At 44.1% G+C, this 110090-nt stretch overlaps 12 protein-coding genes across 21 annotated transcripts in view; 7 read left to right on the top strand and 5 right to left on the bottom strand.

Annotated features, from left to right (window-relative positions):
* The first annotated feature begins 580 nt into the window (after positions 1 to 580).
* On the top strand, positions 581 to 7472 carry mri1 (methylthioribose-1-phosphate isomerase 1). Its single transcript, XM_079158799.1, has 6 exons — positions 581 to 1114; positions 2044 to 2267; positions 4178 to 4347; positions 4437 to 4613; positions 4721 to 4945; positions 6103 to 7472. The coding sequence occupies exons 1-6, from the start codon at positions 983 to 985 to the stop codon at positions 6234 to 6236; spliced, it is 1062 nt and encodes a 353-aa protein (XP_079014925.1). The 5' UTR covers positions 581 to 982; the 3' UTR covers positions 6237 to 7472.
* Positions 7473 to 10404: 2932 nt separating this feature from the next.
* On the top strand, positions 10405 to 12004 carry cUnh19orf53 (chromosome Un C19orf53 homolog). Its single transcript, XM_079159718.1, has 3 exons — positions 10405 to 10532; positions 11132 to 11187; positions 11328 to 12004. The coding sequence occupies exons 1-3, from the start codon at positions 10442 to 10444 to the stop codon at positions 11472 to 11474; spliced, it is 294 nt and encodes a 97-aa protein (XP_079015844.1). The 5' UTR covers positions 10405 to 10441; the 3' UTR covers positions 11475 to 12004.
* A 500-nt stretch (positions 12005 to 12504) lies between these two features.
* LOC306696516 (regulator of G-protein signaling 5) lies at positions 12505 to 16028 on the bottom strand. 3 transcript variants are annotated; one of them, XM_079160163.1, is made up of 7 exons: positions 15893 to 16028; positions 14712 to 14771; positions 14532 to 14630; positions 14381 to 14437; positions 14226 to 14278; positions 12998 to 13161; positions 12505 to 12902 (listed from the first exon to the last, which is right to left on the bottom strand). In XM_079160163.1, the coding sequence occupies exons 3-7, from the start codon at positions 14573 to 14575 to the stop codon at positions 12735 to 12737; spliced, it is 486 nt and encodes a 161-aa protein (XP_079016289.1). In that variant the 5' UTR covers positions 14576 to 14630; positions 14712 to 14771; positions 15893 to 16028; the 3' UTR covers positions 12505 to 12734. The 3 variants fall into 3 exon arrangements, with proteins under 3 accessions (XP_079016289.1, XP_079016290.1, XP_079016288.1); XM_079160164.1 differs by having other exon boundaries at positions 14532 to 14606; XM_079160162.1 differs by lacking the exon at positions 15893 to 16028 and having other exon boundaries at positions 14712 to 15151.
* LOC306696514 (mitochondrial adenyl nucleotide antiporter SLC25A24-like) lies at positions 15959 to 24743 on the top strand. 3 transcript variants are annotated; one of them, XM_079160160.1, is made up of 12 exons: positions 15962 to 16306; positions 17385 to 17601; positions 19582 to 19705; positions 19835 to 19922; positions 20703 to 20814; positions 21072 to 21230; positions 21343 to 21495; positions 21578 to 21691; positions 21832 to 21999; positions 22081 to 22228; positions 23032 to 23214; positions 23625 to 24743. In XM_079160160.1, exons 2-12 carry the CDS (start codon positions 17407 to 17409, stop codon positions 23633 to 23635), a joined length of 1455 nt encoding a protein of 484 aa, XP_079016286.1. In that variant the 5' UTR covers positions 15962 to 16306; positions 17385 to 17406; the 3' UTR covers positions 23636 to 24743. The 3 variants fall into 3 exon arrangements, with proteins under 3 accessions (XP_079016285.1, XP_079016284.1, XP_079016286.1); XM_079160159.1 differs by having other exon boundaries at positions 15959 to 16310; positions 23032 to 24743; XM_079160158.1 differs by having other exon boundaries at positions 15961 to 16306; positions 23032 to 24743.
* A 325-nt stretch (positions 24744 to 25068) lies between these two features.
* LOC306696608 (far upstream element-binding protein 2-like) lies at positions 25069 to 32213 on the top strand. Its single transcript, XM_079160265.1, has 18 exons — positions 25069 to 25274; positions 26572 to 26674; positions 26754 to 26807; positions 26893 to 26929; positions 27029 to 27087; positions 27178 to 27249; positions 27349 to 27406; positions 28236 to 28383; positions 28588 to 28686; positions 28786 to 29046; positions 29229 to 29331; positions 29449 to 29573; positions 29680 to 29976; positions 30089 to 30207; positions 30304 to 30392; positions 30575 to 30787; positions 30974 to 31182; positions 31299 to 32213. The coding sequence occupies exons 1-18, from the start codon at positions 25185 to 25187 to the stop codon at positions 31305 to 31307; spliced, it is 2145 nt and encodes a 714-aa protein (XP_079016391.1). The 5' UTR covers positions 25069 to 25184; the 3' UTR covers positions 31308 to 32213.
* Positions 32214 to 32437: 224 nt separating this feature from the next.
* On the top strand, positions 32438 to 39133 carry dcaf15 (DDB1 and CUL4 associated factor 15; the record flags this gene model as incomplete). Its single annotated transcript, XM_079159387.1, is given in 15 exon segments — positions 32438 to 32458; positions 32462 to 32505; positions 32507 to 32630; positions 33248 to 33345; positions 33635 to 33773; positions 33950 to 34056; positions 34148 to 34293; positions 34384 to 34545; positions 35069 to 35755; positions 35860 to 35951; positions 36241 to 36363; positions 36794 to 36876; positions 36973 to 37077; positions 37186 to 37301; positions 38322 to 39133. Coding segments are annotated over 15 exon segments (2103 nt in total). The 3' UTR covers positions 38378 to 39133.
* Positions 39134 to 41500: 2367 nt separating this feature from the next.
* LOC306696220 (MHC class II regulatory factor RFX1-like) lies at positions 41501 to 51065 on the bottom strand. 6 transcript variants are annotated; one of them, XM_079159776.1, is made up of 18 exons: positions 50965 to 51065; positions 49517 to 49866; positions 47263 to 47360; positions 47052 to 47141; positions 45348 to 45421; positions 44914 to 45196; positions 44636 to 44817; positions 44417 to 44536; positions 44121 to 44242; positions 43860 to 43978; positions 43609 to 43712; positions 43356 to 43507; positions 43062 to 43159; positions 42595 to 42744; positions 42277 to 42488; positions 42033 to 42186; positions 41899 to 41944; positions 41501 to 41799 (listed from the first exon to the last, which is right to left on the bottom strand). In XM_079159776.1, exons 2-18 carry the CDS (start codon positions 49836 to 49838, stop codon positions 41627 to 41629), a joined length of 2499 nt encoding a protein of 832 aa, XP_079015902.1. In that variant the 5' UTR covers positions 49839 to 49866; positions 50965 to 51065; the 3' UTR covers positions 41501 to 41626. The 6 variants fall into 6 exon arrangements, with proteins under 6 accessions (XP_079015902.1, XP_079015904.1, XP_079015903.1 ...); XM_079159778.1 differs by having other exon boundaries at positions 41501 to 41796; XM_079159777.1 differs by lacking the exon at positions 50965 to 51065 and adding an exon at positions 50272 to 50364.
* A 1116-nt stretch (positions 51066 to 52181) lies between these two features.
* LOC306696450 (relaxin-3-like) lies at positions 52182 to 52742 on the top strand (the record flags this gene model as incomplete). The annotated part of the gene is made up of 2 exons (XM_079160060.1): positions 52182 to 52356; positions 52462 to 52742. The coding sequence occupies 2 exons, from the start codon at positions 52182 to 52184 to the stop codon at positions 52740 to 52742; spliced, it is 456 nt and encodes a 151-aa protein (XP_079016186.1).
* Positions 52743 to 53650: 908 nt separating this feature from the next.
* Positions 53651 to 64499, top strand: tnpo2b (transportin 2b). The gene is made up of 24 exons (XM_079158883.1): positions 53651 to 53800; positions 54491 to 54590; positions 54873 to 54948; positions 55113 to 55262; positions 56159 to 56265; positions 56386 to 56519; positions 56611 to 56692; positions 57456 to 57578; positions 57693 to 57811; positions 57911 to 57971; positions 58078 to 58252; positions 59585 to 59737; positions 59858 to 60083; positions 60181 to 60352; positions 60460 to 60654; positions 60906 to 61064; positions 61650 to 61737; positions 61850 to 61948; positions 62041 to 62136; positions 62284 to 62359; positions 62887 to 62986; positions 63088 to 63162; positions 64136 to 64265; positions 64369 to 64499. The coding sequence occupies exons 2-23, from the start codon at positions 54492 to 54494 to the stop codon at positions 64241 to 64243; spliced, it is 2673 nt and encodes an 890-aa protein (XP_079015009.1). The 5' UTR covers positions 53651 to 53800; position 54491; the 3' UTR covers positions 64244 to 64265; positions 64369 to 64499.
* Positions 64500 to 70783: 6284 nt separating this feature from the next.
* Positions 70784 to 78110, bottom strand: LOC306696157 (Na(+)/H(+) exchange regulatory cofactor NHE-RF2-like). Its single transcript, XM_079159702.1, has 6 exons — positions 77809 to 78110; positions 77161 to 77478; positions 73335 to 73526; positions 72011 to 72164; positions 71693 to 71913; positions 70784 to 71606 (listed from the first exon to the last, which is right to left on the bottom strand). Exons 1-6 carry the CDS (start codon positions 78013 to 78015, stop codon positions 71439 to 71441), a joined length of 1260 nt encoding a protein of 419 aa, XP_079015828.1. The 5' UTR covers positions 78016 to 78110; the 3' UTR covers positions 70784 to 71438.
* Positions 78111 to 98050: 19940 nt separating this feature from the next.
* Positions 98051 to 99374, bottom strand: LOC306696469 (uncharacterized protein; the record flags this gene model as incomplete). The annotated part of the gene is made up of 3 exons (XM_079160082.1): positions 98051 to 98396; positions 98497 to 98579; positions 99083 to 99374. The coding sequence occupies 3 exons, from the start codon at positions 99372 to 99374 to the stop codon at positions 98286 to 98288; spliced, it is 486 nt and encodes a 161-aa protein (XP_079016208.1). The 3' UTR covers positions 98051 to 98285.
* Positions 99375 to 100453: 1079 nt separating this feature from the next.
* Positions 100454 to 110090, bottom strand: part of LOC306696468 (scavenger receptor cysteine-rich type 1 protein M130-like) — a gene marked incomplete at both ends in the record, with an annotated part of 25723 nt that continues 16086 nt past the window's right edge. Inside the window, 8 exons of the mRNA XM_079160081.1 lie at positions 100454 to 100462; positions 102325 to 102401; positions 102494 to 102871; positions 104536 to 104835; positions 104928 to 105159; positions 105217 to 105296; positions 106634 to 106915; positions 107008 to 107248. Of these exons, the coding sequence (XP_079016207.1) occupies positions 100454 to 100462; positions 102325 to 102401; positions 102494 to 102871; positions 104536 to 104835; positions 104928 to 105159; positions 105217 to 105296; positions 106634 to 106915; positions 107008 to 107248 (1599 nt within the window). The remainder of the gene's footprint in view (positions 100463 to 102324; positions 102402 to 102493; positions 102872 to 104535; positions 104836 to 104927; positions 105160 to 105216; positions 105297 to 106633; positions 106916 to 107007; positions 107249 to 110090) is intronic.

The raw sequence follows: 110090 nt of genomic DNA, 5'->3' as shown, positions 1-110090 counted from the left end.
ATGAAGATCCAGGAGAACCACAGCAGACTGCAACTGGACCTTTTTGATTGGACTGTTTAAACTGCATATTCAATGTGAAATATTGACTTATTTGGTGTAATAATGCTTTGTGGTCATTATGTTTTCACCATCAGATATGCAATCCCAGTTTGTGACAAAGGGTTTCCACTAAACACCACACTCTTTATAAGGCAAAATGCCGGTTGGTATTGTAATAATTAATACTATTTATTCTCACACAGCAGTTAGGTTTGTGGGAGGACTTAAATCCAATGTCACCTAAATTGATGGAAGAACAATAAAATGGAAGACAAAACAGACGTATCTTTTTTTTACAGACAATGCTCGCTGTTTTTTTGGGGGGGTGAAGCTCGGGGCTTTGGTGTTATGCTAATAACGTGTTTGAATGTGAAATTCCCCCTGACAAAGGGAGAAAAGAGGAGAGGGGGATGGTGCACGGGCACACAAGAGGGGAGTCTTGGTAAAATTGGACAACCCGCGAGACTTTGGTGGGCGTGGACACAGACGAGGACTTCCTGCTCGGGTGAACACGTGGTTCCGTGTCTGCGTCCCTGCTCGTCTGTCAGTGTGTGAAGGTTTCCAGCCCTTCTCTCACTCCTCTCCCCATCTATCCTCCCGTGCAACACAGCAGACCTTCTCCTGTCTGTACTCCGTCCCACCCGCCTGCACCACCCCCTCCTCTTCCTCCTCCTCTTCCTCCTCCTCCTGCTTCACGTTGCTTCTTCTCCTTGCGACGGCTACCGGGACTGCCGACAGCCAGGGCCGCGGTCACTTCAACGTGTATCCGCTCAGACAGACAGAGAGAGAGAGAGGAGCGGTGTATGTGAACGTGTGTGTGACGAGAGAGAGAGAGAGTGTGTGTGTGTGTGTGAGAGTGAGAGTGAGAGTGAGTGAGAGTGCGTGTGCGCGCAACCGGTCCATCCGTGTTATTTCTCCCACCATCCCGCCTCGTTCTTCCGTCATGACGCTGGAAGCGATCCGTTACCGGGCCGGGTCTCTGCAGATCCTCAACCAGCTGCTGCTGCCACACCAGACCTCGTACGATGAGATCCGCTCGGTGCAGGACGCGTACGAGGCCATCAAGTCCATGAAGGTACGGAGCCCCTTTCTTTCTTTCTCTCGCTCTCTCTCTCTCTCTCTCCACCCCTGTCCCCCCTCTCTCGGGGATTTCTCTCCCGCTTGCCAGCCGACCCGCTGCATGTGCATTTATTCCCGTCGTGCATGCTATTATTTAATTTTTTGATCGGGTCTTTTGTGCTCCCACCGCTGCACGCATGTGTTGCCATATGCTTTCCGCCGTGCTCCCGCTGTCGGCCCGTATTTTTGTTTTGGATGCACCTGCAGCACCCGCCATCTACCCCCCCGCTACCATCCTTTATATATAGTTTTCACATTATCATGTGCGAGCGCGACTAACTAAGCATCTGCACACAGCCGCCCACCCGTGGAATAATATGCCCCCCTCCTCTTTCTTTGGGAGAGATTATTGATGAATTATTAATGACCTTTGCCAGGGTTTTTGTTCGCGTTTGGGTCTTGCGATGCACTCGGTGACACTTCCAGCTCGTTTCTCCCTCCATACCTGAAGGCCTGACACGGAGAGATGCTCAGAGAGTTGCATGTTGTTCAAGTTCTCCAACTGCTGGGGACATTTTCAGGTTTCTCTGCTGAGCAGATATTCACTCTTTTGTCCTCCCCGGGTGCACGCACACACACACAGACAGCAGCTACACGTTTGATCGCGTGGGTGTGTGTGTGTGTGGGTGTGACAGAGTGAAGGAATGTTCCATAAGCAGAGAGGGTGATGTCATGATAATAATGGAGTCTAATGGTAGAGAGAAGACATGGAGACAGATGATATCATTTTGGTCTAAGCTTTTTGGCTCAGTGATCACCCACTCACAACTCTGTGGTGGAAAGAGATTAATACTCCTCACTGAAACTGGGAGACATCTGTTAGAAGTTGGCATAGAGAGCAAAGATGAAGACCACCATGTGATGCTGACTCTCCTCCTCCTCCAGGTGCGGGGCGCCCCGGCCATCGCCATCGTCGGCTGTCTCAGCCTGGCGGTGGAGTTGCGGGCAGGCGCCGGGGGTGACGACCCTGTGACCTTCATCAGGGAGTCTCTGTGTCACCTGACTTCGGCTCGGCCCACCGCCGTCAACATGGGCCGCGCCGCCCGCGAGCTGATGGAGTTTGCCGAGAACGAGAGCATGGAGAAGAACTCGGAGCAGCTCAGAGAAAGGTGGGCCGGTTAGACGGAGATGACACACACACAGCGGGCCGCTGCACATTGTTTGTCGGTTGGTGTGTGTGTGGTCATTTGATTAATTGAAGGACTGATTAAAGGATGGGTTTACTTATTTCACATTAACACTCACAGACCCTTTCTTAATGCTTGTTTAATGTAAGTGATGTGATGGGGGACTAGATCACAATCCTTGTTCCATGGGGGGCGGGGGGGGGACATGTTAACATTCAACCACAGCTACTATGAGGCTTCAGCAATTTAAATCAAGTCAAATCAAATGGGTGTCTTATAAGTTTCTGTATTTTACTATTCTATTCATTTACATTTTTTTATTAACCCATGACTGGAGCGCAGCAAAGAAACAAAAAAAGACATTTTTGCACTAAAAAGACAGTAACGCTGTTGATTATTTGGGGCCTACTGCAAATGTTTCCCGTGACTCCCCCTCGTCTGTGAACGAGGGCCTTGTTTAGAGCACACATTTAATTTATTAACTTCTAACGAATACCGTTAGCAAGCACAGGTGAATGTACAGCAGACGATGTTTGCTCCAAACTGCTTTGCAAGTGTTTTATGAAGAAGATAACTCATTCGCATTGAAAACATTAGTTAGGATTAGGATACACCCAGTGAGTTTTAGAATGTAAATGTAAATGATTTGTTTTCAAGAAAACTCCAGAGGACCCTTTGAAGATAAATGGACACTCTGTCAGCAAACACTGAGCACTTATGGGTTGCTTGCTCTTGTCATATAAAACATAGACTGTGAATTGAAATGCTCTAAACTCCTTCCTTTCTTGTGCACAAGTTAGCTGCTGCGATGGCACTGTGTCTTTTTGAAAACGTTTTTTGAAAGTTATCAGATCCTGAATAGTGTTATTTTAGCAGTATTCATTTGCTCCACAGGACTGTAGATTAGAGCTGCACATGCAGGCAAAGCAGGAAAGGAGCAGAACGTACAGTATGTGAAGTTTTGACAGGGATGTCGGTGTAAAAATACCATCCAGGACGATAGTGGCAGTCATGTTGGGACAATACCCCAAATTCGGTGTAGAGATGCACTGATCCAGGATAGATATCGGCTCGAATACTGACTTTATTAAGCGGATCGGGTATCTACCAGATGTGACCGATCCACGTTCGATACAGTGTCTCTCTCAATGTCGATATGAAAGCCGGTGTTTCTGATAGGAGTTACAGTCATTTAGTCCCAACTCCACACCACCACAGTCCCTCATGTTGGATCACATAACAATGATTCAAATAAGTTCCACGCAGAGAGGCACACCGATTCTTTTAAATGTGTGAAAAATAAAACATCTGTGTCGGAGCGGGAATCGATATCAGCAGACGCCCTGAGTTGAGGGATCGGAATCTGTATCCGAAACTACTCTGAGCTTCCTCTCATCAGAAGCAGTAAATGTGCTGCTGGGGGATGAATCTGCAGCAGAGGTGTGGGTCCTGTACCTGTACCAGAGAGAGCATCGCTCCATATATGACTTAGTGATACTGGAGCAGTGGAGTGTATGAAGTAGCACGGACACGTGGGTCTTGAAGCTGAACTGTGGGCTAGTCTCAGAAGACTGTTTGTGTACACTTTGTGAAACAGATGGCTGAGAAACTGCTGAGTGGCCCCAATTATGTAATGGATTGATACTGTAATTATAGAGAAAGATGACAATGAGGAACAATATGATGCAGACGATGAGGTATAGCAATAAGAACATGATTATGGATTAGAGAACGAGGCGCAGAGGAACTGAAGTCAGGACAAACAGCAACATGGAGACATATTGTAACTGCAGACTTGATGGACACATTAAGTCCACAGTGGCAGATGGAGCCTCTTCTCAGTTCCCACCTCTTCTGCCCCCGCCCCCCCCCCCCCCCCGCCCCTCCTACAGTGTAATTGCCTGGATCGAAGACATGCTGGAGCGTGACGTCAATGACAACAGGAAGATCGGTAACTATGGCGCCCAGCACATCCTGTCTGGCGTTCCGAGGGCCTCCGTGACCATCCTCACACACTGCAACACCGGCTCGCTGGCCACGGCTGGATATGGGACCGCACTCGGTAAGAGCGGAGCCCCGGCGCGGAGAGAAAAAGAGGCTGAACTATTTACGGCACCGACTGTGTAATAATCACTGCGTGCTTGTGTGTAGGTGTGGTGCGAAGCCTCCACGCACTGAGCAGGCTGAAGCGCATGTACTGCACAGAGACGAGGCCGTACAACCAGGGATCCAGACTGACGGCCTATGAGGCGGTAGCAGAGGGAATCCCGGCTACGCTCATCACAGACAGCATGGCGGCCCTCACCATGAGAGAGATGGACATCACAGGTGTGTGTTTGTGTGCGCGGTCTTGTCTCCTTTGTCCTTGTTTTCCCAAACGTCCCCTCTTTTTTTTATCAGCACTAACTTTCTTTCCGTCGTGTTCTGCCTCTCAGCTGTGGTGGTGGGTGCAGACAGGGTGGTGGCTAACGGCGACACGGCCAACAAGGTGGGCACATACCAGCTGGCCATTGCCGCAAAGCACCATGGGATTCCCTTCTATGTGGCCGCGCCCAGCACGTCATGCGACCTGAGCCTGGAGAGTGGCAGGGACATCATCATCGAAGTGCGTCCCCCTGAGGAACTCACCAGTATAAACGGAATCCCCATCGCTGCCCCGGGTGAGACGTGTGGCATGTTGGTGGTTTTCTTTGCAGAAGAAGTCACAAATGTTGTTTTTTAGAAGTATAAAATGACGGGAGCGGGTACAAACAGCGAGTTCAGCAGAGGAGAGCGATGGGAAAACTCTGCGGCTTGGAGAGATGGATCAGCGTGGCCCAGTTCCAATGTTCCCTAAGCACTGAACCCTCACAGACTTTGATTGACGTCACTTGCGGTGTTCGTGTCAGAGTTAAAGAGGGTGCAAGGGCTCCACATGCTGCATGAGGAAGGGGGGGCGGAGGCATGTCTCTAGCCAGTAAAGTCCTTGCTTTTATCCAAACTTGCTCATGAGTGCTCTGTCAATGTTTTTTGGGGGTTTTTAATTAGTTTGATGCCTTTTTATTAGATAGTGACAGTAAAGAGATGTCAGGATGTTGCAGTTCATAGTCGGCGTTTCCCCCGGCCATTGTTTTTAACATTGGAATGCTATGAATTGTGGGTAAGTCCCCCAAGAAAGTCTGCATAATTGAGCCCTTACAGACTTATGCATCAAAGTCTATGAGTCCATAAGAGGGAACATTGGGGTCCAATCCCAATGTCCCCCCGAAGGCCTTAAACCCTGAACCCTCAGGGACTTGCTGACATCACCTGGTGAGTCTCCATGCTTCCACTGGTAACCCCGTGTTTAATGCTATGAATTTTGGGTAATTCCCTTTGGCAAAGTGTTCATGAAAAGCTTAAAATGTCCGAGAGAGAGAGAGAGAGGGAGGGAGAGAGAGCGAGCGCTCAAACACTCGGCGCTTTGACAGTGGGACTAAACCCTGAGATTGGGCCTGCGTGCGTGTTTTAGGTTAGTTTGTTAGCGCTGAATTGAGTCATTTGATCTCTAATTACGTTGCCAGAGCAGAGAGGTGCTCGGTGACATCGCAGTAATTAAAGAACACATTTAATGAGCACAGTGGACCCCGGAGGCGAGGAGGACGTGTGCTTGAACATTACGTTTCCGGATAGCTTGTGAACTTTCTAGTACTAGTAGGATAAACGGTTGACTGGGATAGCTTAAAGTACATACACATGGTCGTGTAGATGAAGGGGTGCTTGAGTTCATGTGCTGTGGGGGTACCACTTATCTAGAGTGACCTCGTTTTGTAACCGGGTCCCTTATTCCTGACTGCAGGTATCGAGGTGTGGAACCCGGCGTTCGACGTGACCCCTCACCAGCTCATCACAGGAGGCATCATCACAGAGCTGGGAGTCTTCCTCCCCTCTGAGCTCCAGGCGGCTCTCACCGGCCGCCTCACTGCCCTCTAGAGCCACTCAGCCCCACCTGCTGGTCCGTGTGCACCACTGCACCTTAACGTCACACACTCTAAGACACTCTCATTTCATCACAGAACACACACACACACACACACACACACACACACACACACACAGTCATTGTTGTGGTTTAGTTTTGGTTAAAGCACAGTCACTGTTACATGTCAGTGGTGCACACAGAAGAAGAAATGTTCTCACACACACACACACACACACACTGCAGGGAGTCGAGCAGACACATGTGCAGTCTCCCCTTTCTTTTATGTCCCTCTTTGTTTTCTGTGGTCTTACCATTTCACCTTTTCCATCCCATCTTTCATTCTCTCTTGCCGCATCTTTTCTTTTTCTAAGTGGCTTCTTCACCAACAGATGGCGCTCAGCTAGACTCGATCCCATGAATTCTATTTGGCAACAAAAGAGGAAATTCTTTTTACTTTTTAACTACAAACAAACGAACTTCCAAAAAGTCTTGTTTCTTTAATTTTAGAGTAGTGGTTTTTATCAGCCATGGTTTCTAAAATGCTGCTTCCCACATGTAAATATACATATTCTTGCTGGTAGTGTGTACATAATGTAGTAACCTAACCCCTGCTAGTGAAAGGCACTGCTATTTCTAACCAAAAATGTGGTTGTTTGAAATTCAATTTGACATAAAAAAAAAAAATGTTATATTAACATTTATTTTATTTTGTTCTGCGTAGAAACCTTTTGTAGAGGAATAATCCAAATTTATAGCTCATAAATAACTTTTCACGAGCAGATTTTAGGGAGATGAACAATAGTATTTCATTCTAGCTCTTTACCCCGTGCGGCAAAATTTAGAATTTCCCCCGTAAGTCAGCTGAAGCCTATGATGGCTGTATTTAAACCTCACTCCTTTTTTGTACCTTGCTGTTCCCAGTTCTGTATCATACCACACCTGTATTCTCATAATGTACTTATATATATATATATATATATATATGTAACCATAATTATTTTTAGCACCATACAGATATTCACCATGCTGCACAGGGTGCTCTGTAAGAATGGGAGGGAGGAAAATTGTGTCATTTTTGCCATAACAGCTTTTGCTGTGATCTCAGAGGTCTGTTATGCTGTTGTATTTGTGTAATACAGGCATCACCATTAAAGGAAGAGTTCACCCCAAAATGAAAGTTTGGTCATCTGCTCACTTGCATGTCAGTCAAGACTTAACTAATGTTTGTGCACAACAAAATACTAGCATCAGGCTTATCTCAAGTTACTTTCAATAAGTAAAATTTAAGAAATATAATCAAACAATAACTTAATACCTTGATATTTGTAGACGCACTCTACTGAAGGGTGTGCTAGATTGGAATCAGAACGATAGAGAAGTGTCATTCAACTCTTGACTTTCACGTTTTCGCTTCTTTCAGTTCATTTTTGGCTTTACAGCCTTTAACTTTACACTTCGCTCCTCAACCTCTTTTTTTAGTTGTAATGTTCTCAATGACAAAGCTGTGGTAAACCCGTTTAGCACCAAACAACTGACGGACACAGTAAGTGACTCACTAGCTTACATTCTCCTCAGGAGTTGGTGGAGACCAAATGAGAGCTGAATTGACCGTAAATATTGGGCTTACATTTGTCAGTTAGACACAAACATGACTCCAAATGAACGGTTATGTTGCTCTGTCACCACAGGATATGTAGATAAGCAACTGTTTGCTAACATGCCTTAAAAACTTTATAAGGTGGTACTATGTCCATGTTGTGCTGCCCCCAGGTGGCCAAAAAAAGCAATTAATACTGGTTTAAAGCTCTTGACATTATACAGGTCTTTCAAAGTGTTTAGCGAAACAAAGGCGTGTATTTTATTTTACTTTTTTTTTTTTTTAGATCTGTGAAAAGATGGTCTTGGCTTTAGTTACTCAGAAGTTGATGAGATGAGCAGAAGATGACTTCATGTCTTTATTTTGAGGTGAACTATTCCTTTACGATTGTGGGGTCTTAACCACACGGCCTATCCGTGTGCAGAGAGCTCCGCAGCACCAACAATCAGAATGTAATATTCACATCATTCACTTTGTTTTGTCAGGACAGATTTCAGAGACTCTGTCACTTCTTGCCTTTGTGCTCTGTTCAGAATGTGTTTCCACTCTTTGGATTAATCCTTCCTCATAACTGAAACGCTGTTTTACTCCAGACTGACTTCATGAGATGAGGGCCGTGGGCGGTCGAAGACAGGTAGACATTAAGGACTACACAAGCGGCTTTTCTCTCCATAGTTTCCATTTCCAACCCTTTCAGCTGTGAGTTTAACTCTTCTAGGTCCTGAAGATGGTGGAGAAAAATCTTCCGAATGATCCGATTCCTCTAGTGCTGAAACAAGTCGGTTATATCGGTCATCAATTGCAGCCCTACCTATATCATGCACACGTTGCGACTTTCTAGTTTAAAATAACATTGCAGCAACCTGTTTTAAAACCTGACATGGACCTCCTATTTACCCATAACCAGTAGACTATTATTGTGAAAGGTGTATGACTGAGTTCCTGCAGTTTTGTCACCTGGTCAGTGATCATGTAATTCATTTGTTGTTCTAAGAGGCTCCTTAGAAAAGTCTTGAATATGTCAATCTGTATGGGACACACCTACTCGCTGCACTGAATGTCACAGGGCCAGACTAGGGCCTTACAGGTGCAGCCCCTCTGTCCTTCCTTCACCCTGGTTTATATCATGTAGCCAGACCGCCATCTCGTCAAGCCCACAGATGTCTGGAGAAGAGCTTGGTCAGAGATCCGGGAACATTAGTCTGCCTTCTGACCTCACACACTGCCCTTGTGGACTTTGTCATTTACTTAATTCATTTAAACAGGTGACAAATACACGGCTTTCCCTACTCTACAAGACCACTGAGAGTTCCAGAGAAAATACCCTAAAGAAAAAAAAGCTAAATGTCAATACTAATTGCTGTATCCATTGTATCATTGTCCATATCTTGCTGTAATATAAGCTAATTTCTTCCTTCGCTTTCCATCTTCCCCCTCTTAGTTTGTCCTCCGTCCACCCATCAAACCTCAACTCGCAAAGATGCTGTTAGGTCACACATGAGCATAAAAGACACTTGTGCATTTGACTATTATTTATTTTGTACAGTTTAAGACATTCACTTGTTTGGGGGAAAAATGTAGACAATGTTCCAGACGTATGTAGCAACTTTGTGGCCGTCAGACCCGCCAGGTATTTCTTTCTAAATCTTTAAGAGGTATGAGATTTTTGTTTGTCTGTACATCATGATTATAACTGTTAGGCTGTGTTTTTTTTAATTTTATTTCATGACATTGTGATTCCTAGTAACTAGGCCATTAGTACACCACACTGGGGAGGCCTCCTCAACCATACACACTACCTCTCCGTCTTGCTACACGGACTCAAACACTGAAATGCATGAACACATGCATTTAGGCTGCAGCAAAGCAGATTGTAGAAAAAAAAAATCTGGACTAAATGTCTCCACATCTCACTAATGTTTGTATCTTGAACCCAAAGTGACAAATTATTTGTGGCGGTGCTTTTAGTTTGCCAAAGTATCCTAGATTTAGGCCAATGTGTAGTGTTGCAGCTGAATTGTTTCTGCATTATGCTATTTTTTACATCATGCTTTTAAAGCAGCAGCAATATACAGTAGTACTCTGTTTAAAAAGATGTTCCACCAACCTCCCCTCAACACACCCAGCCCTCCCCTAACAAAGGTGCCAAAATTCTGCGCTGCTTGCCACGTATTTTCCACTTTGATTTAATTTATCAAAGCAGGTGTGTGCGTATTATTCTCACGTATTAGTATGGCCTGCAGTTACCATGGAAGGAGTGTTGTTCAGATGGCCTCTTTAAGTGCAAGTATGTCATTGTTGTTCTTGATAATCACTTTATCTGGTTTAATTTTGTAATGTGAAAATGGTTCAAAACTGGATTTTTTAAAATATATATATGAACATGAATATAATGCTGTAAAGTGCAGTCATGAATTAAGAGATGTCTCTTTCACATCAATAAAGTAAAAAGAATAAAACCACGGTGAAATGAATGAGTTGTTTCTGTCTCAAACACACTGTTATATGAACATACGCTGAGACGCCTGCAGGTGGCGGCAATGCAACACAGACGGAAGACAACTACTATTCGAAACAACGAAGAAGAAGAACAGCTTTCAGTATTTCCGGTTAGCAAAAATGGCTCAAGGTACGAAGAAGTTTAAAACTCAGCGGCCAGGAACCACTAAAAAAACCCATCAAAACAAGCCGAAAGGACTGAGGAAAGGAGGTATGAACTAAACATCTCCTGTTGATTAAATATGTTGCCCAAAAGGGCGCGAAAACTATTTTTGTCAAAACAGCATCAACACGTGACCAGCATGAAAACAGCTGAACACGTTACTAAAGTGACTTGTGTTTGAATATTTTAAATATCAAGCTGAAAACATATATTAGGACATGTCTTGTGCTCCTTCCTTCAAAATACTGTATTCACTAAGAAGCTCAGCGACTGATTTAAGGAAAACCCTTTACGGCATATGAGCTGTGACGCAGGTAACGTTTTACGTTAGTTGTACCGTTGAATACTATTTAACAGTTTTCACTGAAAAGTGTTCATTTTATTCTGTCCACCCTGTAAATGCCAGTCAATGTAGATACGGTATTAGTAGCACAGCAACACCATAAAATCAAACAATACCGTAATCTAAACAAAAACCTCCAAATTGACCACAGAGGACATCTTGCAGGGCTGTTGTAGTGAGAGTAGACTGCAGTAGTATTTCTGATTAAATTTAACATGACTTTCAGACCTGACTGTTTTTAAGACGGTGAATGTATGTTTTTATTCTTTAATTGATTTAAATGATGTTGTTTTCCTTTGTAAAGGGAGAATCATTGCACCTAAGAAGACTCAAGTCGTTGAGCAACAGAAGCTGAAGAAGGTGAGGACACATTTAAATATACGGGTCAATTTCTGTCAGTCCATCTCCTTCAATCTGTTATAAGAAGCTAACGGTAAATGCATCAGTGAGCCTGACCGATTACTATAATTAAACATGACCTCCCCTGCTGCTCCCTTAAGGGTCTAGAGATTGCCATCAGGAACAAGATTGAGAAGGACGTGACCCACAAGGCGAGCTTATCCCTCCACAAGCCACTGAGTGTGGTCAAAGGAGCCGAACGTAAAGGCAACCCAGGAGCAGCCCGTCCAGGAACCAGCTCCAAATAGGGCTGGATACGCAGACCTGAGGTTGAGCGGGCTAAACCGCAGATCTTAGTCATGGGACCAGTGATCTACAATTGTTCCTCTGATTCATATTTAGGATACATGCCAGCGCTGTGTTGTTTTTATCCCTGAATGTTTCGGCTGACTTCAAGCTGAAATAATCACAACACTTCTTGCACAAATGCTAATTATTTGCTTTTCAGTTTACAAAGAATTGTATAGATATCATAGATTCACATTCTGGAAATGGCATGTGTCACTCGATCATGGGAGTTACATAAACCTCCAATAGGGAGCGCTATACAGCTTTATTGACTCTCACAGAGTTTCTCGTTTTGTTTGCTTGTTTTTTGTTGTTAAAATCTTGACTGAAACCAACATCAGAAACCATGATGTTATGACGTTTGGGTTGTATCTGTAAAACGAGTTCAACATTCTGTTCTATGATTGTACAGAAAACAATGAATAATCAGAGTAAACGACTATGAATCTTAAACCTGTCGCTGTCGAGAATCCTTTGAGATATGTTTGTGTAAATATTGAAATGGTTATTATTTTAGATTAAAAGACTTCACCTAAATTAAAGCTCAGAGAGAGCTATAGCACGTGGATTATGTTGACACAAGTGGCTTTCCCACATGAGCCCGTGTGTTTCAGTGGTTTATTTGACTTTGGAGCCACTGAGAGCCCAGCGCTCCCCAGGCAGCTTCTTTGCTGAATATCGGTGACAAAAAGGCTCGAACGAGTGATTAATCTGTAGGACTCTGCAACATTATTTTGAGAGTGGATTCATATCCACAGAACTAGCCACTTGCACCGTGTACCTACATTACCCACAATGCATCTAGACCGGCAAATGTTTAGTCAGAGATTCAGGCGCGTTGCGTTAGTAGCAGCGTGTGGCCTCGATCGTCAACCAGAGATGAGGAGCGGGCTGCAGCGGTCTGGTAACCTTTCTAATGCCAGACCCCAGAAAACAATACTGCTGTTCATTAAGTAACACATGATGAGTTGTCTTTAATGAGGTGTTTATTTAAATCCTTCGTAGATGTCGCTTATAGCTTATGCAGTCTATATGTGGGCTTCATAATTGAGGTTTATATGTGAGACTTTTTAACAACAGCATGCATAAGGACGACACTGCCATACGGAAAACAATCACAAAACAAGCTAGTTGCTAAACTAAAATACTATCATAACAAGCAGTACAGATTCATCAGCAGCTATTTCTAAAGCCGGTCTGTGGTAATGAACAGTGTATGCTCAGAGAGCTTTGATGGCCTCCATGCACTGAGGGGAGCGCAGGAACCTCGGGAAGGAGTCTTTGGCCATCAAATTGTAGATTCTCTGCTGAGCGTTGTTGAACATGTCGGCACACAGAGAGTCCGTCACATTCAACAGAGCCTCCCGGGTCTCGGCGTCCAAGTTGACCTGAGTGGAAAAGGGATTATCAGAAGGAGCTCTTTTAATTCTAGTCGTCTCTTTATCCTGATTGCACACATCACATCACGCTCCTCTACACCGACCTCCTGTGGAGCGTCGGGGTTGATAAACTGGTTGTAGATGCTGCTGGACTTGGTCTTCTGCAGGTTTAAAGAAGTAACCCTGTAGTCCTCGCAGGCCAGCCAGAACTCAAGGTTCTCCTCACTGAACTCTGAACGCAGGAACTCACGAAACGCCTGCCGACCGCCTGGGAGAAGAACAAGGCAGAGGGAGGGAAACATGCTGATACAAATCGAGACAAGTCAATGTGAGAAGAAGGAAAAGCATGGAGAATTCACAAGAGTGGATTTATTGGAACATTTTTATGTATTTAATATTAGTTGATATAAGTGGGACTATGTAACTTGAGCATCACCAGCCAATCGGCACCCACGTGACATTTAATGGAAATAATGGTAAATGCAAAAAATGCGTGTAGAGAAGTCAGAGATCTGACTCGGTAACATCAGTTACACAATAGTGTCTAAGTTGAGTTTGCTAACATCAGCCACCAAAGCTACTGGTCATACCAGACCATCTACAGCTGAGCAACACACTCTGCACGAGTGTGTTTAATTGAGCAATGCATGTCTTGCAATACGTGTTTTTATTGTAAAGGAAATCAGCTTTTATTTGCAAGAACAAGAATATGCTATTTCTTCTTTTAAAAGACACATAGTGTTGCTTTAATATGGGCAATTTGTTATTTTTATAGTGAATCATAGTTTTGGTCAGTTCAAATTAGTTTTAGAGCAATCAAGCATTGGCGTTTGTATCACACGTTTCTATTGAAACATTACCCGCAGTAATATGCAGTCAGTTATTGCATTAAAGGATTGCACCTGGAGGACGACGTGACGTTCCTGAGGATTAGTGTCGTATAAACAGACGTGTACAGACATAAGTACTGCAAGATGTAAGTATGAAACTACCTGCTGTGCAAGCTTAACGCAGTGTTCCTCTTTAGGATTATACATGGAAGACATTTAGAAAACAAGCATTGGGTTTTTTTTCACAGCAGACATTTTGACTTGTCAGAGAAGCACAGGTGTTACTAGTGAGATTAACGATGGCGCTGTGCTGTTCAAGTGTCCCAGTGAGCTGTGATGGTGAGCCAGCACGCTTTATTAACTTTATCAGTTAAACTTGTGCTTTTCCTATACTGTGACATGTCAAAATGTCTTCTCTGAAACGTACCTGTTGTGCGTTATTGAAACAATGAACCCACTTTGGAAGCGGTATTAAAAGAAATAGTGGAAATAACTTTCTTACTTTTGCTGTTCAGCAGAGTTTCCAGGTCCTGGAGAGCTTTTCCATCCTGAACCCTGAGAAGAGAGACAGAAATGGTCAAAATTCAGCTTCACTGTGACAACTGCCAGATGAGTGGATCTAATAGTTATTTGAAATAAGAGTTTCAGTAGATTTACCTTTGCTTGTGGTGCGTTTCAGCCAGAAGGCTTAACTTCACCCGCATCTCTTTTGCCCTGAAACACACGTATAACGCTTCACAACACGAACTCTGCAATCAGGGAATCACTTATTCACATAGAAAACATGATGAACCGGTTGTGTTCTTACTTCTCCAGGCATGATGAGGGCAGGGAGGAGAGCCCTCTACACATTGAGGTGTGTAGTTGGAGAAAACCTGCAAAACTAAAATGAACAGCCTGAGCAGGGCTTGATCACAGGAGACGATTTATTCAGAGTTTATCAGTCAGCCTCCCAAAGTACAGTGTGCTGCTCTTATATATAACCCACCTGTTTGCTATCTGAGCTGTCAATCCGCTCCCCTCAGACCAGCAGGTGTAGAGACGGGAGCTGAATAGAAGACAATGAGAGAGGTGGTGTACGTGCTTACTGACCATGCAGGCCTTTCAACAAGAGATAGAAAGCAAGTCAGCACATATAATGGGAAAATTAAAGCTGGGGGACCTCTATTGTGTGTGTGGTCAGGCCTCAGTAATTGTCTTAAGTCCTAAACAAAAGCAAACTGAGTTTTAGATTATTTATCACAAGAGAATAAAGTGATGAGAGGGGAGCAGGTGGCCTGGCAACATCACTCATCTCTGGAGAGTCCGAGGTCTGCAGGATGGTGAAGTGAGTGTGAAATGTTGAAGGATAAGGATGTGGGCAAAATAAGACAAAACACCCAACAAGGTGAGTTCAAATTGAGTTCAGCACCTTTGCAATAACAATAATACCACTATATCGTTCTTCTTATTTCCTTCTTCTGACTTAAGTTGAGTAATTGAGTAATTCGCTTATGTGACTCTCAGCAGTTAATTATTGTATATCACCGCAAATGATGTTATATCATATAATATATATAAAAGAATGTCACTTTAAGGCATAATGTCAAATTGTGTGTTTGTGTGTTGTAATTGTATAGTACATATTAAGGGGTGCCCCTCCAAATCCCCAAATTGCCTCCTAGCTCATTATTGATTCTTTTATTTTTTGCACAGAGGCAATTTTGAAAAAGAGGTAAAAGCCTCTCAGTAGCATGTTGCTGTTAAAAGTCATGGAATAAGTTATTTTACCTAAAGCCGCCCTCCACCCAGAAATGAGTTTTACTTACTGGTCCTTCACTGTGCAGAAGGATTAATGTGTTCATTCTGTTTTCACAGTCAAAGATTCATGTTTTAATATGTCGTTATAATAATGTCTGGAGGGGATCTTTCAATACATTTACATAAAAGTACTAAGGTAAATATATATATACACATAATAAGTCAAGAACATAAATATAGAATAGAAAAAATTACTGTAGAATAGAAAAAGATAGACCCACTGTAAAACAAATACTATAAGAAATATGTACAGTGCGAAAGATTCGTGCAGGATTTGATAACGATTGTAGAGACTTCGCTCCGTCATTTATCAGTATTCATCAATAATAAACAATACGTGTCTGATACAAGACATGAGCGGTGGCCCACCATTGACTGTGTATGCGTACTGTGTCCTCCCACAGTGTCCCAGCCTGCACTGGGTGTTCACCCTCCACACACAGACACACACACGGATCTGACACTCGGCCGGCAGCAGGCTTCACCAGCGGGGAGGAGGCGGCTGTGTTTCTCTCTCTCTCTCTCTTCCTGCTTCTCCAACAAGAGTCGTTGTGAAATCTACCAGACGGAGCGACCAGTGGTGGTGCACACAGAACCCCCCACCCACCAGGGACCCGCTGAATCCAGAGGGACCTGCTCGTTTGTTTGGTGGCAAATCCAGTTTCAGGACGGAGTCGGGCCCAGTAAACTGAGCTCCGGACGCGCTGGTTCCTCTTGGGTCCTGACTCCGGACCCCCCCCCCCTGCGCCCTACCATGGGCCGCGTCTTGGAGATAAACAGACAGTGAGTGAGTCACAAAATGGTATCGTAGGTTTTGTGAGTAGACCGAATATATAGCTCGTGTCTACTGGATGGGGATCAATATCCGTTAATCCGCGCGAACTATAGATTATATTGAATAATTTCACCAAAGATCAGTTATTAATCCACTGATCGTATGTTTTGGCGACCCAAGAAATACCTCAGACCTTGAAAAACACGTCTTAATAAAATCCAGTGGTTGCGCAATAGCTTCATGTCTTAAATGTAGGGGGGTGGATAGACACCGAGACATTATTATAATACAAACCAGACCTCTTAAATCAAGCTTGTTGAATCGAATGGCTGTAGCGCCCTGCTGCCTTTATGCCCTATATATGTTGTAGGACAAAATAGCAGGAACACACTATAATCAGTGTAAACCAGCCAAATGTAATCTAGTCTAGTCAGTGGTCTTGGTTTATGACCCTTTTAAATTGAAGCCATGTCTGCTTGTGACCCTTCATCGCCCCGGTTGCATAAGTCTACTAGCTGTGGTCTGTTCGACCGGGGAACTTTATTCTTCGTTTTATCTGAATAGGCTTGCATAATTGTTGTCCCAAAAATGTGAAATTATCATTTACAAAATAACTTAAAAATTAAATTGGCATTAGAATCTCCTCATACTCCTCTTGGACCTTTTAGGCTTGAGGCTACTTTAGCCAACAGTAGCATAACTCACCCCAATCTCCAACTGAACCGTTGTTGGTCGAGTTGCATTGTGGGTAATGTAGTCACCAGGTTTTGACAGGGAAGAAGAAGGTGTAGGGAAAAAGAAAAAAAAACACAACCCTGGTTCTGCTGCATCCATTTTAATCCATTTTAATAAAACAGTGTGAGTCTGGCAATGTTTAAGGATTGCAATGTTAAATCAATTTACCCCTCAGAATCGGGAACCACTACTCTAACAATGTAAATGTGTTCACATGTTTCCATTAGATTGAAAAGTCATTGAATCATTTTGCTGTAATAAATAAGTATGTGTGTGTGATTAAGACACAGCTGTAAGGACCGCTCTGTGTCAGCCTGTGGTGATTGAATTGATGCCCCTGTATCCCATCAGCTTACTCTGACTGGCACCAGTTATGAGACCCCAATGGACCTGGTTCCCTTCGGCGCACTGCCAGGACAGCAAATCTCCTGGTCCGGACCAGGAGAGGGAGAGGCGCTGGGCTGAGCTGTTTGATCAGCTGGACCTCAACAAAGATGGACACATCGACATCGTCGAACTGCGGACAGGGCTGGCAGGCAGGGGGCTTTCCAGAGGCTCCCTGGAGAAGGTAAGACAGCGGGACACCTGTATCACACACACACACACACACACACCTGTTTGTTTACTGGAATACCTGGCAGAAGCATCTATGTGGGGGGTGTGGATATTACAGTGTATCACGTTAAACAAATACAGTTGATGACAGAGCCATGGTGGAAAGCAATGATATGGTTCAACCTGTTGGACATATGTCTGTCTCTCTCTTTGTGTGTGTTGTGTTTCCTTCACTAATATTAATCAGAGGACCCAATGACCCCTCCTCTCCACATCGGCTGTGTGTTTGGCACACAGTATGTGAGTGAGTGTGCATGTGTGCATCTCTGTGTATGTCCACGGCTGATCTTGTTTACTGCTGCACCAAACTGCATATTATTTTGGGTGCTCAAGGACCTCACGTGGTTGCGGTGATTCACACTTTCTCAAAACACCTTTTATCGCCTGTTTGAAAAACTGCCATTGATTGACTGCTGACTCCTCACTCACTACTCTTTTTATTGTGCCTGTAAGTATGTATGTACAATAGAGCAGTGGTCATTGCAGACAGACCTGGCGGAGATCTACTGAGTGCACATTTCTAGTTCTGTATGTAGAACCTACTTGATCCTTCTGATTTGCCGTTTCTGTTTGTGCAACAGCAGAAGCCAAGGACGCCAACAGCATAACTTTATTATGAATACACACAGTCTGTCTCTCTCCCGTCAGTCTGTCTTTGACTGTTTGTTTTGACAAAAAGTGTGTGGGTGGTCAAGAAGGCTCACTGTCACTTTATCACTTTCTCTCTCTTCTGTTTGTGTTTTCTTTTCGTGAATGTGAATATATTACTCATGTTGTGGGGACATAAACATCTTCACACGGCCAGATTGTGGCTTATTGGACTCTCCTCCCTTTTGTGTGCGTGCGTACACGCTTGTGCATGTAAAGGGCAGCTGTCTATTTTAGTACAAGGAACGGGACTTTGTAAGATGAGAACGATAACCTTTCTCTTGGTCCTACACTTGATCTCTTTTCACATATTTTGCATGTCTCCTGTTTTAATCAACATTCATGTTGTGTATTAGAAAACAGTTTTTGCCAAACAAAGTTACTTGAATTCGATTAGTTTCAGACGTTTCTTTAATCTCTTTTTTTTTCCGGAAAGGATAATTTAACATTTTGAGGAAATCTTAATTTTCTGGTTGAACGGACCACAACCAGTAGACAACTGGTGATGAGGGGCCACAAATAGACATAGCTTTGCTTTAGGGGGTCATAAACCAATAAGGTTAGGAAACCACGGATTTAGACTATGTCAGAGATTACATTACAGAATATTTAGCTGGGCCCACTTTTTCAATACTTTATAATAAGATTTCATGAATGGGACTGAATCATATAAACATTTTTAATAACGATACACTCCATTTAAATAACAATTAACAAATATATTCTGCAAATACAGAGCTACCAGCTGCATAGTGAATGAGAGAGTAAATATTATCGCATGTTCTTGGACCATTTGAATGTGTTGTGTAGTTCAACAGACAAATTAATTAAAATAACACAGAGTGTTCAATATTTCACACTTTTTTTAATAGGTCATTCCTCGACTACACCGCATGATGTAACATTATTTGTCCAACAGATGGCAAAGTTGCGGAGTATTTAAAGACCACAAACATGGAGTGCAATCTTGATCTTGTGGTATTTTGCAGCAGTCAGGGTCACCTCTGTTGTATTTGCGCTGATAAACTAGACAAACTTGTGATGTTGGACAGAAGGAATCATAGATTGCGTTTACAATAATCCAACAACATGATATGATGATCCTGGTGTGGATAGATTCAAACTAAATGTCTGTCCCTGTAAGAAAGAAGGGACAATAAGTTCTCTGACCAGTGAAATGCCGGCATATTAGGGTTTCTTTTAAAGCTTTTTTGCACTTGTCTTTACAACCTGCCAAATGCTCAGACATTTCTTTTTCATTGACCTGGCTTTTCTGTGTTTTCAGATGGTGGAGGCCGGAGACACCAACCAGGATGGAGTACTGGACTTTAATGAGTTCACCCAGTATCTTCGCAGCCATGAAAAAGAGCTCAAACTCATGTTTAGAAGCCTGGACAAGAACAATGACGGTCTGTAGCAGCTAACAGTTGCTGACACTATTACTTCAAAATGTTCATATTTGGATTACTCTCTTTTTCCATGCTCTGACTTCTCTCTTTCTCTCTCTCTTACTGCGTGTGACTGGCGGATGTTTGCAGGTCAGATAGATGCAGCAGAGATCCAGCACTCTCTACGCACCATTGGTGTGGAGATTAGCCTCAAGGATGCCACCAGGATTCTGCAAAGGTCTGCTAACAGAAGTTGATACCTGATTATACATCACATTAGGGTCTGTAGTGAGGACATCCACAAACTTGGCTTGGATGTTAACAACTCACAACACTGTAAATGCATGCACATTACCTCCGATATTTATAGACGCAATTATAGAAAACAAATTCCACATCTTCCGAAAACTGATCTGAGTGTGTTGAGTAAGTGGTTTGTCGTTAGAGTTTAACAGCTCTGTCATTCAAAGAGTTTGACATTCAGAGAGTGTAGATGGTTTCTTAAGCCTCATACATCGAAGCTTTGCATCCTGAAATGATCCGTCAATGTTTCACTCTTTCTAAATGCAAAAGACATTTGGCTAGATGAATGATCCTTTCCACCCTCCTTATGCACGTGTCCAGTCCATCCCTCCTCCCGTTGAAGTAATGGCACAATTACCCAGTCCGCTGAACTACATGCTACCTTTTCCAAAGTTATGATCAGGGCTTTCCTGCACCTGGTGCTTGAATGTTGAACTGCATTTTTGGAGCTCAATATTTGTTCTTTTACTTTGTGTAGCATTTCCTACTTCAGTGTCTTGAAAGCAGCATTAGTTTTGTAGATTCAGTTCCTCTGATAGGTTCGATTTTGGTAAGCCAAGAAGCGTCTTCTCATAAATTGTTTTACTGCCAAGGCATTACAGGATTCCTCACTGCGATTTCTAAATCATTGATCTTACCCGCTGTAACTCAGTGGATACCATAAGGGTTCCACTGTCTATGAATTTCATTACTTGTTCATGTGTTGGTCACTCAGAATGGACAAAGACGGTACCATGACCATTGACTGGGATGAGTGGCGAGACTTCTTCCTGTTTAGGCCTCTCACTAACATGGAGGACGTAGCGCGCTACTGGAAACGTTCAATGGTGAGGTCACGCACACCCGAACAAGAGCAGCACGGTGTTAAAGCATCGATTGCTTCAAGCATCTGTGAAGCAATGCTTGCGAAACAAACGCACATTATTTGCAGTATTTCCTGTCGTCTATAGTGGAACACTGAACACTCAAAGAGTTTGAGTTGTCACACGTGGTGTCTTTTTTTGTTCCAACTCTTTCTCTCTCGCTTTCTCCCCTTTCTTATCGTAATGTCCGGTCCTCATTCACTACACCACGGGTTCAGTAGATGTTGGATATAGGTGAGCAGCTGACAGTCCCAGATGATTTTTCTGAGGAGGAGAAGAAGTCTGGCTATGTGTGGCGGCAGCTGATGGCTGGAGCCTTCGCTGGGTCTGTATCTCGGACTGGGACCGCCCCCTTAGACCGCCTCAAAGTCTTCCGACAGGTCAGTCAGGATGATCTCATCTCTTAAACCATTCATGTGTGAAAGTTTTCTGTTTATTTTTGATTTGTGCTACAGAGCTTTGAGATGATCCTCTCTGACTCTGTTCCTCCAGGTCCATGGTTTCGTTGATTTTAAAGGGACTGTGCTGAACGGTTTTCAGTCCATGCTGAAAGAAGGAGGACTGCGGTCGCTGTGGAGGGGCAATGGAATCAATGTGCTTAAAATTGCCCCAGAAACTGCTATCAAGTTCGCAGCTTATGAAAAGGTGGAGTATAAATACTTGTTTATGATTACAACTCTCTCAAATTCAGTTTACTCTATTCCTTCCTTTGCTCTGTAACTTTTAGATCAAGAATGTGATGCGTAGCAAAAATGAGACAAGAAATCTGAGAGTTCATGAGAGGTTTGTTGCCGGCGCTTTGGCTGGTGCTACAGCTCAGACAGCCATCTACCCAATGGAGGTAATATCAGGTTAATAGGCACATAAAAGATAACATTCATAAAGTGTCAAGGAAACGCACGACGAGTGAAATTAATGACATCTTTTCTCTTTCTGTTCCTCCTTCTTGTTTTCTTTCTATCTCCTCTCTTCTCCACACAGGTGCTGAAGACTCGTCTCACACTTAGAAAAACAGGCCAGTACTCAGGAATAGCAGACTGTGCCAAACAGATCCTACTGAGAGAAGGTGTCGCAGCCTTCTACAAAGGCTACGTACCCAACCTGCTCAGTATTGTCCCTTACGCCGGCATCGACCTGGCTGTCTACGAGGTCAGAGAGACATAAACGCCCACTGCTGTCACAGTGCATCTCCTTAGTGTTTTCCTTCTTCTCACTCCCTCTATTCCACAGACTCTGAAGTTCGCCTGGCTGAACAGGAACAGAGGTTTAGCTGACCCAGGGGTCATGGTGCTGGTCGGCTGTGGTGCCGTTTCCAGCACCTGTGGACAGCTGGCGAGTTACCCGCTGGCACTGATCCGCACTCGAATGCAGGCACAAGGTTAGGATAACTGTAGTCAAACTAATACAGATACAGATGGGCGGCAAATTACAGGGAAAAAAAACGATGTACAGTCTGTTAGTTAAGTGCTGGGCCACAAGTCCTTCAGTTCTCCTTTATTATAGATTCTCAAAGTCCCTTGAACACTGCTGGAGGAATACATTCCGAAATAAATTCCTTCATCCCACACACTGTCAACACTTTAAACTTATCGAAAGGCCTGAGTTCTCTACAGTCACCGATATCAAGCATTACCTACTCCTATCAGCCCGACATTTTCTATAGATGTGCAGCTGGGTCTAGATCTGATAACGGCAAAGACCATTAATGAGGCCCATTTATACATGTTTTTCCTTTAATTTGTCAGCCACCTGTATGTCCAAAGGAGCATGCTAATTGTGCAAACCATAACACTGTAAGAGTATAAATTAACCAGTGATTTAGCCAAATGAATAAAGATTGTGTATACTGTAACTTTCTGATGACTATTTCCTAAGAATACATCAAGCTACTAGATTGACTTTCTACCTCCTTGTGAGCCATTGGCTTGTATCTAGCCTGTCCAGCTACTGTTTCCAAGGTCTTTGCCTGATATGCTTCAGAAAATGTTATTCCAGATCTATTCTGTCTTTCATAATACATGAAATGCCAGATTGTTAACCGCATTTGTAGTTGATGAGCTAAAACAAAAAAGAAGCAAAACCACCATGATGCTCCTTTTAACTTGGTTATACAAACTTACAATTAGAATCAAGGGCAAACATGACTTCATAATGTTGCCCATCTGTTTCTCCCCCCCGCAGCTTCAGTGAAGGGAGCCCCCAAACCCTCCATGTTGGCCTCGCTTCACAGCATCGTGACGCAGGAGGGTGTGGCCGGACTTTATCGAGGAATTTCCCCCAACCTGCTGAAAGTCATCCCTGCTGTCAGCGTGTCCTACGTCGTCTATGAATACACAAGGATAGTCCTGGGAGTGGACATTGAGGGTAGGAGGGGTGGGAAAGAGAAGGCGTAGAATAAGGTTTGATGGTTTGGGGTGGCTTTCAACTACAAGCACGTACAGATCTGTTGGCAGTGCATGAAGACATGGGCCTATACTGTGGATAAATACATGGTCCTGTGATCACAGGTGGTGAGTGTTCAGGATGAGGATGATAGGATGGAAAATCGACCAAAAGCCTCACATTTGGAGGACCTCACCTGAACCGGCAGCTGCTGTGATGAGTTACTTGTGTGATATCTTGCATTGCAGTGCATGCAGTTGTGTGAAAGCTAATCCACCAGCTTCCTGCTACTGCATTGACTTGGACAGATGAAGACTTGCATGATCTTGCCTGAGAACGAACAGGTAAAGGAGGCCATGTTACATTCCTACAGCATTATCTTTTTCTCCTAGGTGGTATATAGAGAAGATACAGGATTGATAGGAGGACTGATTCAACTTCCTGTTCTGTACGCGAGGGGAACCTGAAGTCGCTGCATATCGGTGGAGTGACAGAGTTCTGACTTTGAATGATAGTGTCTTAAATAAATGTTACAAATACTACAGTACAGAAATCATTTTAAAACAACAACAACAATGTCTGAACTTACCTCTCCGATGACGACTGAAACACAGGATGGTGAAAAAAAGAGGAGACGCTGTCAATCTTCTCTTTCCTGTGAGGATTACTACTGAGTAAAGCACACCAAACTACTGTATTTATCACAGGAGTGGAACTACCAAAGCCATATCAAGAAGCGTCGAGATTCATAGTTACCTCATATGCAAAATGTTCATGTTTTATAAATGTTCCTATGTTTGAAACACACTCCAGGGTCCAGTGCCACACTGTATTTTCAGAAACTGTGTGCACAATGTGCAGGTTCAACGCTAAGGTAAAGTGTTCGCTTTGTCATGAAACAATAAGAAATGAGATTTAATGCCAATGAACATTTTTGATGTGTCAGTATTTATTAAGGAACGTGCTAATGCATGCATGGTGCTGCTTTTGTTAAATAAATGCCATTGAGCTTTTTTTTTCTGAAGAACTGAAATGTTGGGACGTGGTAGCTTTCTGTAGACATGACAGCTTAATGAAATCACTGCACTGATACTTACCAATGTGTCCTTATTAATTGGCTTTAACTTTAGCTACCCAGCAATTGAAGCTAAGAACGTCATATTATTAGCTGCTGTTACACGTCTACTGGTTACACTCGTCGGCTGTGCAGTTTATTAATTATACAAGCAAATGCAACTACAATGGCAAAAAGCATATTCAGTTTGACCTCATGGTTGTCCAACAAATATGATTGGTCAGATTGTTCTGGGAAAGCTTTATTTTACAAATCTGTAATTTCCAAATAATTTCCTAAAGTGTCAGACATATAAATAATTGTAGATTTGCATAAGAGACAAAAAGCTTATTTAAGTTAATCGTGTTGACTCTGCTACCAATTTTCCTTACAGGGATAGATGTTACTATTATTAAAAAAACACAATGCACTGACTCAGATGATGTATGATGTCTTTAATTCGTTTGTAGGACTGCAAGTTCAGTTTCCCAACTTCAGTTGTTAAAATAATATGATTGCATTGTAAAATTGTGTCTCAATAATAAATGGCTCAATGCAAATAGGCAATTAAGAACTGTAAATATTTTTCAACAACTACAGGCCTGTCCTCAACAGTGTCTGGTCTACATTTCTCCTGCAGCCCAGGGGGTGGCGGTGTTTTTGCTGTATAACATTGGACGTCAACACCCAAAGAATGAGGAAGAAGAAGACGCGGGGGTTGAAAGAATCGTTGATTGGCTATTTTAAGCAAGGAAGTTTGCCGGCGTGGTAGGCATTATCACGACACGCACGTTGGTGTCTCCGTGCGCTCTCGTTTAGCCTTCCCGCTTCTGCGCAGCTTGACCCGGCCAAAGCTACCCAGCCTGCCCCCTGTGTCTATTTGCCCCTTGTGAGCAGCATGTCTGATTACGGCGGTCTGCCGACTAACGGAGTCGGCGCTGGGATGAAAAACGACGCTTTTGCTGATGCAGTACAACGAGCCAGACAGGTAATATAGTGCTCTGCTACAAGAGAAGAAGACAGTCGGTGAGCTAACGTTAGTTAGCTGGTGGGAAACCGCAGCTAGCTTAATTACCCGTGACGTTAGCTGCTGGTAACTAGCACGCTAGCTAGCTAGCTAGCTAGTAGCTCAGCCATTCATTTGTCTTAACCTCTCGCCAGGTTGTGTAACGTTAGTCAGACGAAATGTTCGCGGGGTGGACTGAGCAGCGGCAGCAACGTAGGTTTACTCTTTCATGTATAACGTTAGCTAACAAAATGAAACTACTCGTCGCCACCGGGATCATTTGTGTTAAGTTTAACGGACTAACGTTAACGTTAGCTACTTAAGCTAAGTTAGCTCGGTTAGTTATTATTGTTAACGGTAAGCTGGTCATGAAGTTTCAGTCTCGTCCATGTGTAAAACGCCATTTTAGAAGAATTGAACAATTAACAACGCTGTCATGGCACCATGATTGTTATGAAATAAGGTCAACTGACTGGCTCGTTTTGTTGTATTGATAACGAGCATTAAGTGGACAAAAGGATGCTAGCTTAATAGGTTATTTGGTGACTGAAATTTCGGAAACATTACTCAACGGCTCTTTCCTTCACGGTCAGGGTGTGAAGCTAACGTTACTTTACGGGTTTCTTTAGTTATCAATGTCGGAGCTACACATAGTAATTACTCGCATTATTGATTAATCGTGAATTTATCGAGTTATTTACTCGATTAGTCGAGGGATCGCCAAACACAATTATTTGCAATTAGCAGGCACATAAAGTAGAACATTTTGAATTTAGCAAGCAAAATGCTCGATTATCAAAATTACAATCTTGTATTAGTATTTTTAAATGATCAGTTAATTGTTTAAGCTTTTATCAAGGTGCTGCGAAGGCTCATGTTAGCCCCTCTGTTTTAACTTTGGTACAAATATATTAAAGAGGTAACGTTACTCCAGCAATTTTAGTTTTGCTCGTTCATGAAGTTCGGGCACTTGTGGGACACATTTAAAAACGAAAGGCCGAACGAGACTTTTAGTCCATAGTATAAGTCAAGCCCCAAAAAGGCTGGATCCTACACTTCCCACAATGCATCTCAATACCATGTTAAACCCTTCCTGCCTGTTAAATGTGTATGTCTTTCAAATGCCATACCTCCAACAAAGGCTGTCTGTCCTGATTTTGTAGTCTCCAGGCCCAGATCACAGCATTAGTGTAGTGCTTCCTCAAATGAGATGATCTTTCTTTATATTCACCATTTCAGGGTGTATTGTAGACACTTAATCCAGTGTATGTCTTTCTAGATTGCAGCTAAAATCGGTGGAGACGGTGTTTCCTCAGTGAGCAACAACGGAGGAGCTGAGAACTATCCATTCTCGGCACAGAAAAGATCCCTGGAAGAAGCAGGTGAAAAATCAACACAAACGGGCGGTTTGTCTGCATTTGTTAGTCTACATTGTAGATTCACTTTTTCTTCTGTTTTCAGATGAACCCGATGCCAAGAAGGTAGCATCACAGAGTGAAATTGATTCTGCATTGTGTACGTTAAATCACTAATCGATCCTATTACAAACACTTGCTCGGTTCAGTTTCCAATTGCTTACCACATTGTCTTTCTCTGACAGCTATTGGAGCTCAGCTGGCGGCCCTGTCCCAACAAAGGTAAACAGATATTTGTTGTACATCAACACTTAAGGTGCTTGTGGTTATGACTTGGATATATCCTTCATATATCATTGTTTTTTCTTAACTTGTCTGCAGTGTCAGACCCTCAACAATGACGGAAGAGTTCAGAGTGCCTGATGGCATGGTCGGTCTCAGTAAGTACACGCACATCATTTTTCTTAACCATGGACATGATGGCTGTGTCACACGTGTTCAAACTAAAATCTTTGCTGTTGTTTCTAAAGTCATAGGCCGAGGAGGTGAACAGATCAACAAAATACAGCAGGATTCTGGCTGCAAGGTCCAGATTGCGCACGGTGAGATATGTGCAGACACCAGATTTACTAAATCTGCAAATTTTTTTTTTTTTTTTTTCAGCTTCTTAGCTTGATAAAAATGTTCATATTCATTCACAGACAGCGCTGGTCTTCCAGACAGAACTGTTTCTCTGACTGGGTCACCAGATGCCATAGGGTAAGTTGGTTTTCCCATTTAAGATGATGCATTTCTCAATTGTCAATCTACTCAGCTCACCAAGACACAGTTTGGTGTTCGGGGAGTTTTTGATCACTGATGTCTTTTAGTAGCAGCTCTGCTCAAAGCTAGAGAAATAACCATCTTAAACTTGACCAGATATTGATGGTTGGCCTAATCAGACTACACAGTGTGTTAATAAAGTTTATTATCTTAAGAAATAAATTATATTAGGTCTTATAACTGTTTTCTGTCTGCTTGTACAATGGCCACAGTTGGCACTATTGGGACTTTTCTTGGTCTAAAGAGTTTTGCCTCTAAGGCAGAACTTCCTTACAGGCGGTGTACAATTTGTCCCTTACAAAGATTGTCAAAATGAAACCCCAACTGGCCCTCACTTTAATCTTAATCATCTCTGCCCTATAAATAACTGATTAGTTTAAGTCAATGGTTACCGGCCTGAGTGGCTCACATCAGAGCACAAAAGTGTCTTAAACATGCTGGACAGAAAATAAGTGGAGGCTGGCAGACCATTACCATTTCCGGCCGCAACACGTATGAACTTGCTTTAGTGCTTCAGTTCTTTGACTGTCTCAGGCTCTTTTTCTGCTTCCCTCCACATTGAAAACTCAGCAGCACATCCATGCTCATACACCACTAACACTTGTCTAGGACAGTGAGTGTGGGGTATGAGCAGCAAGACACTTGATTTTTTTTTTTATAGTCCTTTACATAGAACGAGCCACGATACAATGAGTATATTTGATATATCGCCCACCCCTACTTCAGTTGTTTCATCACCCTTCTGTCATCTGATTTGTGCCTCCAGGAGAGCCAAGGCCCTTATAGATGACATAGTGTCACGGGGTCATGAGGCACCTAATGGGCAATCAGGTTCCATGCAGGAGATGATCATCCCCGCAGGCAAGGCCGGCCTTATCATCGGTAAAGGAGGAGAAACCATCAAACAGCTACAGGTGAGAATCACAGGGTACCTTAATATAACTCTATGATCACTTGAATGTGAGTGCTTCTATTGTACAAATTATAATATGGGGGGAAGAAATCTGTGCTGGTAAAGTGCACCGAAACAAGTAAATGGTGTAACATGCTCATTTTGTTATATATTGTATATTTGCCTCGTGTGATTAATGTAACATTCATCTCCTGCAAAATCTTAGGAGCGGGCTGGAGTGAAAATGATTCTTATTCAAGATGGATCCCAGCCACCCAACATCGATAAACCCCTACGCATCATTGGAGACCCCTACAAAGTGCAGGTACTCTTTAAGCACAGTGGAGATGGTTTTGGCTTAGCGGGAGGTGTTTTATGCCCCTACTTCCCTTCCTAATCTTTGTTTCTTCTGTTGCTTTTTTAGCAAGCAAAGGACATGGTGAACGAGATTCTCCGAGACAGGGATCATGCAGGCTTTGGAGACAGGAGTGAATACGGAGGACGGATGGGAGGAGGCGGCGGAGGAGGAGGAGGAGGCGGCGGCGGGATGGGAGGAGGCGGCGGTGGCGGGATGGGAGGAGGCGGCGGTGGGATGGGAGGAGGAGGAATGGGAGGAGGCGGTGGTGGTGGTGGCGGCGGCGGCAATGGTGGTGGTAATAATGATGACGGCGGCGGCGGCATTGATGTAAGTAATTGTTTATTTCAGCAGTTAGTCGTTATTTAGTTTTTTGTATTTAAAGGCTATTTATTTTCCCCAACCTGATCACAGCAGAGATCAAATTGCATAAAAGTTTACCATAATTTTGATTGATGGGTGAGACTCAACTGCTCTGAGCAGTTATCAGAATTGTATTTGTAATTTTACAGATAGCTGTGCCCCGCCACTCTGTTGGAGTTGTAATTGGCCGAAGTGGGGAGATGATCAAGAAGATCCAGAGCGATGCTGGAGTGAAGATCCAGTTTAAACCAGGTGAGGAGGATTCACCGGCACCCCATTTCAATGTCAAACTGCTAACTGGTGTTTATGCATGGGTGGAGAAAAATGTTATCTAATAAAACAAAACACCTGATTTGTCGTCCCTTACAGATGATGGTACAGGTCCTGAAAAAATAGCCCATATTATGGGTCCACCAGACCAGTGTCAGCATGCTGCATCAATCATCACTGACCTGCTACAGAGCATCCGGGCACGAGAGGAGGGCGGGCAGGGGGTAGGTGTTTAAATTGTTTAAGTGTTGATCTTGATTTTCTGTGATGATGAAACTGTGCTTTGCTGTGGAGCAGTCAAACCTAATGTACGGCCTGTTTCTTCGACAGGGCCCCCAAGGTCCTGGTGGAGGGATGTCACCTGGTGGGCGTGGACGAGGTAGAGGCCAGGGATGGGGCGGTCCTCCGGGAGGAGAGATGACCTTCTCCATTCCTGCCCACAAATGTGGGCTCGTCATTGGCAGAGGAGGAGAGAATGTCAAGTCCATCAACCAACAGACCGGTGCATTTGTGGAGATATCTCGTCAGCCGCCACCAAACGGTGACCCCAACTTCAAAATGTTCATCATCCGAGGGTCCCCGCAACAAATTGACCACGCAAAGCAGCTCATAGAAGAGAAGATTGAGGTACGTCCAAGTGGCTCAAGGAGCAGAGAAGGAATACATTGTTCTGCTGTCAAAAGAGAGCATCCTCTTATATGAGTAGTAAGTAGTTTGAATGTTTTTCTCCTCTTTCCAGGCTCCATTGTGTCCAGTGGGCGGTGGTCCTGGTCCAGGAGGTCCAGGGGGCCCAGGTGGTCCAATTGGTCCTTATAATCCAAATCCTTATAATCCAGGGCCTCCTGGTGGTGCTTCCCAGTAAGTAAAATCCACAAACACTTGAATTTTATTTTAATTTGGGGGAGAATGATGGATAAGCAGTTTGTGTTTAAACGGTCTTGTTCTTCTCTGCAGTGGAGGCTCGCCTGGTGGCCCCCAGTACTGTCCACAGGGCTGGGGAGGTAACTACCAGCAGTGGCAAGCCCCAGGTCCACATGACCCCAGTGAGTCCCTTACTTTGTGCACTCACTTCAATTCTTCCCCAAATATCGTTTCTGTACTTGCCTCAAATGTTGACCTTTTTAATACGTTTTTAGAGGCAATTTGTTAATTGTTTGAGGTATATAAATGTAATTTCATTACTTGATGTATATATATATATATATCGTTCCCACCCCCTCGTTAGGTAAGGCAGCGGCAGCAGCAGACCCGAACGCAGCATGGGCAGCATACTATGCTCAATATTATGGTCAACAGCCAGGAGGCGCCATGGCGGGCCAGAATCCTGGAGCCCCTGCAGCAGCAGCACCGGGGGACCAGGGCCAAGCACCACAGGCCTCTGGGGGCCAGCCAGACTACACTAAAGCTTGGGAGGAGTACTACAAGAAGATGGGCATGGGTAAGTGGGATCCGAGACTTTTTTTTATTATTCTGTTAGTGTGAGCTTTAAACTACAGGGTTCTGTAGGGAGTATCGCTTCTATTAATTCAATTAATCAATCACCCTGATGCCCGTAGTTAACTGTGAAATGAAACTAGCACATGACTCTGTGCATCCAGTATAAGTGTTTTTCTTCTTCTTTCAGCCCAGCCAGCTGGAGGGGCCGGAGCTGCTCCAGGTGCAGCAGCAGCAGCCGCCACTGCAGCGGCAGCAGCAGCGGCAGCAGGCGGAGCTGCAGCTGGAGGCCAGCAGGACTACAGTGCTGCCTGGGCTGAGTACTACAGACAGCAGGCTGCCTACTATGGACAGCCTGGACAGCCTGGACAGGCAGCTCCTCCACAGCAGGGACAACAGGTAGCACATCAATGACTAGTGCTTTAAATTAACCTTGTAGCTGCCAAGCTCTAGTAAGCAAATGTTCCCATTTCTTTACAAACGGATTACATTTTGACTGTGGTGTCTCATTTCAGGCCCAGTAAACGACTGGCGTGGCCCTTTGGAAGGTTGTGATGGCTCTCTGGACTTGTTTGTTTTTTCTATCAAGAGGTTTCATTTTTGGCTCCAACAAGACAAGACCATGGTTTACTCATCCACCAAGACATTTTCTATTCAAACCTTCTTTGTTTTTTAAAGTCAAAATTGAAGAAAAAGGGAACACGATAGCCCATGCATTGAACAAAGCACTAAACAACTACTTGGGTTAATATTCGGTTTGCCCCTTCACCTCACCCACACCGTGTAATACTTTTGCTCATTTAAAAAAAATAAAAGTGAAATAAGCATCTTTGTTTGCAAGCTAGCACAACAGCATATCAACATTGACTCACATTTAAGTGTTTTTCCCCTTCGATTTCCTGAGGGTAAAAAAATTGTTTAGCAGTATTTTGAATATACTCCGAAGTTATGTTTGTAAGAAAAAAAGCAACATTTTTCGTCTGTTTCTTTCTCCTTTTTTCTTTCTTGTTCTTGGTACTTTTTTAACCTCATTTTTTTTTTAAGCATTCCCAGTGTATCAGTTGCAGGAGTATTTTTTTTTTTCTCTCCTGCTATTATGATTTCTGATTTTAATTTTATTCATTGTAATTATTTTCCTTAAGAGGGCTGTGTCTGTATACAGTGTATGCTACTGAACAGAAAAATGTATGAAATGTATGAGAGTTGGCTGTAAAAAGGCACAAACTGTCCTGCAGAATGTAGGTTGGTGTGTGTGTGTGTGCATGTATGAGTTTGTGTGCTTGACTGCCCTCAATTTAATTTCTCTATTGTTTTTTGTTTTGTTCCAATAGCTTCCGTTACTGTATGCTTTTTTTTTTTTTTTTTTTTCTTTTTAGATGTTATTTTTTACTGCTTGTTTTTAAATACTTAAAATAAAACATTGAAATTACCTTTTTTTTTGTTTGCTTGTGTGTGTTCATGACTAACATGGTGTTTGGAAGTTAGATGTTCCCCATTTTATACGTATTGCTCGAGTCGTATTAGATCAAACTCGATATCTGGCTGGTTTAGTGTACTCTCGTGCTGGATGTCACATTGATACAACACACACACACCTGGACCATTTCGTGGTTGCTTCGTGCAGGACGCCACTGTTGTCGTTCCCTTCCTTCTGATGGACGTATCCACCGGCGAGTGAGGGCGGTCTCGTGCATCCCGTGGACCAATCGCGACGGTCCTGACTGCATCGAGGGACAACCGTACAGTGGGAGATGGCGCCCAGCTCGAAATCGGAAAAGGACGATGGCAAGCAGAAAGCTCAAAGAAAACACAAAGACCATGTCGTGAAGCTTCTCATGCGTGGGAAGGTAGGCGAGAATCCACACAACGTGTGACGTTAAACACAAATGCAGTGGTTCGTAAATAATGCAACACCGCTCCGGTGAAAGCCGTGGTTTCTGGGGCTAGCTGCTAACTAGCTCGGAAGCTAGCATGTAACGCTAATTGCAGGCAGCTGGCTAATTGGCCACTGCTACAAAGTATGAAAACCTCGAGTCTCTCCTGCCTTCTGGCTCCGTCTCTCGTTATTTGCCTCTCCTGGTGTGGTTTACCAACATGCTCGTAGACCTTTCGATGTAAATCAACGTTAGCGTGCTAGCTAAGTTAAAGCTCCACCAGAGTTAGCTTCAGCAGTACTGCACAGCTCATAAATACACCGTTCATCACGTAACGTTAACCATGTTACGTTACAGACAACTGCTTACTGTATGTGGGCTCGAGCCTCTTGGAATACTTCAGCTTAGGTGTTTTACTGTGCAGGGCCTCGAAAGAAACAATGTCCCTTGTTTGTTTTTTGTATCAACAACCATTCAGTAATACTGCAACTTCCATATTTTCTACACACGTCTATATGCTTCATGTTCCATTGTGTAAGTGATACTTGTTGGGTCTACTTCTTAACGCACTCTCTTTGCCTGTCCTGCAGCTGTCGGGACAGTTTTCTCAGCGTCTGTTCAGGAAGCTGCCGCCTCGAGTTTGTGTCCCATTAAAGAACATTGTCAGCGAGGAGTTCCTGAGAGCAGGGTCAGTGTGTGTGTGTGTGTGTGAGAGATGCACTGTCTGAATATGATCCTGCTATCCCAAGTTTAAAATCAGTATACCTCATTGTGAGGAGCTCATTAGGATCATTTAACAGGAGTATAGCTGAATTTTATAATGACATTGATTAAGAAACTGTCACATCATGGTCGATACCTGCGCAGCATAACACTAATCTGGCGTATGGATCCCTACCACCCTTTGGATTGACTGTGTAATATGTTTTCAAGCTGAGGCGCGTATGACAGTGGTGTGTCACTTTCTTTGCTTCCAGACATGTCTTTCTTGGCTTCACCAAATGCGGCCGCTACATTCTGTCCTACACCAGCGACTGTGGAGAAGATGATGATTTCTCTTTCTATACCTACCATCTGTATTGGTGGGAGTTCAACCTGCACAGTAGACTCAAACAGGTAAAGGAAAGGACTTGTACTCATTAAAGCCACAATGTATTCTACCCAAAAGATTCACATACAGACAGAGAAGTGCTATAAAGATGTAATACCATGTTATAACTGGATAACTTAGATATGTCAACTGAATGCATCGTTATCTTGTTCTTTGTCTGATGTCTGCTTCTTCTCTTCAGGTCCATCACGTACGTCTGTTTGCAGGCGAGGAAATCTACAGCGACCTGTACCTGACTGTGTGTGAGTGGCCAAATGACCACTCCAAAATTGTCATCTTTGGCTTCAAGTAAGGAATAATTAACACACAAATCAACAGCCTTGCAGTGTGTAGGTAATGATGAGTAATTTATATGTGCACGTGTCGTTCTACCTGCCAGCACACGCAGTTCAAGCTCCGTTCTGATGAACTTAATGATGAGTGATGAAAACAACAGAGACATCTACATCACTGTCGCCTCCATGCCTCCTCCTAAACCTTGCTCATACTGCTGCCCTGTTCCGTCAGCCACCACCATCCGCACAGGTAACCACAGCCAGACACGTAGATGGATACTTTACTGTTCTCACTGCCTCCGTCTCTCTCGTGTCTGACTTACTCATTTTCTCTCCCCAGGAAGTGGGGAGTGTCTGGAGCATGGCTACGTACTCAACAGCAGGTACCAGGTGGTGTACCCGTTCCCCACTTTCCAGCCAGCGTTCCAGCTGAAGAAGGACCAGGTCATCCTGTTGAACACTAGCTACTCTCTGGTGGCCTGCGGCATCTCACTCTGCCCAGGTAACACACAAACACATTTAGCAGTTTCAGCGCATTTCCTGTGCCTAAAAAGCAGACCATGCATTTAAAATCTTCATATGTTAGATGTTGTTTGCAGATAGGATGCACTGCACACTTACAGCTCCTGTGAGGAACGTAATACTGATGACCTACATAAGTAAATTACACCTTTTCTTACGGGACTCTGATGCTTGGAAAGCACCACTTTTGTTCACATGGACCGCCAAAATGAACACAGATGAAAGTTCCTTGTAGTAGCTTTAAGGGTCAGATTGGGTCATTTTAAGGAGTTACTAAATGATGGGAGGACAGAACAACTTCACCCCAGAAAATTCTGACATGCTAATCTCTGTTGTGTACAAAATGCAAACTTGGCTCCACAGTGTCACCCTGATGAAGATAAAAATGACCAATTGTTGTGCCTGAAACTCATTTTCTTTCTTATTTATCCCCGCCTGTAAGATACTTCATTGTCTGATATTGTGTAGCCAGATTTCAGTATCTGTTTGTTTGTCTCTTGCAGGTAAGCAGGGTCAGTCATCGCAGATCCTTTACACAAAGAGAGCAACTCTGTCGAGTCAAGCCTCCACACCTTCTTCCTCCCCATCCTTGGCTTCTTCTTCCTCATTACCTCAGGGACCCCCCGAAAGCCGACCGCCACCTAGCAAACCTGCTCCAATTCCCTCATCTCCAAGCCAATCACAAGCAGCAGTGCGAGCCCGGGAGTTTGCAGCTGACCTCTTCAGGCGGGCCCAGGGAGGAGGAGGAGGAGGAGGAGGAGGGAAAGAAAAGGAAGGCCAGGCAGAAAGGAGACCAGTTGATGGTGGTGAAAAAGAGGCAGAGCAGACACCAGGAGACAAAGGGATAAATGTAGAGAGAAGGAGAGAGGAGGAGGACGATGATGATGATGATGATGATGAGGAGGAGGAGGAGGAGGAGGAGGAGGAGGAGGATTGTAGAGAGAGGAGGGATGAGGAGAGACGGACTAGTTTACCACAAGAGGCAACGTCAGGTGGGAGCCACAGTTTGCCACAGTGCTCTGAACAAGTGATGTCTCCTGCCTCCTGTTCCTCATGCCCTTCATCCCCTCCGACCCCATCCTCATCCCAGGAGGTCGGCCCCAGCGAGCCCGGATATGTCAACTATTCACGTCTGCACTATCGCCTTCAACAGCCGGGGGCACCAGAGCAGAATGCCGGCGGTGAAGGAGGTGAGAGAAGGAGGGGAGGACACACAGAAGGAAGGTAGAAATAACCCTCCAGTCTTGCAACTGCTGAACGGCATTCTTCTTCTTCTCGGTTTCTGTGTCTCCAGGTTATGAGGACGACAAAGTTCAGCTGCCTTTCACAGTCACTGACCTTAAAGGCCGGAACCTACAGCTGGTCACTGGGCCACACAATGGACAGGTGCGTGTTAGCGTCGGTATATCTGTGGCTGTAAATTCAGAACCATTGGAATATTTATCAAGTTGCCCGACTGGTTCTGGAAATACTGAAATCAATAGTTAATAATCAACTTACGGCATTTATCTCAGAGCATTTACGGACAATCCTGCTCCACCATCTCAACTGTTAAAGAAGCATTCAGAGCAATAATATACCAGTAAACAACAACTATCTACTTAAAGATATAGTGGAGTAATGTCGACCTGTCTCTCTCTCTGCCTACGTTTGAACCTGTGTGTTACTCTTGCAGAGTGTGTGCGTGGAGCAGCTGACTCTAGACTTTGAGTATCTTATCAATGAGGTGATCAGGAGCGACGCTGCCTGGGCCCCTCAGTTCTGCTCCTTCAGCGACTATGATGTTGTGATATTAGAGGTCAGTACACACACACACTATACAGTATCTAAAAACAATATTTAAACAATGCACAGTTTTCCCTAAATACAGATGGGATTGCAAGTTCAAAGTCTTAGACCTGCAGTCTTTGGGTTCACTCTATTTTACAGAGCTATACACTAAATATTAACACTTGATTGAACCGATGCATTACTTCCAGGTGTCGGTAAAAACGGGAAAATATACATTTTAATGTGTGTTGCAGTACAAACACTAAAAGCAATTTCCCCAAAGGTTTTGTGATTCTTGCGTGTAAATTAAAATGATTATTGACACAACAGCATCCCTATTTACGACCTGGTTTCCCGTAGAGATAGAGATATTTTAAGCTCTCTTGTTTCCGAGCTAAATAAACTAGGAGTGAAGGACCTTCTGCATTTGACCTGGACCTGTGTATGATGTGTATCAGGTGTGTCCTGAAACCAACACCGTGATGATCAACATTGGTCTGCTGTTACTGGCCTTCTCCAACTCTGATGAGGAGCACTGCAGGTACTTGTCCTAAATAAACCCAAATCCTTCTCCAGCTGTGCATCCGACACCTTTTTCTCTCCCCGCTAACCTGCTTGTCATCGCTTTTGTTCCCAGGCCCAACACGTATCACTCCAACTTGCAGGTCAGCTGGGACCTTAACACAGGTGTGTGTTGCACCGTGGGTGTCGGGGACCTTACAGAGGTCAAAGGTCAGACCAGGTGAGGAGCTACTGCCACACACACACACACACCTTTCTGTCTGTTTCTTTCTTGTCAGGCTCTCTTTATTTCTACATGTTAAACATGTCCGTCTGTGTCTCCGGTCAGTGGGAGTGTGTGGAGCTCTTACAGGAAGTCCTGTGTGAACACAGTGATGAAGTGGTTGGTTCCCGAGAGCAGCTCCCGTTACATCAATCGCATGACCAACGAAGCCCTTCACAAAGGTCAGTTGTATACACATCTGAGCACAAACTCAGTGTCCTGATGTCTGAATACAAAATAAATCGCACACTTAAGGCCGCATTCACACAAAATTTGACGTTACGGAGAGAACTCCGGTCTTCCCGTTTATTTGAATACGGTGAGTTTAGGCTGCGGCAATGGGGGACGGCAGGGGTGCCTGTGGCAAAAAGTTGAACCACAATAAACTTCTGGGGGGAAAGCAAACCGACGTCATGCTGTGGTGGCCAATCACATGACCGGCGACCCAGAGCTGTACAACCCTGCCATGATGGAGCACAAAGACGTCGCTCGTGCAGCCGCTCGTACAGCCGCTCGTACACTCCCTCACCGCTGCACAATCCTGCGCAACGTCTGATTGATTTGTTGTGAATGCAGCCCAGCTTACAATTACTAGCACCGTATGCTGCACTTTTAGTACATAAAACCATCTTTTCATGTCATGCACCAGTTTGTTACCAATAATAAATCACATTTAGACTTCACAGCAGCAATGAATAATACGCTCCAAGAGGACTTGTTCACAGCAGACATTTGCCGGTGTTACTTATTGTTAACAGTGGCTCTGTTCTCATTAAGTGTCCTAGTAAGTCATTACAGTGACACAGTAGGAAAAGCACAGGTGTAAGTACTACATTTTAGGATGGCTGAATTTTCTTTGGCTGTTACCGTGCTTTCTTGTTGACTCTTTTAAGTGTTTATTTCACCTAAATGTAGTTGTTTTATTTAGTATTGGTGTTAGTTAAAGTTAGTTAGTTAAAGACCGGAGCAGGTAAATGAATCACTCAGTTAGATGTGCTCAGATGTTATGCTGCCTGTTTTTAAGACAAAGGTTCCAGCCACTGTTGGACGTTTTACAAACTGGTTTTTTGGTGTGTGTGTGTGTGTGTGTGTGTGTGTGTGTGTGTGCGTGTGCGTGTGCGTGTGCGCGTGCACGTGTACGTGTACGTGTACGTGTGTGAACGTGTGACTTTTAATTCACTCACTCATCTTCTCAACTGTAGGCTCGTCCCTGCAAGTGTTGGCCGACAGTGACCGATGCACCTGGATTGTATTATGAAGAAAGAAGAAGTGTCAAAGCAACAGACACCAAAGCACACACGGATACACGTGGACACGGCCTCGTCGTCAGCACGGAGCTCCACCTTAATCTGAGCAGAACTGCACACGGTCAGCAACTGAGCTTTGGTAACATGAAGCTCCAACACGTGTCAAAATGAAACCAAACGAGGAACGCTAGAGATGCTCTAAAGATTCTTTGGATGATGTGTTTAATTTTACTTTTTGTTTTTGTATGTGTGTACTGCATTATTGCAACCACCAAAACGAAGAGCTGGACTGAACGAAGATATTTTTTTTTATACATAAAGCCGTACTGTTATTGTAGTGCGAGTGTTTCTTTTGTGTGTGTCTGTAACTGAACATATGCAATATCTGCACCTGTGTGATGATCACCAAGAGGATTTCATCCAGAAAATGAGTGTGTGTGTGTGTGTGTGTGTGTGTGTGTGTGTGTGTGTGTGTGTGTGTGTGTGTGTGTGTGTGTGTGTGTGTGTGTGTGTGTGTGTGTGTGTGTGTGTGTGTGTGTGTGTGTGTGTGTGTGTGTGTGTGTGTGAGAGTGAGTGAGTGAGTGTATGAGTGTGTGCATGTTTAATGTGTACGTAACATTTGACAGATTCTGCTGCTTCTGAACAAGTTGTTTCTCGCCTGGCCTGGACCCGTTCAGTCTAGCTGTGTTGGTTCAAGACTACAGTATTTAAAACGAGAGAAACTGAATCCAGTACCGGTCACTTGACTCTTTACGATCTTTTTTTAAACCTACGTCATGGAAGTGGAGGGGTGTTGGGTGGGGGTGGGGGGGTTACATGCTCTATGTTTACTGGCATGGAAGTACGACTAGGTTCTATTGGGATATTTTGTGAAAATAAAACATTCAAAGTTTCTTTGTGAGTCTGTTGATGATTCTGAAAACAAGTCTACAATGTGAACGTTGCACTGTGGGGCTTGAATCCCTCTGTACTGGCTTGCAAGTCTAGTTTTTACTTAATTTCTCATGAATTACTGGATTCTTTGATCTCAAGTCACTCAAATATAAGGAAAACTAATCTGTTTTTTTTCTTGAACTGGTTACAACTGATAGTGATATTGCAAACTTTCTGTCGGAGTTTTCTAGAGTTTGAAAATAATAACCCTAATTACCTCATCAAGGTTAACTGCACCGGCAAATTTGGCACAAACTACCACCTGCACTTAAGGTTGAAATGATTAGAATTTGGTGACCATGGGTCACTGTGACCTCACACAACATGGTATTTGACCCTAACTCAAGAATTCACACCTTAATTATGACAATTTCACACATGTCTAATAGGATCAAATGATGAAGCGAAGACATTTTGGACAGATGGATCATGTTAACTGCAACATGAGAGGCGGAGGCATACAACCGCGAGGCTGTGATTCTATCAACAGAAGGCCTGTGTTAGAAGTGGACATTGAAGAAAAGATGCTTTTGAGTTGCATTACATCTGAATATAATAATTTTGGAGCTTGACCCATACTATCTACTATATATAATATCTCATTCTATATTGCTTCTGTTTTTACCATTATTATTATTTTGTAAATCTATTTCTCGTGAGTTTCCCAACTTTATGGAAGTGCAATTCTAAGTATCTGGAGTACGTTGAAGGCCCCAAAATATTGTAGGTGATATGGTTGAGCGGTCCCATGAAGAAAAGAAAAATGGCACAAAGTTTTGAGAGCAATCACATCCTTTTAGTTAACAGTGAGAATAAAGCTACAAACGTCGATCACACATTTAAGTACAAAGGTCTTCTGAATCACATCAAGAGGATTTAGAAAAGGTTCAGCAGCACAAGCACAAATCAGTCACAATCGTTATAAGAGTGACATGGCAGGTAGCAGTTTATTTTATTTTGAAGTCTGCCCTCACCATATTAATAAATATACCCTTGTTTTACTCTTTGGTGGGATCTTGGTGTAGCACAACATCTGCTCATGCCATGTGAGAAGCTGCAGGTTGAGCATGTGCTCTTTGGAAAGGGTCCATCTAGAAAGTCACCATGTTCACATGCTTGATCCACGATCACAATAAAAATATAGTTCAGTTATCTGGATGGTGCACAGAGCACAACGTGTTTCTTAAGGCAATAATGGTTAAACAACATACAAATAGTTTGGATATCTGACAATGTTCACAAAAGGTACATAATATAGGTCTACAAAATGTTCTTGGGTGGGATAAGCGCTGACCTGGGGCCCATTCAACTTGCACTGCATCTACGCCGGTGTGTGTGGTGGTCCAGCAGTCTGTCTGTCGTGTGTGTGTTTGTAAAATAGAGATAACAAATGAATAATGAGTAGATAAAAGGATGGTTGGATTAAAAACAGCAAACTGGGCACAATCATCACGACGACGCTTTACTGTCAACATTTCATTGTGGTTTTTTTATAGCTAAATATTCACGACAACAAGACTACTACACAGGACCTTCATTTATTAATCCACCAAAACAGAATATATAGAATACAAGCTTTTTTTTCTGTCTAGGAATCTCTCAAAGGCACAGGGTATCTGTTAATCGGCCATATTAATAAGAAATGACATGAAGCAAAATATGGCATCCGCACATAGCTGTCATTCAACATCCATGTCCCAACTAAATGCATAATGCAGTATCATTCCAGATGCTACTCTGAGATTAAAAATAAAAATTTATATTTCGGACAGTTCTGTTCACTAAAGTCCAGCTTCCCTGCATAGTCACTGCTTTAAAAGGCAAGGTAGGAGATATTTATGAGTTTCAGAGTACAACGAAGAACACTTCTCATCTTTCCACAGCAATCAGGTCAGTGGTTAAGGCGGGGCAGGAGGGAATCACGACTATGTACAATATAGCTGAGGCTGGACAGGAGCGGCTACAGGCAACTAGCCACTGAAAACAGGGAAGGCACAGGGAACGAGGGAAGGACCGTAAAATATCAGGTGAAGGCAAAGAGAAAAAGAATGGCAGCAGCACAAAATTGGCAAAAGGCTCTTCCAACATGTTCACATGATTGCAGACACACACCGGACGACAACACGCTCGACACCAAACATCAGCTGTTTGCAAAACCTGAAGCGTACACAGAATGACAGAATGGGATGGCATGATGTTCAACTTAAAGCAAAGGTGTGTGTGTGTGTGTGTGTGTGTGTGTGTGTGTGTGTGTGTGTGTGTGTGTGTGTGTGTGTGTGTGTGTGTGTGTGTGTGTGTGTGTGAGAGATAATTCTACAAATGAGTGGCTAAGGTTGTGTGCCGTCGGTCAGAGTGTGCAGGTTGAAACTCGTCCTGGGCAACTTGGCGGGCGGCTCCATCGGGTCCTTCTCGTCATCCATCGCACTCAGAGAGCTGGACTGCAGCACGAGATCGCCGCCCTCGTCCTCGCTCTCCTCTTCCTCATCATCCTCTTCTTCTTCTGATGGAGAAAGGGGGCATTTGACGTGGCATTAAGTGAAACTGACGGCACAACTTGAAACTGATCATAGTTTGTGAGGGGGAGTCGCGGTGAAATTACCTTTCTCCAGGTCGCGACAGATTCGGCTCTTGACAGCGCTGGCAAACTGCAACACAGATTAAGAATTGGACATTTATAAACATGTATCATCCGGTGCAGACTGATCCTATGCGACTGTATGTGCAGACACGTACTTCTCCCATGACGGCAATGGGTGTCACTCCTTTAGCCTGGGCCACCCTGTGTTCTATCAAGTAGTACATGTACTCATCATACAGCAAGCGGATCAGGTGAAAGGAGCCAAAGCTGGCAGCACTGCGCAGAGTCAGGTCCCGGATTACCATAGAGCTGGTAAGAAAGCACAGAAGACAATTATCTTCCACATAAAACCAAATATGTTTTATATATACTGTACACCGTTTTTCTTTGTCCTCTCACCTGTAGAAGGACCAGTTGAGCAGGAAGACCTTGGCAGCCTTTGGTAGGGCGACGGAGTTGTGCTCGTAGGGCTTCAGGGCCTCTGAGACCACACCGTCCAGCCAGGTAGCCCACTGCTCAAGAGAGTTCTGCTGCTGCAGAGTCATTTTAAAGTCCTGCTCCAGCCGCTGCACCACACTGTCCTCACACTGACACACCCAGGATGCCTGCTCCTGAGGGGAGGGGGGGAGGGGGGGGAGACACGGGTCATGTTTCTGCTCTATTTCACTCAGAACACTAGTGTTCAGTCATAGATAGGAGGGTGAGATGGTAGCACACCTGTACGTTAGTGAAATCAACCCGGTTGAGGTCTGAGAGCATCTGGTTGATCTGGGCTGTGTTCTGCAGGACAGCGCGGGCTGCCTGGGCCAGGTGGTTCAGGCTGGTATAGCGGCGCAGCGTCTGGGAGAAGGAGCCCACACACACCACCTGAAGGACAGAGGGAGGAGGAGGAGGAATAAGGAGATGGCTCATGTCAAGAGGCCGCCACAATAAGGGCCCAGTTCACACTCTGGGCTGACGTGCATCCATTCACGAGACAACAGCACTGAAAACGTGTAAAACGCACAATGAAAAAAAAAGAAGTCACTCAAGACATTTAAGATAGATTGCCTCGCCAGATGTGAACTGTCTGAACTGGATCTAGACAACATCTGGATAGATCTGAAACGCTGTTAACATCTGACCTAGAAAATGGATGCAGAGCTCTGTCTTAATAGCGAATCAGTGCAGAAGCCCGCAAATACCTTTATGCGAACCATCTCTTCTGGGATGTTCATCATGGCGCCTGTCAGCCAATTCTCCAGACTCTTGGCAAAGTTGCGAATGGCCTGAGTTAAGGCACCTGAGGGAGGGATGGTGTTTATGTAGAGAGGATGGAGAGAGAGAGAGAGAGAGAGAGAAAGAGTTTACATTTATATTTAAACACAGAGGAACCTGCCCCCAGATTAAGTCCCCTTTGCTGCAAATCAGTCAATTAGTCTCGATTGTCTCACTCCACAGTTTTGTATACACAGCCCTTACGGGCCTTACAGACTTACTAGGGATGGGTCTCAGTACATCAGAGATGAGGATCTCCACCAGAGTCTGGTAGAGCAGGTTGTCGCACTCTTTCGTCCAGCGCAGCACTGGCTCATACTTACACAGCACCACCAGGCACGTTTTGGGCAGACGCTTCTCCGACTCATTGTGCCTGGAGGCGGAGAGGACACCACGTTCATACTCGTTACAGCAGTGGATGAGATGTACGTGCTCGTATTTCTTTCATTGGCTGAGTGTGCTAATGACACTTACAGGTTGAGTGATTCTGTGTCACTGCTCTGGCTGAACCTCCAGAAGGATTTCCACAGTGTCTCCACGAGAGTGAACTGAAGGTTGACCATCACGTCGAGTATGGCCTGTGGGGATCACACACACACAAGACCACGGAGGTGTCTGAACCATTACCAAACCAGTAGCTACATCAAGGCTATGACTTGTGGGAGTGGAGAAAGAAGAAAGCTGAGGTCAGTGTGCGTGTGCTGTCTTTGTCCATGACTGCCTACCTCACAGTGCTCTCTGTAGAGAGTCTGAAAGGCCTTGAGGTGTTCCAAAAGGATCCCATCAGGCAGGGTTCCATCTTGCAGATCAATGTCCACAAAGTCTGGCAGAGGCCTTGATGGCTCTGCACAAGAGACAGCAGTTGTTCACGGCTTGTATAGCGGAGTACCAAAAGTACCAAGGACGCAAATCACAAAAGCATTCATTTCTTTTGAATAAAAAGTGAAAAAAATGGTGAAACATTTTTGTGTGTAGGTGTTGCTCACCAAGGAACTGCTGATACTGTTGCACCTGCGCCGAAATATCACATAGCGCCCCCGCCTGCTGCTGACCCATCCCACCTGATGTCCCATTGGTGATCCCCTGTGCCTTATGAAGTGGCTTTATCCTATTGGACAGAACACACATCAATCAGGGGAACAGTGGGGAAAGAGTCACGGGGAAGCACTTGAAACAAGCTGCAATAACGTCGTAAGCTAGGCGACTGATACGTCTTCTTTGAATGGATCATCTACCACAAAGTGTTGATAAGGGACACCAGTGCGCGGCCTCGTGTGGATACCTGTTTTTCTGTGAGAAAGGCTGCTGCCTCATCGCCATGTGCTGCTGTTCATCCATCAGCCTGAGCAGTGGGGAACCAGATTTGATCCTCAGACCATAGTAGTGGTACTTCGAGTTCCCTCTGAAACACACACACACACAATGAGTTATGCCCTGAGATACTCGTCTAGCAAAATATATATGTGTGTGTGTGTGTGTGTGTGTGTGTGTATATATATACCTGGTCCCTAATCTCCGTGTACGTAGCCCCATGAAGACGGACCTGATGAGTTTGCCGAAGGATGCAGCATTAACAGGTTCTAGTTTCTGCTCCTGGCAGTGCAGCAGGTAGTGGTAGTAGAGGGTGCAGCGAGGTAAACTCACCCCCTCTGCCCCCTCATAGTTATCACACAGCCACTGCACCTAGGGAAGACGGAGCGTGCCACAGTTTTAATGTTATGAACTGTCATGTCTTAGATTGTAACCAGTACATTGTTCCCTTTGAACTGGAGTACTCACAGTAGCGGGTGGGGCGCGAGAGTTGGGGCTGGAGAAAGTCTGCCCTCCTCCACCTGCCGCTCCTCCTCCTAACATGTAACCTCCCTGAATGACGTAGCCCCCTCCGCCTGCAGCAGCTCCCCCGCAATTGGCTCCCGCTGTTGCCACAGAAACCGGCTGCGAGGTCACAGAGCCAGTGATGTCTGACTCGGTGCTGGGCGTGGCCTCGTAGTAGGAGGAGGAGGAGGTGGGAGGGGTCTGGGAGTAGAGGGGCGAGTCGGAGAAAGGGTAGTTGCTCGATCGACTGGACAGGAAAAGACGTGTAGGCACACGCACAAACATACAAAAGTGTGACTGGGAAAGTAACAAGGTGTGTGTGATCCATCGTGTGTGTGTGTGTGTGTGTGAGCATGTCTGTGGCAACATGCACACAGAGCAGGTTCCTCTCTACTCACATGGAGGACGTAGTAAAAGTCACGTCTCCTCCTCCGTCCACATACTGCACCTGGCCAGAGTACACATGCTCCACCTGGACAAGAATCAAACAGGACACTTAATGCAGAATTCGTTCATTTTCAGCCACTTTAGGGCAGCATAACAAGCTGTTAACACAATATTAACATATTACCGTATAAAGTTATAGCAAACAGTTGTCTATTACACACCCAGGAGCAAGTCCAATATGCACTCTCCTTATAGCTCTGTTCTTGCTCTCTATCAACTCTTGTGAGAAAATCTGTCACTTTAGCTGTTCCCCAGCGAGTCACTAGCTTTGTCTGCGTGTCATTATGTAGAGGGCAGATAGTGTATCATGGCTTTTTAAAAGCTTTTGGGCTGAGAACAGCTGCCTGCTGCTGCTGGAAACATCATGGATCAGTGGGATGAGAGTGAAGTTGGGGGTTATAAAAACAAAACAATAAGCTGATTGTAGCGGCGTTCCGTCTGTGTTGTTCATTATTAAGCCGCAAATGAGCTGCAGACACAGAGACCTTTTAACTCTTTTCCTTTTATCTTTATTTTACGCAGCAAAGCCTTAAATGAATACACAAATAATATACTCTGTCGCACGCGTAAGAAAATGAAGTCACTGTGTCCGCAGCTCATTTGCGGCTTAATAATGAACAACACAGACGGAACGCCGCTACAATAGTAGAAAAACGACATGCTCTCGTGCCTAAAGCAGCTCTTCGGTTTTGCACCGGCTGCCGTCATGACGTCATTGAATCACGACCAAAAAAGGAGTGTCAATCATTAACATAAATGCTTTTCAATATATTTTACATATCTTTAGTTCCTGCACAATGAGCATAATTCAGAAATTAAATGATTAATATTCCCGAAATTCCAATGAACTAATATATACACTTCTGGCTCTTACACTGATGGTAAAAGGCTACATAAAAAGTCAGGTGAACTGCAGCTTTGGGATTTAATTCATATAAAAAGACATGCAATGTTAGTATAAAATCATAAATTGGAGCAAATTTTGACTTATTCTTTACTAGACATCCAACTTAACACAAATAGCAATGAGCGGAGAGTGAAAGAAATAATAATAAATCAACCATATTTATTTTAATACCAAGCACATTGTTGTTCTACTGAAGGAAGAACGCTTTGCTCCATAACTGGGTCAAGAGGGTTTTTGTTCAGAGGAGGGATCAAGCAGGAACATCGTCTGAAACTTGTTAGACAGCTTACTGTCATTACTGACATTTATAAATGGAAGACTGACTTTATTTCACCACCGTCTCAGAGTCATCCTGAAAAATAATTTCAATCGCCCTGAAATCATTGTAAACCGTCAACAATTCTAAATGTTATCCTTTTGCTTTGTTCGTGTCATCCATAGAGGTTAATTGCATAAAAATGACACAAAAAAACGCTCATTCGCTCATTCTGCAGAGTTCAGTTTCCAGGTACACCACAGACCGCCTGGGGAGGCCGTAGTGATGGAGGTGAAAAGACATGCAAAGCAGGCAAAGCATTTTGTCAAAATGGCCACGGGGCTTTCTCTTCTACATTGCTGTCTTTCTATCTGCCTGTAGCAGAGAGCAGATCAATACTAAACGATGCACAGTCAAACGACCTTTAATTTAACGTATTTATTGTATATTTTCTCACATGATATACGAGACATGTTTTGTATGTCTGTTTACCTCCTGGCTAATGTGCACAGACTGTCGATTGTTGATGTGGCCAGACTGAGTCCTCTTGGCTGCCTGGGGCACCGCTTGCAACACTGACCTCTGCAGGTGAGTAAAGCCACAGTGTCAGATGGAACTATGGGCACCCTACCATTTGCTGTGACATGCTCCGGCGTGGTCAAACGGTAAACTATTGGTGTTTGTGTATATGTTTGCATCTTACCTGTTGGGCGGACTGCACTGGTTGGACCACCTGAGCGGGAACACCGGGGGCAGGTGGGCTGGAGTCTGACAGGCTGTCATTGGAGTGAACAGAGCCCTCTAGGGAGGCCAGAGGGAGAGAGCTTTCATCAAGACGATTGAACAAATCGACAGAAAAGCCACCAATACCACAAGTTCAGTACTCACGACACACTGCTTCCAAATCGTAATAACAGTCACCGCAGAACATCGTACAATAAAGGTGTTTTTTTTGTTTTCTTCCACTGAGGACAGACTGACAGTGGGGAGGAGAAAAGAGTGCGTATGTCCAACTCTGCTTTCATCCTTATATCTTGCATGCAGAAGGGCAGCCTTGGACAGCTAATCTCCCCAGATGGAGAGAGGAATCACTCCATCTTGTAAACATGCAGATCAGATGAGAGAGGGAAATGAGAGACACACGAGGGATGATGGGTAGAGGGAGAAAACGGAGGATGGAGGGTGGTAGGAGGAGAGGGTGGTATTCACTTCCTTGTAGCCTTCAGGTGGAAAAAAAACAATCTACTTAAAACTGTTTTGCACCGTCCTGCTCTCACTGTGCTGCTCTTCAGCGAAAAAAGGGGAATCACTTTTTATTTAAACAACTTTAGATGCAATGAATACAGAATATGTTATACTTAGAGGTTACATAGTGTTTCCCTCAGGCTTCTGGCTAAACATCCAATTAGTCACTTCTGTCTGGTGGCAACTTTTATACCTACAACTTTTAAGTAAATAAAAGTGTATGAATAGAACAAAAAGCACAATAGCTAAAGTGCACCTCTTTAATAGTGCATGATTACTACGTGAGCTGCATAACTGTACTGAGAAGAGACCAGCTCTATTTACTGCAGCCCGTAGATATGAGGGAGGTTTTAATAAGCAGTTATTCAGCAATCTTAGTACTTCATGAGCCTTCGACATGCCCCAGGCCTTCGAGTGTCACTCTGGGTGAAAGTGCAAAGTGTTACTTGATACTAGCAGGGGGGGGGGGGAAGACCTACGAATAGACGGCCCTAAAATAAACATTCAGACAGACACCAGGGTCTGCTCTGTCTCATATCCAGTAGTCAACACCATATCTTAAAAGTACCAACTCATTTGTTTTTTTTTATTCAAAATATAATTTTGAAAAAGCAATGGTCTGGAAACGATCCAAAGCCTCGTAAGCATGCATTACATTAACATAGATAAGCATCTTATCTTTTGTACAACTGCAGGGTTGCACACTTAAGGCCATGTTGATTAAATATGTCTTGTACCACAGACTCTCTGTTAATAGCAAAAGCAGCAGAGTCGAAGTTAAGTCAGGTTCTATCCATCAGTCATCCACGTTCCTCATAATGTATGCACCACCCACCCAACCACACAGGCAACTCTGAAAGAAGGAAAGCAACTAGGTAGGGCTAAGAAACCTGTAATCTACATGACCACGACACACTGAACTCATAAACATTATCATCATAACTAATCAATACTATAGTTATATGCAGAATGTGAGACAAAAAAAGTTAGATAGTTCCTCAAATGTGTGTGGATAGAATTGGAGCATGTTTTTATGAGTTTTTTATTTTTATATTTGTATTAAGTTAACTTATTATTACGTATAATTTTGATTATTGATTTGTGGTGCTAGCTAAGGACTTGATTAATCCTTTAGTATATAATATGTAGTGAAAACAGTGAAGGTGACCATTCCAACGTCCTAGAACCCAAAGTGACATCATCCAATATATTCAATATGTCTGACCAACAGTCCAAAAAAAGCTAAAGATAATCAATTGACATTGATGTAAAACAGAGGAAAGCCTGAACCAGCAAATATTTGAGCTTTTCCTTCGATACATGACTTAAATATTCACTTTATTATCAAAGTTGTTGACAATTCATTTTCTGTGGATTAACTAATGCACCAATTGTTTAAGCACTGTTTGATCCAACTTTAATAAAGAGATGGAGGCCCTGGCCACTAAAGACAACATATTTGTCGTCACTTTAAAGATGATTAGCCAAAGATTCATACACACCTCCCCTCTGCACTGTTTCATAACTACAATCAATCACAATGTGCCAGACAAACTGCCAGTCTCCAACCAGGACCCAGCCTGTTGCTTTCCCCCCGCAGGTACACTGACGCCTGCTCAGACTGCTTTCCATATCCTGCCCCCCTGCTGCTAGAGACACCTGTATAATATTCTGTGTGCACAGTGTGTGTCACCCCCATCACGGTCTCTCACCTGTAACGGTTACTATGATGTACTGGGGCGAGTTGCTCTGCCCATTACTCTTCTGGACCGCAGCATGCTGCATTTCTGGGTTCACGTAGTGCTGCGTGGGCGTGGTCAGAACCTTCTGGCTCTGGCCGGTGGGCGGGGCCTGAGAACAAAGTGCATCCTGTCCAGTTTTTGAGGCGGCGGTTCCAGAGGTCGGTGGGATCTCGGAGGACAGGAAGTGAGCCGTCGTCTTGGCGGACGGGGTCGTGGTGGCGGGAGGTGTTGCCATGGTTACTGCGTTGGCCTCCTGAGGCTGAAGGTCCTCGGAGTATCCAGAAGTTGCCATGGCAACCGATGCTTCGAAGGCACTGGTTCTGCGGATAAAACGAGAGACGGCCCTCATTAGTGAGAGTGCTACAAAACATACATGTTATTCTACCCCTCTGTGACGTGTCTACACGGACCTTGACTGTGTGAGCTCACACGTGTGTGTGCGTGTGCGCACACGTGGAACACAAACCAGTGGTGGACGTGGGGCTTTTTGTTGTAAACCATCAGTAGCCTAGAGCGTTTCCTGTTTGGTCACGTATGAAAACCTAAGCGCCATAAATAAAGCAATTGAATATATATTCAAAACAAGGTTCATTGACCGTGACCAGAGTGTTTCAGGTGAAATAAATCAACTAAATGACACATCCAAAAAATATGACAATATTCGAGCATGGACAGTAGCAGATATTATCGTCTGGAAATGAACTCATATTAATCTTTGGACCCACTGTCAGTCAAAACTTTAGTCCATCCCACTGGAAGATAAGCCACTCCTGCGTAAACCAACACGGCAAACAAGACGACCAGACGATCATCCGGCACACCGTGTTCAGTGACTCAATGTCACACCAAAAACTTTTTCAAAGTCACAAAAAGATTATGAAGTATACTATACACCCATATCTCAGCATTTAGAACGCGTAAACGAATGACTTCCGGGAGCAGTTTATTTCTAATCGATCTCAGGGTTTCTGAAGAGCTTGAAGAGTGAGTTGAGGAGACGAGAGTGATCGCTTCCTCAGCGAGGAGCTCCGTTGAGTTGTGACGTTACCGAGAGCTACAGCTAGTCCCTCGTGTCGGATCGGTAACACATCTATAACTATGACACCAAACACGTCTCTTTATCATTTCATCATGATCGAAACTGTAACAACAACAACAACAACAAAACTGAACAATCTAACAAATGAGCCAAAAAAGTACGATCGGCACTACAACACACACCCGCCATCTTGTGCTCTTATCAAATATCTGACATCGCCATAACAACAGTGTGCGTTTGAAAAGAAGCTAGCAACCACTTTCATCACTCACGCGCTCGACCACTACCACGGTAACGACGACGGTTACAAACAAGCACGAGACCACATACGTCATGAGAAAAAATAAAATGATAATTATGAGATATATCACTTTTTCACCTCTAGTTTATCCCAATATTATCCTTTTAAGTCGTTGAAGTTTTTTCCCCTTAGATTTAGGTTGTTGTTGTTGTCTCCCGTTGCTTGGTTCTTGTCGCCAGGACTACCGTGACTATGGCGCCTTGCCTTCACCGGGGCAACTGTTGCTATCCTCTCGTCATCGCCCCGCCCTACACTAAATGATGATTGGCTGACTTGCGAGGTGGTCGCAGCGTCAGTAAAATACCGCGTCGTTCATTGGTGGACAGTACCCGTCTGTCACTTTCACCAGAGCCGGACGTCAAATGACCACTTTTATTCTCACTCAATCTTACTTTTTAGATTGCTTGATGTTGCTGCCGCCATTTATCATCTTTATGAGTTACATTAATGCAAATATTTTGGATTTTATTACTCTGTATTCTCTGTACATTGCATATTCATTTTATTCTTAATACTGTGAACCTTTGCATATCCCCAGAATATATCCCTGCACATTCCTGTTTGTCTCTTTCATTCCAAACGGTTACATTGTAGCCTACATACTTTTAAATAGTATTTTTGAAAATATTTTCATTTTTACTTTCTTCAATTCAATATTTTTGTTTTTGTATATGCACCAATAGGGCTACACCTAAGCACATTCCTTGTATGTGAAAAGCTACAATAAACTGGATTCTGATACCCCCTCCCCCCTTCCTCTATAGACTTGTATTAATAATTCATATTTTACAGCATAGAAGTTGACGATTGATTTGAGTCGCTGTAGTATCACCAGTTGGCCTCTGAAATCTCTGTGTGTGTATGTGCCCCTTGCAGTGAATACCATTGTATCGCACCGTAGTTATCTTTGAGGTGACCGGATAGTGATCTCCATCCATTGCATGGCAGAGCAGATAGTCAGACGCAGATTGTGTGGTGACACACTGCACAGCCCAACTGGTGTAAGGGACAGAAAGGCCAGCAAAAGGTCACAGGTGGTGAGATAACCAAGAGCTCTGTTGACATCCCCTCTGGCATCATTTGCTGCTTTATCAAAACTTATCTTTTTCTCTATGTGCATTGTTGCCCGTAAAGGTCCCCGGTCGTATCTCTGGGCATGACGAAGAGTGGAGGTGAGTTGAGGTCCTTATCTGAGATGCTGAGGCCTATAAAACAAGCTGTCCAGAAAGGAACACAAACAACACAGACACCTCAAGCAGCATTTGAGACACCTACGGCATCTTTTCCCTCTCAACATGTGGAAGGCAGCACTCTTGACCCTGGGCTTGTTGGTGGCCCTGGTAGACAAGGTGCGGTCGAATGACGCCCATCCCCCTTTCTTTGGGGTGAAACTGTGTGGAAGAGAGTTCATACGAGCCGTCATCTTTACCTGCGGTGGTTCTCGCTGGAGGAGAAGTGTGGGAGACTCAGGTAGGAGTGTGTATGAGAGACTTTGGAGTTAATTTTTTCATGATGTGTCATGTTTTCCTAGAGTCAAACAGTAATATTAAGAGATTTGCCTCTGCTTTTCATCAGCTCTTATTGGGGAAGAGGCCTTTGACCCATGGAACACAAATTCCATCCCTCAACTTACTGGCGAGCAGGATCCTGCAGAGTCCGAAGTATGGAGAGATCAAACATTACATGAGGCATCTGTGGCTGCTGGATTCAGCCGCTCGGCTCGCTCACCAATTTCCGAAGGGGTGCTGGAAGCTCTACGGAGTGCAGATAGGAAAGGACGGGATGTAGTGATCGGACTGTCCAACGCCTGCTGCAAGTGGGGCTGTAGCAAGAGTGAAATCAGCTCTCTGTGCTGAGAGCTCCACTATTTTCCTATGTAGTTCCTTCATTTCTTCACACTTAAAACTCCACATCCCATCCAACTCACAGGCCATGTGTTGATTATTGATGCAGGAATGTGTATGTGTACTCAAAATGTGTTTACTGTTGTTATCACATATTGCATACTCGTTTAATAAAGATTTATGTATCTGGTCTGACAGTGTCTGTTCCTCTTACAAAAGACACACTAAAATGATATTTCATGCTTTTGGAACACTTCCACTTTTCTCAAGCCTTGTTTCAGAAATACAGTTTGAGTTTTGTCGAGGATTTCGAAATGATAGGAAGTGGTGGTGACTATATGAATACACAGAGAGGCCTCACATTCATTGAATTATAGCTGCTTTCTGTGATTTTACAGGGACGCCACATGAGACACATATTAAGTGTGCTTTGTATCCCATAATAGACCAGCAACAAACTGCCTCTGTGAAGCCTATGCTGGTGGACTTTGGTTGTTTATTTTATAAGATCATAAGAATTTGCTAATCCTCCTTTCAGAGATCAATTAGCACAGTCATGTTGAGACATATTGTCATATAAACTGACCGTAGCAAGTTCACACAGATCAATTACACAGAGTTATATGCTGGAGGATTTTGAAGCTGACACCATCTGGTGGTCAGAAATTAAACACAACACTAAACGATTCATATAACATATGTGTTCACAGAATTTAAATATGTGATGCATCTTCATAACCAACGACATTTTAAGTAAACAGTTAACACTACTGATAGATACTGTGGCTGTCTAACTAACGGTATACTCAATAGCCACGGTTACTCTGCTGGGCAGTTTGTCCACAAGCGTTACGGAAGCCGAACATGATCAAACTGATCACCCGGCTTGATTGCAAGGCATGCAATCTCTGTCACCTACCAGCTAGCATAGAAACCACACAGATCCACAGAGTCACAATTTTTGTATTTAGTTACACATATCGCCGATAAATTGTATTTAATGTTAATCGTTACAGCGTGACTGCACTATTATCTATAGAAATATAGATCTACCACACCGGAGTGACCAGGTAAAATCTTTCGCGGTACTTTCAAGATGATGCTAGGTAGCCATGCTACTGGTAGCTGATATGCGACTGCTCTGTTATGAGTATTAATGCGCTCCATTTAGGCCGTCTTTGTCGCTTTGATTGCAAACATTACTTTCATAGCGCAAAATGACGTCCCGTGAGATAGCGTCTTGCAGCTGCGTTACGCGTGAACCTGGGACGTGTGAAGCATCATAGCAACGCTAAGCTAGCATGCTAGCTGAAAGAGCCAGACATTGGCGTCTGGGCCTCAAGTGGAACACCGCTGTCCATATCGCGGTTGATCGTTGTTGTGGCTACTTATGAATGCAACTGTTACTTACTTACTAGCTAAATTAATGGACTGCTGCGTAGTGGTACTTTTAGGTTACATGATGTCGCCAGAAACGGACAACGTTAACTCGCTGTAATGGCATTGCTACATTGTAGACAGTAGTGTACAATTAGTGGAATTTAGTTCACAACAGTTACCGTAATATCGGTCAAGTTGTTGCTGTTGGTAACTACATATACCACATGCTGGTTGTACTGCGCATTTTACGTTACTTCAGCGTTACTTCGGTAGTAACGTACGAAGTGCTGAGGTTACAGGTTGGGGCCAAAGGGTTTTAAGAACCCATATATGTAGTACATGCTTCCTAAACAGGTTATGTGTGCGTTTGTGTCCTGTAGGATGGAGTGGCAGCCAGACGAACAGGGTCTTCAGCAAGTGCTTCAGCTACTCAAGGACTCTCAGTCCCCAGACACAGCAACACAGAGGGCTGTGCAAGAAGTATCCTTATATCTGTGTGTGAGAGAGAGTTCGACTGTGAGGGTGAGAGAAAAAGGTGTGAGATTTAGCTTAATGCATGAGAGCTTGTAAGTCAAAGTGTGTGTGTTGTCATGCGCAGCTTGGATGAACGTGCGCGTACTGGTGTGATTTTGATTGTGATTTGTTTATGAGTCCATACTGCCCAAATGTCAAGCAGGATGACGAGGTATGTGATGGTCTGTGAGCTTTTGCTACTATATGTGTGTGTGTGTGGAAGGTTGAACTCCTTAACATAGCTTGCAGAAACTGGAGCAACTTAATCAGTTTCCAGATTTCAACAACTATCTCATCTTTGTCCTCACAAGCCTCAAATCTGAGGGTATGTATGTGAATGTAAAATCTGAGGATTCTGACAATACAACGGGATTGTCATTGACTAATTAACCTTGCTTGTCCCCTGCTAATATTTCTGTGTCTTACCTTCTCTTTCCCATTTTTAAACATTTCTTTATCCCCATCCTCTCCGCTGCCTTCCCTCTCAAGACGAGCCCACTCGCTCTCTCAGCGGTCTGATCCTGAAGAACAATGTTAAGGCTCACTACCAGAACTTCCCTCCCAATGTGGGTGACTTCATCAAACGAGAATGCCTCAACAACATCGGAGACCCATCGCCGCTTATCAGGGCTACGATCGGTGGGTGTTGTACTGAGAGACAAATCTAGTGTTTGCTGCATTGTTTCCTAGCAAGCGTGAGTCAGACTGCTATGTAGGTGGTTCGACTTCTGTAGGTGATGTAGCTGTGTGGGAGGGAGCGCTGCATTTACAAGCTGTATCGAGTGATGGCGTGCAATGATGGTGGGTTAAATTATTAGTTTGAACCTCTTACCCCCCCCCCATCTTTTTTAGAGGGGTGGGGGGTGGGCAGGGAATATTAAGGGATAGATAGGATAAAGGTCAATAGTCTATGCCACATAGAATTGGTTTGCACCATCTCTACGTTGGCAACCTGAAGATTAATTTGAGATGAAGCTCAGCAGAATGTGTCAAGTTGTTCTAGTCAGAAATCAGAAATAGAAATGAATTCATTAAAAACAATAGGGGAAAGTGTATGAGGCCGTAGAACATTATGATGGAAGTATATGATGGCGATCACCATGCTCTAAATTGTTGCAGCAATTGTTCGGTTGATACCATTTGTCACACTGATTTGGTGCTAAATTTAACTTGTTGATAAAAAATGATCGAGAAATCCCTTCAAAATCCCACATTAAGACACCGAGACCTTGAAGAACACCGTAGAAAAAGCAAGCTGTAATTTTGTATGAAAAACATTTTGGAGGTTTTTGTAAGAATGGCATTTATAATTTAGCCTGGAGCTATTAGCTTTAGCCCCCTTCCCGACAAGCTACCATGACATGGTTGGCAAGGTAACACTGGATTCTCTTGGTTTTCTAGTTTCATGTGATACCTTTACTGTAGCTTTAAAACTGAGTCTGCTGCTGCCTCTGAAAGATGGTACGTTGGTCGGATCGCTAACCGGTTAAAGCCTGATTTGCCCTTGTATAACCTTTCTATTATCTATTGTAAAGGTATCCTGATCACGACCATAGCCTCTAAAGGAGAGCTGCAGACCTGGCCGGAGTTGTTGCCTCAGCTCTGTAATCTGCTCAACTCGGACGACTATAACACCTGCGAGGTGACTCTCGCCTGCCTGCACACACTAGTAGCTTTGCATTGTTGATGTGATAATCAGATATACATCTGTTACTTTGTTTGTAACATTCTTTCTTTATGCTTTTTCTCCACCTTCTCTCAGGGTTCTTTTGGAGCATTGCAGAAGATCTGCGAGGATTCATCCGAGTTGTTGGATAGCGATGCTTTGGACAGACCCCTTAACATCATGATCCCCAAATTCCTGCAGTTTTTCAAGCACTGCAGCCCCAAGATCAGGTCAGTGAATTACCAGTCTTTAGTCTTAGACCTTCACTCTCACTTTTAGAATCATCATTATAGATCCTCATTGTTTGTTTCTCTTTCTCAGGTCCCACGCTATAGGGTGTGTGAACCAGTTCATCATTGGTCGAGCTCAGGCTCTGATGGATAACATCGACACCTTCATTGAGGTGAGCATGACAACGTTATTTGCTGGTTGAATTTCCATTGTTTTCAAAGCTTGCTTCCCTACTTTTAGCTCCTTTCAGAGATGAAATATGTAACAACGCATCTATCTATTAAAAGGAAAATGTGTTTTTACTTTGGATACAAGTCTCTGCTGTGCATAACTTTATGCAGATTTATCCATAACAAGACTGCATTAGTGAGATATTTGCTATCTGCTACTTGAGACGAGGCTGTGCAAGAAGTTGCCTTTACTGTAAAAAAGGAGAGATTGTTTACTGCGACATGAAGCTGAACTATTGTTTTATCTTATTAATAGTGCTAAAGGAAATCAGTCATCTCATTTTTGATATAATTCTAAGAATTCTTACAAATGCACCGTAGCTGGTGCAGTTTGCACAAACCTCTCTTCAGGGTCAACTATGCTGCTTCAAAACCGTTAGCGTGATAAAGCGTTGCAAACTTTCCAGTTTCATTCAACAATATGGACACAAATTTTACCCGATAGTGTTGATGTAGTTTAGCAATAACGTTGGTTTGAATTGACCAGCTCGACCTTTATCATCAATGCTTATGATAACATGGTGGGGTGAGGTCAGGTGTTCAGGTCCTTCTCAAACACTGTCGAGATGTAAATGTTGCAAAGCATAAAGGATTAAACTGCACATGTGAAAAGTTGCTTCTATTAACTTTCTGTTAACCTTTTTTCCCCTCACCCATTCCTTGTCTTCCCTGCAAATCTCTCCCTTCTCTCTCTTTCGTCTCCAGAGTTTGTTTGCACTGGCCGGTGACGAGGACAGTGAAGTGCGGAAGAACGTTTGCAGGGCTCTGGTCATGCTGCTGGAAGTCCGCATTGATCGCCTCATCCCACACATGCACAGCATCATCCAGGTGAGGGGGGGGGGGACTTGATCTCACATGCAACTTTAAACAGACAATGTGTGGCTTTCCTTTCCTTCCACCTCCTCCTCCTCCTCTTCATCACCTCTTGTTGTCTGTCACCAGTACATGCTGCAGCGGACCCAGGACCCAGATGAGAACGTGGCTCTGGAGGCCTGTGAGTTCTGGCTGACTCTGGCTGAACAGCCCATCTGTAAAGAGGCCCTGTCTGGCCACTTGGTCCAGTAAGTACTGACAGAGTGAAGTCGTTGACATGGAAGTGAAAGTCAAGTGTTGTATGTGTTCCATCTGATAATTAATGGGGGGTCTGTCTCTTTTTACAGACTGATCCCCATCCTAGTGAATGGGATGAAATACTCTGAGATTGACATTATTCTTCTAAAGGTGAGCGGATACATCGGATGTCCCCCAGCTCCTCCAACTTCTTTTTGTTTCTTCCTTTTTGACCGGTGTCCATCCTGTATTCACCTCTCTCCCTGTTGTCCTGCAGGGCGATGTCGAAGAGGATGAGGCAGTTCCTGACAGCGAGCAAGACATCAAGCCTCGCTTCCACAAGTCGCGCACCGTCACTCTGCAGCACGAAGGAGGAGAGGACGAGGAGGGAGAGGACATCGACGACGACGACGACGATGATGATGACGACACACTGTCTGACTGGAACTTACGTAAGTCACGCACTTTCTGGTGACCACGTGGCAGACTTTTAAATAAAAACTAAAACAATGTTTAAAGTTTAGTGTAGCTTTTTTTTTTAACCATAACAACGCTACTTTATTGATTTTGTTAAGTGTGTTAACATTTGTGTTTTTAATGTATATAAAGTAGTGCTGGGCAACGATTACAATTTGTAATCGCGATTAATCGCATGATTTCTTTGCGATTAATCACTTTGTTCTGCGCAAAATTTAATAATGAATTCAAAGTAAAAGTACTGCTATATGAACAAAAGTGCAATAACATATAAGGTGCTTTTTAACAGCAGTATTCCCTTTACACAGTAGCAGTTAAAATACAGTTATGATTCTGATAATAGATATTCAGCCGGTGTTCACAACTTTATATTCATGTGTGTAAGAGATGCAATTTGAAATATACTTCTTGAAAACTGCAAACCTATCTACGTCATGTTTTTATGTTTGTTAAATTCTCAGTAGTGATAACTAAATGATATGCTAAATATACATATTCCAAACAAAAAAACTTTAAAAACTGTAAAAAAAAATGTTAAATGAATCATTTCTTTTTTGCTTTTTTGTGGTATTTTGGTCAGACACATATGCAACGCTGTATTACCGTAATATGTGTGGTGTTTGTTATAAATGTACGTTGGTACATAGAGGGTGATAAGAAGCTGTACAGGGAGGGACTTAGGACCCAGGGGAATGTAGGTGAAGGAAACAGGAAGAGACGCCACACAAACAGCTGTTCACCACTAGCTGCTGGCCAGTCTGCAGGTTCTTGTGTTAAAAATGTCCGCTTAATAATAAAAAAAAGACTGCACTAACGCGCGATAAAATAATTGTCGGCGTTAATTAATTAATGCGTTAACATGATAATAACGCGTTAACTTGCCCAGCACTAATATAAAGTAACAAGGATGATAGGTACATTTCCATATTTACTGTGACTGATTTAAAATATTCTCAAAGCAAGTAGAAATAAAAAAAATGTTGCCCCCAATTTGTCTCACTATGTCTGTAGTCCTTCGACTAACAATCATACGATTTCCTCGACTAATAGATTAGGGGATTTAATTGACAGGTCTGTGAATCTGAGCTTCCCCGTAAGGAATCGCACAAAAGCACAACTTTAAATCTTGTGTTTACCAAAGATGTGCTCATAATAATCTTGGAAATGAGTCATTCCGGGATGAAAAACGCAACAACTAACCAATTAATCGACTAACCATCTTAGAGGGGACATCCCTTCTTCTCTTATGCTGTGCATCGTTACGGTTTCAAAGTGGTCTAATGCTGATGGTTGGTTTCTTCTTCCAGGGAAGTGTTCAGCCGCGGCTCTGGACGTTCTTGCCAATGTGTTTCGTGAGGAGTTGCTTCCCCATCTCCTGCCCCTGCTCAAAGGACTGCTGTTCCACCCTGACTGGGTCATCAAGGAGTCAGGCATCCTTGTGCTGGGAGCTATTGCTGAGGGTGAGAAAGACTTGCTATTGTAATGCACTGTTGAGCTTCTGATGCTAAAACTGAATCAGCATATTTCCAAAAATGTTGGACGTTTCCTTTTTAGATGTATGAAACTGTTTGTCCTTCCAGGCTGTATGCAAGGCATGATGCCTTACTTGCCTGAGCTCATCCCCCACCTCATCCAGTGTTTGTGCGACAAGAAGGCCCTGGTCCGCTCCATCGCCTGCTGGACCCTCAGCCGCTACGCCCACTGGGTGGTCAGCCAGCCTCCCGACTCTCACCTCAAACCCCTCATGACTGAGCTGCTCAAACGCATCCTGGATGGCAATAAAAGGGTACAGGAAGCAGCATGCAGGTACAGCTCTTAGTTTTTTCCGTACGTTCGCCCCCCCTACTGCGTGTTGTTACTTTTCGCTCGGACATCTTTCTGACCCATCTCGTCTTTCCTGCAGCGCGTTTGCCACCCTGGAGGAGGAGGCGTGTACGGAGCTGGTGCCCTACCTGAGCTTCATCCTGGACACGCTGGTTTTTGCTTTTGGGAAGTACCAGCACAAGAACCTGCTCATCCTCTACGATGCCATAGGAACACTGGCGGACTCTGTGGGACACCATCTCAACCAGCCCGTGTGTACAGAATGCACCGCCCTGTTTTTTCCGCATGTAACATATTACAATAAGCAGTTATGGGAACAAATGAATCACCTGCCCAAATCCCACACTTGTGTTTTCAGGAGTACATAGAGAAGCTGATGCCTCCGCTGATAGCCAAGTGGAACGAGCTGAAGGACGAAGACAAAGATCTCTTCCCTCTGCTCGAGTGTCTGTCATCTGTTGCCACGGCGCTGCAGAGCGGCTTCCTCCCCTACTGCGAGCCCGTCTATCAGCGCTGCGTCACCCTGGTCCAGAAGACGCTGGCTCAGGCCATGGTGAGCCACACTCACATGGACTCTGCAGAGGCAATTCATGTTTTTCCCTGCTTCACATACATGACACTTTATTCCCTCATTCCCATTTCTGACCTTTTCTCTCCACCGTCTCTTCTCTGTCTGTGTGTGTGTGTGTGTGTGTGTGTGTGTGTGTGTGTGTGTGTGTGTGTGTGTGTGTGTGTGTGTGTGTGTGTGTGTGTGTGTGTGTGTGTGTGTGTGTGTGTGTGTGTGTGTGTGTGTGTGTGTCACAGATGTACAGTCAGCAGCCAGACCAGTACGAAGCACCTGACAAGGACTTCATGATTGTGGCTCTGGATCTTTTAAGCGGCTTAGCTGAGGGACTGGGGGGCCACGTGGACACGCTGGTGTCCCGCAGTAACATCATGACGCTGCTCTTCCAGTGCATGCAGGTGAGGAGAGTCCATGTGTGATTTCTTCTTTTCTTTTTTTCGATTCTTCTTGAACCGGGTAATTTTTGTAATCGAATTTGACAACCTTTTTGTAGTTTCTAACTTTTTCTGTAATCACTCATTTTAAATGTCAATGTTACCGATGACCTCACAACAAAGCGGCTGTCTTTAACCTGTATTTCTATTTATTTGATCTGATGTTGTCGAGAAAGTAAAATAATGATTTCACCTGCAGCTCGGTAATGACAACTGGTCACCACAGAATTCGTGAGCCGCGATTGAATTTCATGCTTTTTGTCTGACGAACAGAAAAATATGTACTTGAGAAATGTGAGCCCTCGCTCACCTTCCTCCTTCTCTCTGACGAACTACAAACTCGAAAAACTGTTTTTGCTGTGTGAAGACAGAAGTTAGAAACATTGAACTATTGAGGCAAATGTATACATTTACAGCCATTATATACATTTTTTGTAAGATTTTAAGCGCAAGCCAATATGCGGTTGGTCGGGTGCCACTGGACGATTCTTCCTCCATTAACAGTGTGTGTTCACATTTGTCTTTGTCTCTCTGTCTCTTCTGTCCCAGGATACGATGCCTGAAGTACGACAGAGTTCATTTGCTCTGCTGGGGGACTTGACCAAGGCTTGCTTCTCTCATGTCAAACCGTGTATTGGTAATTATCTCACTCAATCTCTCATTCACATACAGTACATGATGTTCCGTCATCCTCTTTTCTTTCTGTGTGTGTCTAATGTGATATTTTGTATTACGTGCGTGTCCTGCAGCTGAATTTATGCCAATCCTCGGGACAAATCTGAACCCAGAGTTCATTTCTGTCTGCAACAATGCTACCTGGGCCATCGGAGAGATCTGTATGCAGATGGGTGAGTTGGAGCAAATCTACTCTGATGTGATACAGTTAAGTGCTTATGCGGATGAATATGAGATGCAGTGAATTGATGCGTCTCTCTATCAGGAGTGGAGATGCAGCCGTACGTCGCTATGGTTCTGAACCAGCTGGTTGAGATTATCAATCGACCCAACACCCCCAAGACCCTGCTGGAGAACACCGGTACTTGATGCACAGATATTTTACTAGCATTTAGTGTCATGCTCGTGCACACACACACACACACACACACACACACACACACACACACACACACACACACACACACTACTCTAACAGCAGTCCTGACTCCTCTTTCTCCCGCTCCAGCCATCACCATCGGGCGACTGGGCTACGTGTGTCCTCAGGAGGTCGCGCCCATGCTGCCTCAGTTTATCCGACCTTGGTGAGGAAACACTGAATCACCTTTTCTTTGTTTTTAATATCACCAGCTATGACAACATCCGCACAGTTGCCCTATATCACAACCCGTGTTCTGTCATCCTCTGTGGTACCACATTCTCCCTCTTTCCTGTCTGAGCGTAATCATGTTCGCTTATCCGTACTTGCAAGACACATTTGTGGCAGTTTATTTTTTGTCCCTATCAGGCAATATGCATTGACTTCTGTTCTTATTCTTCTCCTTTTCCCCTCTTGGCTTTTTTTGTGCGATTGCATTGCCGCAAACAGCATTACGAGGGCTGCAGTATTGACATTCTTTAAATACATTTTTGATTGGAATCAGCAAGCAGTGAGAATGAAACGCTGAGTTTTCTCAAGCGTGGAAAAAAAGACTAATGTCCTCCCACACAGAAAGACGACGACAGGCTGTTAACATTTAATTGTTTGAGCTCATAAACAAAATAAGAGAATTGTAAGTAGTGACGGCATCAAGTCTAACAGCTGCTAAATGGTTGATATTGCATGCGGCAGGTGTACGTCTCTGCGGAACATCAGAGACAACGAGGAGAAGGACTCTGCCTTCCGCGGGATTTGCATGATGATCGGTGTGAACCCAGGAGGTGTGGTGCAGGTGAGACATTAGCGCGGTAGTCATTAAGTTACGGATTTAAACCCGCAGATGTTTTCGGGCTTGCTGTCGAAACCTTCTCACCTCTTCCTCTGTTTGTGCAGGACTTCATCTTCTTCTGTGATGCAGTGGCCTCCTGGGTGAATCCTAAGGAGGATTTGAGAGACATGTTCTATAAGGTGAGGAGCTCACTGTGACATGTGAGTTACTGTGACGCTGCTCTTGTTCTGCAGAGAAGTGAACATCGTTACTCTGCTTCAGTTTGATTTGATAAGGATGCTCACCTAGAAAGGAAAACGCACTGGGCACACTTATTCTTCTCCCGCTGCTTATTTGGTGATTCTTTCTCTGGCTTGGTTGGAAAAGCTAGTCCTGTTTGGCTGCTTCTTGACACCACCAGCTATATATCAACACTGCCAAAAAATGCTCGGTACACAGAGGGGCGTGAAAAAGCAGCGGCGTTTGACCTGTGAATCAGTAAGCAAAGTCTCTGTACTGACATCCATGTACCGCCAATTTGTTGCGACCACTACGCTACAATTGGTCGGGTAGCAATCCCATTGCGAGTGTTTGGAACGCGTCCTTGAAGTGGACAGTGTGAACAGAACTACGTGTCCGTGGTGGCTGCAGCTATCCGCGGATGCCTCAGTTTGGGAGTATAACCAAGGCTGCTGAAGAAGTTAAAGATTACTTGAGATAAGATAAAATAAGATACTTTAATTATCCTGGAGGAAATTCTTTGATCAAAGATTCCAAAAGAAGAATAACAAAAAACAATAAAATATAAACATGAACAATAGAATAACAATGACATCATTGCAACATAGAATAGCAATAAGACTAAGGTAAATAAATACAATAAAAATGCAACTAAAGTAGAGGAATTAAAGTACAACAACAAAGATTAAATACAAGAGTAAACTTCTATAAGAAGTAATACTAACACCAGTGCCAAATAGAGACGAAAATAGAAATGTCATAACGAGCATGATATTGAGTGATATTGTCAATGTTAATAATAATAAGAAGTAGAAAATGATATTGCACATAGTATAATGGAAATATTATTGCACATGAAATTCAAACGTTCTATAGCAGGATGTTGACGATGTGCCTGAAATAGAAATCCTCTTATCTTCTGCCCCTTTCCAGATCCTGCATGGGTTTAAGGAGCAGGTTGGGGAGGAGAACTGGCAGCAGTTCTCAGAGCAGTTCCCCCCACTGCTGAAGGAGAGACTGGCAGCCTGCTACGGCGTTTAGATTCTCTACACCCACCCAAGAGGTAATCCCACACACACCATTATCGTTACATTTATATATTATCATTACCCAAAGGTATACAAATGTTCATACTGAAGTAAACCTCATTGTGTCCGTCCTCCTAGGTGAGCCAGCAGGAGGAGGGTGAATGGGAAACTCATCCATCTGTGTATTGCACTGCCCTGATCTGGGGGGAGGGAGAGGGACGCTATTGGCCGCTCCCCCTGACGGACGGCCCCCACGCCCTATGTGTTTGTCCATAGAGGGAGGGTGGGCGGGTGGGAGGGTGGGATAAGAGGGACTCCTCTAGATTAACTAGGCAGGGACCCAACACAGAAAAACTAACTGGTAGGGACAGATAGAGAGGGACAGAAAGAAGGACACGAAGGAGACACAAGTTGGGGGGGGGGGGGGGGGGGGGGGGGCAGGGAGAGAGAGAGAGACCAGCAGAGACAGTTCAGGGAAAGAGAGGGAGGGAAATCCGTTACAATGCAGGGAAAAATAGCCACAGAAAGGTCTGCCACTGGGAGAACAGGGACAGTTGAGATTTTAATGGGATTGTTAAACTCGAGAGTAACCGATAGCTTGACCGACAGAGACAGACCAAAACAGACTCACACATACACTTGCACACACAGAACCGACTGTGGGTGGCACTGTTCTTTAGACTTTTTGAGACCTACTACGTATAGTTAGGGACAGACAGACAGGGGTCTAAACTCTGTTCATTTTCTGGGTGAAATCTTTCTTTTCCGGGGAATAGGATTCAATATGAATTACTTCATCTGTAGTCAGTGAATTCTACTTAGCTGTAAGATAATCTCGCTGTCCGCCTCTGTTTCCTACCTTTCATTATTTTAGTGCTGCTTCACAGAGCTATCCATCTATCAGACATACTCGTGTCACATTTTCTACCTGATCGAGAGAGAAAGAGGGAGGAAGAGAGAAAAAAAGAATGAGAGCAAGTGTCTTTCCTCGTGGCTTCACAGAAACCATTCCTCTAGTAAGGGAGGATTAGGGCTAACACATGTTTTCTGACCAGAGGGGAGGAACCAGTAGAAAGAAAAATCACATCCTTAGTTGTCCTCTTTGAGGTTTTGTGTGTGTGTGTGTGTCTCTGTGTGTGTGTGTGTGTGTGTGTGTGTGTGTGTGTGTGTGTGTGTGTCTGTGTGTGTGTGTGTGTGTGTGTGTGTGTGTGTGTGTGTGTGTGTGTGTGTGTGTGTGTGTGTGTGTGTGTGTGTGTGTGTGTGTGTGTGTGTGTGTGTGTGTGTGTGTGTGCGTGCGTGCGTGCGCATGTGCAGTTTGTAAATCCTCACTTCAGCATTCTGTGTTAACAGTGTGTGAAATATGTATTGTTTTTGATATGGTACCGAGCTAAAACTTGACTCCCACCGCAATGTCCTTGGCACCTGTTAACTGTGACCAAGTGTTTATGTGTGTGTGTGTGAGAATGACTGAATATGTGTGTGTGTGTATATGTTTATGTCTACATTCGTACTGATATCCATTTTGATGCCATATTGATATCTTAAGTAAAACAGTAATTGGCAATGTCATTGTGATCTTTCTAATGTTTTAAAAATGGTCCATATTATTTTTTTCTTTTTTTGTTTTTGCTGCTACTGATAATTTTTGTTTCTATAGTGGACTTAAATTCGCACAATTAACGCAAAAAAAAGATATTGGAATTAATGCTATTTTCAGTGACTGTTAAGTTGTTTTTGCACTTTTTATTTTATTTTACCTATTTTTGTTTTTGTATGGACTTTTTTTTAACCTCATCCATATACGTCTTGACCCTAATGTCAGCGTTTGTCATACTGTGTTGCACTGTGAAATTAAGTGTCTTTGACTGGCAAAAATATTCCAATACTAAATGGCAAATAAAAACAACTCTGTGAAACTGGGACTAATCGGCACTTTTACAATGACTAACTTTGCCATATTGCTGAGGTGTTTGGTATACGTGTGTGAGGTCATGCATGTGTGTGAGATCCTGCATGAGTAGGTGTGCATGAGTTCCTTTTTTTAAATGTTTGGCCGATGAGCATGTTTTGGATAGTTAGATGGCGTTCGTGTGATGTGTAGGGGTGCAAAAAAAGTTTAGTTTGAAGGGGTGTGTAGCCTGTCCAAGCCTACTTTGTGTTCATGCTCTGTGTGTGTGTTTTCACTGTGTGCGTGTGTGAGAGAATATGTGTGTTAGACGTATATATTTCAGAGTAATATGATTGCCCTTTACACACCAACACACCACCTCAATTCACTAGAGGAGAGCACAATACACCATAAAAAGAGAAGAGCTAGGACACTGCCAAAGAGCAACGGACAATAATGTAGAGACAAGCTGCTGATTCAATAATCAATATGTGCGTCATAATGAAATAGACAAAGAAGGGCTTTTCAGACTAATTATGGAATAGGATTTTGCCAGTAAAATGGACTACAGGGATCTATATTTTTTCATTGATATTCTGGGTATTCCAGCGTGTAGACATTTTGAAACAATCAAACGTTGGCACTTGATTTACACCTAGACTGTGACCACCGACATAATCAAATCGATCATTAATCACTTCAAATACAAGACAATCTGAGGCCCAGTCTAGTTCTTTTTCCACAGTCTCCTTGTTCAAAGCTTGTACGAGAACATGTTTTGGTTGCTTGTTAATTTTAGTTGTTTGATGGTTGTTGTTTTGTGCAACTGATGTTGCAGTTTTTGAATGTGATGGATCAGCGTATCTTTTCTTTGGATGGTACTGTAGTAGTCTGCTTCAGTGACAGATTGAAGGAAGGGGGGGGGACAGATTTTTGAATATGACGATGGGAACAAAGGAGGGTTGACAGGAGATGAGGAATTAGTTTTTTCTAAATTCTGTTTATATACTAAGGAGCATGATATTGTTGCCATTTGGCAGACAGACTGGTACCTTTTTGTTTTTCTGTGGGTTTCTTTCGCCAGTCAATGGAAATAAAATGCTTTGAGCCTTTTATATGATTTATAGTTTATGTATGTAAAATCTCTGGATTTTTTAAATAAATCATGACGTGCATGCTGAAGGCCGGATGTTAGAGTTGTCAGTCTGGTGTCTTTTTTTGAGAAAAAGAAGTGTTTTAGAAAATAGCCAGGTTTCACAGTTGAAGCTACAGTTGTGTATGTCCACAAATAGAAACAGCCATAAATGAACAACTTTATTCCACACAGATGCACATAACTAAACCCTGAAATACGCATTTTTGATATAACCAGTGGTTTCAAGTTTTGTGTGTGTGAGATTAGACACTAAACGTTTACACATGCTCAGAAGCAACTGATTCATCACTCCCATCTGCTTTTTGAAATACTCCATAACATGTGTTTTCTCCCAAAGCTGAGCTGCCAGCTCCAGCAGGTCCAGTCATGGGATATCACTGGAAATATGACTGAATCCACAATGTGCCCAGATCACCTTCACAGAAACTCTGGACTGAGTAATTGGCTCAAGTAAGAGAAGATAATCAGTCCATCATTTCACACAGGAAGAGGCTTAGTCTAAATGTGAGAAACATCTTGAAGCAGAGAGCCAAACTCACCTGTTAAATCTGTGAACACATAATGCTGTTTTCTCATATAAATTCTAAAAGACACCATCACATGCCTCAGAATACAGCCTCCTCGTTAGCACAAGTTCCAGTGCTTATTATCAAGCCAATTTAACACAGAAGACGCAGTGAGCATGTCTGTCTTTAACAAAAGTAGCCTGGTGTGCAGCATTTTAGCTCAAAACTTCACCATAACTGTAGGGTAGTGGCAATTATTTTTCTTTTTACTAGTCTGAACATTTTATTTTGTCTGTTTTTTTCTGCTACGATAGTGTAAGTATTGGTTTATTGTTATAGAGGATGAATATAGATGCGGAACAGAAACTGTAAAGTGAGGCAGTGCAGTCCAATCACAATCACCCTTTTAATGTCTTATGATTTACTGTGGTGTCGAGTCAGACTGTAGACTACATAATCTGTTTGCAATAATGCAGAGTATTCAATAAATACAATGGTTTTAAAAGTTATTCTTACGCTACATCTTTTCATATTCAGACTTCTGCATCATTTTACAATTTTCCACTATTATTTGTACTATATTCAGAAGAACGTACTGATAGCACAATTTGATAATGATCATTTTATTTTAAAATGCAACAATGATTATAATTATGTGATCAATATTGTTGTGATGTTCTGATACACCTACTGTGTAATGTACCAGCTGACGTGATACAGATGTGATGTGTTGATAGTTTTTCTCTGCAACTGCAAGATCTTTTTGAATAAACTTGGTGTCAAACACTTGAGATTTCTGCCGTTATGATGATTGCAGTACCACAATTCATCCAACAGATAGAGACATAGACTGTGTTTTCACATGGAAGGCTGAAGATGGGCTGCTCGATGCAGGAGGAAGGCTTTGTGCAAATGCTCCTCCGTGCCATGCAAATGAATACAGACAACTGTACTGTAACAAAAAATGATCCAGACAGATTGGAGTAGCCATTAGCAGTGATGATGTGCCCTTGAGCACAACTTTTGATCACAATACAGCAAAGGTAAGACAATTTACGTTTATGGCTGTTTAAAGTAAAGTTTACTTTTCTTCTCTTCTTCGGCTGCTAGTTCAGTGAGTTATGGTCAAGCAATCTTATTGAGTGACAGAGACTTGCATTGTTGGAATCTGTAGCCTCAGCTTTCAAAATGTGCACGTAGCATAAAGTAGTTGCATTGCTAGCACCACTATGCGTGCATTCATTCATTATTATGAGCTTTTAGCCAATCAGAGACCACATACACAATGAGAACAAGCTGTCGGTCTGTCAGAAATCTCCCACTAACAACAGATCCGGTTCATCTCCAGCACCATAATAACAGGCTTGTGTTACAGTGCTGATCATCTTTTCATCCCCACCATGATATTAATTGTTGATAAGGCTCTGGGTGGAGCAGGGAAAGAGTGACCTCCTTACTTCACTGTCTACATCCCAATATATCACTACTGTACATCACCCTTGTGTAGAGGGTGAGCTTTCAGTCTGGGTTGTTTGCGTGTGCATATGATATAAGCATTTTTCTAAAGAAGGCATTGTTTAGAGAGGACACAGGAGTTAAAAATAACGTGCCTTTATTGTGCAGTCCCTGTTTTGTAGCTATTGTATTTATATAAACAGGCTTTTCCTGTTCTGTAGGTGACCTTATTTTGCCTTTTGTTCACATCCCAACTGTTACAGTCTAGGAAAGGGAGATGTTCTTTAAATAGCGCTTCTGATGGCAAAAGAGGACTTAATGATCTGACATGATTTCAAATTCATCATTTGTACATTTGCAGGTCACTTGCAAACAGAAGCACACAAAAAAACCATGAAAACATAAGAAACCTTCATCATGGCTAGCACGTGGTTATATGATGCTGTAAGCTGTTCATGTTACAGGCAGGAGTCCGTGCTTTGTTACCTGATAAAGGGAAGTAGCTGAGGCTGATTGTTTGGTTTGTTGTTTGGTGGAATGCAGTGGTAGAATAATTTAGAGCTTTACCTTAAGTAGCAATATTACACTGTAAAAATCTACTTAAGTAAAAGACTAATCAACATAATGTATCAAAAGTACTCAGCAGCAGCTACATGACCCTTGCTATTGTGATGCTGTCATATCACTATGTTTTTTTTGGTGTAGAATTATAATCTCAAAAAGTAGTTAGTAACTAGAGCTGTCAAAGAAATGTAGTGGAGTAAAAAGTACTATAACATACTATAACATACTATAAAGTAGCTTTAAATGGAAATACTCAAGTAAAGTAAAAGTACATCAAAAAGTTCATTAAGTTAAGTTGAGCTTTCCACCACTGGTTGGTTGAGCAGCATGCTGTCAAATGACAGCAACATGCTTGTTAGCTTAATATCTTGTTAGCTGGTTGTTGTTAGCTAGCATGCTAGCTGATGATATTACAGACACAAAAATGGATGTAACTTGCTTCAGAGGGCAGTGTTGAGTGTGTGGGTGCAGGTAAAGAGGGCGGTGGTTCGGTTTGTGGGCCCAACTCAACGAAACACCAGTCATTGAGAGGATGCACACCTGATGACTGTGCACTCTTACACTCACACGCAACTTCATATTGAAACCATCATCTTTTGGCCCCAGATGCCTTTCATGCACAGGGCTTGTACAATGTAGATATAAGGCCAAGTTAAGCCCGGGTCAAGCCACTGACTTTCTGCTCTTTACTTGTGTGAGGCAGTTTAAATATCCGTCTGGTCTAGAGAATAATGTCACTGATCAGAACATCATTCAACATGAATACTGGGGGTTCCAAAGGAAGGCTCACTCAACGTAAGGCACATTTCACAAAATATGAATAACTAACATTCAACTGTGGCATTTACACATATTCTGAAAGTTTATTTTACATTGTGAGAAGTTTCAATCAAGAACATTTGAGAGAGAAAATACTCAAAAAGCTATCATAGATCAGAGGGTCTACGATTTCTTCTTTCTTTCTAGGCAACCATCTGTCTTTTAAATATTTTTCTTTCCGTTAAAGAAAGAAGCACTGAGGTGATCCAACATAACATTTCATAACTTAGCCTCTTCCTTCTTCTCTGTTTTCATATTTAACCGTGATATGCTACATTGAATTGACAAACTAAATATTAGTATAACTACTTCAGGACTGGGCTGTGATGAGCTCATTGTACATTGAAATTGACATGAAACTATTACTTTGAAGAAAAGAAAACAAAAACGGAAAAGCGCAGCCCAAATCAGACGCAGTGCATATCGGCTGTTATGCACTGAAATGACTGTGGACTGTGAACTGACCAGGAACCATCTGCATGGATGAGTCTGCTCTGCCAGTTGTTTGTTTAATGCAGTGTATTGTAAGATCTGTGACACATCCACAGAACGTGTCTTTGTCCTTATAGATACAGTAAAATAAGCATCTAGAGAATAAAATCTGATATAACATAGTTTTACACAGAGCATACTTTAGGAATATTACTATTATATAATATTAGTACCTGTGTCTTTTTCTTTCTCTTTCTTTCACTGTGCCTCTGCAAGATTGAGGTACAATATTTAAGATTATAATATGAACAATGAAGAATCACAATATCATTCCTCATTCTATGGCATTCTTGCGCTTCTTCTCTTATTTTCTCCTTGCATTCTGGGGTTAGAAGTTGCCGAAGATCTCTTGTTTCTTACTCCAGTCCATAGCAGGTGCTCTCTTCTTGTTGCGGACGGCGAGGGCCTTTTTTTTCGCCTCAGCAGCTGTGGGACTCAGACGCAGGCCACTCTCCACGAACGGGTCCGAAACACGCCTGTCGTCCTCATCGTGGACCTGCAATATACACAAACGTACATGTTTCACGCACACACTCAACGACATCACATTCTCTGCTCTGTTTCTTACATTATTTCTGTCACCTGGAAGCTCATGTCCGAGCTGCTGATCTCTGATTGGGTGGTGGAACTTCTTGAGGAGTGAGATGCTGAGCTCCCATTCGTCCAGGATCTTGGTGATGTGTTTGTGATCGGGGAGTTTGTCAGTGTGATGTTTATGACTGGTGGATCTGAGACGGGCAGTTCAGTGGTCGGAGATGGGCTGTGTGGGGAGCTTTCTGTGGCTGATTCCTCCAGATAGACCTCTGCGAGAGAGGGAACAGAGACATGTGAGACATTTTGCCTGGAGAATAAAGAGGTGTGTGTGTGTGTGTGTGTGTGTGCATGCGTGCACAACCTGACCTTTGACATGGTTGATGGTTGGTGTGATCCTCAGTCTGTGGAAGAGCTTGTCTGTCTCCTGGTCGACCACTAGGAGGCGCACTTCCTCCCCCTCTGCTCTAATGAGTGCCACCACCTCTGAGTGCCTCAGGCCCTCAATGTTCACCCCGTTCACCTGAGACAGAGAAAACGGTAAGGTCAGAGGAAACAGTGGAGGAAAGTGTAAATGAGGAAGAGACGCGGAAACAATAACCTAATGAGACAGACGGTTGACAGGGCAGAGAATAGGAAGTAGGAAGTCTTGTTTCACAGACCAGAAACAGATAGAATCTGTGATTTGAGAAGAAGCGAGTTTATTTGCATGAATTCCCTTCCTTCCTCCGCACCTTTCCTCTACTACACAACATTAACTGTACACCTCATACAGATGGAAACAGAAACGTTCACTGCGTTTCAAATCACACACTTTTTCTTTATACTAGTACACAGCAGCTGCCCTTACAAAGTACATACTGTTGCATGCAGTATGCATTCAACTCGGACATACTACTTCATCATAACATTGCACCTTGATCTTTGATCCTCTTGCACATATATTATTATTAGAATTTCTCAGTTTATTTTTATCGTATTGATTGGTTTTATTGTTTCATCTATTGTACTGTTTTATCAGGGTTTAACTCTGACCTTGTCTCGCTTTGTTGGGCCTCACTGTTGAGCTTTCTGTTGCTTTATTGTCTTGCTTTTCCTGCTTTATCTGTCAAAGCACTTTGTAAACTCTGTTTTTAAAGGTGCTATATAAATTAAGTTATTATTATTATATACACGCTGAGCAGAGAATTGTGGGTCAGAATAGCCTGAAAAGCACGCTGGCTTACATACAGCAAAATGCAAAATGCTATTTTTACCATACTGTATATTGGGACATAGTCTCACTCATGCATGCACACATATCTGAAAGCCCATGCAGGCGCATATACATAATCGCATGAAAAGACACAGAAACCCAAGCCCCTCCTCTACACCTCCATTCAAGATGATCCCTTGTCGACTTTTCTTCTGTTCCTCCTTCAAACAACACCTCTCTCTCTCTCACTCACTCTAAATCCAGCTAATCTGGTCTAATCCAATCACACCTCAAATCGGTGCGCAGACCTGATTAATATGGGAACGGTAGCATCGTTTTTCCCATCAATTCCCTAAAATGTATCTATGACAAGATCAGTGCATGAAGTCTGCATGAATGGGGATGGGGGATCATCCTTCGGCCCCATTTATTTCAATGTGTGTGTGTGTGTGTGTGTGTGTGTGTGTGTGTGTGTGTGTGTGTGTGCTTTAGTGGTACCTCCACTATTCTGTCTCGAGGCCTGATGTTTCCACTCCCAGCAGCTGAGCCGGGCTCCACTGAACGTACAAACTGTCCATCCTTTGTCTTCTTGCTGTGCAGGTTGAAGCCGTAGCCGTGCTTCCCCTTCACCAGGTGACACAGGCGGGGATGCAGCTCAACTGTCGGCTCTGGCGTGGAATGCACCTGCAGCTGTAATGGGACATAAATGAAAACAAAAACAGCATATTAGAGAAGAAGGCATTCACATGTCTGTATTTTATCCGTTTATTAGGTACACCTGTACAACCACAGGTTTCCCAGACAGACCTGAAGTTGCTTGAGTTGTGTAATCCATCACAGTGGACACGAATTTGGCATTTATGTTTTTAATCACAGTTACATTATCCATGCGCTGTGATGCATTTTAAGTGAAGATTGATCTGAATAGTCTGCCCTGTTTTATCCTGCAAAGTTTAAAATGAGCTTGACAAAAAACAATCACTACAGACTTGATATTCATTTTGATGGATTACACAAGTAAAGCAAGTTTCAAGAGCCTGCAGACTTTCATATCAGACCGAAATGAATGGCTGCTTGTAATAGTATGAAAAATACATCCCGAAACAAAGTGTTTCGCATGCATTTGAAATTGCTTAGTACAATATGTAAACAAGTTCAAACTTTTTTAAAATACACTGGTCTGATGCTTAAAATATATGGTCATTTTTGGGTCTGTAATTTCCGGTGATGTTGTAATTGACTGCACTGTACTGAATGTTTTGTCCTCCTCCTACAATAAAATAACACCACCACCACTAACTATGGCATCAAAAATGACCAAAGAGTTTAATCAACACGTCAACAAAAACCTGACAAGCTTCACAGCAGTAGACGTTACTGCAGGGCTGTTCTGCTGGATTTCACTAGATTGTGCAGGTTATGGCTGTTTAATAATCTAAAGTATCGCATATAAACTTCATTTCACAACAATATGATCATATCAAATGATCTCTGATGTCCAAATCAATGATTCCAAGCTAATTGTAATTAGCCAGCTATTACAGATTTTGTTTGATGTAGTGCACACAGTCTCGTACTGACTTTTGCATACATTTGCCATTTGGTAATATTTACTGATATTGGGAAAAGATTCACATGAACATAGTAATATTTATTTCATGTTTATTGCCCAGCCCTACCACAGGTGGATACAGGTGTGGCTGTGCCACAGGGATGAGCCCGTGGCCTCAGTTCTGAGCACAGTGGGCTAAGTGGATCTGGTTGAGGGACATTAAGACCAATCCTGATCCTAATGACCAACGACAAGAGTTGACACGTTGCATGACTCACCTGCTGACCAGACCTGCGCCTCTACTACTAGGCATATAGACTAGTTGTTTTTACAGAAACAGTGTTTCCATGTTGCAGTCGTGATAATCAAGTCTGTTAGTGCAGAAACAAGTTGATTCATTAGTTGAGAGACAAAAAATCTTTTACGGAATTGTCGAACACAAATGTCAAATATTTATATTTAGTTTCTTAAATGTGAAAATGTGCTGATCATTTTTATCTTGTAATTTCAAGCCGTCTGCTCTGGGAAGATGTGCCAGGCATATTTCAAAATGTTTTGAAATATAGACCAAATGATTAACAAGAACATAATTTGAATATTAATCAATAAGTCCTAGTGTCAAATTAATATTTTTTATCTTACATACAAATGGAAATACAGAGATTCCTCCTTTCCTCTTGTAGCATTTTACAGATGAGTCAAATACCTTCAATTTAACAGGATAAATAATAGAAAAAACTATTTCCTAAACTTTTGGAGAAATTCAAAATGAGTTAGGTAGGTAAGTGAAGGTATTTTATTGCTGTGTGTGTGTGTGTGTGAGTGTGAGGGAAGTGTGTTGAACTGATCCAGAGTGTTGCATGGCTGTGAAGAGCACCACTGTGGTTATGTAAGACTAGCCTACTTTATATGGGCGTCTGCTGCCATAATAACATCATGCAACAATGAAATTGCGTCAGTATTTACATGTACAATGTGAATGTCACAGGACGAATGACAGAAGTGGAGCGATGAGAGAGAGTGATTATGTGTGTGTGTGTCTTTTATAAACAAGCACATGAAAAGCACAGGGGTTGTGTTGGCCTTAGATTAATATGACACAATGGTTTCTTGATCGCATCTCATCAGAAATGTCTAGAAGTTTAATTTGTCAGGTCTATGAATGGTGAAAAGGACAGACCAAATGTCCCTCAGCAGGACTTCATCACAGTGCACACTATTTCAAAAAGTTACTTTTGGAAGCTTATTGCGGTAGATTTGGGTTAAAGCGTCATTCAGCTCATATCTGCTGTCAGTGGTGGTGGCAGATTGCATGGGGGCTGCTGTTACTGCGTAAGATGTTGTTTGAGCTGAACCTCTAACAAAATAAAACTGATAACGAGAGACGTGATGGCCAGCCAAGGGGTAGCCTGTATTTACCCTGCCTTTGGCTAAACAGATGGCAGCTTGACGTGAGCCTCTGTGCACGAGGATCCTGGTCCACTTTGTTTGGAGCCCAAACACTGAGCTCAATCTCTGACAGACAGTTCTCGCTGACATTAAGACGTCACGGTCTGGTTGGCACAAATGGAAATTTAGTTTTTGCCCTGTCACACTTCCAGACTTAGAAATGAAGGAATTTGAATTGGTTTGTGTGTATTTGATAGCATAGCAAAGTTGTTTCTAACTACACCTAAGGGTGCAAGTTCACAGTGAGAGTGTGTGCCTCCAGCCCAAAATAAACAATACAAATAGATACCTATCTAAAAATGTTGACTGTGCAACATTGCTATCTTAAAATCTGATCCCTCCCATGTCTTGATACTTCCTGTCCTCCCATGCAGACATTCAATCTCACTTTGTCAAAAGCCCTTTACACCTCCAATTAGGGCACACTTTATCACACTACTTTTCATTCAATTTGACTAAACAATACCTACAGTTCTGTATGTTTTTGCAGGAAACACCGTCGTGTGAGCAGGGTTTTGTCTTTGGTGTCTGCAGTCAGGTGGGAACAATCCTACGATTGTTTGCGTGAGGTGTTAACACTCAGTATGCACAAAGAGACGGCACTCTTTAAATACAATATGCATTTAAAATGTTCACACCCCTCAGCGACAACAGTGACTTTTAAAGCAGATGTTTGAATGACAGGGAAAGTTACAAACAGGACTATAAAACCCACTGTGCACAAGAGGAGGTGAGAAATTTACACCATCTCTATTGCTTGTTTTATTCAGTCATTCACTGTTGACTAATGTTTATTTCCTGCAGACCCCTTTTTCAATTTGCATGCGCTACAATGAACTTTACTGCCTAATTTTGCCTGGAATCAGAGTGATTGTGCAGTGTTGTGCAGGTATTATCTCTGTCCAAGACATTCAGCTGAATATAAGAAAAATCGAATCTATTATTCTTTCAAGCCAGCCAATCTTAACTAGCATAACTGCATTCACTGGGATGTTTTCTTACACCTTTTGTGGCTTTAATTCATTTCCTTAGCTTGTCTCCCCTCCTCAGTGCACCTCGGCTTTGTGCTGGAATACCAGCAGTGCTCAAATCCAGATTAGTGCTAGACAGACATCAGGTAAAAGAGTACAGGCTCAGTGTCACCCGCACTCTTAACACAGTAACACACGGGCTCTCTGCAGACCCCAGCTGACCCTTAGACTTCACAATTTTGATTGTTTTCAAATAAAAACGATGCAAATAATCTACAAAAGCCTATGTTGGTCTGTAGTGTGTGTGAGGGACCCACAAACCAGGTTCTAATGTATTGCTGTCCAGCCTTACCTCTGTGTCTGTCCCTGTACTTGATGTCACTGAGGATCTCTTGATCGTGGCTTGTGTGGTCGCGTGTGTGGACGAGTCTGCAGCGGGAGGGTAAAAGAAGTGTGTGTGGTTGGGTTTGGGTGACGGGGGTGAGTTCTCTCTGGGTATGGGAGAAGCAGAAGGAGTGGGCCCGGGCGAAGGTCGCGGGGACAGGGTTCCCATCTCAATGGCCAGGTCCTCGGTGCATGCCAGGCCACAGCTGCGGAGGTAGTCATCCGTGTCTCTGTCCACCACCAGCAGCCTGGTGCGGTGGGCCACTTCACGGATACGCTCCACTACCTGCAGGGAGAAGAAAGGAGTTACAGAGAAGAGCTAAAGACAACGTTTCAATTATTACTGAGGTGTCATTAAGTGCATGATGGTCACCCTGAACTGTCGTATAATAGTTTTTGCACAACAAAGACACCCGGGATTTCATTACACAAGGCTCACATTGACCCATTTTAGGAGCCCCCTCCTCCTCCTCCTCCTCCTTCTCCTCCTCAGGCAAAGGAAAAAGTGGTCTAACAGGTATAGAACTCATTGTTTGTACATCAGAGAGTTTAGGCGTCTCTCCTGGCCTCTCTTTACCACTATGTGCATTTAAAAACAAAAACATGTATCACTTACTTGATGGTGGGTTTCGTTCTCCACATTCTCACCGTTCACCTCCACCAGCCGGTCTCCTTGTCGCAGCCCGCCCAGCTCAGCACAGGAGCCGGGCTCCACTGTGCGGATGGACTGTCCGCCTTTATTCCTATCACCGTGCAGGTGAAACCCATAGCCGCGCTCTCCTTTTGTCAGGAAACAGAGCCTGGGTCTGAGCTCGCTCTCCATCCCAGCAGGGGGGGGGGGGGAACAGATAAAAGTGTCTCAGGAGAATGAACTGGTGATTGTCCCAAGAGTGATGGGACGTCTCTGGCTCTTAATCCAACGTATGACTGCGCGCTCCACTGACCAAAAGATCATCATCATTTAGCATGATGTGGGTCCATTAATAATCCACAATTGTTCAGAGAGCACAATTCAGAAAAATAGGCTAAAAGTAATGAGTTTTTAATCCATCATGCAACTGCCAGGTGTCCAAATATGAGCGCGCAAAGATGGTGCTAAGTGTGCGTAAAGTAGTGGCGGAAAACCGCAGACAGTGGCTAAATCCCATCCATCGGAGGAATAATCCAAGAGATCAGAGATTAGAAAGCTTTTCCTCGCACGTAACACTTAATTCACCTCGTCAGCTGTGCGTGTGTCGTCCTGTACGACCCGGCGCGAGAGTGAAGAGGCGTCATCAACAGATGCCATACGTCCCCTGCAGCGCACACCTGACGGAGCCGCGCAGCCGCGATGCGCTGGCAGAAAGTGACGAGTCAGTTACGAGTTACTGGAAAGAAAGTATTTGTTTAGAGATTATATGAGTCAAGATGCTTTTTTAACAGCGGACAAAGACATTTGCTCTTGTTAGAGTATACAGAGGCTTTCCCCGTGGTGGTGAGGTAAACCTGTGACCTTAAAACGGAAATCGCCCTTATCCGTCCTCTATTTCTGTCTCCACTGGAGATCAATAAAAGGACAGTTGCGTAAAAGGGGATTTAACGGTTCATGAAATATGAGCTCAGGCTTATTTGCATTTATCCATTAAAAAAGAAGGCTCTAAACGTAACCAGTTCCTCTATTATCGTCGGGACATCGCATGAAGTGTTTTTGGCGTTATTGAGTGTTTTGGCGGCACCCAGCGGTGAAAAGCGGGAACGACCACCGTCATTATAAAATGGAAATAAAGATAAAGGCAAAATGAAACAATCATATGTTTACGTTTTTATTTATTAATATTTGAATGTCTGGGGATTACCTTTGAATAACCACGTTTATCCATTTATTCATTGTTCAGTTAGTTATATGCTATCTATCTTTGTTATACCTTAAACCTTTTGTTTACCTTTACAAAGCTCCTTAAAAACGTCCCTTTTCACCAGAGAGTCACATATATACACACAGGGGTGGAATGTAACTAAGTAAATAACTCAAGTACAGATTTGAGGTACTTGTACTTTGTTTGAGTGTAGATTACACTGTCCAGCAGTATAATAGGCTAACTACATCAATACAACTATACTTACACATCAGTGATGATAATCTAGTAATACAGTATATCATTGTGTACTACTTACAGGGTGCATTTTCCTGCATTGTGTACTTTTATTTGAGATATTGTAAAAACGTTTCACTAATAACTGTACTGCATGTTTCTTTGTAATTCATATTTATAATTTCCAACTCATGCAGTGCACTTGTTTCTTATTTAAGCTGCACACCACGTATTCTTTGCACAACATGTTTGGCTTCCTCACTCATTGTCCTTCGCAGAAATATCATAAAGTATTTTTACCACACAAAAGCGTAGCTCGAGCGTACATAATTGAACATTTCATGTGACGTGTTTGTTTTGTTCTGAACCGGCTGGAGATTTATGTCAAAACATGTCTTTCTATCTCACAGAGACCCAGATCCAGTGCTGCTGTTGAATCAACAGGCTCGTGATTGACGTATTCTGCGTTATCTTTTTATATATATAGAGAGAGGGAAGAGTGGAGGAGGGTGTGGTTTCACCCCGGCACATGGTGCTCCTCCTGCTTCTTGCTCAGCTCCCCCTTCAGAATAGGGAAAAATTCCCAACACAGGTTATAAGGTGATGCCTTAATGCCTTCAATGTCTGAAGAGGTCTTTGAGTCCAAGGAGGAGTGCACGCACTGTGGCTGATTCTCCCTCAGAGTGCTACGCTCTCTTAAAAGCCAGAAATGACATTAAAAAAAGTAAAGAGGAAGAGGTTGTGTATTGACCACTGAGCCTCTGACTGGAGGCCAACAGCTATTAAACAGATCTTTTTTTACATATTGTTGGTTTAAGTGAGACCAATGTACTGAAGTATAATACTGACAAGAAGACAATATCAAGAAGAGTGCTGCTGCGTCTTTAACAGCCGACTAGACAAACTAAGCAAAGAGCTAAGAGGTCCAAATGTGAGGATTTTATGCTTTTGTTTATCAGATATGATTGAAAATGTAATTTCTCCAAGTGTTGGACCGCTTGTCGGACAAAACCAGGGATCTAAAGATTGTTCACATCTGATACATTATGATGGATATAATAAGTGATTTTTCTCCATTAATAAAACATTGGATTAATCAATGTTAGAAATGATTGTCAACTGCAGCTCTATAGCCAGCTAGCTGCTTAAGTGAAGTACCAAACGTTGAAATAACAACTTGCAAATGCTATCTTATATTTCTGAACACAGGCGTAGCAGCGTGTCTGAGGGTAAAAAAGGCAAAACAACTGGACAAAGGCAGATGTTTCCGAAAGGACAGTTTGTGTGCCAAGTTGTTTTTCTCACATTAAAGTAATTTCCGGATAAAGAAAATCCTCCTGTGGGGAACACTCATTGTCTAAAAGTTTTATTGTAAGAACTGCCACTCCCATCATAAATGTCTGTATAGAGATTTTATTCAGGACATCATTTACAAATATGCAGTCAGGGTTCACTGAGCTCCGGCTTTGGGTGGAACCCACTCATGGATCTTCTTGCTGGTGGTGGGGAAGGGCACGCACTGCTGTGAGCTACCACTCATGTTGAACTGGTGGACCTCAGCCAGGAACTTCTTGGGCTCTGGTGGATGTGTGTGGTGGGGGGGTTCGTCTGTCATGTAGTGCAGCCAGCGATGCCTGAAGAGAGTCAACACAAATCTAGCTGGCTAAAATGACAAGCTAATTCCTTCATTTTGTGGGGATTTTTGTTGACGGTTACATTTCTGCGGGAGGTGAAAACATGTAAATAATGTTTAATCTACTTGTCAAGACAGTACAGTAGACAACAAACAACTGCATATTTTTTTATTATTATTTTGTATACGTCTAAGGTTTATTATTAGTTTATTCAGCGGTGTTTTTTTTATTCAAACTTTGTGTAATCAATAACAAACATATCATATATTATCCCCAATAACTGACCGAGAACCACGTGTTTATCGCTGGTTAAAACATGTCAACAGTACACAAATCAGCAATTAGCCTGATTAGCATCAGCATTGATTATGAACGGTTTCGTTAGCCACCAGCTAACACAGTAAAGTAGCCGCACTAGCGGGCTAAATAATAAGCAAACGGTTCGTGTTTCAAATATAGTGAAATGTAATTTACCAGTCCGTGACAGTGGGCTGCAAATTCCCGCTTCACGAGACTTGACAGGATTCTTCTTCGGAGTCTTTAGAAGACTGAAGTTTCTTTTTGATTTGTACAACTCTGGACTGCACCAGTGGGAATGCAGTAATCAACACTGAACTATAGGGGGCAGTATAGTGTCTCACGGCAGCCAATCTACCGGGAAATCAAAAGAAGAAGAAGAAGAAGACGCAAAAAAACTCACGAAGAAGAACCCTGCCTTTGTGACGTCACGTCTTGTGGTGTCTTTGATCCGTTGGTCTTTGATAGACAGTGACGCGTTACCTACCCTACACCCGAGTAGACAGTACAATCACAGTCAAAGTAAATCACACTCACTCACACTCACTCACAGAGCAGAAGAAGATCAGAATAGAACCATGCGAGCTGGAAGCAAGGACTGAAATCCTTTTTAAACCAATGTTATATCATGAAAGCCTTGTAGAGCCAAAACAAACTCTGTCTCTAGACAGATCCCCACTGGACCGCGAACTGGAGATAATTTCCCAACGGCCTAATCTCCTAGAAATTGAAATGTATGATGATTTGATAGGCAAATGTCATACTTTTAGGGACATGATGAAGTACTGGCTGAAAAAAACGGGTAAGCCAAGTGAATTGAAAGGCATACAAGATATACACGCTGGTCACCTTTTCGATAGATATTCGGCTTCACCACGCATGGTGTGGGAGGTTGAACATCTTGAAAATATCGTTGACGAGATTAAAGATTCAATAATCGCGATCATTGAGGCATTCACAGGCATTAAGCGTGATCTGTCAAAAAAGGAAATCTCTCCGGAGGTTGAAGGTCTTGCTAAATACTTTCTTTGGCTAATTCTGAAAGACCAGAAGAGATATAAAAAGATATTTCCAACAGGAATGAATATCTCAGATCGTCAAGGTGTTGAAATCATGTCATACATCGATCAAGAGGAGAGTGATTATTGCCCAAACATCGTCAGATGTACAATCACAAGTTCAGTTAGGGATTACCTCCTCAATTACTTAACAAATGGGATGAAGCCCGTGATCATTCCAGAAATAATCAGATACAGGACATTTGGCAATCCGTCACGCAGTAACACGTACGCTGAGATACTGAACGAAATGTGGTCTTTCATGAAAGAGATGAATGATAAGATCGTCTCACACAAAATGTACCCTGAGTATCATCCGTTCTTCTGGTTCAATGACGAACATTCTACAACTGGCTCATCATATGAGGACGCAGTCGATGAACCTGCGCCAGGTGCAACAGCACAGCAAGAACCAAAGGAAAGGTCAGTTCAGGTATTCGTGGAGGCGCTGGTTTCGCGGATATTAAAAAAAAAAGATCGGACCTGGACTACTGCAGACATCAAGCCCATCACTATGCGTCTGTTTGAAAGAACGTGGATCGAAGTCAAGGATGTAGATTTTGATCCCAAAACCTTAAAAAAACTTGACAAGGCCATTTTCAAAGACCTGTGTGTGAAGTGGGGCGGTTTAAAAAAGGTGCGGTTGGCCATGAAATTAGAGCAACGAGAACTTGGGAACTGCATTGCCTCCCGTGTCGAATATAAACTGACACGACGACCCAAAAAGCCCAACATCATCAGCAAGTTCTTCTCGTCTGTGGGCAAAGGCATCTCCAACATCTTTATATGTGGAAAGGAGCTTCAGGAAATCTCCATGGAGAGTTATGTCAGCCCTCTCAGGGGAAGCAATGAGAACCAGGTGAAGTCCAGTCCTCACAGGAGTCCAACTTCCCCCCAAGAATCACTACAGACAGAGGGGGAGTGTTCAACTGATGAAGGCTCATCGTTCAATAACGAACATTCAATTCCTGCCACAGTATTTGAGGACGCTGATGAAGGCTCTGCGTCACATTTAAAACTTCATCCTGTGAATGAACAACTTGAAATGCTGAGTGAGTACTTCAAATCTCAGGGTCAACTACGTAAGTTTGAGTATGAACTCAAACATTACCAGACCTATCGCGAGCTGGAAGCAAGGACTGAAATCCTTTTTAAACCAATGTTATATCATGAAAGCCTTGTAGAGCCAAAACAAACTCTGTCTCTAGACAGATCCCCACTGGACCGCGAACTGGAGATAATTTCCCAACGGCCTAATCTCCCAGAAATTGAGATGTATTATGATTTGAAAGGCAAATGTCATACTTTTAGGGACATGATGAAGTACTGGCTGAAAAAACCGGGTAAGCCGAGTAAATTCAAAGGCATGAAAGATATACACGCTGGACATCTTTTCGATAGATATTCGGCTTCACCACGCATGGTGTGGGAGGTTGAAAATCTTGAAATTATCCTCGAGGAGATTAAGGATTCAATAATCGAGATCATTGAGGCATTGACCGGCATTAAGCGTGATCTGTCAAAAAAGGAAATCTCTCCGGAGGTTGAAGGTCTTGCTAAATACTTTCTTTGGCTAATTCTGAAAGACCAGAAGAGATATAAAAAGATATTTCCAACAGGAATGAACATCTCAGATCGCCACTGTGTTGAAATCATGTCATACATCGATCAAGAGGAGAGTGATTATTGCCCAAACATCGTCAGATGTAAAATCACAAATTCAGTTAGGGATTACCTCCTCAATTACTTAACATATGGGATGAAGCCCGTGATCATTCCAGAAACAATCAGAAACAGGACATTTTGCAGTCAGTCACGCTGTGACACGTACGCTGAGATACTGAACAAAATGTGGTCTTTCATGAGAGAGATGAATCGTAAGATCGTCTCACACAAAATGTACCCTAAGTTTCATCCGTTCTTCTGGTTCAATAAGGAACGTTCAACAACTGACTCATCATATGAGGACGCAGCTGAACCTGGGCGAAGTGCAACAGCACAGGAAGAACTAAAGGAAAGGTCAGTTCAGGTATTCGTGGAGGCGCTGGTTTCGCGGATATTCAAAAAAACAGATCTGACCTTGACGACTGCAGACATCAAACCCATCACTATGCGTCTGTTTGAAAGAACGTGGATCGAAGTCAAGGATGTAGATTTTGATCCCAAAACATTAGAAAAACTTGACAAGGCCATTTTCAATGACCTGTGTGTGAAGTGGGGCGGTTTAAAAAAGGTGCTGTTGGCCATGAAATTAGAGGAACGAGAACTTGGGAACTGCATTGCCTCCCGTGTCGAATGGAAACTGACACGACGACCCAAAAAGCCCAGCATCATCAGCAAGTCCTTCTCGTCTGTGGGCGAAGGCATCTCCAACATCTTTATATATGGAAAGGAGCTTCAGTTAATCTCCATGGAGAGTTATGTCAGCTCTCTCAGGGGAAGCAATGAGAACCAGGTGAAGTCCAGTCCTCACAGGAGTCCAACTTCCCCCCAAGAATCACTACAGACAGAGGGGGAGTGTTCAACTGATGAAGGCTCATCGTTCAATAACGAAGATTCAATTCCTGCCACAGTATATGAGGACGCACTTGATGAACCTTGGCCAGGTGCAACAGCACAGGAATAACTTCTACTGTGATGGTAGACAACATCTGATAACTTCTACTGTGATGGTATAAATTATCAGATGTTCTAATAATCTAATAACTTCTACTGTGATGGTAGGCAACATCTGATAACTTCTACTGTGATGGTATACATTATCAGATGTTCTAATAATCTAATAACTTCTACTTTGATGGTAGGCAACATCTATTAACTTCTACTGTGATGGTAGCTCCTCCGCGAATCGCCACCTTACCGTGGTGGAGGAGTTTGAGTGGCTCAGTGATCCTGGGAGCTATGTTGTCCGGGGCAGTAGCCCCTGGTAGGGTCTCCCAAGGCAAACAGGTCTCAGGGGAGAGCCCAGACTAAGAGCGGTTCAAAAGAACCCCAATGATAAGCAGCCCACGGTCTTCAGCCACCTCGCCCGGACCAGGGAAACCGGGGCACCCTCCCGGAGCCAGACCCAGGAGGGGAGCTATTCGGCGAGCGTCTGGTGGCCGGGCCTTCGCCCATGGGGCCCGGTCGGGCTCAGCCCGAAGAAACAACATGGAGCAGCCACCCTGTGGACCCACCACCCGCAGGGACAAGCATCGGGGTCGGGTGCAATGCAGACCGGGCGGCAGGTCAGGCCGGAGGCCTGGGCGACCCGATCGCCGGCAGCATAGACTAGCTCTAGGGACGTGGAACGTCACCTCGCTAGCGGGGAAAGAGCCGGAGCTGGTGCAGGAGGTGGAGCGATACCAGCTAGATATAGTTGGACTCACCTCCACACACAGTACTGGCTCTGGAACCAAGCTCCTGGAGAAGGGTTGGACTTTGTCCTTTTCCGGAGTTGCCCAAGGTGAGAGGCGCCGGGCGGGAGTGGGGATACTCACGAGTCCCCGGCTGAGTGCCGCTGTGTTGGAGTTCTCCATGCGCCTACGGGTTGCGGGGAGCAAGGCTCTGACTGTGGTTTGTGCTTATGCACCAAACAGCAGTTCCGGTATCCGGCCTTCTTGGAGTCGGTGGGAGGGGTCCTGGAAAGGGCGCCGCCTGCCGACTCCATAGTTCTCCTGGGGGACTTCAATGCTCACGTGGGCAATGACGGAGAAACCTGGCAGGGGGTGATTGGGAGGAACGGCTTGCCCGATCTGAACCCGAGTGGTGTCTCGTTATTGGACTTCTGTGCTAGCCATGGTTTGGCCATAACGAACACCATGTTCGAACATAAGGTGGCTCATAAGTGTACCTGGTACCAGAACACCTTAGGCCGGAGATCAATGATCGACTTTGTAATCGTATCATCTGATCTGCGGCCGTATGTCTTGGACACTCGGGTGAAGAGAGGAGCAGAGCTGTCAACTGATCACCATCTGGTGGTGAGTTGGATCAGATCGCGGGGGAACCGGTTGGAAAGACATGGCAAGCCCAAACGTATAGTGAGGGTGAACTGGGAACGTCTGGCGGAGGACCCTGTCCGGGAGGTCTTTAACTCCCACCTCCGGAAGAACTTGTCACACATCCCGAGGGAGGCTGGGAACATGGAATCCGAATGGACCATGTTCAAAGCCTCTATTGTGGACGCGGCCGCTAGGAGCTGTGGCCGGAAGGTCATCGGTGCCTGTCGTGGCGGCAACCCGAGAACCCGGTGGTGGACACCGGAGGTGAGGGAAGCCGTCAAGCTGAAGAAGGAGGCCTTCGGGGCCTGTCTGGCCCAGGGGTCTCCTGAAGCAGCTGAGAGGTACCGGCAGGCCAGAAGGACTGCAGCTGCGGTGGTCGCGGGTGCTAAAACTCGGGCATGGGAGGAGTTCGGGGAGGCCATGGAGAAGGACTTTCGGTTGGCCTCAAGGAGGTTCTGGCAAACTATCCGACGGCTCAGGAAGGGAAAGCAGGGCCTACCCCAGGCTGTTCTCAGCAGGGGGGGGGAACTGTTGACCCGGACGGGGGACATCGTCGGGCGGTGGAAAGAACGCTTTGAGGAACTCCTAAACCCGACCAACATGTCCTCTTCAGAGGAGGCAGCGCCTGAAGACCTGGGGGGCTCACCCATATCCCTGGCAGAGGTCGCTAAGGTAGTCAAAAAGCTCCTTGGTTGCAAGGCACCGGGGGTGGATGAGATCCGCCCTGAGATGCTGAAGGCGCTGGACACTGTTGGGCTGTCTTGGCTGACACGCCTCTTCAGTGTCGCATGGGGGTCAGGATCAGTGCCCATGGACTGGCAGACCGGGGTGGTGGTTCCCATTTTCAAAAAGGGGGACCGGAGAGTGTGCTCGAATTATCGGGGTATCACACTACTCAGCCTCCCGGGGAAAGCTTATGCCAGGGTGCTGGAAAGGAGGCTCCGACCGTTTGTCGAACCTCGGATTCAAGAGGAGCAGTGCGGATTCCGTCCCGGCCGTGGAACAGTGGACCAGCTCTTTACCCTCGCAAGACTACTGGAGGGGTTCTGGGAGTTTGCCCAACCAGTCTACATGTGTTTTGTGGACTTGGAGAAGGCTTTCGACCGGGTCCCTCGGGGGTTCTTGTGGGGGGTGCTGCGGGAGTATGGGGTGCCGGACCCGTTACAACGGACGATCCGGTCTCTGTACGACTGCAGTAGGAGCTGTGTCCGCATTCTCGGCAATAAGTCAGACACGTTCCCGGTGGGTGTTGGCCTCCGCCAGGGCTGCCCTTTGTCACCGGTCCTGTTCGTGACTTTCATGGACAGGATTTCTAGGCGCAGCCGGGCGGTGGAGAACGTCAGGTTTGGGGGTCTCGGGATCACCTCTCTGCTATATGCAGACGATGTGGTCCTGTTGGCCTCCTCGGATCGTGACCTCCAGCATTCATTGGGGCGGTTTGCAGCTGAGTGTGAAGCGGCGGGGATGAGAGTTAGCACCTCCAAATCCGAGGCCATGGTGCTCTGCCGGAAACCGGTGGATTGCTCCCTCCAGGTGGGGACGGAGTGCCTACCTCAAGTGAAGGAGTTTAAGTATCTCGGGGTCTTGTTCACGAGTGAGGGTAAGATGGAGCGGGAGATCGACAGGCGGATCGGTGCGGCTGCAGCAGTAAAGCAGGCGCTGCACCGGACCGTCTTGGTGAAGAGAGAGCTGAGCCGGAAGGCAAAGCTCTCAATTTACTGGTCGGTCTACGTTCCTACCCTCACCTATGGTCACGAACTCTGGGTCGTGACCGAAAGGACAAGGTCGCGGGTACAAGCGGCCGAAATGAGTTTCCTCCGTAGGGTGGCCGGGCTCAGCCTTAGCGATAGGGTAAGGAGCTCGGACATCAGGAGGGAACTTGGAGTCGAGCCGCTACTCCTTCGCATCGAAAGGAGTCAGCTGAGGTGGTTCGGGCATCTGATTAGGATGCCTCCTGGACGCCTCCCACTGGAGCTTTTCCGGGCACGTCCAACTGGGAGGAGACCCCGGGGAAGACCCAGAACACGCTGGAGGGATTATATCTCCCAGCTGGCCTGGGAACGCCTCGGGATCCCCCAGTATGAGCTGGAAAATGTTGCGGGCGAGAGGGAAGTCTGGGTCAGCCTGCTTGGCCTGCTGCCACCGCGACCCGACCCCGGATAAGCGGAGGAAAATGGATGGATGGATGGATGAGTGTTTTGGCGGCACCCAGCGGTGAAAAGCGGCAACGACCACCGTCATTATAAAATGGAAATAAAGATAAAGGCAAAATGAAACAATCATTTGTTTACGTTTTTATTTATTAATATTTGAATGTCTGGGGATTACCTTTGAATAACCACGTTTATCCATTTATTCATTGTTCAGTTAGTTATATGCTATCTATCTTTGTTATACCTTAAACCTTTTGTTTACCTTTACAAAGCTCCTTAAAAACGTCCCTTTTCACCAGAAAGTCACATATATACACACAGGGGTGGAATGTAACTAAGTAAATAACTCAAGTACAGATTTGAGGTACTTGTACTTTGTTTGAGTGTAGATTACACTGTCCAGCAGTATAATAGGCTAACTACATCAATACATATACTTACACATCAGTGATGATAATCTAGTAATACAGTATATCATTGTGTACTACTTACAGGGTGCATTTTCCTGCATTGTGTACTTTTATTTGAGATATTGTAAAAACGTTTCACTAATAACTACTGCATGTTTCTTTGTAATTCATATTTATAATTTCCAACTCATGCAGTGCACTTGTTTCTTATTTAAGCTGCACACCACGTATTCTTTGCACAACATGTTTGGCTTCCTCACTCATTGTCCTTCGCAGAAATATCATAAAGTATTTTTACCACACAAAAGCGTAGCTCGAGCGTACATAATTGAACATTTCATGTGACGTGTTTGTTTTGTTCTGAACCGGCTGGAGATTTATGTCAAAACATGTCTTTCTATCTCACAGAGACCCAGATCCAGTGCTGCTGTTCAATCAACAGGCTCGTGATTGATGTATTCTGCGTTATCTTTTTATATATATAGAGAGAGGGAAGAGTGGAGGAGGGTGTGGTTTCACCCCGGCACATGGTGCTCCTCCTGCTTCTTGCTCAGCTCCCCCTTCAGAATAGGGAAAAATTCCCAACACAGGTTATAAGGTGATGCCTTAATGCCTTCAATGTCTGAAGAGGTCTTTGAGTCCAAGGAGGAGTGCACGCACTGTGGCTGATTCTCCCTCAGAGTGCTACACTCTCTTAAAAGCCAGAAATGACATTAAAATAAGTAAAGAGGAAGCGGTTGTGTATTGACCACTGAGCCTCTGACTGGAGGCCAACAGCTATTAAACGGATCTTTTTTTACATATTGTTGGTTTAAGTGAGACCAATGTACTGAAGTATAACACTGACAAGAAGACAATATCAAGAAGAGTGCTTCTGCGTCTTTCACAGCCGACTAGACAAACTAAGCAAAGAGCTAAGAGGTCCAAATGTGAGGATTTTATGCTTTTGTTTATCAGATATGATTGAAAATGTAATTTCTCCAAGTGTTGGACCGCTTGTCGGACAAAACCAGGGATCTAAAGAGTGTTCACATCTGATAGATTATGATGGATATAATAATAGTGATTTTTCTCCATTAATAAAACATTGGATTAATCAATGTTAGAAATGATTGTCAACTGCAGCTCTATAGCCAGCTAGCTGCTTAAGTAAAGTACCAAACGTTGAAATAACAACTTGCAAATGCTATCTTATATTTCTGAACACAGGCGTAGCAGCGTGTCTGAGGGTAAAAAAGGTAAAACAACTGGACAAAGGCAGATGTTTCCGAAAGGACAGTTTGTGTGCCAAGTTGTTTTTCTCACATTAAAGTAATTTCCGGATAAAGAAAATCCTCCTGTGGGGAACACTCATTGTCTAAAAGGTTTATTGTAAGAACTGCCACTCCCATCATAAATGTCTGTATAGAGATTTTATTCAGGACATCATTTACAAATATGCAGTCAGGGATCACTGAGCTCCGGCTTTGGGTGGAACCCACTCGTGGATCTTCTTGCTGGTGGTGGGGAAGGGCACGCACTGCTGTGAGCTACCACTCATGTTGAACTGGTGGACCTCAGCCAGGAACTTCTTGGGCTCTGGTGGATGTGTGTGGTGGGGGGTTCGTCTGTCATGTAGTGCAGCCAGCGATGCCTGAAGAGAGTCAACACAAATCTAGCTGGCTAAAATGACAAGCTAATTCCTTCATTTTGTGGGGATTTTTGTTGACGGTTACATTTCTGCGGGAGGTGAAAACATGTAAATAATGTTTAATCTACTTGTCAAGACAGTACAGTAGACAACAAACAACTGCATATTTTTTTATTATTATTTTGTATACGTCTAAGGTTTATTATTAGTTTATTCAGCGGTGGTTTCTTTATTCAAACTTTGTGTAATCAATAACAAACATATCATATATTATCCCCAATAACTGACCGAGAACCACGTGTTTATCGCTGGTTAAAACATGTCAACAGTACACAAATCAGCAATTAGCCTGATTAGCATCAGCATTGATTATGAACGGTTTCGTTAGCCACCAGCTAACACAGTAAAGTAGCCGCACTAGCGGGCTAAATAATAAGCAAACGGTTCGTGTTTCAAATATAGTGAAATGTAATTTACCAGTCCGTGACAGTGGGCTGCAAATTCCCGCTTCACGAGACTTGACAGGATTCTTCTTCGGAGTCTTTAGAAGACTGAAGTTTCTTTTTGATTTGTACAACTCTGGACTGCACCAGTGGGAATGCAGTAATCAACACTGAACTATAGGGGGCAGTATAGTGTCTCACGGCAACCAATCTACCGGGAAATCAAAAGAAGAAGAAGAAGAAGACGCAAAAAAACTCACGAAGAAGAACCCTGCCTTTGTGACGTCACGTCTTGTGGTGTCTTTGATCCGTTGGTCTTTGATAGACAGTGACGCGTTATTTTACCTAACCTACACCCGAGTAGACAGTACAATCACAGTCAAAGTAAGTCACACTCACTCACACAACACTCACAGAGCAGAAGAAGATCAGAATAAAACCATGGATAGACTAGAAATATCACAGATAGAGAAGATGCGGATGGGCAGAAGTGCTCTCAGCGCTCCCATCCACTTTATCGTTGACGACGCAGATTGGAATAAAACCGCGGATAGACTATTATCAGGGATGGAGAAGGAGCGGATGGGCAGAAGTGCTCTCAACGCTCCCCTCCATTTTATAGTTGACGACGCAGATTGGAATAAAAACGCGGATAGATTTATATCACAGATAGAGAAGATGCAGACGGGCAGAAGTGCTCTCAATGCTCACCTCCACGTTATCACTGACGAGCCTACCACTCCCTATAAAGTCTCTGAGGCGCATTTAAAACGTCTCAGGTATTACCAGACCCTTCGCGATCTGGCAGTAAAGACTGAAAGCTTTTTAGAGCCAAACCAAACTCTGTCTCTAGACAGATCCCCACTGGGCTGCGTCCAACAGCCTGATCTCACAGACTATGATGATTTGAGAGGCAAATGTCATACTTTTAGGGACATGATGAAGTACTGGATGAAAGAACCGAAAGAGCCAAGTAAATTGAAAGGCATACAAGATATACACGCTGGACATCTTTTCGATAGATATTCGGCTTCACCACGCATGGTGTGGGAGGTTGAACATCTTGAAATTATTGTTGAGGAGATTAAAGATTCAATAATCGAGATCGTTGTGGAATTGACAGGCATTAAGCGTGATCTGTCAAAAACGGAAATCTCTCCGGAGGTTGAAGGTCTTGCTAAATACTTTCTTTGGCTAATTCTGAAAGACCAGAAGAGATATAAAAAGATATTTCCAACAGGAATGAATATCTCAGATCGCCAGGGTGTTGAAATCATGTCATACATCGATCAAAAGGAGAGTGATTATTGCCCAAACATCGTCAGATGTACAATCACAAGTTCAGTTAGGGATTACCTCCTCAATTACTTAACAAATGGGGGGATGAAGCCTGTGATCTTCCCAGACACAATCAGATACAGGGAATTTTGCGGTAAGAAACGCAGTAACACGTACACTGAGATACTGAACAAAATGTGGTCTTTCATGAAAGAGATGAATGATAAGATCGTCTCACACAAAATGTACCCTAAGTATCATCCGTTCTTCTGGTTCAATAACGAACATTCTACAACTGGCTCATCATATGAGGACGCAGTCGATGAACCTGCGCCAGGTGCAACAAGACAGCAAGAACCAAAGGAAAGGTCAGTTCAGGTATTCGTGGAGGCGCTGGTTTCGCGGATATTAAAAAAAAAAGATCGGACCTGGACTACTGCAGACATCGAGGCCATCACTATGCGTCTGTTTGAAAGAACGTGGATCGAAGTTCAGGAAGTCGATTTTGTTCCCAAAACCTTAAAAAAACTTGACAAGGCCATTTTCAAAGACCTGTGTGTGAAGTGGGGCAGTTTAAAAAAGGTGCGGTTGGCCATGAAATTAGAGCAACGAGAACTTGGGAACTGCATTGCCTCCTGTGTCGAATGGAGACTGACACGACTACCCAAAAAGCCCAACATCATCAGCAAGTTCTTCTCGTCTGCGGGCAAAGGCATCTCCAACATCTTCATATGTGGACAGAGAGAGGAGAGGGAGAGTTCAGAAACATCACAGACAGAGGAGAGTTATGTCAGCCCTCTCAGGGGAAGCAATGAGAACCAGGTGAAGTCCAGTCCTCACAGGAGTCCAACTTCCCCCCAAGAACCACTACAGACAGAGGGGGAGTGTTCAACTGATGAAGGCTCATCTGCTCATCCGTTCTTCTGTTTCAATAACGAACATTCAATTCCTGCCACAGTATTTGAGGACGCACTTGATGAACCTTGGCCAGGTGCAACAGCACAGGAAGAACCCTTTATCGCTCCAAGTGAAGAGCCTGTAATTAATCCGGATATCACTCCCGATGAAGGCTCTGAGTCACATTTAAAACTTCATCCTGTGAATGAACAACTTGAAATGCTGAGTGAGTACTTCAAATCTCAGGGTCAACTACGTAAGTTTGAGTATGAACTCAAACATTACCAGACCTATCGCGAGCTGGAAGCAAGGACTGAAATCCTTTTTAAACCAATGTTATATCATGAAAGCCTTGTAGAGCCAAAACAAACTCTGTCTCTAGACAGATCCCCACTGGACCGCGAACTGGAGATAATTTCCCAACGGCCTAATCTCCCAGAAATTGAGATGTATTATGATTTGAAAGGCAAATGTCATACTTTTAGGGACATGATGAAGTACTGGCTGAAAAAAACGGGTAAGCCAAGTAAATTCAAAGGCATGAAAGATATACACGCTGGACATCTTTTCGATAGATATTCAGCCTCACCACGCATGGTGTGGGAGGTTGAAAATCTTGAAATTATCCTCGAGGAGATTAAGGATTCAATAATAGAGATCATTGAGGCATTGACAGGCATTAAGCGTGATCTGTCAAAAAAGGAAATCTCTCCGGAGGTTGAAGGTCTTGCTAAATACTTTCTTTGGCTAATTCTGAAAGACCAGAAGAGATATAAAAAGATATTTCCAACAGGAATGAATATCTCAGATCGCCACTGTGTTGAAATCATGTCATACATCGATCAAGAGGAGAGTGATTATTGCCCAAACATCGTCAGATGTAAAATCACAAATTCAGTTAAGGATTACCTCCTCAATTGCTTAACATATGGGATGACGCCCGTGATCTTTCCAGAAATAATGAGATACAGGACATTTGGCAATCCGTCACGCGGTAACACGTACGCTGAGATACTGAACAAAATGTGGTCTTTCATGAGAGAGATGAATCGTAAGATCGTCTCACACAAAATGTACCCTAAGTATCATCCGTTCTTCTGGTTCAATAACGAACGTTCAACAACTGACTCATCATATGAGGACGCAGCTGAACCTGGGCGAAGTGCAACAGCACAGGAAGAACTAAAGGAAAGGTCAGTTCAGGTATTCGTGGAGGCGCTGGTTTCGCGGATATTCAAAAAAACAGATCTGACCTGGACGACTGCAGACATCAAGCCCATCACTATGCGTCTGTTTGAAAGAACGTGGATCGAAGTCAAGGATGTAGATTTTGATCCCAAAACATTAGAAAAACTTGACAAGGCCATTTTCAATGACCTGTGTGTGAAGTGGGGCGGTTTAAAAAAGGTGCTGTTGGCCATGAAATTAGAGGAACGAGAACTTGGGAACTGCATTGCCTCCCGTGTCGAATGGAAACTGACACGACTACCCAAAAAGCCCAGCATCATCAGCAAGTCCTTCTCGTCTGTGGGCGAAGGCATCTCCAACATCTGTATATGTGGAAAGGAGCTTCAGGAAATCTCCATGGAGAGTTATGTCAGCCCTCTCAGGGGAAGCAATGAGAACCAGGTGAAGTCCAGTCCTCACAGGAGTCCAACTTCCCCTCAAGAATCACTACAGACAGAGGGGGAGTGTTCAACTGATGAAGGCTCATCGTTCAATAACGAACATTCAATTCCTGCCACAGTATTTGAGGACGCACTTGATGAACCTTGGCCAGGTGCAACAGCACAGGAATAACTTCTACTGTGATGGTAGACAACATCTGATAACTTGTACTGTGATGGTATAAATTATCAGATGTTCTAATAATCTAATAACTTCTACTGTGATGGTAGGCAACATCTGATAACTTCTACTGTGATGGTAGAAATTATCTGATCTAATAATCTAATAACTTCTACTGTGATGGTAGGCAACATCTAATAACTTCTACTGTGATGGTAGAAATTATCTGATCTAATAATCTAATAACTTCTACTGTGATGGTAGGCAACATCTGATAACTTCTACTGTGATGGTATAAATTATCAGATGTTCTAATAATCTAATAACTTCTACTGTGATGGTAGGCAACATCTGATAACTTCTACTGTGATGGTATAAATTATCAGATGTTCTAATAATCTAATAACTTCTACTGTGATGGTAGGCAACATCTAATAACTTCTACTGTGATGGTAGAAATGATCTGATCTAATAATCTAATAACTTCTACTGTGATGGTAGGCAACATCTGATAACTTCTACTGTGATGGTATAAATTATCAGATGTTCTAATAATCTAATAACTTCTACTGTGATGGTAGGCAACATCTGATAACTTCTACTGTGATGGTATAAATTATCAGATGTTCTAATAATCTAATAACTTCTACTGTGATGGTAGGCAACATCTGATAACTTCTACTGTGATAGTATACATTATCAGATGTTCTAATTGTTAGAAAAATTCACTCAAGGCCGATGGAAAATCATTCATCTGTTAACATTTATTCTTTGCAAAGAAGGAGACAGGGTCGAACACATACATCAACGTGCCAAGACTGCTCAGAGATCTGGCTCTGAGACACTGGTACATATACTTGTTTCACAGGAGATGACACCTACACAATACACATACATATGGCCTCAAAAGAACAAAGGGTCTGCAACTTTACTAGAGCATTTGGTCTTCAATGAAGGTCCAGTTCCTTGCTATCCCCCTACCTCAGAATATGCTGCCGAGAGGTCTCTCTCAGCAGGCCCCGACACTTAAGAAGAATAGGCAGTGTCTCCCCGTGTGACAAAAGGATGCTAAGTCTAGCAGGACGCCATATCAAGGGTCACTCATTAGATTGACTCCGTCTGCAACTTTATTTACCATTGAAATCAGTGCTGAGTGTTCTTTCGGCTAGACTAAAGAACTGTGGCGCTTAATGTCAAGAGGAAATTAAGGAAACCAAGCTTTTTAAGCACACCTTATCATTAGTCATTTAGATTTTCCCCAACACTAATAATCTAATAACTTCTACTGTGATGGTAGGCAAAATCTATTAACTTCTACTGTGATGGTAGAAATGATCTGATGTTCTAATAATCTAATAACTTCTACTGTGATGGTAGAAATTATCTGATGTTATAATAATCTAATAACTGAATGAAGAGGAAAACATGAAGGGAGCTGCTGCCTCTGCCCCATTAGCTCATGTTACAAATTTCATGTTACAAATTCCATTTTCATTTGCCTGCAGTTTTGTCACCATAAACTCTTTCATTTTGGTGCCTGTTATTCCAGCTACTGTATCTTCACTTGTGTGATGGACATGAATTACATGGTGTACTTCAACTTCTTCTGCTGTCTCGTGGTGCCGCTGGTGGCCATGTTCGTTATCTACGGCCACCATCATTCTCTATACATGCAAGAGGACAGTTTCTATACAAGAACCATTTGAAGTGATGTTTGTACAGACATAAAGCTCCTGCACAATGCAGCAGTACCCCATTAAGGTAGGAAAGTCCACATTAAGTTTTATCTCTTGCACCACAAGAGGCGTTATTTATATTATTTCGTGCCCTTGTTGCAAATACTACGGAAGATAAGATGCAAAAACATGAGCTACCCTGTTGCAGCACACTTCCCTCTACCTTTGTCCTTAACTTTTTCAACTTCCCTGTTCTTTGTAACAGGAAGGAACTCCCCCTGAGATAATACTGTACGTCTAGCCCAGGGGTGGGCAAACTTTTTGGCTCAGGGGCCACATTGAGTTTTAAAATTTGACAGACGGGCCGGGCCAGTAGCAGATGGATTTGTGTGAACTAATATAAATTACAAATAAAAGCCATTACCTAACAAGTAAAGAAAACTTGCATTTAATTTCAGTGGGAACAGTGTTGTTGGTCACCCTTTTTTGCCAGTGCATCAAAGTTTGGTGGGTTCCGTGTAAACAGGAAGTAGATTGGTTGCTTAGCTAAACAAAATACGACAGAGTAATAAAGTCTTTAATAATGAAAGGTCGTTTGATACTTAAGATCTTTTCTAAAATCTTCCTCTATTAACTCAAACAGACACATTTAGTGGAAAGTTTAAGAAGTTTTATTTTTCAGACTTAATGTTACCCAGTGAGCACTAACCCGGATTTCAACGGGTTAGGGTTTATGTTTCTTTATGTTGTGACAGTGGATGACGTCTTTGTAAAAGAGGAACACGTGCTGTGTTAATAAAGTAAATAAATATTGTATATATTATGGATCCCTGTGATCGAGGGAACAATGTTAGTAGTACTACCAAATGTAACAGTAGTAGTGTGTACTACACAGAGTAAATACACTCTACAGTGCAGTCTGCACTGACCTTTCCATGTTCAACTCCCAAACCAAAAAACACCTTTTCAAACTGATTTAATGTGTTATTGTGTCTTTATGTTTTTATTGTATAGATTTTATATACGATGATTTTAATGTAAAGTGTCTTTGAGTACTCTGAAAAGCGCTCTATAAATAAATTGTATTATTATTATTATGAATGTATTATCAAATGTAAAACAAAGCACTCATGATTTAAACAAAATCCTTAATTACAACATTTTTATTAATAAGCAAAATCCTTAATTACATATTATAAATTCCTGAAATACAAAATAAGCAACATTTGAATGAAAAAGGTAATTTCGTTAATTACAAAATCAAGTGAAATGCTCATTATTGAAGCAAATTCTAATAATTTTTTTTAATTACAAAGTTAAATCAATTTACGAAGAACAAATATTAGCAAAAATCTTATGAAATAAACAAAATCCTTAACAATAAAACATTTAAATTCCTTGATTGCAACATTAATGAAGTTCATGTAGAAGATAGAAGTCAATGTGTCACGTTTATTCTAACAGCTCATAGTCTTTGTTCCTGCTTGGACTCTGGTAAACCTGATCTCAAGTCTACTTTAAATGAAACTTTATATCTGTGAGGTGTTCTTAAACATTCACGTCTTCAGCAGGAACCAATGGGCTTGGAGCTGAGAGCCACAGACAGGAAGTCAGAACGTGTGGAGACACCAACACATTGTTGAGAGTCAGACAGACCATAATAATGTGAGATCATATTCAGCCTTCTGGTTTAAGGGAACATGCGTATCAAAGGGAGCTGGTGGTGGTTGTGTGGTAGGAATCATCTGGACGTGAGATGAGCTCCTTGGAGGAGCTACTCTGCTCCCTGAGCTTCTTCTTCTTCTTCTTCAGCTGCAGGAGCACCCAGGTTATACTGATCCAGCTCAGTCTTCTCCTGTCTGCACGGCATCCGCCCCCTGCTGGCCTGCAGAGACATGACAGCACAGTCCTGCCTTCAGTTCAGTAAACACAGAGCGAGAGCTTCATGCCAGTGGCTGGTCTAAACAACAGACGTGTGTCCGTACCTTACAGTAGAAGTAAAGGGCAACGTTCACCAACAGCAGAGCCAGCGGCAGGACGACCGCTTTGATGATCAGAGGTCTTGGATCTGAACAAACACATGGACGGTCATCATCACACGACATCATGAGTCCAACAGCTCCCATTGGCCCTGAACTCTACCATCACTGACACACATCAACACGTTAACGGCTGTCTCAGCGTTTGGTCTCCAGGGTAACCCTGGTTCTCTGAGTGAGGGATCGGAGCACACCGCCCTTCTTGCTTCTGATTGGTGGAGGAACTACACTTGAAGATGGAGAGTTGGGGGCTGAGAGGTGTTATGACTGATGTGGTGTCAGTGGAGCTTTGTGATTGGTCAGGTCAGAAGGTGCTTCAGTTCTCAGAGAACCAGAGTTATCCTGGTAACCAGACCTGCTCTGTGCTGCAGTAGATCGCTAGCTGTTGCCTTTGATAGACTGTGGTCAGGTTTGGTTACTCTATGACATGTGTGACACAATGACAGGAGTCACAGAGTCATTCCACAAACAACAACATGGACTCTGTGGTCAGCTGATCATCTTCAAACCTGCATGTAAACAGTCAGCTTACCTAAGACAGTGATGGAGAGCAGACGGCTCTCAGAGGAGAAGGTGTGATTAAAAACATAGAGGTCATAAACACAGCTGTAGCTTCCTTGGTGGGCGGGCTCTGCAGCAGGAAACAGGAAGTCGGCAGAGTGATTGACAGCTGGCTGGGTGTAGTTGTGTGCTGAGTTGGAGGAGCTGAAGGTGAGCTGGAAGAAGCCTCCTGGGTACTGTGGCTGGATGGAGCAGCAGATGGTGAAGGTGGAGCGCCTGAGCACCGGAGCCCCCTGCTGCTGGGCCTCGGAGACCCCGTACATTGAGGAGGACACAGAGATGATTGGCTGAAGCAGCAGGTCTGTAAACACAGAGAGATGATGAAGGTTCAGCAGTCTGTGGAGGTTTGAAGCTTCCAGAAACAAGCCCACCTCTCCACACTTCAGGATGTCGTTGTCCTGGATAACTTTACAGTTCAGTCCGATGGAAACCCACCGACTGTCACTGTGACAGAGGAAGGACCATACTGGAGACATTGCTGCCAGAGATGATGTCAGAGATGATGTCAGAGATGATGTCACTGATGGGCTTACCTGAGCAGGTGAGATCCACGATGGAGGAAGAGGAATATGATGATGAACAATCTCTCAGAGAAGATCCAGAGTGAACACAGAGAGAGTAGATCCTCCACACAGATCTCTTTGAGGACTCAACTCTCTCTCTGATAGAAACAGCAGAGCCACAGTCCAGATCTCTACAGGCAACAGCTGCTGTCTTCAGGCTCCAGTCATAGTAAGCTGCTGGTCTCCAGTCTCCTTCATGTTTCACCTCCAGTCTTCCTGCACAGCGACTGGCTCCTCCCACCAACCTGACAGGTTCTGAACAGAAACAAGAGAGTCGTCAGTAAAGAACAAAGTGAGTTTCAGTAGAACAGAAATGAACCAGATCAAAGCTGCAGCTCCTCTTCTACCTGAGCAGGTGAGTCCAACAGCTTTACCAGGTGAGCAGGTGTTTCTATCTGAGCCTGAGCTTCTACAGTCCAGGAGAGCAGACTCATGGCCTCCACACTGGAACTCTTTGGTCCACATCGGAGCCTCCACTTCTCCATAGAGCGCCCCCTGGAGGACTGAAGGAGCCCCACAGCCAAGCTCCCTACAGACCACCTCTGCATCCTGCTGGTCAAAGTCCTCTTCACACACTGAGGACCACCACTGGTTAGACTGGTTAGTCTGGTTAGTCTGGTTAGACTGGTTAGTCTGGTTAGACTGGTTAGACTGGTTAGACTGGTTAGTCTGGTTAGACTGGTTAGTCTGGTTAGACTGGTTAGACTGGTTAGACTGGTTAGACTGGTTAGACTTCACCTCCAGTCTGCCTGAGCACAGACTCGTCCCGTTCACCAGCCTCACAGAGTCTGCAGAGATGATAGAAGATGAAAGAGAGAAAAGACACCACACACTAAATAACAACATGTCATGAAACAACAAGTCAGAGATTAAATAACACAATAAGTCAATAATACTTATAATAATAATAATAATCACAACATAATACTGGTTCAATACATGTTGTATTGACTGAGGAGTTTCCATAAATACATATGATATCAGTAGAATGTGTCACAATGGTGAAAACTAGAGTAACTGGGTCAGACACGAGGTCGAGCAGTCTGCTGCTCTGCTGCTGCTGCTTGTGTGGGAACATCTCAAGTCTCTTCATTCTCATCTCCTCTCTCATCACTAGAACAGGAAGATGTTCTGCGAGGAGAGAGGAGAGAGGAGAGAGGAGAGAGGAGGGAGGAGAGGAGAGAGGAGGGAGGAGAGAGGAGGGAGGAGCGAGGAGCGAGGAGCGAGGAGAGAGGAGAGAGGAGGGAGGAGAGAGGAGAGAGGAGGGAGGAGAGAGGAGAGGAGAGGGAGGAGCGAGGAGAGAGGAGCGAGGAGGGAGGAGAGAGGAGGGAGGAGAGAGGAGGGAGGAGGGAGGAGAGAGGAGGGAGGAGCGAGGAGAGAGGAGCGAGGAGCGAGGAGGGAGGAGAGAGGAGAGAGGAGGGAGGAGAGAGGAGAGAGGAGAGAGGAGAGAGGAGAGAGGAGTGAGGAGAGAGGAGAGAGGAGAGAGGAGAGAGGAAAGGACACGCCCCCTCAGTGCTCATCATGTGATTGGACGCTGCAGCTGATGACTGAGTTTAACAGCAGAGTGAAGATCAGATTAAACTCTAGTTTATATTTGATCTGTTCTCTGGTTTAAATAGATGTTCATTGTAGTCTGAACAACAAAAGAACCACAAACAACTTCCTTCATTTAGTAAAGATTTGTGTTTTCATGATGTTTCCTCAATAACTTCATGATGAAAGGATGAAAGTGAATCTTTACATCATTGATCATCATTTCATTCAGTCACTGAGGATCATTCAGAGTTTCATGAGTTTCATCATTTCAGAGAAACAATCATCATGTTCTGCTTATTTCATGATGACGTCACAGTTTAAAACGTTCAGACGCAAATAATCATAAACAAGACGAAAACATTCCACCGTAGAGATGATCCTGATCTCATGAACACAGTTTAACAGACTACAGAGACGATCACTGTGTTTATGAGTTATTAGTGTTATTAGTTACTATTATTAGTCCAGAGATCATGAGAACAGACACACTCCTCTAAAGTCTCTCCAGCTGTTAAAGCGACTGACAGCTGATCCAGGTGTGATCAGCTGATCCAGATGTGATCAGCTGATCAGGTGTGATCAGCTGATCAGGTGTGATCAGCTGATCCAGGTGTGATCAGCTGATCAGGTGTGATCAGCTGATCCTCGTCATCACAAACAGACGTCGCTTCACGTGACGCAACTGAGGAAAGGACGTCTCATGTCTCTTAAAAGATGTTTCCTCGTCTCCTCTCTCCTCGCATGGTTTCCTCCATGCATCCCTGGTGGGAGGGACTAGGACGCAAGGAAAGGAGCCAAGTGAGGGAAACGAGGATGCAATTAAGAGACTTGGGATGTACCCACTGTGTGTCAACCTGGATACATTACTGTCAGAGATGATGTCATAGATGATGTCGCTGATGGGCTTACCTGAGCAGGTGAGATCCACGATGGAGGAAGAGGAACGTGATGTTGAACAATCTCTCAGAGAAGATCCAGAGTGAACACAGTGAGGGTTGATCCTCCACACAGGTCTCCATGAGGACTTTCTCTCTCTTGTAGAAACAGCAGAGCCACAGTCCAGATCTCTACAGGCAACATCTGCTGTCTTCAGGCTCCACTTATAGTAATCTACTGGTCTCCAGTCTCCTTCATGTTTCACCTCCAGTCTTCCTGCACAGCGACTGGCTCCTCCCACCAACCTGACAGGTTCTGAACAGAAACAAGAGAGTCGTCAGTAAAGAACAAAGTGAGTTTCAGTAGAACAGAAATGAACCAGATCAAAGCTGCAGCTCCTCTTCTACCTGAGCAGGTGAGTCCAACAGCTTTACCAGGTGAGCAGGTGTTTCTATCTGAGCCTGAGCTTCTACAGTCCAGGAGAGCAGACTCATGGCCTCCACACTGGAACTCTTTGGTCCACATCGGAGCCTCCACTTCTCCATAGAGCGCCCCCTGGAGGACTGAAGGAGCCCCACAGCCAAGCTCCCTACAGACCACCTCTGCATCCTGCTGGTCAAAGTCCTCTTCACACACTGAGGACCCCCACTGGTTAGACTGGTTAGTCTGGTTAGTCTGGTTAGACTGGTTAGACTGGTTAGACTGGTTAGACTGGTTAAACTGGTTAGACTTCACCTCCAGTCTGCCTGAGCACAGACTCGTCCCGTTCACCAGCCTCACAGAGTCTGCAGAGATGATAGAAGATGAAAGAGAGAAAAGACACCACACACTAAATAACAACATGTCATGAAACAACAAGTCAGAGATTAAATAACACAATAAGTCAATACTTATAATAATCATAATAATCACAACATAATACTGGTTCAATACATGTTGTATTGACTGAGGAGTTTCCATAAATACATATGATATCAGTAGAATGTGTCACAATGGTGAAAACTAGAGTAACTGGGTCAGACACGAGGTCGAGCAGTCTGCTGCTCTGCTGCTGCTGCTTGTGTGGGAACATCTCAAGTCTCTTCATTCTCATCTCCTCTCTCCTCACTAGAACAGGAAGTTGTTCTGCGAGGAGAGAGGAGAGAGGAGAGAGGAGTGAGGAGAGAGGAGAGAGGAGGGAGGAGGGAGGAGGGAGGAGTGAGGAGAGAGGAGAGAGGAGAGAGGAGGGAGGAGTGAGGAGAGAGGAGAGAGGAGAGAGGAGAGAGGAGGGAGGAGAGAGGAGAGAGGAGTGAGGAGAGAGGAGAGGAGAGAGGAGAGAGGAGAGGAGAGAGGAGAGAGGAGGGAGGAGAGAGGAGTGAGGAGAGGAGAGAGGAGAGAGGAGAGAGGAGTGAGGAGAGAGGAGGGAGGAGGGAGGAGAGGAGAGAGGAGCGAGGAGAGAGGAGAGAGGAGAGAGGAGCGAGGAGAGAGGAGCGAGGAGAGAGGAGAGAGGAGCGAGGAGAGAGGAGAGGAGAGAGGAGAGAGGAGAGAGGAGAGGCCATGCCCCCTCAGTGCTCATCATGTGATTGGACGCTGCAGCTGATGACTGAGTTTAACAGCAGAGTGAAGATCAGATTAAACTCTAGTTTATATTTGATCTGTTGTCTGGTTTAAATAGATGTTCATTGTAGTCTGAACAACAAAAGAACCACAAACAACTTCCTTCATTTAGTAAAGATTTGTGTTTTCATGATGTTTCCTCAATAACTTCATGATGAAAGGATGAAAGTCAGAGATCTTTACATCATTGATCATCATTTCATTCAGTCACTGAGGATCATTCAGAGTTTCATGAGTTTCATCATTTCAGAGAAACAATCATCATGTTCTGCTTATTTCATGATGACGTCACAGTTTAAAACGTTCAGACGCAAATAATCATAAACAAGACGAAAACATTCCACCGTAGAGATGATCCTGATCTCATGAACACAGTTTAACAGACTACAGAGACGATCACTGTGTTTATGAGTTATTAGTGTTATTAGTTACTATTATTAGTCCAGAGATCATGAGAACAGACTCACACTCCTTTAAAGTCTCTCCAGCTGTTAAAGCGACTGACAGCTGATCCAGGTGTGATCAGCTGATCCAGATGTGATCAGCTGATCCAGGTGTGATCAGCTGATCAGTTGTGATCAGCTGATCCTCGTCATCACAAACAGACGTCGCTTCACGTGACGCAACTGAGGAAAGGACGTCTCATGTCTCTTAAAAGATGTTTCCTCGTCTCCTCTCTCCTCGCATGGTTTCCTCCATGCATCCCTGGTGGGAGGGACTAGGACGCAAGGAAAGGAGCCAAGTGAGGGAAATGAGGATGCAATTAAGAGACTTGGGATGTACCCACTGTGTGTCAACCTGGATACATTACTGTCAGAGATGATGTCATAGATGATGTCGCTGATGGGCTTACCTGAGCAGGTGAGATCCACGATGGAGGAAGAGGAAGCTGATGATGAACAATCTCTCAGAGAAGATCCAGAGTGAACACAGTCAGGTTCACTCGACACAGATCTCTCTGAGGACTCCGCTCTCTGTCTGATAGAAACAGCAGAGCCACAGTCCAGATCTCCACAGAAAACATCTGCTGTCTTCAGGCTCCAGTCAGAGACAGAGGGAGAGTGATAGTAACCTACTGGTCTCCAGTCTCCTTCATGTTTCACCTCCAGAGCTCCTGCACAGCGACTGGCTCCTCCCACCAACCTGACAGGTTCTGAACAGAAACAAGAGAGTCGTCAGTAAAGAACAAAGTGAGTTTCAGTAGAACAGAAATGAACCAGATCAAAGCTGCAGCTCCTCTTCTACCTGAGCAGGTGAGTCCAACAGCTTTACCAGGTGAGCAGGTGTTTCTATCTGAGCCTGAGCTTCTACAGTCCAGGAGAGCAGACTCATGGCCTCCACACTGGAACTCTTTGGTCCACATCGGAGCCTCCACTTCTCCATAGAGCGCCCCCTGGAGGACTGAAGGAGCCCCACAGCCAAGCTCCCTACAGACCACCTCTGCATCCTGCTGGTCAAAGTCCTCTTCACACACTGAGGACCACCACTGGTTAGACTGGTTAGACTGGTTAGTCTGGTTAGACTGGTTAGACTGGTTAGACTGGTTAGTCTGGTTAGACTTCACCTCCAGTCTGCCTGAGCACAGACTCGTCCCGTTCACCAGCCTCACAGAGTCTGCAGAGATGATAGAAGATGAAAGAGAGAAAAGACACCACACACTAAATAACAACATGTCATGAAACAACAAGTCAGAGATTAAATAACACAATAAGTCAATAATACTTATAATAATAATAATAATCAGTAACCAGCTAGCTAAGTTAACTCAAAACACAAATATCTAAAGATCATGAACTGAACATATTCAGTCAGAATTCTTTTTGAGTTCACTGAGATTCAAACAGCGTCTGTCTTGTCTGCATTGTGAGCGTGTTCTGACCAAAGCAGAGACTTTGGAGCGTCATTATGAAACGGTGCACAGAAGCTCAGAGACGCATCAGTGCTGCTGGGTTCATCATGTTGTGCTACACAGAGAACGTTCCTCTACTTCCTTCATCATCATGTAGAATTCACCAGCAGCGTTGTGGTGGAAGATGTTCAGCATGAAAGAAGGGAGGGGTGTTGCCTTGAAGACTGTGAGTTGTGTTGGGACCAGGACTCTACAGAGAACGGTATTGTGGACTCACTTGGAGCAGCAGGGCTCTGAACACAGAGACCTGCTGCTGCACACTGATGTAAGATGGCTGAGCAGAGGAACATTGGTGACATTCAGTGAGACTTTGTGAATCTTTCATTCCATGCAGAAGATGCACAGCTGGAGGACTACTAGTGGCTCCTGGATTCAGTGTGTGTGACAGATCTCCCTTTACTGGTCAAGAAGCTGGTTCAGAGCTGCAGGACTATGAAGAACATGTCATCAACAGGATCAGTGAAGGAAACACGTTCAAAAGACACAACTGCTGTCAAGTAGGCTTTAACGCTGTGAACGTTCCTCACATGCAGACGGAAGTGAAACATCAGGACAAAGACATTGTGCAGCTTGAACTCTATGAGGAGCAACACGAGAACATCAGCAGAGCTTTACTGAGAGCTAAATAGTGTCAGTGTTCCACCTGGACAGCTTTGCTGCTGAGGAAGAGATTCTCTCACTGCACATTCACACTGAGATCAAATCAAGGGAAACACCTGCATGGATGAAGAGTTATGGGACGTACTGATGAACACAAGTATCCACACCTCAGAAGATGTGCCTTGAACTTGATGAAGGAACATGTCTCCACTTCAGCAGCACCAGGTGCTGAGCCAGTAGAGTTCAACGTGCCAACAAGTCACGTTTGAAAGCAGACAATGAGAATCTAACGGTGCACCGGATAAGGAAGAGACAGGTGAGGCTCATGAAGGGACAGAGCACCTCAGAGAGTGTTTTAGAGACTCCCAGGATGCAGAGAGGGAGGGACTGGACCAGAACATGAAGTAGATTGACACAGAGATGATGTCACTGATGGGCTTACCTGAGCAGGTGAGATCCACGATGGAGGAAGAGGAACGTGATGTTGAACAATCTCTCAGAGAAGATCCAGAGTGAACACAGTTATAGTTGATCCTCCACACAGTTCTCCATGAGGACTTTCTCTCTCTTGTAGAAACAGCAGAGCCACAGTCCAGATCTCTACAGGCAACATCTGCTGTCTTCAGGCTGCAGAAATAGTATTCTACTGGTCTCCAGTCTCCTTGATGTTTCACCTCCAGAGTTCCTGCACAGCGACTGGCTCCTCCCACCAACCTGACAGGTTCTGAACAGAAACAAGAGAGTCGTCAGTAAAGAACAAAGTGAGTTTCAGTAGAACAGAAATGAACCAGATCAAAGCTGCAGCTCCTCTTCTACCTGAGCAGGTGAGTCCAACAGCTTTACCAGGTGAGCAGGTGTTTCTATCTGAGCCTGAGCTTCTACAGTCCAGGAGAGCAGACTCATGGCCTCCACACTGGAACTCTTTGGTCCACATCGGAGCCTCCACTTCTCCATAGAGCGCCCCCTGGAGGACTGAAGGAGCCCCACAGCCAAGCTCCCTACAGACCACCTCTGCATCCTGCTGGTCAAAGTCCTCTTCACACACTGAGGACCACCACTGGTTAGACTGGTTAGACTGGTTAGACTGGTTAGTCTGGTTAGTCTGGTTAGACTGGTTAGTCTGGTTAGTCTGGTTAGACTGGTTAGACTGGTTAGACTGGTTAGACTTCACCTCCAGTCTGCCTGAGCACAGACTCGTCCCGTTCACCAGCCTCACAGAGTCTGCAGAGATGATAGAAGATGAAAGAGAGAAAAGACACCACACACTAAATAACAACATGTCATGAAACAACAAGTCAGAGATTAAATAACACAATAAGTCAATAATATTTATAATAATAATAATAATCAGTAACCAGCTAGCTAAGTTAACTCAAAACACAAATATCAAAAGATCATGAACTGAACATATTCAGTCAGAATTCAGAGAGGAGCGAGGAGCGAGGAGAGAGGAGAGAGGAGAGAGGAGAGAGGAGCGAGGAGAGAGGAGAGAGGAGAGAAGAGCGAGGAGAGAGGAGAGAGGAGGGAGGAGAGAGGAGAGAGGAGGGAGGAGAGAGGAGAGAGGAGGGACGAGAGAGGAGAGAGGAGCGAGGAGAGAGGAGAGAGGAGAGAAGAGCGAGGAGAGAGGAGAGAGGAGGGAGGAGAGAGGAGAGAGGAGGGAGGAGAGAGGAGAGAGGAGGGACGAGAGAGGAGAGAGGAGGGACGAGAGAGGAGAGAGGAGAGAGGAGAGAGGAGAGAGGAGGGAGGAGGGACGAGAGAGGAGAGAGGAGAGAGGAGAGAGGAGAGAGGAGCGAGGAGAGAGGAGAGAGGAGAGAGGAGTGAGGAGCGAGGAGAAAGGAGGGACGAGAGAGGAGAGAGTAGAGAGGAGGGAGGAGAGAGGAAAGAGGAGAGGAGGAGGGAGGAGAGAGGAGAGAGGAGAGAGGAGGGAGGAGAGAGGAGAGAGGAGGGACGAGAGAGGAGAGAGGAGAGAGGAGAGAGGAGAGAGGAGAGAGGAGTGAGGAGCGAGGAGAAAGGAGGGACGAGAGAGGAGAGAGGAGAGAGGAGAGAGGAGAGAGGAGCGAGGAGAGAGGAGAGAGGAGTGAGGAGAGAGGAGGGACGAGAGAGGAGAGAGGAGAGGAGGAGAGAGGAGCGAGGAGAGAGGAGAGAGGAGTGAGGAGAGAGGAGAGAGGAGAGAGGAGAGAGGAGAGAGGAGGGAGGAGAGAGGAGAGAGGAGAGAGGAGTGAGGAGAAAGGAGAGAGGAGAGAGGAGAGAGGAGAGAGGAGGGAGGAGTGAGGAGCGAGGAGCGAGGAGCGAGGAGAGAGGAGAGAGGAGCGAGGAGGGAGGAGAGAGGAGCGAGGAGAGAGGAGCGAGGAGAGAGGAGAAAGGAGGGCGAGAGAGGAGAGAGGAGTGAGGAGAGAGGAGTGAGGAGGGAGGAGGGAGGAGTGAGGAGAGAGGAGTGAGGAGAGAAGAGCGAGGAGCGAGGAGAGAGGAGCGAGGAGAGAGGAGAGAGGAGAGAGGAGGGAGGAGGGAGGAGTGAGGAGTGAGGAGTGAGGAGGGAGGAGTGAGGAGAGAGGAGAGAGGAGAGAGGAGCGAGGAGGGAGGAGAGAGGAGCGAGGAGAGAGGAGGGAGGAGAGGACACGCCCCCTCAGTGCTCATCATGTGATTGGACGCTGCAGCTGATGACTGAGTTTAACAGCAGAGTGAAGATCAGATTAAACTCTAGTTTATATTTGATCTGTTCTCTGGTTTAAATAGATGTTCATTGTAGTCTGAACAACAAAAGAACCACAAACAACTTCCTTCATTTAGTAAAGATTTGTGTTTTCATGATGTTTCCTCAATAACTTCATGATGAAAGGATGAAAGTGAATCTTTACATCATTGATCATCATTTCATTCAGTCACTGAGGATCATTCAGAGTTTCATGAGTTTCATCATTTCAGAGAAACAATCATCATGTTCTGCTTATTTCATGATGACGTCACAGTTTAAAACGTTCAGACGCAAATAATCATAAACAAGACGAAAACATTCCACCGTAGAGATGATCCTGATCTCATGAACACAGTTTAACAGACTACAGAGACGATCACTGTGTTTATGAGTTATTAGTGTTATTAGTTACTATTATTAGTCCAGAGATCATGAGAACAGACTCACACTCCTCTAAAGTCTCTCCAGCTGTTAGAGCGACTGACAGCTGATCCAGATGTGATCAGCTGATCAGGTGTGATCAGCTGATCAGGTGTGATCAGCTGATCCGGTGTGATCAGCTGATCAGGTGTGATCAGCTGATCCTCGTCATCACAAACAGACGTCGCTTCACGTGACGCAACTGAGGAAAGGACGTCTCATGTCTCTTAAAAGATGTTTCCTCGTCTCCTCTCTCCTCGCATGGTTTCCTCCATGCATCCCTGGTGGGAGGGACTAGGACGCAAGGAAAGGAGCCAAGTGAGGGAAACGAGGATGCAATTAAGAGATTTGGGATGTACCCACTGTGTGTCAACCTGGATACATTACTGTCAGAGATGATGTCATAGATGATGTCACTGATGGGCTTACCTGAGCAGGTGAGATCCAGGATGGAGAAAGAGGAACGTGATATTAAACAATCTCTCAGAGAAGATCCATAGTGAACACAGTCAGGGTAGATCATCCATACAGATCTCTCTGAGGACTCAACTCTCCATCTGGTAGAAACAGCAGAGCCACAGTCCAGATCTCTACAGACAACATCTGCTGTCTTCAGGGTCCAGGGAGAGACAGGGATAGAGTCATAGTAACCTACTGGTCTCCAGTCTCCTTCATGTTTCATCTCCAGTGTTCCTGCACAGCGACTGGCTCCTCCCACCAACCTGACAGCTTCTGAACAGAAACAAGAGAGTCGTCAGTAAAGAAATGAATTTAATGAATAAAACAT

The sequence above is a fragment of the Pholis gunnellus genome (genome assembly GCF_910591455.1).
Source record: "Pholis gunnellus genome assembly, chromosome: 5".
Classification (NCBI taxonomy): domain Eukaryota; kingdom Metazoa; phylum Chordata; class Actinopteri; order Perciformes; family Pholidae; genus Pholis; species Pholis gunnellus.
Note: the sequence above shows the minus strand (reverse complement) of the source record. Positions and strands in the feature narration are given on the sequence as shown.

Coding starts and splice junctions, on each gene's coding strand:
- mri1 (XM_079158799.1), top strand. CDS start 983: ATGACGCTGGAAGCGATCCGTTACCGGGCCGGGTCTCTGCAGATCCTC. Junction 4,348..4,436: donor TGGATATGGGACCGCACTCG/GTAAGAGCGGAG, acceptor GCTTGTGTGTAG/GTGTGGTGCGAAGCCTCCAC. Junction 4,946..6,102: donor AATCCCCATCGCTGCCCCGG/GTGAGACGTGTG, acceptor TCCTGACTGCAG/GTATCGAGGTGTGGAACCCG.
- cUnh19orf53 (XM_079159718.1), top strand. CDS start 10,442: ATGGCTCAAGGTACGAAGAAGTTTAAAACTCAGCGGCCAGGAACCACT. Junction 10,533..11,131: donor GAAAGGACTGAGGAAAGGAG/GTATGAACTAAA, acceptor TCCTTTGTAAAG/GGAGAATCATTGCACCTAAG. Junction 11,188..11,327: donor AGCAACAGAAGCTGAAGAAG/GTGAGGACACAT, acceptor TGCTCCCTTAAG/GGTCTAGAGATTGCCATCAG.
- LOC306696516 (XM_079160162.1), bottom strand. CDS start 14,818: ATGGTCAGTAAGCACGTACACCACCTCTCTCATTGTCTTCTATTCAGC. Junction 14,631..14,711: donor ACAGCTCAGATAGCAAACAG/GTGGGTTATATA, acceptor CCTGTGATCAAG/CCCTGCTCAGGCTGTTCATT. Junction 12,903..12,997: donor ACCCCGACGCTCCACAGGAG/GTCGGTGTAGAG, acceptor TTTTCCACTCAG/GTCAACTTGGACGCCGAGAC.
- LOC306696514 (XM_079160159.1), top strand. CDS start 17,407: ATGAGACCCCAATGGACCTGGTTCCCTTCGGCGCACTGCCAGGACAGC. Junction 21,496..21,577: donor AGTTCGCAGCTTATGAAAAG/GTGGAGTATAAA, acceptor TGTAACTTTTAG/ATCAAGAATGTGATGCGTAG. Junction 22,000..22,080: donor TCGACCTGGCTGTCTACGAG/GTCAGAGAGACA, acceptor TCTATTCCACAG/ACTCTGAAGTTCGCCTGGCT.
- LOC306696608 (XM_079160265.1), top strand. CDS start 25,185: ATGTCTGATTACGGCGGTCTGCCGACTAACGGAGTCGGCGCTGGGATG. Junction 26,930..27,028: donor GCGGCCCTGTCCCAACAAAG/GTAAACAGATAT, acceptor ACTTGTCTGCAG/TGTCAGACCCTCAACAATGA. Junction 30,393..30,574: donor CCCAGGTCCACATGACCCCA/GTGAGTCCCTTA, acceptor CCCCCTCGTTAG/GTAAGGCAGCGGCAGCAGCA.
- LOC306696220 (XM_079159776.1), bottom strand. CDS start 49,838: ATGGCAACTTCTGGATACTCCGAGGACCTTCAGCCTCAGGAGGCCAAC. Junction 43,979..44,120: donor ACAGTATCAGCAGTTCCTTG/GTGAGCAACACC, acceptor TCTCTTGTGCAG/AGCCATCAAGGCCTCTGCCA. Junction 41,945..42,032: donor CCATTGCCGTCATGGGAGAA/GTACGTGTCTGC, acceptor TCTGTGTTGCAG/TTTGCCAGCGCTGTCAAGAG.
- tnpo2b (XM_079158883.1), top strand. CDS start 54,492: ATGGAGTGGCAGCCAGACGAACAGGGTCTTCAGCAAGTGCTTCAGCTA. Junction 58,253..59,584: donor ACTGTCTGACTGGAACTTAC/GTAAGTCACGCA, acceptor TTCTTCTTCCAG/GGAAGTGTTCAGCCGCGGCT. Junction 62,137..62,283: donor GACCCTGCTGGAGAACACCG/GTACTTGATGCA, acceptor CTCCCGCTCCAG/CCATCACCATCGGGCGACTG.
- LOC306696157 (XM_079159702.1), bottom strand. CDS start 78,015: ATGGAGAGCGAGCTCAGACCCAGGCTCTGTTTCCTGACAAAAGGAGAG. Junction 77,479..77,808: donor AGAACGAAACCCACCATCAA/GTAAGTGATACA, acceptor TTCTCCCTGCAG/GTAGTGGAGCGTATCCGTGA. Junction 71,607..71,692: donor GCTCGGACATGAGCTTCCAG/GTGACAGAAATA, acceptor TGTATATTGCAG/GTCCACGATGAGGACGACAG.